The 125803-nt window shown below is 44.6% G+C and overlaps 2 protein-coding genes across 5 annotated transcripts; one reads left to right on the top strand and one right to left on the bottom strand.

Annotated features, from left to right (window-relative positions):
• Positions 1-8726: 8726 nt before the first annotated feature.
• On the bottom strand, positions 8727-10224 carry LOC121171134 (germ cell-less protein-like 2). Its single transcript, XM_041002622.1, has one exon. It carries the CDS (start codon positions 10222-10224, stop codon positions 8785-8787), a length of 1440 nt encoding a protein of 479 aa, XP_040858556.1. The 3' UTR covers positions 8727-8784.
• Positions 10225-33121: 22897 nt separating this feature from the next.
• MAP7D2 (MAP7 domain containing 2) lies at positions 33122-124984 on the top strand. Of its 4 annotated transcripts, XM_041001302.1 has the most exons (17): positions 33122-33254; positions 82602-82679; positions 83500-83663; positions 87091-87202; positions 91000-91110; positions 92899-93021; positions 98383-98534; positions 102534-102661; positions 109206-109440; positions 109513-109543; positions 110149-110281; positions 114056-114248; positions 116238-116336; positions 117338-117394; positions 119304-119382; positions 119806-120022; positions 124735-124984. In XM_041001302.1, exons 1-17 carry the CDS (start codon positions 33122-33124, stop codon positions 124982-124984), a joined length of 2295 nt encoding a protein of 764 aa, XP_040857236.1. The 4 variants fall into 4 exon arrangements, with proteins under 4 accessions (XP_040857236.1, XP_040857245.1, XP_040857255.1 ...); XM_041001311.1 differs by lacking the exon at positions 92899-93021; XM_041001321.1 differs by lacking the exons at positions 91000-91110; positions 92899-93021 and having other exon boundaries at positions 98407-98534.
• The last annotated feature ends 819 nt before the right edge of the window (positions 124985-125803 follow it).

Raw genomic sequence — 125803 nt, 5'->3', positions numbered from 1 at the left:
GCTAAAGTCCTCACCTTGAACGAGCCTGGATCCCAGATGGTTCTAATCCCGGCGGCCCCGCTTCCTATCCAGCTCCCTGCCTGTGGCCTGGGAAGGCAGTCAAGGATGGCGCAAGGCCTTTGGACCCTGCACCTGCGTGGGAGACCCAGAAGAGCTCCTGGCTTCTGGCTTTGGATTGGCTCAGCATCGGCCGTTGTGCTCACTTGGGGAGTGAATCATTGGATGGAAGATCTTCCTCTCTGTCTCTCCTCTCTATGTATCTGACTTTGCAATCAAAATAAATAGATCTTTAAAAAATATCCTCTTCACTGTCTTTTGACATTCGTACGGCCTTGTCTTTCACAGGCATGTCTGAACACACTTGTAGTTGGTACTTGTTTGTGTGTAGTGTTGATTAAGAATGCATTTGTGAGAGCGCGTGTGTGTGACTCCCCTGCCCACAGTGAACCACAGAATGTGGAGTCTGCCCTTTTCCAGGTGATTTAGGGTGCCCCGCGTGCCAGCATTCAAGAGGCTACAGCGCTGTGGGCTCCCTTGCATGCTCTTTATTAAGGGCTGTGGCCCACGTATCTGTCCAACGGACCACACTGTCTTTGCTACTGCAGAGCTAGAGTCAATCCTGGTATTTGGGGAAGGCAAATCAGCCCTGCCTTGGGCTTTCGATGTGTCTTGGCGATTTGGGGCCCATTGCAATTCTTTTCAGATAAGAAATTCATCAAGACATATTTGATTAAAACTTTATTTGGGGTTCAAATGATCATTGTGCTGATGCTTTAGGTTGGAGTTCATTTCCACACTGAACATGACTGTGGCCTGGCTTTTCTTTAAGTAAGGATTTCTTTAATGTGCCTCAATAACATCTTATCTTTTGCCCATACTATGCTTTTCTGATACTAGGTACTTCACACTTTATAGAAGCTATATTTGAAATTGTCATTTTCTATATAGGCTGCTGGCAAATAGAGAGCAATTGAGCTTTTTTTTTTTTTAAGAATTATTTATTTTTTTGGAAAGGCAGATACACAGAGAGGAGGATAGACAGAGAGGAGGATCCTCCGTCCGATGTTTCAGTCCCCAAGCAGCCTCGACGGCTGGAGCTGAGCTGGTCCGAAGCCAGGAGCCCGGAGCCTCCTTCGTGTCTCCCACACGTGTGCAGGGTCCCACGGCTTTGGGCCGTCCTCGACTGCTTTCCCAGGCCCCAGGCAGGGAGCTGGATGGGAAGGGGGGCTTCATGAGACTTTGTGTGCCTGTGCTTTCATAAAAATTCAAGAGCACTCACACATAGGTTATTGTATATTAATGTTTTACATTCAAGTTAGATTGATCTTACCTTGCAACTCAGAGCCTTGTTGAGTACACAAAATGACTGGATTCAACCTGAGACCCTGTCAGATTGATCGGGGTGGCTGACTAGGTGGCATACTGTTATAACCGCAGGGTAAAGATGGCCTCTGTGTACTGGCCCTTATGTTGCTAACTTTTCCACAGCAGGCTAGGGTGATTAGCTCACACACTGCTAGCATCAGACTCTATTTTTTCACACATGCAGCTGTCCTAAATATAGCTCTAGTAAGCATATTTATAGGTTGTTAGAGTTTACCTGCTTTTCATACCTCACAAGACTGCATCCAACATCTGCTAGTCAGTTATGGCAAACCCAGAGGCTATATTTAAAAAAAAAAAAAAAACAATAATAAAGGATCCTATGTCACTGTTTGTCTTCAGAGCTTAGTCACCAGTAGATTGCTCCACTTACCCATGACCCACATCACTCAAGCAACTAAGTTTCTCTCCTATATCCCTGCCCTTCAGGAATTTGCTTCTCCTTTCCCCCCTCTGGGTGATAGACCCTTGCTGGAAGTTCCTATTCTGAGAGAAGCTCTCTCTCCAGCAACCTTTCAAAGCACGCCCCTAAATAAAGCTTACTGGGTGCTACTGCCATCCTGTGGTCCCTTCTCTTTGATCACCCCTAAAATTTTGGAATCCTCTCCCCTCCCCCTGCCTTTCCCCTACATTGATGATGGGGAAGATTGGATCTAGGTCAAGTTGGCATTGTCTACTCAGTCAGTAGGACAGTCAATTTGCCATCGGTGATGGACAGTCTCAAGTCATGGGGCAGTTGCTCACTGTTGTACTGCATGATATGCTTTTGCCGTCTCCCACAGTGGCTTATTGACCAGGCCAAGCAGTAGCGCTGGTCACTGCCAGTAATTTAGGGAAGCCAAAGCACTACATGCGATCTTGGGATAGGGGCACTAAGCTTCCAGGAGCCTACACTGCAAGTTTAACTTGCAGATTCCTGGGGAGGAGATGTGATCGAAAAGAAAACTTAGTAAAACAATGGTTGAGACACAAGTCAGAATTAGATCATGTCTGAGAGCAGAGAGCTCAAGGAGGCTAACAAGGCGCCTTGGTCAAAGCGCTATTGAAATAGGGAATAGATAAGGAGTACTCTCTGTCCTTGGTTAGCTGAATAGACAGAGCACAGATGTTGACCCGTCATCAAGGCAAGCACGAAAGCACATCCAAGCACTCACTGGGGGCAGGAGTGCACGGTGGGTGAGAGGCCTGCTGCCTCCTCTCTCCTGGAGCCTCTTCTCAACAGGATGTCACAGGCCTCTGCTATCCCAGCTATCCTGTTCGATGCATTCCAGTACTACACCAGGAGCAGCCAATCTGTGTTTCTCATCCCGTGTTGTGATCAACAGAGCGGCACCACCAATCGGAAAAAGCTTTCTTTTCAGGGGCAATGCTTACCCCATGGATTGCATTATCTCATGCAGAGGCATGCAGAATATGTCACATGACCTAGACACTGATTGCCTCCTATGGTTGCTCATGAGAGACTTGCAAATGTTCGAGGCAGAACCCACCACCTTGGCCCTATAGAACCTTCATGGCATCCTCATCATGATGATCTAGTTTGCCCTGTACAATACAATTGCACTAAGCTTTCCATTTTGAGACAGGTTGGAACATGTGCAAATGCTATTAGATCTTGTTGTACTTGGGCTACTTCCTATAACAGCTGAAAACCTAAGTAGATGGGCCAGCGGTGTGGCCTAGCGGCAAAGTCCTCGCCTTGAACGCGCCAGCATCACAAATGGACGCTGGTTCTGATCCCGGCAGCTCCACTTCCGATCGAGCTCCGTGCTTGTGGCCTGGGAAAGCAGTCGAGGATGGCCAAAACCTTGGGGCCCTGCACCTGTGTGGGATACCCAGAAGAATTTCCTGGCTCCTGGCTTCGGATGTGCATAACATCGGCCGTTGCGCTCACTTGGGGAGTGAAACATTGGATGGAAGATCTTCCTCTCTGTCTCTCCTCCTCTCTGTATACCTGACTTCCCAATAAATAAATAAATCTTAAAAAGAAAAAAAAAAACCTAAGTAGAAAGGCGAGCAGGTTTCTGATGTATTTGCTGATGGTTCATGAGATTTCATTCATCTGGGATCTTGGAGTGAACAGATGTGGTTCCTTTGCCTGCTGGATTTATTACACTGATCAAAATTCTGGTTTTAATAACCTTGAATGTTGCATGTGACAAACTGAATGCTATTAAAGAAAATTATAATAGGTTTGATGTTTAGAACAGATACATTCTTACTCTGCTTTACCTATCAAAAGCCTCCTTAACATTCTGTGTTCTAACTATGTAAAAGTATTACTTTTAACCTGAAATCACTTATCACATTCTTTCCATTTTTGCTGTTTCTTATAAACATAGAGGCTTGCTTCAGTCCAGTTTTCATCATTCTGTAAAGATCACTGTATTGGTCATATTGTGCAGTTCATGTTGAAATATCAATTGGCATCTGTTATTAGTATTAATGCCCAGGTCTTTAGTGCCATTGGTATTATCATTATTGCTGCTTAGTTCTTGACGTTTGGTGTGATCATTGTTTCAGCTGATTTCTTCATTAATCCATGATGAAGAAGGGTTATTTACTTTGAGCAGATCATCTCACTTTAGTGATTTGCTCTAGGTTGACTTCGTACTTCAATGACCTCTATTGCTGATCCTTTCCCGAATTCATTACTAAGTTGGGCAGAATGTGCAACAGTGATTTTCTAATCTTGTAAGTCCTTCCATATAATAACTGTTAGTATTCTGTCAAAAATTAAAGCTGGGGTAGCATTGTATAGTGCAAAAAGCTACACCTGCAAAGTCATCAGCCCATATACGCACGTGTCCATGTCCTGGCTGCTCCATATCCCATCCAGCTCCCTATAATGACCTGAGCAGAAGATGCTGCAAAATTCAGGGTCCCTACTACTCATGTGAGAGACCGGATGGAACTTGCGGCTCCTGGTGTTGGTCTGGTACTGTGGAGTGACTCACTAGAGAAATTAACAGTTCATAGGCCTCTCTTTCTCTCTCTAATTTTAAAAACAAATCTATTTTAAAAATTAAAGCTAAATCAATTTTTTCACAAAAACAAAAATAAAAAACCCACCACCAAACAATATATATATATTCCATTTTACTTTTTCTCTTGAATTTGGGTAATGCTATAGACTATGGGTGTATGTTCTTCCAATCACTCACAAACAAGGCACTCTTTTTTGTTTTAAAATTACATTAAACTTTATTAAAAGCTGTAAGACTACCTCTGTGGCCTTTTACCTGATCGCGTGCCTGGTAGAGTATTTCATTGATTCCTAGCATGAGTCTTTTCTTATTGTTTGCATAGTTGAGAAGGGCATATGCCCATGTAGACCACTAATTAGGATGGGGAAAGTCGAGTCATGGGAGAAAGTGGGTGGAACAAATACTTCCAGTTTTCCCTCCTATATCAGGGAGGCAGAGGGGAAACTGGGAGAGGGCTGCTGCCAGCAGTCAACCCACATCAATACCCGGGGCTGTGGTCAGCCAGTTGATGTCATTCCAGGATCTTTATCTCTGATTGCAGTGGCCTGGTCCATGGTAGTCCTTCAGAAGGCATTCCTCACCTATAAACTACTCCCTCAAGATTCCCCACCCCCCACCACACACACACACACACACACACACACACACACACACACACACACACATATCTCCAAACTCCCCTCCCTGGGAAATCCAATGCCTTCACATCCAAGGCCACGCAGCACGGCCCTGAGCCTTGGTCTTTCAGCAGCCTAGTACAATCTGATTCAAATGCAATTTTTAGTTCCCATAGCATACGAACAAAATCAATCAGTAATCCAAAGAAATTGGCTTAGTTTGCTGAAAATACTTTAACTACAACATCCAGAATATGATGTTGTTGTCATTCATTTTTTTCCTTTTTTATTGCGTAGAAGTTTTAAATATATTTTAAATAAGCAATGTCATATTCATATCTCATTTAAAATTGATGGTATAAAGTGTATCAATTTTTGTGTATGTAAAATACATTTGACTTACATAGCTACAATGTGTAACAATATTTTTGCTTATTTTTTTTTAGAATACTTCTCACTTCACAATATATCCCAACAGAGACACACGGTAAAATATGTTTAAAAATTTCCTTTTTTTAATATTTAAAAGGCAGAGATACATATACACAGAGATCTCAGAGCAGCTGGAGGACTCCTTAAATACTTGCGAGAGTCAGCGCTGGGTCTCCGTCTGGGTCTCTACATGAAGGGAACAGAACAAATTGCTGAAGTTAACACCTGCTACCTCTTCAGGGTGTGTATTAAGAAAAAGCTGGAATTGGGAGAAAACCCAGGTTCCGATTCTATCTACTTCCAGGCACTCTGTTATAACACGAAGACACACCAAGTGGTGCCTTAAACATTGGCACAAGCATCTGACCCCTAAACATTTTCTTGAGTCATTCCCTTACACGTGAAATACATTGTCAGTTTAGTGTACTTGTGAGCTTCTTTGGGCTGTGTTAGATAGAATATGATTCCTTTATCATTTATTTATACAGTTCAAATATATAAAGCATTCTCATTGGTATAGAATAATTCTTGCTTTAAAAGTTATTCTCATTAATGTAAAGAAGAGCCAATACAGTTGAATTCAGAGGCCTCTGCCACAATGAAAAGCCAGAAGAGAAGAAGGACCCAATTTTTGGGAGATTGGCATTAGGAAAACTTCAGTAAAGAGCTATGGGGAGGGCCCAGCGTGGTGAGCTAGTGGCTAAAGTCCTTGCCTTCAACGGGCTGGGATCCCATATGGGTGCCGCTTCTGATCCTGGTGGCCCCACCTCCCATCCAACTCCCTACTTATGGCCTGGGAAAGCAGCTGAGGACGGCCCAGAGCCTTGGAACCCTGCACCCGTGTGGGAGACCCGGAAGAGGCTCCTGGCTCCTGGCACTGGATCGGTTCAGCTCTGACTGTTGTGGTCACCTGGGAAGTGAATCATCGGACGGAAGATCTTCCTCTCTGTCTCTCCTCCTCTCTGTATATCTGGCTTGGCAATAAAATAAAAATAAATCTTAAAAAAAAGAATTATTGGTAACTCTAGCATGGAGCCTCTAAAAGAAGGCAGAGAGGGAGGGAAAAGTATACCACAGATCTTATCCTGGCTCTCATGCTGCTGGGAAACATGAAGGAGACAGTCCAGGAACCCATGATCTTTGAACACTGACAATCCTAAGCACACACTACAATTTTTACAGTACTCACTGCTTTTAAATCCAGAATGGAATGGTTACCAGGATCTGAGTGACTGCTTTGAAACATCCACCCACATTGCCCTCCTGCACCGCCAAAGTCCCAGACATGAACTGATGGGGTACACCTGCTGCTAAACACAATTGTGTCTTGGGGGATATCAAGCAGCCTTATCAGTGCCACACGTCCTCTGCGTCTGAGCCACGGCACTTCACAGGGTAAAGAGAAACCCCCTCCATGCTCATGAGAGCAAGGAAGAATCCATTGTTAGTCTCTCAGGGCACAGTGCTAGTGGCAAGCAATAAAGAGAACCATACCAACGGAATCACTAATTCTTAGTGAAGTTCTGGGTGACCATGGAGTAAGATCTACTGAACAGCAGACTGTCCCAATATTGCCCTTCCTGACCTTGTGAAACAGAGTGCTCCCTTGTATGTCACGCAGCTCTGGGCCTGTGGCTGTTGGTGCTGCAACCCCTGGAGTAACTTACATTAACTGTTGTGACATGGAGAGCCCTGCATTCACTCTTCTTCTTTAGAATGGGGACTGGCACTTCACAATCTCCAGCATAACCTACACTTGACTTGAGGCCTAAGTAAAGACAACACTGCATCTTACAGCTCTGAGATTGTGACTTTGTTTTTGTAAAACCCAGGGACAACTGTTTAATCAGCTGGTCTGAAACCAGGAGCCAGGTGCCTCTTCCAGGTCTCCCGCATGGGTGCAGGGTCCAAGGCTTTGGGCCGTCCTCTACTGCTTTCCCAGGCCTCAAGCAGGGAGCCGGATGGGAAGTGGAACAGCTGGAATATGAACCAGTGCCCATATGACATCCTAGCACATTGTAAGTTGAGGGCTTTAGTCACCAGGCAACTGCGCCGGGCTCTACTGTTTTAAAATTTTAACCAATCCTGAACTCCAAATTTTAAAATCTTAGAAATTTTAAAGATGAGGAGTTGAAATATGAAAAAAAAATCCTCTGAATAAAACAGTTTTGACTATGGCATTCTAATAACCTTTGATATTCCCTGCAAACATGCCCAATGGTTCAAATGATATGGCTACCCCATCTTTCTGAGGTGTCCTACTCAGTGTCACCGAGAAGTAAGAGTTGACAGCAGCAATAGAAGAATACGATGCTCACACTCCGTACTTTCCAGAACTTACTGGATTGTTGTTCCACATAGAATTTCTCACAAACTTAAGACATCAGTAATCCTGTGACTAATTAGGTAAAATTCACTAACTTGAGTAGCTGACCCTTCAAATGGTGCCGATTCACTTCGTTATGGTTCACTCCAGTTAATGTTTCATTTTCTCTGTTTTCTGCATGAATTGACCTCTATTGTCAGCAGATGTTAACCACAATCATTAGGCGATGTCAAATGATAAGTGCACTAATTTCACTAGAAAGCTGGGAAAGGAAGCTTCAGAAATATGTCTCTTTTTCTCTCTCTGTCTCTATCTCTAAAGCTCTCCTCCTTTCTAACAAAGAAAATAAATCCTTGGACTAATGGGGCCAATTTATCAAAGTACCAGTATGAGTCCCAGATGTTTTGCTTCTGATCCATGTCCCATTTGCAAAACAACAACAACAAAACCCACAAAAAACCACATATATATGTACACAAACACATGCAAAGAAACAGTAAAATAAATTCTAAATGTCAGAGAAGACAGACCATGAAGTAAACTAAAAATCCACTAAATCATATAGTATATAATCTACAAATCTGACATGATTTGAATATTTAATGCCGTGCGTTGTGAAGTCTATAGCGGAATAGTTAACCTCGGGTTTTACTTGATGACTCGTGCCCCTCATGTTACATTGTCACAATCCAAACCACATTCACACCACAGTTTCTGCAAGGAAGAGAACTTTATTTTGTCTCAATGTCAGTTTTCGTAGAACTCATCTAGCAATTTACTTTCAGCTCCTAAGAGGTACAGTCCCATTTCAATTTAGAACTTGCTGTTGATGGTAAATGAAAACAAATTGCCAGCCTCATTCACTGTCCAGCTTGACAGATATTTTCTTGCAATTAAAGTTTGTCTTCACACCAACACATGAACAGTAGATAGGTGTGAGGTTACCAGTTCTTTGCATTGTGTTCCCATTTCTGCCATTAAATGAAATTATTAAATAAGCATTTCACATCAGCATGTTGGTATATTCAACCTGATGAGATCAGTTGCCCGTATTTTCCAGCGGCAGAAACAGGAAGTTGCAGAATATATATAACGGGAAGTTCAGAACTACACCATCCAGCCTCATTATCACTTGCTCTTCATCGTTTTTAAAGGTCAGGATTTTATAACCAGTCGTCTTGCTGAAGCATATTTTCCCACAAGAGTCGAAACACACCAAGGTTAACCGGCACACAATATTTCGTAGAAACTGTGTACAGGCGGGACCTTCACATTTCTGACCGAATGTATTTTGCTTGAAAAGTATGTAGTGACTGCTAAAGATGACGTGTAACGGGAGGCCAAAGGTGTAACCTGACCACTTCCAAGAGAACCTTCCAGCCTTGATGATCCTTTTACCACACCTCATGCTGTATCGTTCAAGTTCTGTTGCATTAATGCACCGAGGCCAAATGGCTGTGCATTGCTGTGCCCGCAGCAGGGTGAGCCACTGCTGTTTGTAAACACATGATAACCACTCCGGAGGTATCACGTTATCCTGCTCAATAACTGCTGTGGCAGTCAGGTCACAGATGATATGCTGAAATCTCAACGACTTAAACACCGGTTGAAATATCATGCCTTCATTTGTTTCGAGAAAGGTGATGTTCCCCGCTTGTTTCGTGTGTCTGGAAAGCCAGATGTTAGCACTAACTAAAAGTTGTCTCATTGAGCCTTTCCAAGCTAGGTTGAAGCGAAGGAACATCCATTCTTTCAGCGTGGTGTATACATCCATTTCCTTTTGCATTACTAATAAATTCGAGGAAGAGATGAGCAAATTCATGAGCTCGAGATCGATTTCCTTGTAGAGCTCCACACTTGGGTGTACCATTAAATTGTGAAGAAGCCATTCAAAGCAGCAACTCTTCACAAGATCTAGCCCGTACCTTTCAGCTGCCACATAGTAACCACACACAGTTTTCACATTAATCGTTTCCCTCATTGTCTTAGCACACTGCTGAATTGAATCCTCTACCTGAAGCAGCTTTGCAGCTGCCAAAACCCTTGGAACGTCAAGGGGCTCCACGGAGACCTCGTCATGCCTGTATAATGAGCCCAGCACAAAGTGCAAAGAGTGCACGTCCACGTTGTCGTCAGAAATCTCCAAATCAATAATACCATCGTGTGAGTCTTCTGAAAGACCTCCGATTATACCAGCGAAATAAGCCGACTGGCATAAGAACGTTTTGTGTAAGCACCATACTTTGCCCAGAGCCTGGACTTTAATATCACTGCCTTCCCCATTCAGAAACAAAGTATGGTAAGCGTACTTGGATATGACCTTCATTCTTTTCCCGTAGCTGGGGCTGAAGACGCCAGGGCTCTGTGCGCGCTTCCGACTGCCCGACGCCTGGCTGGGGCCTGCCTCTTCATCGTGCCGTTCCGGATTTGCCGTTTCTGTTTCCCTCCATGGCAAAAGCCGACTGCCCAAGTGTCCCATAGGTCAGGGCTCCCGGCACCCTCAGAAGGAATTCACGCAGGGAACTCCTGGCGCTAGCATCGCTGTGGCCTGCCACCACTGCCTCGGCCCAAGACTCTTTGGACGCGTTGACGCAATGCCGAACGTCACAGAGGAAGGCCACGTTGTTCCTGGTGTCCTCGCCCCTCCTGCCCTGCACCCCCGCCCACTGCCCACTGTGCCCTGAGCCCCTTGCTTTTCCCGCCACGTGGAACCTTCAGGATTTCCCTCCAAATTACGTTTCTTAAAGGGAAACGAGTATCCTTAGTTTTTTAAATTTAATTTTCTACCCAGCTGCAATAAACTTCCGTTCTTACTATTGATTTTTTTCCAAGTTATGTGATCTTTTCGTTTGTTCATTTTTATCTTTAAGTTTTTAATTTCTATTTTGCTCAAAGATGAATGGGTTTTTTTTTTTTTTCTGTTGAGGTGAATGTTCAGTTCTCTCTCTTAATTCCCTTAATAAGTGCCCATTGCTTGCAAACAACTGAGTTTAAAAGATTATGATTTATTTGAATATGCACTTGTTTTAAAGATTTTTATATGGTCAGCTTATGTCAAAAATTTAATCTATATTGTGTAATACTGTCATGAATCTTGTTTCAGCCAGATATTTTAAGCATCTTGGCATCCATGATAGACATTCTAATACTCAAAGTTCCCAATTTTTATTCCTTCATGATTCCAGTAAAGGCTTTCTGAAATTGTCAAATTGCATTATTTGTGATCCCATAGAGACAACAACTGATTAGGCTGTTTGGATTATATCACCGAGCTTGTTCCCTTTTGTGACACTCCATGGTGGGTGGGTTCCGTGAGGACCTTGATTTGTTCTCAGCAAGATGGCAGTGGTGGCCAGAGCCACGGTCCTGTGTCTGCCTAGTTCTTCTTGAGATCTAATTACTGTGGGAGGAGTTTCTTGGGCCTTGGGCCTCAGGACAAGCTTACGATTTGCCCACCACTTGGCAGTGGTGACTGAAGCTAGGATCCCATGCTTTGAGCCTGGCTCAGCCCAGGTCTTCCCAGCAGGCACCATGCAGCCTCCAGCTTCAGACTCACCTGGGCTGCCCCACCTGGTTCCTCTTTTTTTTTTTTTTTTAATTTATTTTTATTATTATTTTTTTTTATTGGAAAGGCGGATATACAGAGAGGAGAGACAGAGAGGAAGATCTTCCGTCCGATGATTCACTCCCCAAGTGAGCACAACGGCCGATGCTATGCCGATCCCAAGCCAAGAGACTCTTCCGGGTCTCCCACACGGGTGCAGGGTCCCAAAGCCTTGGGCCGTCCTCGACTGCTTTCCCAGGCCACAGGCAGGGAGCTGGAAGGGAAGCAGAGCTGCTGGGATTAGAACCTGCGCCCATATGGGATCCCGGGCGTGCAAGGTGAGGACCTTAACCACTTGCACCACCGTGCCAGGCCCCTGGTTCCTCTTAAAGTAGGAATGTGACTGAGACCTGGCAGGGTTATCAAGGAACAGCAGGTGATGGGGATGATGTTGTTTTGTTACCCAGGGCGGACAGGAGTGAGATCTCCATAGAGGTAAGCTTGGCAATCACCATTTAAACGACACATATATGCTGTTATGTTTCTTTCATGCATGTCAGATTTTACTTTAAGTGGAGAAGAGTAGTGAGTAAAATAACTTTCCAGGAAACAAACACTAAGTCTTTTGTAACCAGAATCCTAGCTAAATTATTTATTTTTAGCAGATGCTCTTATGAATAATAATGTCATCTCACTTGTATAAATAGCTCTATTTCCAAATAGAAAGTTTAGTAAAATATTGAGAAGAGTGTTAACAAATTATGACAGCAACATCAGTTTTATAAATATTTCCTCTTTGGGCATTTGCATTTGGAAGTTAATGATTAATTTTGGGCTGAAAATCCACTGAGAGATAATGCTTGGTTACAATATCTCAGAGGAGACTTGTCGCCTCCATGACCGTATTAACAGGTTCTAGAATACAATGACACAGGATGGATACATTCTGGTGATTTGCTCCTCAGTAAGATGATTATAGTGAACAGAAGTGCATCAAACAAAACACCTAGAAAGGAGGATTTTGAACCTTCTAGGAACAAATAAATGATAGATTTGGTCAAGGGTACGTGTATGGTAAGGATCCTGATATTACACAGCAGATAGCTGTGCTGAAATATCACACTGGACTCCATCAGTGTGCGCAATAAGCATGTGTCCATTAAAAGTTGAATTGAATTAAAGTGCTCGGATTGCCATACTCTGATGTGGCCAGATGAGGGCAGTGGCATCAAGACTGTAGGACCACAAGTGGCAGTGGCTCAGTTCCTCACCCTGAGTTTGTCCTTTTCTTTACAGTCTACCGGAGGACTGAGGATTATTTGTGACCAGATAAGTGGTGGCAGTGATAGTTGTGACTTTTGCTCTGATTGCCTGTTTCTCATTTGCCCCACTGACAAAACAACAGTGTCCTCGCCACTCATGAGGCTTCCCAGAAGCAACTTTTCTCCCTCAGTTCTTCCTCCCAGACACAAAATGAGGCCACTGAGGCCTTGACCACAGCTTCTGTTTGACACCCCACAGGCAAACAATGAGAGGCCTTCTAGAGCAAAAAGAGCAAGGCTAGCAGAATTTTCTGAAAAGATAGCGTGCTGCCCACAGTGAGTTTCCTGGTTTTTATCTGCAGTCTTTTGTTGCCCGCAAAGTGCCACCAGGGTTTGCGGCATCCACAGGATCAAAAAGGAACAGTGTGATGCACATTCATCTTACCAATTAATAAAATGACATGAAAATGATTCTTGAGGCCCCCGCCTAAAGATAAGCCACATTCCTCATTACCACAATGGTTTCATCTCTGACTCCTTAATTCAGAAACCCACTGAATCATCTGCCATATTTAAGCATAGCTTTATTTATTTATTTATTTATTTATTTTTAAAGATTTATTTTTATTATTTTTTCATTGGAAAGGCGGATATACAGAGAGGAGAGACAGAGAGGAAGATCTTCCGTCCGATGATTCACTCCCCAAGTGAGCGCAACGGGCCGATACCATGCCGATCCGAAGCCAGGAGCCTCTTCCTCTGTGTCTCCCACACGGGTGCAGGTTCCCAAAGCTTTGGGCCGTCCTCGACTGCTTTCCCGGGCCACAGGCAGGGAGCTGGAAGGGAAGCGGGGCTGCCGGGATCAGAACCGGCGCCCATATGGGATCCCGGGCGTGCAAGGCGAGGACCTTTAACCACTTGCGCCACCGCGCCGGGCCCTAAGCATAGCTTTGTAACAGAAACAAAAGAATCATTTATATGTAAACATTACTGTAAATGAAGAATTAAGTGCTTTAAGGACATTTTCTGTTTAGGACCACACAGAACCTGCGCCACTTTATGTCCACCCAATAAGAACTTGTGCCAACTGTTTACGACCACCCAGGCAGAACTTGTGCCTCTTGTTTAGGACCAGTCAGTCAGAACTTGTGCCTCCTCTTTAGGACTAACCAGGCAGAAGTTGCGCCTGGCAACAAGGCGAGCACCCTCCTCTCTATTGGCTGAGGCCTTGAGGGCAATGACAGAGGAAGAACGCTGATTGGCCATGGGCTGACCAATGAGTGGCCGTTGTGCACCACTGACCGTGTGCAAGGAGGCCTCGCGTTGGTTGAGGTGAGTTCTTGTGACCCCTGTGGTAGCGGCAGTGACGAGGCGTCCTCGTTCGTGACGAGGCGTCCCCTGCTCTGCTTCCTTAAAGATTGTGACCAGCTTGACCTTCTCTCAGCTGTGTCAGTGCAACCTGCGCCATGAGTTTCCACAGTAAGGCGTCTGCTTTTAGCCAGGGAAGCGGCGGGAAGACGGAGGAGCCGGCTAGCCTTGCAAGGCCGCGGGCCCCGTGGGCACATGCTCTAGGCACACATCTTGGCCTAGGGCAGGCTCAGCACCCGGCTGAGAGTGGAGAAGAGGGAGGGCCCTCAAGGCCCCAGTCCCCAAAGTGGCAGTGGGACCTGGACTGTATGTCCGAGTCCCAGCTGGAAGCAAGCCAGGGGGAAGCCCAGGGCCTTGAGGGCTGCCAGGCCAGGCCAAACACGCCAACCTGTGACGGTTGGGGTGCTGTGGACCCACTGGCACAGTTCGCTGCGGCGTGTGCAGCCATCCTGCAGCCGCTGAGTGACCCAAGTGTCCGTGTCGCGCGTGGATTCCAGAGCACTGAGAGCAGCGTCGCTGGGGCAGCCTCCGTTTGCGCGCAGGTTAAGACAGGTTCCAGTGGCAAAGGTGTGGTGAGCCCTCCCTTTGAGCAAACTCGGCAGGCTCGAGCTGCCTGGAAGCTCGTCAGTACCCCCAGAAGACACCGGCTCCAAGGCCTCAGCAAGAAAAGAGGCGCCAGACGTCGCTTGTTTTCCGACACTGATGACGACCGGCGCACCTATGAGGAAACCGTGCCCCGGCTGTCTTCCGACTCCACGTCCTCCCAGGAGCTCATGGACATGCATCCCGAGAGGGACAGCATTCGCGAGCAAGAAGACCAGGCAATAGACAGCAGCTCTGAGGAACTGCCAGAGAGACACAGACGCTGGACTTGCGCTTCTCCCTGCAGGGACACGCTCCCTCCCACTTCTGGTCCTCTCTTGACCTCTACTCTCCAGGGTCTCACTCGGGCCAGAAATAGGCCGGAGGTAGCAGAGCAGGGGCCATCTTCCTCTAAGAAAATCAAGCGTGTGACCTTTAAGGAGGAAAGGGGCAGTGACACTCTCCCAGAAGTTGCTGCTGCAGGGGACCTACCCCAGGCCACTTGTAAGAGGAAGGTAGCCAAGAGGAATGCATGCCTAGAGCATTTTCCTAAGGTTGTGCTGGGGTCAGCCTTTGCTCCATGGGGGAGTGAACCATCCGAAGCTTCTGTGTATCCAGCCAGCTTTCCTAAAATCTCGGGTATTTCACTGCTTGAGAAGCCCAGCTCATCTTCCTCGCTCCCTTGGGCACCAAAGCAGTCCATGCTGAGTGGCCTTGGGAAGCAATCTCCAGCCAGGAGGAAGTCCCAGCCCGCAGCTGCAAGAGATGGTGGACCAAATGGTGATCCAGACCCAAGAGCTCAACGTGTAGGTCTCTCCTCTACTCTCCCCATCTCCCTCTGCTCTCTCTCCTGCTCTGCTTTTATTCCCTCCTCCTTTCCACTACTTCACCCCCTCCCCCTTCAGCTCATACTTCTCCAGGCTGCTCTGGACATCAGACACTCTGTGCATTATTACCCAAGGATACCATTTGGGCCCAGAGTCATTAGGGTGCTGTATTGGGGTCCTTGAGGTGGAGACATTAACCTAGAGGGCGCTTGGTTTTTCCAGGCAGTGTTCTTGACGCTTTGTAAATATCCTGTCTCCTTCCCAGAGATGGACTGAGATGGAAGGTGTGGCTGCTGCTTGTTTTTGTGTGGGTGGAGTGGGTTTGCAGATTAGGGTACGGCCCGGGTGTTGGGTTTTCTTGTCCTCTTCATTCCTCCCTTCCAGGTGCTCCCAACCTACTTGCTGTGAGCCTGTGCTTATCTGTTCCCCCCTCTTTTCAGTAGCTCAACTCTGCCTTCTTGCCTGGGGCTGAGTAGCAGAGAAAGAGCTGATGAGATGAGCCCAAACTTCTCCTAATCCCTTAATCACATCACTCCATCCCCTACCCTAACACACACACATACCACGCACCACCACCACCACCCAGAAACATAACTATATATTTTTAGCTTCCAGCAGATGAGCCAGGAACATCCTGTGACTGTGTTCATGGTGGAGAATTCATCAGCGGAGACCCTAACAAAAGAGACCTCCAAGATTCAGAACACTCAGAATGTTTGTCCCCAGGTCAGGGCAGTGTCACACCCAGATGTTCTACAGTATGTGGTGAGTTCATTGGGTTTGGATTGCTTGGTTTGGGGAGGGTTGAGGAGGGTCTCCTCTAGCTTTGTCATTTCTAGAGACTCAGCATTGTTGCCTGCCTTGCCTTCCTGCTCTCCACTGAAAGCAGCATGTCATCATGGCTGGCCTTTGCCCACATCACCCTTGAAGTGGGGTTTGGGAAGTGGGGGTTGTATGTAGCATTAACCCAAACTCTAAATCCAGAAGACACTCAGTAGATCAGATCCTTTCCTGCTGTGCTGTACTCAGCCATGTGGCTCCTACTGGCAGGTGCCAGGAGTGTGCCTCCGTTAGTCTGCTAGCCACAACCACAGTGCTAGGGAGCCAGAGGACACATGGGCTGACGTTGGCTACAGGGAAGGCTGGCCCACACACAGAGTTGGAGGCCATGGGCAGAACACGGCAACCTGTTGCCAGCAGAGGAGGAGACTGATTCATATTAGATCCAGCCAGACCCTTTTAATTTCATTCCCAGGCTGGAAAGCTGGATTTGTGTTTTCTTTCAGGAGAGCAAGAACTACCTGTTCATCTTCGGCGAGTGGGAATGCTGCAATTGCCAGCTGGAGCAGAAGGCTGTGCTCTGGTAATGCTGCTCTGGTCTTGCTCCTAGAAGTAATGACCCACATTTCTATGGGTGGAACTGTGTCCATGTTAGGTTGACTCCTGCACCCCCTTCTACTATTTCATACAAGAGGAGAGAGGACAGAGGGAACCTCCTTTCAGTTTTCCAAAGCAGCCTGGTCACTGGACTGTGGCAGGTGACAGCTGTGAGCACCTGGGACGAGGACAGTTAGAAACCACAAAAGGAAGCCACAGTCACTCATATATTCATTCACTCTCTCTCCCTTTCTCTCCCTCTCCCCCCTTCCACTTTCCAAAATAGAGTGCCATGCCAGAGAAGGAAATATATGACCTCAGAGGGCAACCAGGTATGATACATGCTGTGCTGGGACTGGGACTGGGGCTGGAGCTGAGGATCTCCATGCAGGTGCTGGGCCATGGGGTTTGGGTGGGCCTCAGGTGAGTGTGGCATTCCTGGGACTCTTGTTCCTTGTGCAGAAGAGAGCCAAGCAGGTCTAGCTGAAAGCCTTGTGTGCACAGCTAAGAGTGTGCTCTAGAAGATGCAGTTTGTGAACCACAAGGGTACTTTTCCAAATATTCGCAGAGACCTCCTTGTTTAGCATGCTCAGAGACATAATATGTGTTTTCTCTGGTATTGCTGCCTGCTGTGGCTTGTGAGCTTTCTCGTGTTGTTTAGTTGTTGTTGTTTTAACATTTTCTGAGTGACTCTGGTATGATCCAACATTTGAAAATGACTGGTCCATGTTATTTCTGCTTAGAAGTTCCCATATGTAATTCAGGTGATGGATGGGAAGGTCTGTCCCAGAGCTGATTGGATGGGGCTGGAGGGGCTAACACAATACATGATTAAGTGGCCCCATCTCCACACATAGGATTTAGGGCAGTGGGTTTCCATAGGGCCAGGTCTGAAGTGCCTTGCTGTATCTCTGTATTTCAGTGGCGATTCAATCCCTCACTGAGAAGTTCCAGCAACTATGAAGTGAGTGTGACATATACCATGCCCTTGCTGCATCCTGGTTGTTTAGGAGGGATGTGGGCAGCCCCTGGGCATGGCCATGCCCTGACTCTACTTCACAGGTGGAACTCAGGATTCTTCACTGGATAAGCAGCTGCTACCTGCAGAGCCCAGGAACTGTGGCCCGCCTGCTTCCCTCCAGTTTCTCTTCAGGCAACACTTTCTCTGTGCCCATGTTTTTGTTCCCCCGCTATCCCAGTTTCACATAAAGTGCCTCCCATATTACATGTCCTGTCCCCTTGAGAGGGTTGGAAACTGCACCCTCTCAAATCATTTTGAGATTGCACCACAATAAACTTAAGTAATTTAAATTCAGTTTCCACCATGTCTGTGCAGTATTGTACTGATGGAGTCATCTTTTCACTTTCCTGACGCAATCTTATTTCTGCACTGTTGATCTCCCTCTCACCACCAAATACAAGGACAACTCAAGCAGAAGCTGCATGTCATCCTCAGCAATCCTCATCTTTCATTTCGGAAATGCACTTATCAGATGCAGCCCTCCCTTCCACCTTTGTATCAGTGGAGGAGTGGAGACAGCAGTCACACTTCAGTCCAGCTCCTCGCTTTAACCAGGCGAGCCAGAGTCCTGTGGCTAGAGATTTGACCCTGAGTCAACTGGTTATTTTCAGAGATCTGGAAACAACAGATTGGTGTCTCCGTGGAGATTCTAGTTGGGATTTCTGCTACGAGTGCCATTTAAGCTAGTCTTGATTGGAATAAAGCATGTTTTTCCCTGCCCTCGGAAGTTGTGTGCATAGTCTTGGGATTCAGTGTGAGGACCAGCATGTCTTTGTTCCCAGGTACACTGCTCAGTTACTGCTTGTAGCCTGCAGTGCTACATCACACCCACACATTTGAAGCCAGTGACCAGTGGTGAGAGCAGCCACGGCTGACAGGATTGCCCATGTCTGAACACTTTTCTTCACACAGATCTTAAACACATTTTCTGAAAGCTCCACGTGTCCCACAGCCTATTCTGTAATACCAGGGAACCTGAAAATTTGATAGTAATGTGTATTATAAAAATCTCAAAAATTCAAAAAAAAAATCAGTGATTTTAAAATGTCTTGCTCCAAAATAAACTTATCTTTTGCATTCCATCTCCCACCTACCCTCTGTTCTGCCACAACCAAGGATGTCAATCAGCTCTTACTAAATCTCCTATGGAAGCTACATGATGGTACTGAAAGCCACTGTTTACCAACATGCTCAGCACTACTGCTACCATTCCAGGGCTCAGAAGTCAACTCTGAAAATAACAGTATTAGTAAATGGTCATGCAGTGGCACTGTCCCTGATCCCACACAGGTCCATCAGCATACCCTGGGAGGGGAGGCAGTGGCATACAGCCCTTCCAGGCACAACCTCCTTCTCACATGATCCAGGACACTCTCCATCAGCCCTAAACAACTTGAGGTTATCAGAGGGAGAAACTGGAACCACAAAGATGAGCTAGCTCTCAACTGAAGCTGCAGGTGGCCAATGAACATCTTGTTGCTTAAACAATCAAAGATAGAGGAAAGGACACAGGAAGCAAAACTGAGCCACAGAGGAATATGAGCCAGTCTGAGCATTTTATTCAAAGCAAAAGTAAAATGTGAGCTTTTAAAATATTTTACCGATATGTAGGGCAGAGTTAGGCAGAAAGAGAGAAAGAAAGGGGCAGAAAGAGAACATCCATCTACTGGTTCACTCCCTAGATGGCCACAATAGCTAGCGATAAGCCAGGAGACTGGAATTTCTTCCAGGTCTCCCATGTGTGTACAGGGACTCAAGACTTCTGCAGCTACTACAGAGGGTTATAAGCAGACAGTTGGATCACAAGTGGGATAGCTGAGACACGAACTGGGGTCCGTGTGGAATGTCAGTGTTGCTGGCAACATCTTAACCCAATAGACCACAACATTGTCCCCAAGAATAATTTTATCTTGGGATCAGAGCTTTCAAGATACAGGCATTGTGGCACTTTCCTACTCTATCTTACCAACAAGAAACAGCATGATAAGCTGATTTTCAGGAGGCTAAAAGACTAGTAGACAAAATAAAGGAAAAAGAATATCAGAGACTGCTTTTCCAGGGGAACTCCAAGGCTAGGAGGAAAGAAGAGAGAAATGTTAGATGCTGAGCAAGTATTAGCTCTAGCAGTTGCAATGCATGCCAGCCCTGGGTTTCTTTGGTTTCTGTTGCATATTTGAAATTTTTAGTTTTATTTGTTTCAAAGGCAGAGATTCACAGACACACACACACACACACACACACACACACACACACACACACACACACACAGAGAGATCTTCCATCTGCTCATTCACTCCCCAAACAGCTGAAGTGACCAGGTTTGGGCCAGGCCAGAGCAAGGAACTAGCACCTCCGTTCTGTTTGCATAATGGCACACAACCATTGAAATTGCTCAGCTACAGCTTGTGTTACTTGGAATAGCTCAACTTGGAATAATGTATTCTGTCAAGGCAGTTTCACTACTCACTCTTATATATGAATCTACTCAGAACCACAAGGGGTCACTGTACAGTCCTGAGCACAGAAAGTAATAAATCCAAAGTAAGTTCCTTTTGTGTGTACATCAAGGCAAACCCCAGCAGTAGAGGCATACTGGGTCTGAGCTGTGAGAAATCACGGCAAGTTTGTGCTTCCCCTCACTACATGAGTGTACCCAGGTAAGGCCAAGCACAGAACTTAAACAGTCCAACCAGGGCAACAACGGCAAGAAAACTGGGATCAGAAAAAACTCCCAGCCCATGACCTGGAAAAGATGGACCCCAAAAGATATCCAGACACAAGGGTCCATGTGATTATATCTTTCTCCAGCCTAGATCTGACCGATGATGGTTGCAGCTACATTCAGGTTCAATGCCAGCTGCTCAGCAAAGCTCCACTTGCCAGCTCAACATATTCTACTGAAGTTGGGACTTGGAGCTCCCCGCCACCTCACTGATGCTACCATTCAGGGCCAAAATATTGAGTGTGAAGACTTCCATGTACTCTTGCTCTATGAAGGTCTCCTTAGAAAGGTCAGGGGCCTGAAAAGTCACAGTTCCCTCAAGGTTGACAGTGATAGGGTCAGCAAGGCCTCAGCAGTTGTCAAAGGCAGGCAGCTAGCTCAGTGGCAGCTGCACTACAGCCTCCTGGCAGAAAGAGACAACTGGGGGAGAAACCTGTGGAGCCCACTGAGAATGCTGCAGTGTGTGGGCTCTTGGCCACATGGTCCTGCCATGGTCAGGCTCTCTGGGGAGAGCCTACAGTGAAGTGCACTGGCAACCAGTTCCTGGACCCGTCATCATAGACTCCCAGATGTAGGTCCCCTCCAAAGGCAACAGAGGGCAGGACCACCATAGGATTCTCCTGCAGGTTGTCTGTGCTGTTTGCCTGTTTCCCAAATGCTTCTCTGAGCAGCAGGTGGGTGAGGTGGCTGGTGCTATGGGACCAACCAAAAGGGCAGAGCCTCTGGCATCTTCTGTCAGCCACAGGCCATGGCCCAGCTGCTTCCCCTGGAAGGGCCTCACCTCTAAGAGGTAGAGCAGTGTCTGCATCTGATTGGGCGTTATCATTACGCCCTGGTGGGCCAAGAGGATCAGAAATTGCAGGGGGCTTGAGATCTTGGGGAAGATGCAGGAAGGAATGGCCTTGGTGGTGGAGTGAGCCCAGCATGGGTGGCCAGGGGCTCAGCTGCAGGACATTGGACAGCTTTGGTGAGCCACAGGGGCCAGCAGGAATATATTCCCGCTGGGGAGGGGCTGATGATCAGTCTCCATGGGTGTTTGGACAGCTTGAGCAACTTTTGGCTGATGACATGTGGGTCAGACACATTGCAGGTACTGTGTAGGGGGCAGAGCAGTAGGGCCAGTGGAGTGAGGCGAGGACTCCTGCTTAGTATCTAGATGCAGGGACCTGGCTGTCCGCATTCCAGCTGCTTGTGTGGAGTTGGTCTTGGTCCTCCTGTGGCCCAGTCACATGGGGATGATTTGGACATGTGGAGATGGTGGGTATTTCCAGCTCTCAGTGAGGGACAACTTCCTGGCCAGGACAGCCCCATCATTGCATATTTCCTGCAAGGCCTTGCCCAGGGCAAACTCCAGGGGGAAGGTGCTGCCTGACTGAAAGAGTGACCTGGGAGAGTATCTGGGTGTCTGGTGCTGGGTGGATGACTGCAGGTTCTGTTCAATTTGCTGGTAGCTGTTCACCTGAGTAGGAAATAGGATGGGGGTAGTGGCACTGTATCTACTGCTAGAGAATGGGCCAGACCCAGTCTGAGAGGCTGGGAGTGCTGTTGCATAGGGGAGGGATGAAGAGTGGGCAGTGGGCTATGGCAGTGCAGGCTGGAAGAGGCCACCAGTGAGCTCTTGCTGCACAGTCTGCTGTCCAGCAGGGGATTGGCACCAGCCACTTTGGTACCAGGAAACTGAGAAAGTGGCCACCTGGAAACTGGGCAGGCCCAGCGATGATACTGACCCTGTCACAAGGAGCCTTTGTTGCTGCTGCAGTAATCTGAAGAGCCATGTAGGAAGCTGGCAGCTGCAGCCAGGGAGTTGTCTTTTGCAACTGGGGCATCTCCACCAGGAAAGATGGGGAAGCCATATGAAAGGGGAAACTGCTGCCACACTCTGAGATCTGGTGTAGGCCTAGGCGGGGACTGCATGACTGAGGTGCTGGCATTGAAGAGAGGGGAGTAGAAAAACTCATCAGACTCCTTTTCTTCTCTATGGTGGTACTGCAGCAGTGCCAGGAGCAGTTACCTGAGGGCAGGCTGAGGTCTCACAGGTATTGCTGGGAATCAGTGTCTCATTATTGTTGAACAGCTGGAAGTCCTGGGGGGTTTCTGGCCTGGGTGTCTCTCCCATCAGGCCCTAGTAAACCATGATGCGGTCTGCCTTTCCACTGTAGCACTGGGGCCTCTGGAACCATGCACATGATGGCCATCACCATGTAGCTCAGGAAGTAGTGCACTAACCCAAAGTCAGATATTTTAAGAAAGATGTTGCTGGGGTGGTTACACTGCCCTCCAGTGTTGAACAGAAAGATGTTCTTGGGTTTCAAGGCATGATGGATGATGCTCTTGCAGTGTTGCATCAGATTTGTGGTACATAATGAAGAGCACAACACAATCTAATTTATGCAAGCGGAACTGACACCTTGGGATTTGATGATTGTCTTTGCCTTCATTTCTGTTGAATTGTGATTTTTTTTAACTTATGATTTATGTTTAATTTACTGCAGCATTAAGTCTTTGAGTATAAAGAAAATTAACAATATGTTATTGCCTCACCAAGTTTAAACTAAAAAAAAAAAAAAAACAAGAAAAGAAAAAAGGCAAGAAAAGGGGAGGAAGGGACACCGGGATACCTCATTCTATTGTTAGAATTGTGTGAGCTACATTATATTAATAAATATGCTAAAATAAGTACAAGTGCATCCATGAAAAAATATAAAAGCTGATTCTCAAACAAAAATCTTCCAGTTCATGTGGAACTTCAGTGTGAACCTCAACACACTGGCTGAAATCTGCAGTCCTTCTTAATCTAAAAGATTTATTTATTTATTTATTTTGAAAGTCAATTTTGGAGAGGGGGTGAATGTGGAGAGAGAGAGAGATCTTCCATCCCCCAGTTCACTCCCCAGATAGTTGCAATCGCCAGTGTTAAGCCAGGCTGAGACTAGAAAGCATCAGATTTATATGGATCTCTCACACCAAATTGTGCTTCTCTCCCTAGGCCATTATCTTGGAGTTGTGCTAGAAGCAGAGCAGCCGGGACATGAACATGCAACCTTATGGTGGCAACTTCATATGCCAAGCCACAACACTGGCCATAGGATTCATTATTTCATGGGGACAAAGCTTGTAGCACAGTGAACACAATGGGACAAAGCTTCCAATTCATGAACGTGGAAGGCCATACTCAAACATGTGCAAATCACTGTGCAAGAGAATAGTAAAAGGGTTCAGCTGGCTTGGACACCTATTTTTGAATATTCTGTAGTACAGTTGGATGACTATGGCGGACAGCAATTAATCATATATTTCAAAACAGCTAGCACAGAGGATTTTTAATGTTTCTGACTCAAAGGAATGCTAAACTTACAGTTACCGGTACACTTACTGGCCTGGTCATTACACACTGTATTGGAGTGACATTGTATCTCATATTAGGCACATCAACTTACAAACAAAATTCCCTTACCATAACAACAACATCCACCCATACACACATACTAACAAAGAGAAAGGGCAGGGAGGCGGGAGAGTAGAAGCAAACAGGAGCAAATTGTAACAAGTGTGACAGAAGGAAGGATGGGGGTTTGTTGCACTTGCGCTGAGGCTGTTCTATAGGTATGGGATTCTCCAAAGTGAACTTTGGTATACAGGACTTTATTATGGGACCTTTGATCCAATGTGGTAGAAAATTCAGACAAGGGTCATCAATTTCTTAAGAAATAGAACTGATTAAAACTGACACAAGTTCGATTAGGCATTGTATTCTTGTAAATAACCATGCAAATAATATTTTTAAAGAGCGCCTTGGTAGTTACCCAGTTCTATCACCCCTTAACACCTATGTAGTTTTTCTTTCCAGGCTGTCATAAATGGCATCACCATTGGTAGCCTTTTGTATGTGATTTTCTTCCATGACACAGGCACTATGGTACTTCTGAAGGTCCAAGGTTGTGTGTCCAGGCCTGCATAATAGTCGGATAGCTTCAACACCTTATTATTACTCCCCAGTTCCAGATTTACATTTTCTGCACTTATGCATATGTATTATCTGCACATAATGCATATAGCTTTATGTTTCATGTAGTCTGTTTTTACATTTTGGAAAAGAGCAGCTGTTATTTCTTTAGTGAAAGTAAGTGTTGATAAGTGAGACAGTGGTGATCTCAGATATTATGAGAGGATTTGGGTCATTGGCGTGGGTCTACCAGGGCTGTGCTCCTTACCCTGAGTGCTTGTCACTGGGTCTTCAACTCTGTGAAACTTCAAGACATCAACCATGCTGTTGTCCTGCCAATGATACAACAGGGAACTCGCAGGGGTAGTGCCATGGCGACCCTGGCAGCCACAAGGCACAGGGCCAAGCCAGAAAACATGTGTGCTGGCTTCAGCACTAGACAAAATGCACAACGCGAAAGCATGTGAGGAAAGGGAGGTGAGCTCAACCTGAACTTTGAGGTCGAAAGCAAAAAACATTTCCCAACTTCCCCTCACAGTTTCTGACAGCCTGCACTGAGTTCCAGGCTCATCCACTGTGAATACAGTGTGTCTGACTACCGCATAGTAAGAAATTTCCTCCCTTGCTTCCTCCAGCTCACTGGGCAGTATGTTCACAACCACATGCTTTCTCAGACAAATCTGAGAATGATACAATCTCCTGCTCAAACAGATAAAGCTTTCCCCCCACATTACCAGATTTCCAATGGTTACATTAAAGAAGCTCTGGGGCCCTGCACGGTGGCGCAGTGGTTAAGGTCCTCGCCTTGCACGCCCGGGATCCCATATGGGCGCCGGTTCTATCCCGGGAGCCCCGCTTCCCATCCAGCTCCCTGCCTGTGGCCCGGGAAAGCAGCAGAGGACGGCCCAAGGCTTTGGGACCCTGCACCCGCGTGGGAGACCTGGAAGAGGCTCCTGGCTTCGGACCGGCATAGCATCGGCCGTTGCGCTCACTTGGGGAGTGAATCATCGGACGGAAGATCTTCCTTTCTGTCTCTCCTCTCTGTATATCCGCCTTTCCAATAAAAATAAGAAAAATAAAATCTTTAAAAAAAAAAAAAAAGAAGCTCTGATTTTACCACGTTGCAAAAGCAATACCGACATAGTAAAAAGCCTACATTCAGATTTTGAGTAATCTCCCAGGTGCTGATTTTTAAGATGTTTGTCACTAGCATAGTTTAGCATTAAGCCGATGTACTGAACAGTAACCACACGCATTGTACTGAGCCAATGCTTTTTCCAAAAATTATTTTTAACAAAACCAAGATTAACGTAGACTCTGAGAAAAGGCAACCTTCATACCAAATAACAGATAAATAGATATATGGAGGGGCATATTGCTTAGATGAGTAGGGGGCAGGGATAACCTGTGCCTAATAGGTCTTCATCACTGAACTGTATGCCAAAAATTATGTCAGACTGCTTCTTCCCTAGAAACACAAGCACCCTTGTTCCTATTGGCTGGGGCCTGGAGGGGCGGCCCAAGAGCGAGCACGCAGATTGGCTGGGAGTTAACCAATGAGAATGCAGTGGCGCCCTGCAGGTGATTTGAAGGGAACATTCCCCCCCACCCTCCTTCCAGAAGATTCCCAGCAACAAGCCTGGGATAACGGTTTTTCCTCTCTGTACCTGACTCGCGCCTCCCAGCTCTGCCTGAGGGAAGATTGTGACCAGGTGGACCATTTCCCGGTCTGCCCAGACGTGCGGCATGAGCTCCACCAGGAAAAAATCGAGTGTTGGTCACCGCACTGGCGCGGTTTCCAAGAGGAAGGGCCAGGCCAGCTCTGATGGCCCTGGAGGCCGCTGGGAGCGGGAGCTAGCGATGGATTCAGGGCTGTTAGGATTCGGTGAAGGCCAGGGCCAAGAGCGGGGAAAGAGCGGCAGGGAGGCGAGGCTCTCAACCCCGCAGGCCCTCCGGTGGCCATTGAAGTCGGAATTCGGGCCAGAGCCAGAGCCAGCCATGATGCAGGCAGGGGCGACGGGCTTTAACGCCTGTGAGGGTCGGCCTGACACTGCCGTCCCTGAGAGGGAGGGCCCTTTGGGGTCCCTGTCGGTTTTTCTTGAGGCACACGCGGCCCTAGTGCAGCCACGGAGCCGCCGGGGTTACAAAGCTATACGCAGGTCCCCGAGCCCGAGACGCCGTGCTGCTGCGGCAGAGGCCGCCATTTGGCTGCCTGAAGAGTCTGGCCCCAGCTGCAGAGGCGCCATGGGCTGGGGTTATGAGAGGTTGCTGGAGGCTTCTGCTGCCCCGTGGCTCGAGAGTCCCCCCAGGGAAGGAGGCCTCAGCTACAGGAGGGCAAGGCCTCAGGCGAGCAGCACAACCGGTGTCCTGCGAGCCTGTGGGGGAGGTCTCATGGGGCTGCCTTCCCACCCCGAGTCCTCCAATGAGCTCAGGGGCACGCAGACAGGGAGGGCAAGCACCAAACTGAAACGAGGTAGGCAGGCCAAGGGCAGCGACCTTGCCCAGCCCACAGGAAGCCCTACTTACTCTACTTACTCTATTTCCCCGGGCAGTGAGGGTTGCCCTCATGTTTCAAGCGCTCTCTCGACCTCTGCCCTTTGGGGTCGCGACAGTGCCATTGAGGGGCAGGTCCTGGGAGAGTCAGGGCCCTCTTCCCTGAAGAAACTGAAGGGTTGGCTCTCTGGGAAGGTTAGGGGCAAGCCTAGTCCCCCCGGGGGTGCTGATGGTGCAGGTGGTACAGAAGTCCTTCCTCAGGCGGTTCCTAGGAGACAGTTATCCCTAGGGAAGAAATGTCTAGGGAATGCCCCTGACGCTGCCTTGGGGACAGCCCTTGCACCTCAGAAGCAGAGACAAGCTCTCGAGGATCCAGCCACCACCCCTGCTATGACTGGGATTTCACTGCTTGGGAAGCCTGGCCCCTCGTCCTCGCTTCCTCGGGAACCCCAACAGTCCAAGCAGGGCTCCCCTCAGGAGAAACCTGGGGCCAAGAGGCAGACCCAGCCTGTGACTAAAGGAGCCTTGGACTCAGATAGAGATGCGGACCCAAGGACTGACGTAAATATGCCTTCCTCTTTCACCCTAGCTTTGTCTGTCCCTGTCCTCCTTTCCAGATTTCTTCCCTCCCCTAGCACATGCCACACCACCCCTGCTACATCTAGCACTTACTCAGTTATAATTTTGGAGCCCTCGGTCATTAGGGTGTCAAGGTGGGGTACTTGATTGGAACAAAGTTTAGAGGTCACTTGGGGTTTGATAAGCACTCTTCATGACACTTGCACAATTCCTGCCTCGACTCTAGGTAGTAGATGGGATGGAAGGCAGGGTTCCAGCTGACCGTTTCCAGCATGGAAACTTATGGAATCAGCTGGAAGACGTCAATATCTGGTTTTCTTGGCCTCCTTCAAGCCTGACTGAGGGCTGAATGAGGGCGAAAGATCCGTGGACATGAGCCTCCAATAGTCCTCATTACAAACCCTCAGCCTCCAAAATACACTAACACTTACACACTTAGGTGATAGTTGAACACAAGAAAAGGGTTTTGTTTTGTTTTGTTTTGTTTTTGTTTGTTTTAGCTTTCAGCTCACAAGGACTTTCATCATGGAGGATTCAGCAGTGGGGACTCTGACATCCAAGACCCACAAGTTGCAGCAAAGTTCCAGGGAAGCCGGGGAAGTGTGGCAGCCAGAGGCCCTGCGATCTCTGGTAAGTCCAGGAGTTTGCTTTGAGTGGAAGGGAGGAGTGAAGGAGGGAAATCTCTGGCTCTGTCACTTTGGGGGGCTTAGTCTTGCTCCCAGGAATCCCTGCCTACCCAGTCAGCTCACTCAGAGGAATCAGATGTTATCAGCACTGCCTTAGGTCAAATCATTCTAACAGTAGGATTGATGAGACTGGGGGGAATTTTGGCAGTGCCCCGGGCTCCATCAGCAGCAGTGGAGCAGAGCCTTTCCAGTTGTTTCTGTGTATAACTCCTTGGTGTAACTGTGACTCTGCTAGCGCACAACCCCATTCACAGTCCTGGGAGTCAGGAATCACAGCGCATATGTCGCTGTGGGACAAGGGAGGCACGCCCAGGGAGAGGCTTGCAATCTCTGGGCTGAGCCAGGACAGCTTGTGAGGAGAGGGTGAAGCTGCTCACATTAGACTCCACATAGTCCTTTGCATCTGATCTCAGGTGAGGAAGCTGGATTTTGTGTTCTGTTTCAGGTGACCCGGAACCATGTGTTCATGTACAGATACCAGAAATGCCAGAATTGACACCTGAATCAGAGGACTGTCTTCGGGTAATTCTGTCTCTTGTTTCTAAAAATGCAGGTCCAAAATGGATGGTGGAATCCATGTCTGGGTCAAGCTTTACCCTATCCTGTATGCACGATCCCATACCCCATGGAGGGAGAGAATTCCCATTTACTGAAATTCCAATACAATATGTCCACTAAGCTGTGGGAGGTGCTAAATATAAGCGCCAGTGGGGGGGCGGGTCCTGGATGGGGTCAGAGGAAGCCATAATAAATTCATATTCTCTCTCTTTCTCTCTCTCTTATATTCACTGTGGCAGTGTGTTTTGCTGTAAGAAGAGGTGGAAAATCTTAGAAATGAACTAGGTATGACAAACCCCTGGTGGGGGTGGGACAGGGACAGGCCAAGCTGTCACTTTGCAGGTGCCAGAGCTTGAAGAGGAGGTAGATTGCAAGTCTGGGCTAAGTCACAAAGTCTTGGTTACTGTGGGGAAGAGAGCTAAGCATGTCTGCCCTGGTACCTTGTGTACATTTACAGTTGTGTGTGTGCAAGGAGAAATGCAATGTCTGTGCTACACACACACTTCACCAAAGTCCCCAGAGGTCTAGGGCATTCAGAGCTCCGGCAGATGTTTTTCCCAAAAGGTGTGCTTGCTGTGGCTTGTGTACTCTCTTCTGTGATTGTTATTTTTTTTTTAAACATGTTCTGGATGGTTCTGATGGCTCAATGTTTGAGACAGCTTCCATAGTTTGTTCCTTTTTATACTATCTTCCAACATGTAGTTCAGGTGATGGGTGGTTGGGTCTGTCCCAGGGCTGTTTGAGTAGGGGTTTAGAGTTGGCAGGTGGCATGACTAGGTGATACCTCTGCTCCTCCCTGGAGCACAGGTCCAGGATTCCTGAGGTCTACGGCTGAAGTTCTTTCTTGTGTCTCTATTTCAGTAGTGATCCAGTACAAATGTAAACAGTTCCGGAATGTATGATGTGAGTATTGCACGTTTCACACCCTTGTTGCAGTCAGGTTGTTTAGGAGGGATGTGTGGACGTACTGGCTTGAGCATGGCTTTGACCTGACACTGCTCTACTTCACAGGTTGAACCCGGCGTCTTCTACCAGAAGAGCAGATGGACCCCAGGAGCTCTGTCCCAGTTGCCTCCCTCCTGTTCCTCCTTAGCCAGAGCTGCTTTTTGTAGAACATTTTATTGAAATACTGTGTACACAGTGTTTGTACAGATACATGTGGCTTTGTTATCTGTTCACACTCGCAACCAACGCCTACTTAAGTACAACGTATTGCTCACTGTTCTCCCTCTCTATTTCTTCTTTTAATGTAATAAAGACAGATATATTGTCACTTATACAGTATGATTCTTTTAAGCAATATTTGTCATAACTATATACCAAACGATATTACACCCACATAATTTTTATACTATTTTATACTACCAAAAATAACAGAAAGCAAGTGGTGTTTGTGCTTTTGGATTTGATTTATTTCACTTAGCATAATGATCTCCATTTGCATCCATGTTTTGTAGATGTCAGGATTTCATTCTTGTAACTCAGTTTTTGTGTACACATACCTTTTTTCTTTTGTTAAAATACTTATTTATTTAGAGAGACAGAGAATAAGGAGACAGTCTGGTTCACTCCTCAGATGGTCACAGAGAGCAGTTTGCATGCCAATATTTTCTGTATAAGGTGAAAGAGCCTACATAAAGTGCTTCCATTGCGTGCTTAAATATGGCAGTTTCTCCACGAAGAACATTGATGATTTGACTTGCAAACCAAACTGGACACCTCATGGAAACTCATTTTTACTTGAAAGAGCAGCTGACACTGGCTATTCCAACTTGAATTTGCCAAAATGAATGAAATGAATCTATCACTCTAAAGTATGAATATTTGTTCCTGGCAATAAAATTTGAGTTTTAGGAAACTTGTACCTTGATATATCTGCAGTAAAGATGAAGAAATCAGTAATTTTATTAATGAATGCAAGTTTTCAGTGTTGCAGAATGAATTGTCAACGCTTCTAAAGTCATAGCTCTTTCAATTTACAGCAGAGCATTTTTTTAGAACTACCTTTCATAGTTTTCATATCCTTGCTTAGGGACCATGCTAGTATCTTCCAATTATAGTATTAATGCAAATATGAGGTATTAGTGCATTCAGTGTTATATTCCACAGTGCTACAAAATTTGAAAGTGCCACTTGGCAAGATTACCTGAACACCTACCTATTTGGGACACATATAAAGATCTCTACAGTAATAAATACACCACTGAAAATAACTCAAATATACCAGAAATATCCAGGCTTCAAAACTTGGGACTTGCTACATTAAACACTTCTTTTTCAAAGAGATTCATCTGAATCCAAATTTTTTCATGTTTTCACCAGAACAGCCTGTCAAAACATTGAATCCAAAAGCAGTTTTTAAGACTTTGTGGCTAGATAGCAAAGATCTGCAAATTGAAACTGCCATGTCAGGTTTTTCGGAGTTTTGTGGTTTTTGAAGTGCAGTTATTACACACTGATGTCACAGCCGTCTCATCATGTGCAAGTACATTTGTTTCCTCAGGACATGCTCATGTTTAAGCAATCCGTGTTAATTGATGTTGATTTATTGGGTCCATTATTTAACACTAACCAATTTATAAATTTCTTTTTAAAAAAGATTTATTTATTTTTTATTGCAAAGTCAGATACACAGAGAGGAAAAGAGACAGAGAGGGAGATCTTCTATCCATTGATTCACTCTCCAAGTGGCCGCAATGGCCGGTGCTGCACCAATCCGAAGCCAGGAGCCAGGAACTTCCCCCAGGTCTCCCATGCAGGTGCAGGGCCCCAAGGCTTTGGGCTGTCCTTGACTGCTTTCCCAGGCCACAAGCAGGGAGCTGGATGGGAGGTGGGGCTGCCGGGATTAGAACCGGCGCCCATATGGGATCAAAGTGTGTTCAAGGCGAGGACTTTAACTGCTAGGCCACCGTGCCAGGCCCCGATTTGTAAAATTTCTAATAGTCAATACTGATATATATATAACTCACAGGTGAGCTTGCCGTTTCAAAGGAAATGGCACCAATGTGATATTTGTATTTTATCAAATTCAAAAAATACAATTTGGAATTTCTGTTTACTGTTGTCAGCCCCTGCCTGTGATACTGGCATCCCATATGGGCATTGGTTTGATCATAGCTGCTCCTCTTCCCATCTAGCTCCCCGCTAATGAACTGGGAAAGCAAGAGCAGACTGTCCAAGTGCTTAGGTCCCTGCACCCATACAGGAGACCACACCGTTCCCACCTCAGGTTAATGTTAACTGGCACCTTGGGAGATAGTAGGGTGACGTACGTGGCTATTGCAGGCACTTGGGAAGTGAATCTGCACATGGGATGTCTGTGACTCTATCTGCCTCGCAAGTATATGCATTTTTTAAAGTCTAACAGTAGTACTCCGATGTTTTCAGGCCATAGGCTCCACTTGAATGAGTGACATATCCATTGAGTGTCTTTAAGAAAAGGGGGGAATGGTAGGGGAAATGAGTTGTTAAGATCCTGAGATGTAGCGGACGATTCAAGTGTTTGGGTACCTGCTTTTGGCTTTTTTGGCTCCAGCTTTTGGCTGGCATACCCCTGGCTGTTGGAGGCATTTTGGTCCTGAAGGAGCAGATGGGAGAGTCTCTTTGAGGTACAATTTACAGGCCATAGAACTCACCAGTTTTTTGCTATAATTATAGTTACAAAATCATTGCTGTAATTTATTTTTTAAGATTTAATTTTCATTGTAAAGGCAGATTTAAAAAGAAGAGAGATAAAGTGCTTCCTTCTGCTGGTTCACTCCCAAAATGGTCACAATGTCTGGAGCTGAGCTGATCCGAAGCCAGGAGCTTCTTCCAGGTCTCTCACGTGGGTGCAGGCTCCCAAGGCTTTGGGCCATCCTCGACTACTTTCCCAGGCCCGAAGCAGGGAGCTGGATGGGAAGTGGGGCTGCCGGGATTGGAACCGGCGTGCTTGCCGGGTAAGGATTTGTCATTCTTACCATCACACCAGAGGCATTGATATAATTCTAGAACATTCTTAGCCCCCCACACCACTCTCTCCCCAAAATGTGTGCACAGGACTCAGGTTTAACTTCTTGGTTGAGAACGAAAAAATCTACAGTTGTGTGCGCATTTGTGTGTGCCGTAGTGCGTGTGAATACATGAACTGGCTGTACCGATGCGTATATATGGACTGGATATGGTCGGCTGTGTGCGCGTGCCCTGCGGGGTCTGCAGCACATACTGTAGTGTGCGCGCCACGTCTACGCACTGCGCACGTGCAGGCGCGCCGTGTGAGAAGCAGTGCGCATGCGGGTGCGCGAGGGTCCGGTGCGTTGCGGTGGGCCGGTGTGAGTCCCGCGCGCACCGTGTGAGGGCGCTTGCGCACACGGGCGCGCGGGTCCGGTGCGGCGCGGAGGGCCGGGCAGTGCGCCTGTGCGGCCGGCGCAGCTTGATGGAGCGCGGTGGCGGCGGCGGCGGCGGGGCCGGTGCCCGAGCTGAGGTGACTGCGCGGGGCACCTTGCCCCTGGGAAGGTTGGCAGAACCCGGCTCGGTGCGAAGCTCGTCACCCGGCCAGCGGCCGTCTGGTAGGGCCCGAGTTCTCCGGGCGCGTGCGGCCAGGGACCCGTCGGGGGGCGGGGCGGGCGGTCCCCCGCAGGTTGGCAGCGGGGGCGGGGCGCCGGGCTGCGCTGAACGCCCTTGCCCAGGCTGCGGTCGAGTGGACGCGGGGTCGGAGGGTTGCTCTGCTTTCTGCTCCCGTCGCGCGGTGCCCTCCTGGGGCTGGCCTGAGTGAGTGCTCTTGCGGGTGGCTTAGGGTGGGTGGCCGGAGTGCGATGAAGGTGTCGAGGCCCGCGCAGGTGCCTTACCGGTGAGAGTGCAGGGCTGTGCGGCGAGAGCCGGCTGCGTGTGGGCAGCTGGGACGCACCGAGCGGGCGGCAGGGGGTCGCCCCAGCCTGTGCGCCGCTGCTGCACAGCTCGGGAAACGGGAACGCGAGGCAGCCGCAGCGCGACGCCAAGGTGGCCCAGCTTGGCGCTTCTCGTCCCGGGAGCGGCGCGAATGGGAGGGGAGGCGAAGCCGCAGCTGCTGGCGGCACGTTTCCGAGCCGCTGTCCCCTCTGCCGAGGCTCCGCTCGGGATTGCCTACGATGCCAGGTGTCGGGCCCGGCCGCGGTACCCTCACGTGGCCGCGCAGTGCAAGACTCTCAGCCCTGGGGCTGCTGCCAGGTAGAACTGGTTGCCCAGAAATCCCGCGAGGCCATGACATAAATTATGAGCACATTCTACAGGATTTGGTGTAGGTTTTGTATTTATTTATTTATTTTTAAAAATTGGTTAATGTGTCATACTTCGACGTTTAATGAGATATGGTGCAGTATTTCAATACATGTACGTGACATAAATAGCAAATTTGGTGCAATAAGCGGTGTCTGAGGGTTCTGATTTTTGACAAAGTGGTTGCAGATAGTGTGGGGGCGTGAACAACGGGAAACTGATTTTATGCTGGAGGCTGTTAACCTTTGTTTTAAGCTAATATGTACGATTTTTAAACATTTTTTTTACTGCAGCCTTAACATGTACCCTGCCCCCCCCAAGCACAGAAATCTTAAATAGGCAATGCATTACTTGTCACACACTAAAGAATAGTTATTGTGTGTCTTAAGATTTCTTTATTTGAAAAGCAGAAGTCAGAGCCATAGGCATCTCCGTCCGGTTCACTTCTCACATGGCCACAACAGCCTGAGGTAGACATCACCCGGTCTCAGGCAGCCACTTAAGAGTATTTTTAAGAAAGTAAACTAGCGTGTAGGCCTGTCAAGTGCCTGATCTTCGCCTTACACACCGGGATCCTGTATGGTCGCTGGTTCTAATCCCTGCAGTTCTGCTTCCCATCCAGCCCCCTACTTGTGGCCTGGGAAAGCACAAAAGCATGGTCGGGATCCTTGGGACCCCTGCCTCAGCCCCCCACCACCACACTTCTGGCTCAGCTCCGACTTGTGGCCATTTGGGGGGTGAACTAGCCAGTGAAAGAGTTTTATCTCTCCTTTTCTATCTCTGCCTTTCAAAAATAAATAAATCACTTAAAAGTCCAGCAACAATCAATACCATGTCAATTAATGCCATAAGGTTATAAATGGCTGTTGATGTTATGTTGGGGCTTTTAATTGATTGGGATGATGCTTTGCTGGCTTTACCTTCAGACCAGAGATGGTCTCACCATGAAATCATTGAACCCAATAGGATAATAAGACACTGGACTTTATGCTTGGTAAATACTTCCAATGAAAGAACCTCAACTGAATTTGAACTGTGGTAACGCAGCAAAGTGGAGAAATCCACCCTGGGGAGAGGGTTGGGGAGGGGGGAATCCCAGTGGCCATAACACTGTATCACATAATGCAATGTAATTAATAAAATAAAATAAAAGTGCAGGAACAAATGGAAAGAAATCTAAGAAAAGGTATTTTAAAATATATACTAATTTGAAAGGCAGATTTACATAGAGAAGGGGGGACACAAAGATCCTCCATCCTCTGGCTCACTCCTCAACTGGCCAGGACAGCTGGAGCTGAGCCGATCCGAAGCCAGAAGTGCGGAGATTCTTTCCAGTCTCCCATGCGAATTCAGGGTCTCAAGGCCTTGAGCCGTCCTGCTCTGCTTTCCCAGGCCACAAGCTGGGAGCTGGTTGGGAAGTGGGGCAACCTGGACAGAAACCAGCACCTTTATGGGATGCTGGCACTTGCAGGTGGAGAATTAGGCTGTGGAGTCATGGTGCCGACCCCAAAATGTTTTTTTTAAAAAAACATATTTATGGAGGGAACACGTTTGTCTCTCTCTTTTTTAAGATTTATTCATTTTTTTATTGGAAAGTGAGATATACAGAAAGGAGGAGAGAGGAAGATCTTCCATCCTCTGGTTCACTCCCAAAGTGGCTGCAATGGCTGGAGCTGAGCCAATCTGAAGCCAGAAGCCCGGAGTCCCCTCCGGGTCTCCGACGTGGGTGCAGGGTCACAGGCTTTGGGCTGTCCTCTGCTGCTTCCCAGGCCACAAGGAGGGAGCTGGAAGGGAAGTGGCCCGGCCAGGACACAAACTGATATCCTTATGGTATCCTGTTGCAATCAAGGCGAGGACATTAGTCACTAAGCTTCCTTGCCGGGCCTCATCTTTGTGTCTTACAAAAAATAAAACTATTTCAATATATACACATATAAAACAAAAATAAATGTAATAATATAAAAACAAATACTTAAATCTTTATATAAAATACATGAATCTTTAAAATCAAGGAATAAATAAATCTTTAACAACAAGTAGAGCTTTAAATAAAATAAGTAAATTTTAAAATAGATACATATATACATGTTTTATATGGGTGGGTGGCACTGGCATCCCATATCCGCACCAGTTCCTGCAGAATTTCATAAATATTTTATGTTAATGATATGTGTGCCTATTTATTAAGTGTGTACTTATGTTTTCATCTGTTTTACTTGAAATTCTCAGTCTTCATCCGCTGGGGAAGGACCCCGAACCCAGAACCCAGTCAGCAGAGGAACTGTACACTAAACGATGAGAAGGGGGAGCTTTCTATTGCATGTGGTTGAGAGTTTAAATAACAGGATATTTAGATGTTTTGCTGAATTGGTAAAAGGAGGGAGGCTGTATGATGGAGTTTTAGTTTATCTGGGATTTAAATTTGTTTAAAGGACTTTGAAGGGAAATTCTTAACTAAATTCTGTTTGGGAACTTTATTGTAGAATTACTTGACAGATTCCTCCACTAACAGCAGCTTAAAACTGTTTCCTTTTGAAATGGGAAATAGGGAAGAACGTGTGTGAAGGTTTAAAGTATTGAACTTGTCATATTTAAGGCTGCTGTGATAAAGCTGTAGCATTGGATTGGGGTGCCGCAATTTGCTCTTTTGAGGGCTAGGAAGGCTCAGGTACTTAGAAACCTTGACTCCTGGAGTTTTATTGTAGTCTGTCGTGGATACTGATAATTTTCCATTACCCGAGGTCTTACTTACATCTGGGACCCATTTCCAATGAGAATTACCCTGCACTTTGGGCAGTCACTGTCGTTTCTAAGATTTTACTGAATGCTGTGAGGGCTGCAAGAGACAACAGAGCCCGAGCTCTTTAGGCTGCAGGATGTGTTGGCTTTCTTAGGGTGTCGGAATGGAGTGACTGTCCTGGGCGCTTTCATGGACGAGGCTGCCTCCTCTAAAACAGGTTCTTCCCCTACATGCATGTGGTTTACTCCCTATTACCCACCAATGATACTTTATTTCCTATAGTTACTTCTGGGATGGAAATTACTGAATGTGCTGTTCTTTGCAAACTGCATGTTTTATATCTGTGATGTTCCGAGTGGAGAATGAATGCTTGTTTTGAACTGCTTAAATATCTATAACCAGCAAATAGGTTAGCTGGATCGCAACTCTCAGGTCAGACTGCGTCATTGCCACGGGAGTTCTGTGTTCCGCTCCACCTGAATTGCCTTTGTCCCCCCTTTTCCCTGTCCCCTCCTTTAGGCTCTTGGGCGAAACTAAGGAACCTCCCTGTCTGTCTTTGTAGTGTCTTTAGCAAAGTACTCTTTATTCTGCCTGTGTTGCATTAACTTTTAAGCTCCAACTGGCCCTTAGCAGAGACAGAGTCCCAATTGCTGACTTAAAGGATAAAATTTGGTTCCTCTTGGTCTGAAGATAAACAGAACCAGGCTTATATCAGTTTAAGGGCTCAAGGCTGTTTTAAACTGACCTACAGCTCGGTATGTGCTCATTCAAACTTGTTAGCATGTCAAATTACATACCTACCAGCCACCTTGACCGGAAACTGGAGACCATGTAAAGGAGTGAAAAGGTGTGATAGCTAGATTCCGGGAAATATTTCTCCTCTTCATTAGAATGTACCTTCCCATTAATAGAATATACTTCCCCTTTCATTAAACAGCTCATATAGTATTAAGCACAATTCAAAGACAGGGCCATTCCCCTCCAAGCAAGCCCCACTATGTAGAGTGAATATCCTCTTTCTCAGTGAAGTTCTTGATACTCGGCCTTCACTATTCTCCAGTTCAGTCCTGAATTCCTTCTTGAAGTGAAGTCAAGGACATGGGTACTGGACAGTCTTCACTGTCCAAGTGTCGATGGCAGGGAACTTGTTTGACATCTGAGTTCCAGTTTTCTCATCATTACAGCGAGCCTCAAAACACTGGGAAATAGAGGGTAAGGCATTATTGTCTGGAAAGCAAAGCCTAAGGCACAGTAAGTGTCCCAGCTGATGCCCATTAGTAGCTACATGCATCTTCTGTGTTAGACCAGGAGTTGAGGACAAAGCATGGATCCAAGTTACAGGTGTCTCCCTCAGTGCCGCTTGGTGCAGAGTTGTTGCATCAGCATCCTGCTCCTCTTCAGAGTTCTTACACACAGTAGGTGTGCACTGTATGCTAATTGAATTATACTGGAGTGTTTGCCAGTTGCATTATGCTGCAATCAGCCTACATTGGGTTGAGTACTCAGTAAATAGGAGTTGAATTCAAGAAATGGACCCGGTGCAGTAGCCTAGCTGCTAAAATCCTCACCTTGGACACACTTTGATCCCATATGGGTGCTGGTTCTAATCCCGGCAGCCCCGCTTCCCATCCTTGGGACCCTGCACCTGCGTGGGAGACCTGGAAGAAGCTCCTGGCTCCTGACTTTGGATCGGCTCAGCCCTGGTCATTGTGGCTGCTTAGGGAGTGAATCATTGGATGGAAAATCTTCCTCTCTGTCTCACCTTCTCTCTGTGTATCTGCCTTTCCAATAAAAACAACAGAGAAGTCTTTAAAAAAAGTGGTGTAATTCAAGAAATTTAAATTAATGGAGCTAAAAACCTGTTTTCTGAAGCCTGTTGAGCTTTCCAATGAGTATTTTCTTACTGAGTTGTACTCCTTTGCCCATTTTTTCCTAGTGAGGAAAGAATTGCTTTGAGGTAAGATGAGGTTCCCTAATGTCCTTCCATCTGCATATGTCACCCCCTGTCCTGGAGCCACAGAATGTAGGGGATACAAACTGAAAGTTCCAAAAAACCTCCCCAAGGGTTCCAAGGTGGGTGGGGCCCAGCAGGCAAAGGCTGGAGATCCCTAAGTAACTTTTCATCCTTTTTCAAAGTTGTATTGAAACCCATTCTGAAACACTTTAATCCTCAAACAAGTTGGACCTGAGCACAACAAGCCCAGGTTATGTTTATGCATACATGATTACCTCTAGTATCCTTTGATAGTCGGAGGGACCACTGGTTCCTGGGGAAGTGCACTGAGTTGTATTTGGACTATGCCCCCTCCTTTGTTTGGTGATGAAAGTATAGGACTTGGACCTAGGACAAACTACTGCAAGTCTTTTTGCTGTTCTGAGGCTGTGACCCTGGTGGTACAGTTGGTTAAAACCTGTTGTAGGACAGGGCAAATGGTTTCCTAGCACCCTCCTATATTCTTTGGGCTGCAAATTAACTTGATGTCAGATAAATTGATAGGAGATAAAGCCATATCTAATTACATATGTATGTGCAGGAGACTCACAAAATGAGACCCAAAGAAGAATGAGATGATTGAAACATTCTGAGCTATGTAAAGGAACAGGTGCCTGGTCTCCTGGTGAGTGTTGTTCCTGTGACACAAACGATGCAAGAGTGAGTAGAGGAATTACAGGTATGGTGAATGAAGGTAGCTTTGTTAGGCAGGTGAAAAAGCTCTTACCTTACAGAAGAACAGCCTACTTTCTGATACTGATACTTTATTAATTTTACTAAAGATTTACTTTACAGATGCAAATTTCTTTTGCAAAAGGACACCTTTTCAGAGCTATTCCTGTGTCTAAAGATTTTCAGAATAACCATCACAAAATATGCCTAAGAGTGGCTCATGCGAGAACTCAACTGGCTAATCCTCCACCTGCAAGCACCGGCATCCCGTATGGCTACTGGTTCCTGTCCTAGTTGCTCTGCTTCCCATCCAACTCCCTGCTTATGGTCTGGGAAAGGAGCAGAGGATGGTCCAGAGCTTTGGGACCCTACAGTCACTTGGGAGATCCAGCAGAAGTTCCTGGCTCCTGGCTTCAGATTGGCTCATCTCTGATTGTTGTGGCCACTTGGGGAGTGAACCAATAGACAGAAAATCTTTCTGCCTTTCCAATAAAAATGAATAAATCTTTAAAAAGATACATCTAAGAATGATATTTTGGGGTGATATGTTCTGAGCCCATTCCTATTTCTAACCTTCTTCCTCTATTAAAGGTTGTTTTTCTGTTTCAGGTGCCTTATTCTTCTGCAATAATTCTTTTAAATGGGAACCCTATCTTCTATACTAATTATACTGATTGGCTTAAAAAATGGGAGGATTCCTAGCTTAATAAGGGCAGGTGAGAGTCAGATATTTCTAGGGGCTGTTGATAAATATTCCCTGGGCATTAGGTCTTTGGGGGAATATTTGCTGAGGTTGCTCGTGATCTGTTCCAGTGGAGTTGTCTGGTTTTAAGGGGCCATACTGCATGCTGAGTTGACCTGGCAGTAGTTCTCAGATTTGAAAACTTCCCCAGGCCTTGCACTCCTGCTGTTTTTGAAAGGAGTTACCCAGGAAGATGGACAAAGATAATGGTTGAAGGTGGCTCCCAGCTGAGGCAGCCTTTGGCTGTGGAGACTCGTGGTTCCTGTAGGCAGCTGGGGTGGACAAGCCTTCCGGATCCTCCGGGGCTGCCTCCGGGCCAGCCTCAATGCAAGCCTTGATCTGCTTTTCTGTTGGGAAATATGTTTTCTTCTTGCCAAGGGCTGTTTTTCCTCTTTTTAAAAGCCTTGTGATTTAGAAGGAAAACAGAAGTGATTGAGTACACTTGCAAGGATTTGAAGGAGCAGTAGTCATTGCCGAATGCCTGAGGTCCCTTACAGTGGCAGGATCTGGCTCCACAGTTCAGAGCTTCTTGATAGCACTGGCTTTGTTTGCCTTCTGCAATTACCTAGTCCTCCTCTTGTTGCCATATAGGATGGGGCTTTGGAACTTCCACTCAAGCCTTTTGGGGTGCTCTGTGCTCCTTTATCATCTCAGCTTCTTCGTATCAGTGCCCTGCCCCCCCCCCCCAGATGTTTCTGTAGTAACTCCATTGATTAAGATATAAGTTATATAGCATACATTTCTTTCACCTATTTCAAATGTACAACTCAGTAGTTTGTAGTATATTCACAGATGTGCAGACATCACCACGATTTTAGAATGTGTTCATCATTCCACAGAGAAACATATCATTTAGCCATTGTCCCTCAGTCCCCCTTACCTCCAAACCCGTGGTCCACTCTGTGTGGAAACTGCTAGGCTCTGTCACAGCAATTTTCAGCTTTTCCAGCATGCTTAGATAGCAGTGATTCCAAAGTCCATGGGTGGCTCTTCATGCACCAGAAGCTTAGAAAACACCATTCTATATATGCCATCCCTGAGGTCTGAGACTTGAATTCACCCCCAGAACTGCATTCCCAGGCCACAAGCAGGGAGCTGGATGGGAAGTGGAGCTGCCAGAATTAGAACTGGTGCCCAAATGGGTTCCCAGCGCATTCAAGGCAAGGACTTTAGCTGCTAGTTCATCGCGCCAGGCCCGGATAGCCCAAGTTCTTAGGCCCCTACCATTCACATGGGAGGTCTGTGTGAAGCTGCTGGCTTTGGCCTGGCCCAGGCTTTGCCACTGTGGTCATTTGTGGAGTGAACCAGGAAGGAAGATCTGTCTCTTCTTTTCTCTATATAATTCTGTTTTTTAAATAAGTAAATATTTCTTTAAAAAAATACTGAATAATAGTTTAGATCAGTGCTGACTAATCCAAATAGAATGCTAGCCCTATATGTAAGTCTTAAATATTTTAGTAGCCACATTAATAAAAACAATTAGCAAAATTTATAATTCATAGATATAATTTATTTAACCCAGTATATCCAAAACATTATTTTTGCATGTAATTAATGTGAGATTGAAATATCTCACATTGTTTTCCTTGTAGTAAGTCTTTTGACAGCCAGTGTATACTTTACACTTCTAGCATGACTGCATTTGAACTAATCATGTTTCCAGTGCTCAGTAGCCATCTGTGGCTATTGTCATTTTCAAGATTTTAAAAAATCAATTGAGGGTCCAGCACGGTAGTCGAGTGGCTGAAGTCCTCACCTTGAATGCACTTTGATCCCATATGGGTACTGGTTCTAGTCCCTGCGGCCTCACTTCCCATCCAGCTCCCTCCTTGTAGCCTGGAGAAGCAGTGGAGCACGGCCCAAAGCCTTGGGACCCTGCACCCACATGGGAGAACTGGAAGAAGCTGGAGCATTGGATCGGTGCAGCTCCGGCCATTGCAGCTGCTTGGGGAGTGAGATCTTTCTCTCTGCCTCTCATCCTTTCTGTATATCTGACTTTGCACTAAAAATAAATAAATCTTTATAAAAAATTATTTGAAAGGTATAGCTATAGAGAGGGGTAAGGAAACAGAATCTTCCATCCACTGGTCCACTCCCCAAAAGGCTGCAATAGCCAGAATTGGGCCAGGTTAAAGCCGGGAGCCAGGAGCTTCTCCCCACGTCCCTTGTGTATGCAAGAGCACAAGTACTTGTCTCATCTTCCGTTGATTTCCCAGGTGCAACAGCACAGACCTGGATTGGAAGTGGAGCAGCTGGGACTCGGAACTGGTGCTCATATGGAATGCCGCTATTGCTGGCTGATATTTAGTGTACCTGCACCTCAATGCCACCTCTTACTGTCTTTTTTTTTTTTTTTTAAAGATTTACTATTTATTTGTTTATTTAAAATATGACTGTTGGGCTTGGGATGTTAGCAACAGAGAAAGATCTCACATACATTGGTTTACTCCCCAAGTTACTTGTACAGACAGTTTTAGGCCAGGCAGAAACCAGGAATGTGGAATTCCATCAGGGTCTAACATGTCAGTGTCAGGGACACAAGAGACATTATCTGCTGCTGCCTCTCCAAGCTGATTTGCAGACAGCTGGGTCAGAAATGTATCAGTGTGAAGTAAGACAGAAATAAAACTAACAAACGAGAAAAATAGTGGAGCAGTGTGGACTTGAACTGGTACTCCAAGATACGGGATGCTGCTGTTGCAAGCTATGGGTTAATGTGCAGTACCACAACGTTGTCCCCAAGTGGTAGCTGTTTTGTGTGCACTGATCTAGGAAGTTGGCATCATAGCCAAGAGTTGAGTTACCTAGATTGAGCCTCATGGGAACTGGTGTACTATGACATTAAGTGTGGTTCCTGTGCTGTGAAGTATGGTGTGAAGTCCTCTGTGCTATTATAGAAGTCCAACTTGGATCTCTTCCTTATACGTGATGTTAGTAGAATTGCAAAGGTACTTTGGTCAAATGGTCTCCCAGTGGAACCACAGAGGCCGAGATCCACAGGCTCCTGAGGAGAATCTGTGCTTGCTTTCTACAGTATGAGCAAGTCAAGTGCATTAGGCTTCTGACTAGTAGGATCCTCACATTGTTGGCTTGGGAATCTGACAGTGGACTTGATTTCATGTAAATTGCTAAGCTGTTATTGATAGAAAGCAAGTTATTAGGGAAAAAACAGCCTGTGGCCCCAGAGAGCCATTTTAGCCAGCTGAGGATCTTGCAGGTTTGTTGTTAGGGATCTGTTGAGGAATACTAATTCCTTGTATTAGTTATTGTTTTTGTTGTTGTTAACAGACTACCTGACAATGAGTGCTTTATAAAGAGAAGAGGTTTATTGAGCTCACAGTTTTGGAGGCTGCAAGTCCAGGATTGGGCAGCTGTACCAGTTTGACCTCCAGTGAGGGTCCCCTTAGAGCTGTGTCATAACATGTTGGAGAAGCAGGAAGGGAACTGCTTGTGTGGGGAAGGCGTAGAGTACCTAGGGCGGCCTTGTTTTCTGTGAATTGACAAGAATCAATCAGGGTTTCATAAGGACTACATTTATCTCCTCTGCAGTTGATACCCTCACATCAATCATATCTAAACCATAGCACTCCTGCTGGGTAGGGCTTGCTGAGTTGGGATGCAGTGGCCTCTGTGAGATTGAGTCTAGTCTTCCCTGCCTAGTGTTTCTTCACAGAAACCATCCATTAATGCTGACCAAGTACCAGCGGGTTGATACGAAAAATGCTCTAACTCTGGGGACCATTTTAGGGACAATTCCAGTGTATTCCTGGCTGATTCTGACTCCCTATTCTTAGGAGATTTGATATTAGAGTAGGCATTTATTTACCAGGCAAGCCAAATTACCCAGCATTATCTTCAGTGCTTATATGGCAAGTTGCCTAACTCCTAAGCACACTTGATCTTCCTTCATCTTTGGACACTGAGTTCTTAAGAATTACTGTTGTTTTCATCAGACACCAGAAAAGAAAAAAAAAAAAAGGAATTACTGGGTTGTTTTAGCAGATCAACTGGTATGGTATCCCAGTTTGCTATGATGGATACATTGGATTAATTTTATTCTCAGTTCATTTTTTTCTATGCCTACTCTCCCCCCCCCATACCTGTGTGCTTTATATATTTACTTGTACTTTGTGTATGCACCAGTGTTGATCCCTTTTTGAAGAAAGGAGGGAGGGCAAGCGGAAATGAATACCTGAAATTAAGAAATACAAATAAATTTCCTTGCAGCTAGCATCTATCACTAGGATGTCTAAATCCATTTATTAAGCAGTTCTCTGTGTCCCTGTTTCAAAACACCTTAGTCTCTATGCCATTGATCTGTGCCTTAGTGTATTAGCAGAAATAACCAACTGAATTCTACTGTTTATTTTTAAAGCGCCCTCCTCAATGCCCCATAGTGTGACTCCTCTATGTTCCTTTCCTTCAACACCTAGGCATATATTTCAGCAGTCCACATACTAAGTAGGGAGGTGTTTATTTTTATTTTATCTATTTATTTAAAGATTTGTTTGTTTTACTTGAAAGAGTTACAAAGAGAGGGGAGAGAGCGAGAGAGAGGAAGAGAGAGATATTCCATCTACTTGTTCACTTTTCAAATGGTCGTGATGATCAGATCTGGGCCAGTTTGAAGCTGGAAACTAGGAGATTGTTTTAGGCCTCCCACATGGGTGCAAGAGCTCAAGCACTTGGGCCATCCTCTGCTTTTTCCCAGGCCATTAGCAGGGAGCTGGATCAGAAGTGGAGCAGGCGGGACTCAAATCAGCACCCAGATGAAATGCCAAAGCACTATGCCATTATACTACCCATTATTTTTATTTTTTAAATGATTTTTAATCTAAATTTTAAAGATGTACTTACTTTTTCAGAAGGCAATATTACAGTGAGAGAAGGTCATACACACACACACACACACACACACACACACACACACACACGTACAAGCTATTCTCCAGAATAGGAAAAGCTTCCATCTGTTAGGACGGATTGAAGCTAGGAGGTTGGAATTCCATTCTCATTTCACACAGGGTTGGCAGTGCCCAGGTATTTGGACCATTCTCCCTTGCTTTCCTAGGTGCATTAGCAGGTAATTGAATGGAGAGTGGAGCATTTGAGACGCAAAGCAGCACTCATATGGAATCCACACTGTGCTACAATGCTGGCCCCAGGAGGGAAGCATTGTATACAAGAGTGGTATCACCTCTTGGGGTGTTGGAGTGTTTACTCATTTTTACATTATTGATCACATTTAGTTTTCCTGAGCACTAGTCAGGGGTGATGGTGGTAAAATATTATGATGTTTTTGGGCCCAGTGTGATGGCTTAGTGGCTAAATACCACATTCCAGGATCTCATGTCAGTGCTGATTTGTATCCTGGCTGCCCTACTTCTCATCCAGCTCCCTGCTTGTGGCCTGGGAAAGCAGTTGAGGATGGCCCAAAGCCTTGGGACCCTGCACCCAGGTGGGAGACCTGGAGGAAGCTCCTGGCTCCTGGCTTCAGATTGGCTCAGCTCTGGCTATTGCAGCCACTTGGGGAGTGAACCAGCTGATGGAAGATCTTTCTGTCTTTCCTTCTTTCTGCAAATCTGCCTTTCCAATAATTTTTAAAAATATTCAACGGAATATTTTTAACACATTCAATGGAATGGAACACATTCAATGGAATCTTTCCTTGCACTTGAATAATTTTTTCCTCCGGTGGCAGTATGTGTTAGGAACAAAATTTAATAGTGTTCATTTTCATTAGCTAGATAACTAAAAGTATTTAAGCAGTTATAGTTACATCTTTAGACCAAAAGCTATCTTTAAAAGTTACTAGTCCTAACCGTCATTTTCTTTTTTCTAAGATTTATTGATTTGAAAGGGTTATAGTGACAGAAGGAGAGAGAAATCTTCCATATACCTCCCAGATGACTACAACAGTCAGGGCGTGACCAGGCTAAAACCAGGAACCAAGAGCTTCATCTCTTTTTTTCTTGGAGAATAATTGCTTCTTATTAGTGACCTGTTAATTCCCACATACCCTCAATATTCTGAAATGATATTAACTCTTTTTATGGAAGAACAGTTAGGTGAGGAAAATGGACTGTTTCACTGCACTTCATTCAGCTTTAATTTTTTTAATTGCTTTTTGTTTTCTCAGTCTCAACTAAGAGGCTCAAGGAGCGTCAGTGCCCATCTACTAGGAGTATTGAGTGTCCTTTATAGAACATAATATTGTCTTTACTACTTAAGTATTAAAAGGATTCTTTCCTTTTGGGCATGCAAAGATGATTTCAGGGTGAGTGCCTCTTATGATCAACTCAAACAGGAAGTAAGACACACAAGATACAGTGCACTGCAATAGACATTCCATAATGATGGAAATGTTCTTGAATGGAACTGTTCCATATGGTAGCTAGAATTGCTGCCGAGTACTGAAAATCTGAGTTCTTAGTAGTATGATTTTTAAAAATGAACTATGTTTATATGGCCACATGTGCTAATGGCTCCCATATTTAAAATATTTAACTAGCGTTGACTAACCTTGCCAGGTTATGATCAGACATAAGAAATTAGTCTGAATTCAGACAGGTTGCTTCAAACCTATCTATTCTTACTTTAGCCTGTATAACCTCTTGTAGTTAGCACTTGCATTCAGCTTCTCTCAGATACTCATAGGCCATCAAGAACAGAACTAGCAGTTATCGTCTGTGGTCCATATCAAGTCTGTAAGGCAATGTTGGAACTAGTAGACAAGATGTATTTCTGCCTCTGAGGTACCCATAATGAACCAAGCCATTTCTGTCTCTGTCTTGCCTTGTCTAGTGGCATGATGGAGACAGTTCTGTGGTTGCACAACTTGGTTAGAGGATCCAGATTGACTTGCAAGGCCTTACCAAACTTTTCCAGCAAAAGCTGGCTTAGATAGCTAGCAAAGACCCAAACTGTGGGCCTAGGTCAGAGAACTCTGTTTTGAGAAGTGAGATTGGTTTGCAGTCAGTGAGCACCACAGCTGAATTAATCATATTTCTGTCCTTTGAAATGTGTTGGCTAAAATAGATAAAAGCCTCAGACTTCTTGGTTCAGCTTACTCCTGCAAACAGGGGCCCCAGGTGTTGCCCTTCAAACTCAATTGCTTGTCTAAACTGAGGTGGTACACAAGATGATCCTGCTGCTGCTTTTCAAGTCTGATCTATGCTATCAGCCCACAAGGCAGAGGGAAGGGTGGGGCTGCTCTTGGCACATCTAGTGGATAATCAGCCATGTAGATTTGGAACACAACCCCCTTCCCCATCACAGGCTCCTTTGTTTCTCATAAGCTCATTCCCGTGGTGCGCTTTTTTTTTAATCAAACCCCGTCGTCTTGAGCCTGAATAATATCATCAGAACCTCAGAGATCTCTGCATCTTTGTCCGGGACATCTTTCTGTGTCTTTGATCAGTCATGTCACTGTCAGATAAGGAGAGAGAGAGAGAGAGAGAGAGAGAGAGAGAGCGAGAGAGAGAGCCCCCAACTGCTGATTCATTCTGTCAGTCCTTGCAGTGGTGCGAGCAGGGTTGAGGCCGAAGCCAGGGGTGGGAATGCAATCCAGATTTCTAATGTGGGTGGCAAGAACCAATTACTGAGCCATCACTATTGTGTCCCTGGGGCTGCATTAGAGTAAAACTGGGGTGAGGAATTAGGTCAGGTGTCAAACCCAGGCATTGAACCCCGGAACCCTGATTTGGGACATGGGCAATTTAACTGTTAGACCAAACTTTCACCCTCATCACAAACACATTTCTGGTGGGTATATATGTAGGAGTTAGTTACTGGGTCATAGGGTAGATGTATGTTCAGCTTTAGCAGAAATTGCCAAACTTTTCCTAACAGGCTTGTATTTGTCTTCCATTGCTGCTATAACAAATGACTGCTAACTTAGTGACTTAAAACTAAGGAGACTTATTATCTTAAAATTCTGGAGGTGAGAAGTCCTAAAATCAAGGTGTTAACAGAGCCTTTCTAGAGGCTCTAGGGAAAAATCTGTTTTTTTGCTTTTCCCAGCTTGTGGAGGTTGTCTGCGTTTCTTGACTCACAGAACTCTCCCTCTGTGTTCAAGACTGACGGTTTTGTATCTTCCGATCTGTCTCTCCAATCTCTGCTTCCACTGTCACATGTGTTGATGTTTAATTCTCCTTCCTCCCTTGTGATTACCTTGAACCTGCTTAGAAAATTTTGGGTAATCTCCACATCTGAGGAACCTTAACTTAATCATATCAGTGAAAGTCTTTGGGTCACAAAGTAACATAGTCACAGTTTCTAGGTACTAAAATGTGGACATTTTTCTGAGCAGTCATTACTTTGCCTCCTATAGGTACCATTTTGCGTTCCTTACCAGCAGTGCTTAAGAGTTCCAGTTCTTCTCAATCTTTGTCAGCACTTGTTATTGTCTATTTTTTTAATATGTATTTATTTGAAAGGCAAAGCAGTGGAGAGAAGGTGAAAAACAGACACAGAGATCTTTTTATCTGCTGGTTTACTCCGCAAATGGCCTCAACAGCTAGCTTTGAGCCAACTGAAGCCAGGTGCTAAGTCCCCTTATCTGGGTCTACTGTGTGAGTGGCAGCAACTCAAGTATTTGGGCCATCATCTGTTACCTTCCCAGGCACTTGAATTAGCACTCCAGTATGGAATTGATCACTGCAAGTGGTGGCTTAACTCTCTGTGACACAATGCTGGCTCCTTGTCAACTTTTTTTTTTAAAGATTCATTCTTTTATTTGAAAATTACAGAGAAAGAGGGAAAGGCAGACCGATCTTCCATTTTCTTGTTCACTCCTGCAACACTGCCAGGTTGGCTGGACTAGGCTGGGAGGAACTAGGAGCTTCTTCTAGGTCTTCCACATGGGTATCAGGGTCCCAAACACTTGTGCCATCTTCTGCTTTTCCAAGCCCATTTGCAGGAAGCTGCATTGGAAGTAGAACAGCCAGGACACCAGCTGGTGCCCATATAGGATGCTAACATCACAGGCAGTACTTTACCCACTCTGTCACAACTGCAGTCTCTTGTCGATTTTTTTAATCGTCAGTATTCTAATGGCCATGTGGGAGCACATCCGTAGCCACCACCCAGGCAATGTATCTTCCTTTGTTGCAAGAAGAGCTTTATTGCTAGTTATCAGCACTATATTATGGATATTTGTTTGTGTAACTCTGTCTTGGTCAAAATGAATCTGTTTCATTAGACATGCCATACAGTAGCTAATTTTGTAAATATTACTTGAATGCTAAAAAAACCTGACTGACAGCAGTTGTAAGTAGAGCAGGGAAACAGAGCTAAGATGTAAATGAAAACTCAAACATATAGTCCCATCTCTGTCCCAGCCACCTGGATCTAATGGAGAAAAGGTTTGTCCCAAATAAAAACAGGACCAGAACAGAGAAACGTGTCTAGCTTTTGCATGCTTGTTGTATTTCACAAGATAGTTAATGTGTAAGTGAGTAATGCTGGAAAAGGATATTTGAGCCTCAACTCCTGAAGGCGTTGGTTGGAAATGACTTCACTGTACATGTAAATGAGTGGAAAATACAGTTCTGGCAAGCTTCTGGGAGTGTGATCTTGGACCTTTCGTAGGAACTCAAGGTTTCCTTTTTGCTGAACTCTGTTCATGACGCAACACGTTGCAGCTGTTCACTCACAGAAAGACCCGAAGGTAAGGGGCGCTTGTTCTGATTCAGGGAAGGTCATCAGTGTAGACTTAAACCTGCCTTGGAAGCTTGATGCTGCAATGTTTGAGAACGTGAAGCCAGAGTAGAAAAAAGTTTTTGATGTTTCTGGTTACTGGTAACCGCACATGTCTTGTTATTCAAGAGAAAAACCTGGAAAGTAGGATTAGAGTTAGACAAAAGTCAGACAAGGTCATGGCTTCTTTTGGAAGCATCTTGATGTGAAAAATAATTTTCCTTGTGCTGTTTTATTTTTCTAGTTCAACTTTACTGGACACATACCTGATTTCCTGAGGACTATGAGGTTTCAGGGCTTCAGTCTTATCTTTCTGGGCACAGAGGTGTTGGCAGTGTTCCCTGAAATGGCATTACTTTGACCCTTCACACTGCTTGTGTGTGTGTGTGTGTGTATGTGAATGTGAGGGGGGAGGAGCTGTGCAGTGTGACAGACAACTTCCTTGACCTTTACAGGAAAATGTGTCTGTGGCAGACCAAACCTGACTGGTTGGCATTTGAATCTAAAGGGATTTATCTTTGGAGAAAACTATTTCAGGTGAGGTGTTTCTGTCCTATATCTACATAGAGTTATTGATCTCTGGTTAAAAACATATTGACAACATTGTGGTTTTTGCGATTTAAATAAGTTACATGTGCAGACCAGGCACAATGGATCCGTGGCTATAGTCTTCACCTTGCAAGCACCAGGATCCCATATGGGTGCTGGATCATGTCCTGGCTGCTCCGCTTCCCATGCAGCGCCTTACTTGTAGCCTGGGAAAGCAGCAGAGGACAACCCAAATCCTTGGGGCGTTGCACCTGCGTGGGAGACCTGGAAGAAGCTCCTGGCTCCTGGCTCCTGGCTTCAGGTCAGCTCAGCTTCGGCTGTTGCTACCACTGGAGGAGTAAACCAGTAGACAAAAGATCTTTCTCTATTTCTCTTTCTCTTGCAAATCTTCCTTTCCAATAAAAATAAGTGAATCAAAAAAAGTTACATGTGAAATTCACACACAGAATGAACTAAAACAAGCTAGCCTTGCTAGAAGGGAGGCATGGTTGGGCCTTTTGCTGTGTGATGGGGACACGTACTGCAGTGGTTAGCACGGGCTAGGCTGACTGTGGGTATATTGACATTCACTTTTCTCTGTGTATTGCATTTGATCTGTGAAGGTCAGATAGCTGCATTCATGCTGAGAATGGATCCTCCAAGAATAGGAGCAGTTTTTTCTTTGCTCCATGTCCTCTGGAATAGAAAGGTTGATGGAGTGGCCTTTTAGAGTTCACTTTTATGGACTGCAAGTCTTAAAGGCATCTGAAAGAGAATGTGAGGTAATCTAATCACCTGTCAATAGGGGAATGGGGCATTCTCAGTTTGGTGTTTTCTGAGGCTGGTATGATGTTCCTCACCTCCTGGGTTGAGAAGGTTTTGTTTGTTTTATTTGAAAGATACACATAAACATATATACATGGAGAGAAATTTCCCATCCACTGGTTTATTCCCTAAATCCCCACAACAGGGGCCAATATTGTGGCACAGATTAAACCGCCCACATTCAGTACCAGCATCTCAAACAGGTGCTGGTTTGAGTACTAGCTGCTCCACTTTGAATCCAGGTCCCTGCTAATCTGCTGATAAAGCAATGGAAGATGGCCCAAGTGCTTGGACCCTGCCACCTGTGTGGGAGATGTGGTTGGAGCCCCGGGCTTTTTGTGAACCGGCAGATGGAATACATCTCTTTCTCTTTCTCACTGTGCTTGCTTAAGAACGAAAGGGAAGGGGGGAGGAAGAAAGAAATGAAGAAGGAAAGAAAAATAGAAATGGAAAAGAAAAGGGAAAGGAAGGAAAAGAGAAGAGAGAAATCCCCACAGCAGCTGTGGCTGGAACAGGTCAAAGCCTTGAGTGGGGAGCTCCATCCAGGCCCCCCGGGGCTACCAGGAGCCCGGAGCCTGGAGCCTAGAGCCTCTTCTAGGTCTCCCACGTGAGTGCAGGATCCCAAGGCTTTGGGCCATCCTCCACTGCCTTCCCAGGCCACAAGCAGGAAGCTGGATGAGAAATGAGGCCACAGAGATTAGAACTGGTGCCCATATAGGATCCTGGCATATGCAAGGCAAGAACTTTAGCTGCTAGGCCACCACGCTGAGTCCCACTTAAAGTCTTAATTGGCCACTAGTTAGTTATAAAGCTACAAATTATTTTCTTGACTTGTTCTTATCTCAGGCTCTTTACTTATAAAATGGGAATAATAATTGGAAGTCTTCATGGTACTGACAGTGGGATTATATGAGTTAATACATGGTGAATGCTTAGTACAGTGTTCTGCACATAGGTAAAACTCCCCGAGTCAGCAGGTGCACTTACCGTCACCATGATACCAGACTGGATGGATATATGAATATTTTTGTTGAATTATACATTTCTATCAATATTGATATATTTATGTGCAGCCTTTTGCCTTTTTATTGGAGCTGGTTTCCTGGTGATATAGGCTATCTCTAGCTTCCTATACTCCTAATGAAAATACAGTAGTGTATGGCTTAATAATGGAGATATGTTCTAAGAAATATCATTGCTAAGAATTTTTGTCATCATGCAAATATTACAGAGTGTGTGTACATAAACTAAGATGGCAACAATTGTCACTAAGTCTTGCAATCATATGAGATTATGGTCCCTTGCCATTGTGTGGTACATGACTTAAAGAGCAGATAGTAAGATCATAGATGGGCAAACAGTTCACACTGACTGAAGGAGTTGGGTCATTTTATGTGTATATGAGTCCTAATGGCAAGTGATTTCTTTGATACAGTCACGTATACTTAAGGGCCTTGAAGTTAAGCGGGACAGCATAGCCAGGTGTTCAGCATATCATTATTGGAGGCTGATGTTTTAGGCCATCTCTCTATTTTCTGAGTATGATGTTTCTTTTTCCAGTTAAGAGCTTGCTTTATATGTTAAAATTCTTAACGTGTATACACTCGTGCCTTGTTCAGGAGGCCGTTAAGCCAATAGTCTTCCTTATCTTCTTCCTACACGTACAGTCGTCTACCATATAACAACATTTCAGTCAACAACAGACTGCAGATATGACAATACATGCCATTTACTACGTAGCCCACAGCATAGTGTGTAGCAGGCTATCTGGTCTAGACTTGTGTAAGTGCACTCAGTGATATTTGCACATTTCCCAGAATGTGTCTCTGCTAACTTCCCTATGACAGTATGGCAGAGTCTCTTGTCTTAGATTCTAGTTCTCAATGTCCTGATGGAGCCTCCTTTTCTTACTTTACAGTTAGTTTATTTTCACAGACAAGGGGGAGGAGAGAAGCACTGACTTTTTGCCCCCGCCTCCTTTGTCATACACATACTGGTAGATGCCTTGCCCTATACATTGGCCCAGATTTCAAGAAAAAGTCAACCTACTTTCTGGAACTGTGCAAACTGCATGTTGCTTTTGGCCATAGAATGGAGAAAAGCAGGGGGAAAAAAAGAAAAAAAATCTCTATCTGCAAGTGTTGCTTACTTTACTAATAAGGATAGAATTAAATCTTGGCCCAGCGTGGTGGCCTAGAGGCTAAAGTCCTCACCTCATATGCACTGGGATCTTATATGGGTGCCGGTTCTAATCCCGGCAGCTCCACTTCCCATCCAGCTCCCTGCTTGTGGCCTGGGAAAGCAGTAGAGGATGGCCCAAAGCCTTGGGACCCTGCACCCGCGTGGTAGACCCGGAAGAAGTTCCAGGCTCCTGGCTTTGGATTGGCTCAGCTACAGCCGTTGCAGCTAGTTGGGGAGTGAATCATTGAATGGAAGATCTTCCTCTCTGTCTCTCTTCCTCTCTGTATATATCTGACTTTCCAATAAAAATAAAATAAATATTTTTAAAAGATAGAATTAAATCTTTTTACAAAAGGACAGACTTTCAGAGCTATTTCTGTCTGCGGTTTCTCTGCATAACCACTGGAAATATGCTGAAGAGGTATACTTTGGAGACACATGGGCTGAACGGTTCCACAGCATCAAGTGTGGATTCTTCGATGTGAGGGTCCTGGTTTTTTATTGCTTTTTGTTGTTATAATAAATACATAAAACAATCATATTAGACATTTTAAGTGTACAGTTCTGTTTCATGGTTATGCTAGCCATTTTTCAAGTATAGCCTGCATGGTAATGGCTCCAGTATTGGGCAGTGCAAATTCATGGTGTTATATAACCATTACCTTGTATGCTTCCTACTGTTTTTATTTTGAAGGAAGATTTACAGAGAGGAGGAGAGACACAGAGATCCTCCATCCACTGCTTTACTTCCTAAATGACCACAATGGCCAGAGTTGAGCTGATCCCAAGCCAGAAGCCAGGAGCCTCCTCCAGGTCTGCCACATTGGTGCAGGGGTCTAGAGAATTGGGCCGTTCTCTGCTACCTTCCTTAAGCTGTAATAAATAAGGAACTGGATCAGGAAGTGAAGAAGTGAAGAAGCTTGAACTGGAACTGGAACCTGCATGGAATGCCAGCAGCTCAAGAGGAGGATTAGCTTGCTACACCACCCTGCTGGCCCCTGACTGCTTTTAGAATGAAGGCTTGATAGTATTTCATTGTATGTGTGTACCACTTGCTGATGTGGATATACCACACATTGTTGATCCATCTGTCAGTGAACAGAAGGAACTGCTTCCCCCCTTGGACTGTTGCGGGTAATGCTACTGAGAACACAAGTAGGGAAAAGATAGTCTCTATTCTTTTTAGTATGTTCCCAAAAGTTGAATAGCTGGATCATATGGTAATTCTGTTTAGCCCTTATTTTTAAAAACACCAAGGATCATTAAGATTTAATTCACATAAAATTCGCCCTTATAAGTTGTACATTCATTGTTTTTTCCTCTATATTCACAAGGTTTTGCGGTTATCTCCACAATCACTGTTATATATATTTATATATATGAAAATAAGAGTCACAGAGAGAAAGATCTTCCAGATGGCGATCTACTCTACTCTCCCAATAGTCCCAATGATTGGAGCTGAGCTGGTCCAAAGTCAGGAGACAGAAGCTTCTTCCAGGTCTCCCACTTGGGCCCAAAGGCCAAGGACTTGGGCCATCCTCTGCTTCTTTCCCAAACACATTATCAAGAAGTTGGGTTGGAAGTGGAGCAGCCAGAGCATGAACTGGTGCCCACATGGGATGCTGGCACCACAGGCAGAGGCCTAGACTACTATGTCGTGGCACTGGCCCCCACATGCTCTAGTTTTTATAGCTTCTTAGTATTTGGGGGGATATAGGGAGAGAGAGAGAATCTTCAGAGTGCTTTAGGTGTAACGAGGGAACATTCAGTATTAGTATGAGATTCTTTTAAAAAATTATTAACTTGGGCCCGGCGCAGTGGTGCAGTGGTTAAGGTCCTTGCCTTGCACGCCCGGGATCCCATATGGGTGCCGGTTCTAATCCCGGCGGCCCCGCTTCCCTTCCAGTTCCCTGCCTGTGGCCTGGGAAAGCAGTCGAGGACAGCCCAAAGCTTTGGGACCCTGCACCCACGCGGGAGACCCGGAAGAGGCTCCTGGCTTTGGATTGGCATAGCATCGGCCGTTGCGCTCACTTGGGGAGTGAATCATCGGACGGAAGATCTTCCTCTGTCTCTCCTCTCTGTATATTCGCCTTTCCAATAAAAATAAAAAAATAAATCTTTAAAAAAAATTATTAACTAAATCTGTGAAATGCCATACAATCTACCAAGAATACTCTGCCGCTACAAAGACCTGAAATTCAGAAAGGCTCCCTTGCTGCCTGGCATAGTTTCTGCTACTCATGAGGTTTTATTTTATGGGACATGTTATTGAAAAACCTCCCAAATGGGTCAGACTGTCCTGCCATGCTCTGGAAGCCTGCCTTTGTAAGAGCAGACAAGCCTTCATGTCATGTTCACTTTGTCAAAGACCCTTCCCTGCTTTGGAATTGCTTTTCCTTCTCTGATTCTCATTCCAAATTCTATGGCTACTTGGATTTCCAAGCATAAGGCAAGTCATTTATGGGGTGCTGTCTGCAATTCTATTGATTGTCAGCTGTTCCACTTCCAACCCAGCTCCCTGCAGTTGCACCTGGGAAAGCAGGTGGATGATGGCTCAAGTGCTTGGGCCCATGCTGTCACCATGGGAGACCCGGACAGAGTCCTGGGTTCTTGGCATTGCCCTGGCCCAGGCTCTTTGTTGGGGATATTTGGGGAATGGAGCAGCAATTGGAAGATCTGTGTCTCCTCTGTAACTGTTTCAAATAACTAAATATTAATTAATTAATTAACTTATTTTAAAAAGAAATTATTTATAAGAAAGGCATTGAACATTTGATTTTCACATTCAGATTATTCTCTTGTGGACCAAAGAGTAAAACTTCAACCATGGTTATTCTATGTGTTGCTCATACATTAGTGTGCTCTGGTTTTTATTATTTTTTTTTATCATGTAATTTTGATTTTAATGTTTTATGTTTTAGGTGTGGTTTTATTCTTCCCCCGGATACTTGCCTAGTTTTCTTATCCTTTTTAAACAAAAAGTATCATCATTTGAAAACCAAGGATTGGATATCGTCCATCTGTTAGTTCACCCCCAAAAGTCCACAGCAACCAAGTTTGGGTCATGAACTTGTTCTGGCTCTCCAGCATGGGTAGATGGAGCCCAGATACTCAAGACTTCACCTGTTACCTCCTCGTTCTTTTTAATGTTGTTTGAGAGCTAGAATAATGTCAGGGACTGAGCTGTTTTCAGCTTCGTGATTGATCATTGACGTCGTAATCTAGAAGCCTGAATTAGGATTTCAGAGTGTGAGCAGTGTGAGCAAATGCTGGGATGGAAGTCAGTGCTTGCTCTCCAATTAAACAGTTTCTAAAAATGTAAATTCCTCCTCTGACAGAAACATTGTTTAATAACCAAAGTGTATTTTTGAAAGATTTGTTTATTTGGCAAGTCAGAGCTACAGAGAGGGAAAGATTGAGAGACAGAGGTCTTCTACCCACTGCTTCTGTTTCCCATATGGCTGCAATGGTGAGGGCTGGGCCAGGCTGAAGCCAAGAACAAAGAGCTGCTTTCAGGCTTCCCATGTGGGTGCATAGGCCCCAACCATTGGGCAATCCTCTACTGCTTTCCTAAGCATATTAACAGAAAGCTAGATGGGAAATGGAGCAACCAGGGTACAAACTGGTACCCATATGAGATGCTTGCAGGCAGAGAATTAGCCAATTGAGCCATCATGTCAGCCCCATCCTTAGGATTGTTTTAAGGATTATTAGGGGTTGGTGGAATGACTCAGTAGGTTATGCAGTTGCTTGTGATGCTGGCATCCCGTGTAGGCACCAGTTTGAATCCCAGTAGCTCCACTTCTCATCCAGCTCCCTGCTAATGCACTTTGAAAGGAGCAGAGGATAGCCCAAGTATTTGGGCCCCTGCCACCCATACAGGATGGAATTCTAGGATTCTGGGTTCAGCCTAGCTGTTGTGGCTATTTAGGGAATGAACCAGTGAGTAGATCTCTCTTTCTTTGTAACTATAACTTAAAAATAAATAAAAGTTAGTCTTGAAAAAATTTACTAAAAAGTACATACAAGTAGGCAGTGTGTTGCTTTTCATGAATCAGAACTTTGAGTAGTAGTTCTAGTTCTCCAAAGGGCTTGTGAGTTTGATTTGTGGCACCTACAAGTGAGCACCAAGACCAGGTTCACAAATTTATTTTAGTGAAAACACTCTGTGGGGTATTTTGTTCAGGGAGCGCAAACTCTGCATGATATGGATAAGGACCTTCCTCTGCCTTGTCCATCCTGTGCTAGACTGTTATCAGAATATTTTGACATCAGAATATCCTTTCCCAGCCAACCTGGAAGTGACCTCAGGAGCCTGCTGATGCAATGCTTCTTGTAGTCACTGCCAGTTGGTCAGACTTGTTGACATTGTGCTGTGTGGGTGAGACAGTAGCAGGTAGAAATGTGCTGTCCTGTATTGCTGATACTCTGTGGCAGTGTCTTCTAAATGTTCTTTTTTATTTTGTAAAGATTTATTGATGTATTAGATAAGGAGAGCTTATAGAGAGAAAGGAGAGACAGATCTTCCATCTGCTTGATCACTCCCCAAATGGCCACAATGACCGTTACTGGATCAGATCAAAACCAGGAGCCTGAAACTCCACCAAGGCCTCCCACATGGGTGACAGGAGCTCGAGTACTTGGAACAGCTTCTTTTGCTTTCGTATGTGTGTTAGCTGGGAACTAGATCAGAATTGGAGCAGCCAGGACTAGAAAGTGCAGCTTATATTGAAGATGGCAGCTTAATTTGCTGCACTATGAAATGGCATCCCGTTGAGTACCCTGTCTTAAATTGACCCTGCACTAGATGCTGTCCAGTTCACTCTGCTGTGCTTCTGCAGCAGTTTGTCTTTTCTGCTTGTTATTTGTATTAATTCTTGTTTGTTTTTGGCTTCCATTTCAGCAGCATCTCTTTTAGTACGAATATCGCTAGATGGTGTTTCTGTAAATGATCTTGACTGAGTCTAAGGACAGGTAGTTCAAAGAATCATGATCCACTCTACAAGCATTTATTGGGTGACTAAACATATTAAGCCTGTGATGTATGTGAAATCCGGTACAACTACAGCTTTTCAAGAACTTGGCCTACTAGACATATTAAGTGGACAAGGTCACGCCTTTATTTAGTTCCCTCTCCGCACTTGCTTTACAAAGGAACGAGGAAGGCTAAGCGACATGTTTTAACTTTATGTTATATAGCTAGTAAGTGGAGCTGGACTCATTTTTAGCAGCACAGTGCTGACAGTATAAGCTTCGATGACATCTCATTACTGGCTGACAGTAGACCATCTCCTATACAGAAGGATGAGAGTTAAATAGCTTGTGGACTGCTTACTTAAAAGCCCTTTTCCCTTTGCACAAAGCTCAGATATTGGGGTAAATATTTGGGTCAGAATGTATCACCTCAAGTCTAACTCAGTCTTGATGGGCCTACTCAGTCTCCTGGGCTCTCTTGAGGTCATGTGATCTAGTACCAGCTGGAGAGACTTAAGGGAAAGACCATTTGGAGGCCTTTCAGAGATGAGAAGAAAGCTTTATCTTCACTGTATTACCTCCTAATCTCTTTGTTCCCCTTGGTGTATTCTTGTGTAAGAATGTGATGCTGGAATTGTCTCACCCCTCTTGGCTATCATGAATGGAGCCACACCAAGGATGACTGAGTGAAAGAGTAAAACAATCTTGAGGCCCTCAGTTCCCAAGACTCCTTTCCTAAACAGTGTTCTAAAGTATTTATTTGAAAAACAGGCAGATGCAAGATCCTCCTCTCTTTCTCTCCTCTCTACATATCTGACTTTCAAAAAAAAAAGAAGAAGAAGAAGAAAAGAAAAGCAAGACGACACAGATCTTTCATCTGCTTTTACTTTCTAACCATTGAATCAATCCGAAGACTCCTTTCTTAAGTACTTTAAAAAAAAAAACACTTATTGATTTACTTAGTTTGAAAAACAGAGTGATAGAGAAAATCTTCTATCTGCTGGTTCACTCTGCAAATGACTTCAACAGTTAGAGCTGGACCAAACCCAAAAGCATGGGACTCCATCAGGGTCTCTAGTGCAGGTGGCAGGGATACTAGGATTGGAATCATCATCTATGGCCTTCCCAGACACATAAGCTGCATACTATATTGGAATTGGAAGGGGTATGACTCTACAGGCTTTGCCACAGTGCCCGTATCTCCTAAATAAGTCTCAATCCTTAAGATAACAAAATTTTTTAAGCTGTTTGGGTTTATCAGAATGTTATGTATGTCTGCACTATCACAGTCACCTGAGAACTTTTCAGAAATACAAGTTCACAGGCTCCACCCAACTCTTCAGTTAGGAACTTTGGATGTGGCATAGCGCTTTTAGAAAGCCTCAAGGTAATTCTGATGCAGATTCAAATTTGAGCACCACTGCTTTAAGCCATTGCTGCCTGCAGCCTAGAGCATTCTTTACATGATCACAGCAGAGTCCATAGGGAAAACTGCCATTTACCAGTGAGTTCTCCCTGTCAGAGGAACAGTTTTATCTACACTGATAGTCTGGTGTGCCGGAGACTGTGACAAGATCCATTGGCTCAATGGGTTTGGTAATGCTCATTCTGTAAAGAGGGGGAGACAGACCTGCATGGGTGAACATGAATTTGTTTCCCCTAAGGAAAATAATTACTTTGTCTAAAAAGTAGAGACTGATGGAAATAACACCAAGTTAATGCTGAAATGTCTGTGGTCTTCTGTCAGTGTTTCCTGAGTCTCATCTGGGCTAGATTCTGGGAAAACAATGGAGAACAGAAGTAAAGGACGTGATGGAACTGGCTGTCACAGACACCGTCGTGGGAAAGGGGATAAGGTCTATGAAAACACATGCACCATCACTCTCTTGGTCTGCTAGGGAGATTGGGGAGCATTTCCTGGAAAAAGCAGCCACTCAGTACTCAAAATAGGTGTGTGAGGATTGGGGTGTTCTGGGCAGGAGACACAGTTGGTGCAAAGGCCTGGAGGCTAGAGGTCGGAACTCCTTAAAACAAGAAACAGGAAGGAAGTTGACATGGAGGGAGAACAGAGCCTCCTAGAAAGTGGTTCAAGTTGTCAGAACTAGGAAAGTATCTAAGAAGCAGGTTTGGATTGTAGACAGGAGGATATTTAAATAATGTATTAATGTGGACTTAGCACTTAATTTCTTCTATGGAAATTATTCACTGTTTTTGTTATGGCCTGGTAAATGCTACTTGGCCAAAGCAGGCCACGTCACAGACACTGCTTTCATTGCTTTACTCTATCTTAACTTGTTCCCCCTACATTTTGCTGTTAAGTATTGTTAGATACTTGTCAACAATCTGGAATCTTTATCAATCTCCCTTGCTTCACCAGGCCTTTTCTTTGTTCATTTTTTTTTTTTAATTTAAGCCTCTTAAAAATGTGAGGAGATTACAGTTACACATGGGGCATATTCAGATGTGGGGTGATTTGGAGGGGGAAAGGTGGGAAAGAGAAATGTTTCTGCCTCCCATTCTATGTGCACAGGAAGAAAGAGCCTGCCCCTTCACATTGCCAGTGTTCATGTGATCTTGGAAAGGGGAGTGGTTTCATGATGTTGCCTCTGGTCTCCAAGGAGGGGAAGTACATACTCGGGGAGGAGTCATTTGAGTGATAGATAGGTTCCTGGGATTTTCAAAGATGGGGGGAGTGTGGCTTCCAGCTCATGACCCCAAGCTGCCTACCTACCTGTCCCATTTCATTCTTCTCAAAGAGCTTTCTGACAGTGTAAGAGCTACTGGAGGGCTCAGAGTCATCATCATGTCTTCTGTATTTACTTCCTGCTGATTAGAAGTGTACAGTTTTCGTATCCTGGGTTCGGAACTCTGAAGCTCATCTATTGGATCGTTCTCACCAGCCAAAAACTTCCATGGAGTGTCAGTGGCTGTATACCGTGAACCTTCATCACCACTCTGAGATGTTGACTTCTTGCACAGGAGTCAGTAACGTAAGTGTTCTAATCATGCAATGCGTGTGCCAAGCTAGACTGTATACCCGCAGGTTCTGGCCCACGAGATCAGAGACCCTGACGTGTCTGAAGCCAGCAAGAGATGAAAGGATGGGCTACTTGCTGATGCCAAAAGCCTTTTGCGGACTCCCCCCAACAGTGCAGCCAGACCTTCCTTTTCTTCCCCTAGAGAGATGAACTAGACCAGTATTTCCTTCACTTGTCTGATCCTAAGAGCCATCTGGCTGCTTAGTGAAGATTTTCTGCCTCCTCGGGGGAGACACTGATCTAGCAAGCTGTGTATGCTTAATGAACATTACTGAGAAGATTTTATATATATATATATACACACACACACACACATACATATACATATGTTTGTAGATATAACTTACCAATGGATGTACTTAGAGGAAGCAAAGTACTCTGTTCTCCATTGTTTTCCCAAAATCTAGCCCAGATGAGACTCAGGTCTCTTGCTAAGTGATTATACTCTGTTGCACCCTTATATATAGAACATGAAAGTTCTAGTAGATTTTCCTTTTTTTTTTTCTTGTAGGTTTTTATCTAGAAGCCTCCCAGATGATTCCCATCAAGTTTACAAAGTCCTTTCCTAGATAACATTCCCATGAATTAGTTTTATTTAAACTTTTTGAATCACTAATAACTCCAGAATTATTGTAAATACTTTACTTAGCAGTAGTCACACATGTCCAAGGGCTGGATTTTTGAAGATTCTGAAAGTCCTTTCCTCGGAAGCTTGGAATTGAATATTATTTTGTAGTTTTTTGTTGTGAATGTGGACTATACTTTTCTCTGCAATCTATACCTTTCAGACAAAACCTTACCTTTTATTTCTAAGGAGCTGCCACACACACACACACACACACACACACACACACACACACACACACACCCTAATCTGTTCTATTCTGGATTCAGACTACCAAAGTTTGCATTCACCCCTCCCATTTACCAAGTCTGACACCTCAGGAAAATATATTTTTTACAAGGCTCATTTAGTAAATTGAAGAAGGAAAAGCAGGCTGCAAGGTCTGTCACTGACTCAGGCAATAGTCAGGAACCTGGAGTTTCATCTGGGTCTTTCTATGCATGGTGGGGGGCAGGGCAGCAAATACTAGTGGGGAGCTGAATCTGAAACTGAGCAGCTGGGACCTGAATCAGCGCTCCAATACAGGATCCCAACAGTGCAGGTTATAGTTTAGCTCATGCCACAATTCTAGCCCCCAGGATAGCGCCAACTACATAGTTCTCTTACCTGAAAGTGGAGACAATAATATTACTTCCTAAATTTCTTGGGAAAATTAAAAATTAAGTTTTAGACATGTAAGAAGTTAGGATTATACTTGGCACAATCATTGTTGGTTGTCATTATCATCATTATTATTTTCAACACTCTTACTTTTTTAAAGATTTATTTATTTTTATTGGAAAGTCAGAGATATATAGAGAGGAAGAGAGACAGAGAGGAAGATCTTCGGTCCGATGATTCACTCCCCAAGTGACCTCAATGGCCAGAGCTGAGCTGATGCGAAGCCAAGACCCAGGAAGTTCCTCCAGGTCTCCCATATGGGTGCAGGGTCCCAAGGCTTTGGGCCGTCCTCGACTGCTTTCCCAGGCCACAAGCAGGGAACTGGATGGGAAGTGGAGCTGCCAGGATTAGAACCGGCGCCCATTTGGGATCCCCGCATGTTCAAGGTGAGGACTTAAGCTGCTGGGCCACCATGCCAGGCCCATTACACTCTTCTTCTTCTTCTTCTTCTTCTTTTTTTTTTTTTTTAAATTTATCTATTTTTATTGGAATGGCAGATTTATAGAGAAAAGTAGAGGCAGATCATCCATCCACTGGTTCACTCCCCAAGTGGTCTCAGTGGCTAGAGCTGAACCAATTTGAAGCCAGGAGCCAGGAGCTTCTTCCAGATGTCCCATGTGGATGCAAGGTCCAAAGGACTTGGGCTGTTCTGTGTTGCTTTCCCAGGCCACAAGCAGGGGATTGGATGGGAAGTGGAGCAGCTGGAATATGAAACGTTTCCCATATGGGATCCTGGCACTTGGAGGTGGAGGATTAGCCAGTTTAGCCATTGCACCAGCCCGTTTTCATCGTTCTTATCCAATCTAGCTGTTGGTAAAATCTTGCATTATTTTCCAAGTTCTTCAAATTCTTCAACATTAAAACTCTTAATCTTTCCCAAATCTCCTGGGGCTGCTTTCCTATTTCTGCAGCTGGGGCCAACCACTGCTCTTTCAACTGTCCAGCTACAAAACGTCATGTCTCCTTTGACTCTGTCCTGTGCGCCTCTGTTCAGCTGACTGTTCATTGTCTACTGCTCTGTACTTGAATTCACACTTTCCTTTCTATTCAGAATCTCATAAACTCATCTCAACAGTGGAGCTGAAAGGAGGAGACAGCTTTTGTTGGGTCCCAGCCCTACAAGAGGAGCAGGTGGAGGACAGCATTGGGTACAGGGTGGACAGCAGCAGTGTGAGGTAGGACAAGGGAAGGGCAATTGGGCGAGCTCTCAGAAAAGGATCAGATTGCGCATCCCAACCCTTCTGTCCGTTAAGTACCTTGAGCTTTTACATGTCCCTCCATGGCTTCCTCTTCAGAGTGAATATCTTGAGTGTATTGAACCTGTTGGCTTCTTACCTGCTTCAGAAAAACTCAAGAAAGTGTTTTACCCAATAGCTGTGTTTATCTTTGTTGTATTTGATGACCATCTCACCTTCATGCCCTTCCTTAGTACAAAACTCCTGGTTTGAAGTGTCAGAAGACATGCTGTCCTTGATGAAAGTATTTGCGCTATTGATGAGCAAAACCTCAGGTTATCTTGGGAACATACACATCCTTTCTGCTACTATAAAAAGGGATGCAGTGGCTGCAGTTGTAAAGCAACCTACATTTTACCACTTCTTTACGAAAAAAAAAACACATTGAAGAAGAAGTGGTATTCTTTTTAGTAATTTTGATTGCATAAAATTTCCTTTTAGTAATAATCAAATTATATAAACCCCGTTTTCAAATGCTTATGGGTTTTTAAAGGATAGTTTTTTTTCTTAAAAGTTATTTATTTTTATTGGAGAGGCATATTTACAGAGAGAAGGAGAGATGGAGAGAAAGATCTTCCATCTGCTGGTTCACTCCTCAAATGGCCACAGTGGTCAGAGCTGAGCCAATCCAAAGCCAGGAGTCAGGAGCTTCTTCTGGGTCTCCCACATGGGAGTAGGTGCCCAAGCCTTTGGGCCATCCTCAACTGCTTTCCCAGACCACAAGCAGAGGGAGCTGGATCGGAAGTGGAGCAGCTGGGACACAAACCAGTGTCCATGTAGGATTCTGGCGTGTGCAAAGCAAGGATTTAGCCACTGACTCACCCTGCCAGGTTCAGGATAAAGCAGTTTTGAACCCTCTATCTTTGCCCCCAGTGCCCAAAGCCAATAGGCAGAATATTAGTTAGAACATACTTTGTGAATTGTTTCACTTATAGGGTTTATGATCAAGGGTATAATTTGTGTTAACATTCCTACATTGATGGATTCCCACCATAGTTTTATTAGATTACTATGTAAGAAAGTGGGTTTGGGGCAGTTTCTTCAATAATGGCAGTTAAAATAAAAATAAAGAAAAAATCTTTACCACTACTGTTAAAGCATTTAGTTACAGTCCTACCTAGGGGGAACAGATTATGCACATTAGTATTATTGAATGCCTGTATAAAAGTTATTGATTCTTTTTGGTAAAAAAAAATAAATAAAACATGAGGCTATTGCTATGAATTGCTACTGTTTTTAAAACAAACCTGCATGAATGGAAGTAGTGTTTATTTTTCCTAGTCTTTTTGCTTATCACTGTGGTAAGATACATATGTAAAAGAGGAGATTTTTTTTTCCATTTGTCACATGAAGTTTGGCTTGCTTACCATTGACCCTACTGGTTTTGTAGACTGGATGATTTTTTGTGTGTGTGTGATGGGGACAGGACTTTCTTGTGTATTACAGAATGTTTAGTAGCATCTCTACCATCTACCCATTAGATGCTAATCACATTGCCCCTAGTGGTTGTGACAACTTAAAGATGTCTACACAATCACTCCTGGTGGCCAACAATGGTATTAGTGTGTAACAATTGTGTAATTGCTGTGTTTAGAGGCACTGGTCATTTAAATGAGTGGTTTGTGATCAGATGTAATAGAAATATATATATATATATAGTAGCCTCTAAGTGTTATTGTTTGGGTAATTTAAATCATTTCAAATCCTGATTACTCTGGTAAGCTAGCTTACATAAACAGTCCCAGTGTATTCTTGTGCTCTGATGATTATTTTTTAAAGGTTAAAGGTGACATACAGGATTTGAAATACGCATGTGGGGCCAGGACTGTGTGTAGGAGTTGGGGCCTCCATCTGAGTGCCAGTATTGCATATGAGCTCTGGTTCAAGTCCCAGCTGCTCTACTTCTGATCCAGGTCTCTGCTTGTGGCCTGGGAAAGCAATGGAGGATGGCTCAAGTGCTTGGGCCTGTGGACTCATGTGGAAGGTCCCAGAAGAAGCTTCTGGTTCCCATTTTTGGACCTGCCCAGTTCTGGCCTTTGTGGTCATTTGGGCAGTAAAGCAGCAGATGAAAGATTGATCTCTCTCTCTCTCTCTTCCTCCCTCTCTTTCCCTCTCTCTATGTAGGTCTACCTTTCAATTAAAAAGTAAATAAATATTTTTTGTAGTGAAAATATGTCTAACATCAGTTTTTGTCTTTTGGCAATGAAAAATATGGTTAAAAGTAGTGACAGCCGCTGTGGTCAAAGCACCCACACGCCAGCCTAACTGTAGTGCACAGAAAGGACCTTGTTCCTATGATTTGTAGACTGATGGGGCTTTTTCTGTGGAGAGCCACAGGAAACCTAGACATGTCCATAAACCTTGACATTTCACTTCTGAAGGCCTCATTGTTATACTTTGTCTTTTTTTTGTATAATTATTATTTTTTGATGATTTTTACATAGGTTATTAGGGTGCAAAGGTTCAAGGGCTACAGGAAGGTGGGTGAGACTGTTATTTCCACAAAGTCTTTTTTTCCTTCCTTCCTGTAATTGGGGAAAGGGGAAAAGCCGCACCCAGACTCCCAACTGCCTCTATATCCTGGAAAGGAGGACAGCCAGCCAACACCACCCCAGGGTTCTCAGCGTGGGGCATGCTCCGAGGGTCATGCTTAAGAGGTTTGGATAGTTCATCAGTTCTGAATTACTGCCAATCTCACCACTCCAATCATGATGAAACCTCTCCAGAATCCACTGGTTTACATAGTCCACCTTAAAGTCTTTATTTGCCCAAGTATTCGCTGCCCACATTTGGCTGGGGCAGTTGATCAATTTGCTCTGTCCTCTATCCTCTGTATGGTACTAGGTGTCCTCTGCACATTCTAACATACTGTCATATCCTCCATGTGCACCAGGATATGTCATCCACCGCACTGTCTGAGCCAATGAGGAGGCCCAGCTCTGACACATGTACTCCATGGTCAGACCATGGAACCTGCAATTCTCTCCATGGTTGGGGTTCTGAGTCCAGTGATTCAGTTGAGGGGAACCCCAAAGAAACTCCATCTTTGGTGATCCCAGATCTGGATTTTGTATGTGTTTACCAATACAGGGTCTGGCAGTCCAGCACCCCAATCAGTTTATGCACATGCAGGTAGCTGCAATTGCTGGGTCAGTTCAGTCTCCAGCCCTGTCTTCTACACAAACCAATGGGTGTTTCAGTCCAGCCGAATCCTGCCCATCACATTCTCAGCCCTCACGCAAACCAGTGGGAGCTGCAGCCTAGTCGGAGAGACCTGCAATAACCCCCCACCAGGCCCACCCCCTGCCCTGGTTCTAATGCCTGCCATTATGCACAGCATACTGGTCCAGTCTGTCCTCCATCCATATATATCAGTAGGCACTGAAGCCCAGTTCAACCCAACCAGCCCCACTATCCAGCGTATTCACCTGCCAGAAGGTGCCACACTCTGCCTAGCCATACCTGACCTGGTTGTCATGCTCATTCAGTCAGGTACTGGGTTCTAGTCTTGCTAGACAGGCCCTTAGCTCAAGCTTTTGTGTGGACTAGTGTGTAGTGGTCAGCAATGTTCCACATTAACTAGCCCATCTCAGGACTCCCATGTGGACAGGTAACTGATCGGACCCATATAGATCTTCTGGTCTCTCCCCTCCAAACTACCAGGTCTCAGCTTACCTGCAAGCACAGTGGCCCTGGCATTTGGAGTCCCTTAGGATTCATTCCTTACCCACATGTATAGTGGCCTTATCTATGGATGTCCCAAGGCAGTAATTCCACATCCCCAAGTCCCTAGAGCTCCCTGCCAGGCAGCCAGCAGGTGAAGCCTGGTACCAGTTGACACTCTGGCTGCCCGAACCAGAATGGCCCCAGCCGTTCCAGAAGCAGCCAGGCTAGGCCACACCCCCGCCCCAACCAGCCAGAAGTGGCTGATGAGGTGAGGAGTCCTATTCACTCTGAGCCCTCCCAAGTCCTCCCGGCCCGAACCAGGATGGTCCCTTTTGCCATTGTACTTTTCAAACATCTTTTCTAGAAGCAGATATTGAGGTCCTTATTTTGCCTTTTTTCTTCTGAGATATAATCTATAATCTTATTATTTTCTTTTTTAAAGATTTTTTTTTATTTTAATGACAGATCTTACAGAGAGAAGAAAGATAGAGAAGGTCTTCCATCCATTGTTTCACTCCCCGGATGGCCACTACAACCAGAACTGAGCATCGGGAATTGCTTTCAGGTCTCCCACATGGGTGCAAGAACCCATGGATTTGAGCCAGACTCTGCTGCCTTCCTCAGCCTCAGAAATGGAGCTGGATGGGAAGTGTAGCTGGATGGAACCGGTCTGTTATGGAATGCTGATGCTAGCTTGTTGAGCCACAGTTCAGGCCCCCTGCTTGGGATAGATTTCTTAACGTGTCTGAGTCACAGCTTTCTCTCTCATCTATATAATTAAGATAACTCCTACAGCCTAGAATCATCATGAGCTTTACATAACATTTATAGTCAGTGCCTGGAAGGATGTAGATCCATACGGAGCAATGCCTTTAGAAAAAGACAGTCTGTCCATGAATGTTATGTGCGGCTCCCTACACTGGGTGCTGTTAAGTATTGTAGTTGGGTGTGATTTCTTTTGCTTCTAAGGGGCCTGTTTACTAAATTGAGTTCCTGGGATGCCTGATTATGTCTTTGTTGATACAATCAGACAGTGCACTGTTGAAATGGAAAAGAACCAAATCATCAAATACTGTTCTCATGACAAATGTTTGTGAAATGTCATCTATGTGATCTTCCTTAAGTAAGAAATTGCTCTGCTAAAGACAGACTCATATTTCCTGATTTACCAGAAGGGGCATGTGTCTACAAGTGAAAAGATGAAAGTAAGCAAAAAAAAAAAAAAAAAAAAAATCAATGATTGACAAAAATTTTCTTGCAGAAAACAAGAAATCAAGAGGACATATACCTATTAATAGTATGATTTTATGGAAAATAATGCCAACCTGGATTTTAAGATGGTATCCTTGAAGTGTACGTTTCAGCACCCCACTAAGAACGATACCCTGCTTGGCTTCCAGGGGTGTGTGCAAATGGCCTTAGTGGTAGAAGAGGGAGAGTAACAAGCAGAAATATGTGTACTGCAATAGCTTCATTTATTTAGATCATACTGTGTGCTAGATACAGTTAAGCAGTGCCTAAGCTGTGTCATTTAATTCTCACTAGAGTAGTAATCTTTCTAAAGGAAATTATTAGAAAGGCAGTTAGAGAGGAAGGGAGGGAGGGAAGGAGCAGACACAGAGAGAGGGAGAGAAAAAGTGAAAACTTCAATCTGCAGGTTCACTCCCCAAATGGCTGCAACAGCTGGAACTGGGCCAGGCCAAAACCAGGAGCTAGGAGTTTCATCCTGGGTCTCTCACGTGGGCAGAGTTACAAAGAGCGGAGGAAGAGATAGAGATCTTTCATCCACTGGTTCAACTCTCCAGATGGTTACAACAGCTTAGACTGGGCAGGTTAAGATCAGAGCATCATCCAGGTCTCCCACATGAGTGCAGGGGCCCAAGGAATTGAAATGTCGTCCTCTGCTTTCCCAGCCACATTAGCTGGGAGCTGAATCAGAAGTAGAGCACCCAGTACTTGAACTGTGACTACATGTGTCACCCGTATTATAAGTGGTGACTGCATCACTATGCCAGCCCCAAGAATGGTATTCCTATGTCCAATTTATGGAAGAGGAAGCTTAGAATAGTTCGGGGGTGGGGGCTCTGCTGTAATATGTTTTCTAATAACCTTAATCAGAAAACTTTATAGCAGATAGGAAATGATTGCAGGCAGATTTGAGGGCAGGAGGGGTGTCAGTTCTCACTGTTATTTGACCTTGATGCCAGAGTGCTTTGCTCTTTGTATTGTTTCAAAGTTCGATCAGTTCCACATTTTGGAGTAGAAAAGTAATATCATCCCTCTCTTTAGTGTACAATTGTGATTCAAGGAAACCATTTTAGCAATCATTGATTAGTAATACTCAACACAGCTGAGATTTTTCTGGCACATGCAGGTCAGTTAGCTGTTTTCAAAGAAAATTTCTAGGAATTTAGTGAGTTTATTGTATTAAATATAGTAGCATAGATTTGTGTACATTTTAAATGAATGAATGAATGAATGGATTCCATTTATTTGAAAGAGAGGGGGACACACAGATAGATCTGCCATTATGTGGTTCACTCCCTAAAATGCATGTAATGACTGAGCTTGAGCCACACTGAATCCAGTAGCTTGGAAGTTAATCTAGGTCTCTCGCAGGTGGGTGTCAGGGTCACAGCTACTTGATCTATCACTACTGCTCCCCAGGGTCTGCATTAACAAAAAGCTGTAGTTGGAAATGGAGCCAGGACTCTAACCAAGGCACTCTAGTTTGAGATATGGATATCCCAGATGGCATCTTAGCTGCTACAACAAATGCTTGTTCTGATTTCTATATATTCTTTTTTAACAATTAATGTTATGGGGACAATACAATGGCTCAATTGGCTAAGCCTCTGCTTGTATGCACCTAGTTCACTTCCCATCCAGCTCCCTGCTTGTGGCCTGGGAAAGCAGTGAAAGATGCCTCAAGTGCTTGGGACCCTGCACCCATGTGAAGCCCCAAAAGCAGCTCCTGGCTCCTAGCTTCAGATCAGCTTAGCTTTAGCTGCTGCAGCCATTCAGGGAGCGAACCAGTGAATGGAAGATCTTTCTTTCTCTTCTCTCTGTAAATCTTTCCTTCCAATAAAAATAAATATTTTCTTTTTTAAAAATTAATGTAATGGGGCCTAGCACAATAGCCTAGGAGCTAACTCCTCACCTTACACGTGCTGGGATCCCAGATGGACACCGGTTCATGTCCCAGCAGCTCTACTTCCCATCTAGCTCCCTGCTTCTTGTGACCGGGAAAAGCAGTTGAGAACGGCCCAAAGCCTTGGGACCCTGCATCTGCATGGAAGACCCAGAGGAGGTTCCTGAGTCCTGACTTTGAACCAGCTCAGCCATGCCCATTGCAGCCACTTAGGGAATGAACCAAGCGGGTGATGAAAGATCTTTCTCTTTGTGTCTTCTCGTTGTTAATCTGCCTTTCCAATTAAAAAAAAAAGTTTAAAAAATTAATTTTATGCCCCATTGATTAAGATTTAATTTTACTTTATTTGAAAGAGATCTTCCATCTGATGTTTACTCCCCAAATGTGTGCAACAGGCAGGGCCAAGCCAGGCAGAAGGCTGGAGCATGAGGTGCTGTCTGGGGCTTGTACAATGGCAGCAGAACCACCACCTACTCTTTCTGCGAGCGTGCATTAGGAATGGAGACTCAAATCGAGCACCCATTACGCAATACAGCTGTCTCAGGAGGCACCTTCACTGCTCTACCAAATGCCTGTACAGATTTGTTTTCTCTTTTAAGAAAAAATTGTTTATTTCAAAGGCACAGAAACAGAGATCAAATGGCTGCTATGGTCAGAGTTATACAGGTCAAAAGTCAGGAGCTAGGAGCTTCTTCCTGGTCTTTCCTGGTCTCCTACATGCAACCAGAGACCCAAGTGCTTGGACCGTCCTCAGCTACCTTTCCAAGTGCATTAGCAGGAGCTGGATTGCAAGTGGAGCATCTGGGACTCGAACCAGTACTAACATGGGATGTTAGCACTGCAAGCAGTGGGCTTTATTGCTATGCTGTAGTGATGGCCTCCAGATTAATTTTCTTTTAAAAATTTTTATTTATTTTGTTTTTATTTGAAAGATGAAGAGTGGGATCTTCCATGTATAGATTTGCTCCCCAATGGTCACAATGGCCGCAGCTGATCTGATCTGAAGCCAGGTGCCAGAAGCTTCTTGTGGGTCTCCCACATGGTGCAGGGACCTAAAACTTGGATCATCTTCTGCTGCTTTCCCAGGCCATAAGCAGGGTCTGATCAGAAGAACAGCCAGGACATGAACTGGCACCCATATGGGATACCAACCCCGCAGGTGAAGAATTAACTTGCTATGCCACAGCACTGGCCCCAGATTTATTTTTCTTAAACTAGTTCTTTATTTCCCCAGTTCTTTCTGTTTCAGGAGTTGCTGACATCTCTATTCATGTTCATAAAAATGCATTAATATATCAGTGTCTGCTCCAAGTTCTTGCACCATCCTCTGCTACTTTACCAGACACTTCAACAGGGTGCTGGATTGGAAGTGGAATGGCTGAAATGCAAACTTGTACCCTAATGGGATGTCGCCATCACAGGTGGTGGCTTTACCTGCTACAAGGTAGCAGCTCCCTCTTAAGATTTATTGATTTATTTGAATTTCAGAAGTAGAGAGAGGAGAGAATCAAGATGGTGCAGTGGGGTAAGGATGCATTTAAACAGCCAGGGTAAAGCAAATAGGGCACATTCCAAGAAATACGAGATGACAGACTGAAGGCAGAGGGGCACCTGGAGACTGAAGGACACAGGAAAGCAGTGGAAATAACAACATGGTGTTGCAGTAACCAAATCCTCCAGCAGCATTCAGCAAGAAGTGATCTGAACTGCAGTGACAGCTGGAATTCCACCAGCAACCAGGTGGGAAGGGGAGTTCATTGGGAATGCAGGAGGTAAACCCAGACAAAGAACTGCCTGTGCTGCTGGTTTGTTTGATTTGACCAGGAGCAGAGACTGAGCAGCAAGGCCTAAACAGATGGTATAGGAACAGGGTGGATTTCAAAGCCCAGACCCCTAATGGAGCCAAATTGGGCACCCATCTTACATAGGGAGGCAAAGGCTATGGGACAGGATTGTGCATGCACTAAGCAGGACGGAACTGATTTCTGGCTCAGTGAATTGCAACAATGTGACATTCTATAGGTTCCACCCAGAATAGGTCCCGGCCAGCAGATCAAGAACTCCATGAGTGGCACATTAGATGCCATTTTGTACAGTGTGGGAAAGGCTTTGAGACTATAGCGACAACAGTGTCCTGCACAGGCACTGACCTGGGAGCAAACTCACTTCCAGCTCAGTGCATTGCACTGGTACCACATCAAAAATCATACTGACTTTGGCATCTAATGACTCAAAATAGGTCTGTGTGGCCCTCAGACCTAAAGGCTAGCAGGTTCCAGAAAGATCAGCACCGCCAACAATCTAGGTATTGAGGACACTTGGTATCTCCCTAATCATGGGACCTGCAGAAGGAGAAGAATCTGCTGATTAGAAATAAGATGACCAAGAGCAAAAGAAAACACAGAGGCACAATGAACATTACTATAAGACTTCCCTGCGAAGGAACAAAAGCCTTTGTTCCAAGAAAATGAGGGATACAGAATTTAGAAAACTCATAAAGATTCTTATCAACATTGAGAAGCACATACAAGAGTTCAAGGAATTTAAGGAGTATGTCACAAAGGAAATAACAACACTGAAACAAAATCAAGTAGAATTATTAGAATGAAGGATACAATAGAGCAAGTTAATAATTCAAAGGAAAGTCCCCATGAGAGAGTGAAGGAGACAGAAGAAAGAATCTCAGAATTGGAAGGTATTACTTATCACAATGGGGAAACAATCAAAAAGCTGGAAGCAGAGCTGGATCAAGCTAAAAAAGTATGCAAGAATTGAAATAAACTATTAAAAGGCCAAATATAAGAGTTATGGGAGTTCAAGAAGCAGCAGGAAAAAAACTGGGTTTAAAAATGTATTCAATTAAATAATAAGGAGAAGTTTTCCTAATCTGGAGAAAGATTTGGGAAATAACATCCAGGAGGGGCGCAGAACTCTCAAAAGTATTGACCAAAAGCGATCTTTGGGCCTGGCGCAGTGGCCTAGAGGCAACATCCTTGCCTTGAGCATGCCAGGATCCCATATGGGTGCCAGTTCTAATCCCAGCAGCTCCACTTCCCATCCATTTCCCTGCTTGTGGCCTGGGAAAGCAGTCCAGGACGGCCCAAAGCTTTGGGACCCTGCACCCGTGTGGGATGCCCAGAAGAATCTCCTGGCTCCTGGCTTCAGATCAGCATAGCATCGGCCATTGCGCTCACTTGGGGAGTGAATCATCGGACAGAAGATCTTCCTCTCTGTCTCTCCTCCTGTGTATCTGACTTTCCAATAAATAAATAAGTCTTTAAAAAAAAAATTAAAATTAAAAAAAAATCAATTGATATATAAAGGAATGCCAATTAAACTCACAGGAGATCTCTCACAGGAAACTCTACAGGCCAGAAGAGAATGGAGCAACATATTATAGATTCTAAGAAGAAAAACTTGTCAGCCCTGAATAACGTATCTAACAAAGTTTGTCTTTGTCTTTGAAAATGAAATAAAATTTCTACACAGTAAAGAGAAGCTCAAAGAATATGCCTCTTCCAGACCTGCCCTTCAAATGATACTTAAAAATGTTCTCTTGACAGAGAAGAGGAATAACACCCACCAAAACCAAAGGCAAATGTGAAAAACATCCCAGTAAAATAACAAAAGAAGACTGAATCAGTGGACAACCCATTGATAAATGACAGGATCAAATTACCACTCCTATTTATATTAATCTTGAATGTAAATGGATTAAACTCATCAACCAAATGTCATAGATTGGTAGACTGGATTAAAAACACAAAACCCATCTGTTGCCTACAGGAGATACATCTCACTAACAAAGATCAGTAGACACTATCTCAGGGATTTTGGGTTTTTTTTGTTAGTTTTATCTCTTCATAACCCTTTCTCATTAAATTCTTCACTGACTCATAGATCATACAGTAGCATTGTTATTTAACTTCATGGCATTGTTAATTTCTTTTTCCTTCCTATTGTTGATTTTGTTTTGCGGCTTTTCATTTAAGTTGATGTATAGTAACTGTGTAATGGAGATTATCACATCCAGTGGCACATTGTTTAATTTCATGGCATTGTAAATTTCTGTTGTTCTTCCCATTCCTGATTTTGTTTTGTGGCTTTTCAGTTGGTGGTGGCGTATAGTGACTTATAGTGGAGACTGACGTGTCCAGCTGTGAGGATACAGTGCAGTGTGCATCTCTACTTCTGGATCCAGGATGAACTCCCAGTGAAACTGTTGGATGTGTCTTGACAATGGGATGCTGGACTCTGCCATTGTCCATGTCGCAATGATGGACTTGTGACTGTTTAGGAGGAACTATGCTGCTGTAATGATGTGGGAGAACTCAGTTGGGGGAGGCAGATTTGGGAAGAGGGTAGAGGAGATTCCAGGGCCTATTGAGCTCTATAATAAATGATAATAATAAGAAGAAATGAAAAAAAAAGGAACTAGAGAGAGACACACAGAGAGGTCTTCCATTTGCTGGTTCACCCCTAAAAATATCAGAAGTGTAGGTTTGGCTAGGCTGAAGCTAGGAGCCAGGAGCTTCTTTTTGGTCTCCCATGTGGGTGCAGGGGCCCAATGACTTGGGACATTTTCATCTGCTTTACCAGGCACATTAGCAGAGAGCTGGATTGAAAGTGAAGCAGATGGGACTTGAACCAACAGCCCTTTGGGTTGACAGCACTGCAGATGGCAGTTTAATTCATTTTGTCACAGTATTGGCTCCACTATAATCATTCTTTTTTTTTTTTTAAGTTTTTAGTTTTTATTCAGAAAGTAGATTTACAGAGAGAAAAGGAAACAACGTGAAGGCAGAAGGAAGAGAGAGGGAGGGAGAGATCTTGCATTTGCTGATTCACTGTCCAGAAGGCCGTACTAGCCAGAGCTGAGCTGATTGGAGTGCAGGAACCCAAGGACTTGGGTCTATATCTGCTGATTTCTCACGCCATTAGCAGGGAACAGGATCAGAAGTAGAGCAGTCAGAATATAAACTGATCTCTTTTTCTCTCTCCTCTGTCTGTAAAATCTGCCTTTCAAATAAAAATAAATAAATCTTTAAAAAATTACATTCCAAATATTACGGTTGGGTGGGAAAGAATCAATGCAAAATCTAGTGGTTGAGTGCTGGGAACTCTTGCAGGACTAGGGAGAACCTCCCCCCCCCCCCCCAAAGTAGGTGTGGCTCTCTTTGGAGTTTTTTTTTTTAAGATTTATTTATTTTTATTCGAAAGACAGATTTACAAAGAGAAGAGACAAAAAGAAAGATCTTCTGTCCACTGGCTCACTCCCCAAGTGGCCACAATGACCAGGGCTGAGGTGATCCAAAGCCAGGAGCCAGGAGATTCCTCCAGGTCTCCCACGCAGGTGCGGGGTCCCCAAGGCTTTGGGCCATCCTCGACTGTTTCCCAGGCCACAAGCAGGGAGCTGGATGGAAAGTGGCTTAGTTGGAACATGAACTGGTGCCCATAATGGGATACCAGTGGTTCCAATGCAATGATTTAACAACTAGGTCATCACTCCAGGCCTTCTTTGGAGTTCTTATTGGATGAAACTTTTTACCCCTGGTTTCTTTCTTGACATTTCAGTTGTACACATGTGAGTATGACTGGGAAGAAAATTTCTAAATGTGATGAACTTTTAAAACTAAATACAGCTGGCTTCCCTTGGAAACTTTTTATTTCAATAGTAGCTGTTCCTATTACCATGAATAATCTACTAATGTCAGATAATTAGTATTCTAATAAGAGAAACATTCACAATAATAAAATCATTTTAAAAATGGTTTTAGTGCCCAGCACAATAGCCCAGTGGCTAAAGTCCTCGCCTTGAACGCGCCAGGATCCCATATGGGTGCCGGTTCTAATCCCGGCAGCCCCACTTGCCATCCAGTTCCCTGCCTGTGGCCTGGAAAACCAGTTGAGAATGGACCAAAGCCTTGGGACCCTGCACTCACGTGGGAGACCCGGAAGAGGCTTCTGGCTTCTGGCTTCAGATTGGCTGAGCTTCAGCTGTTGCGGCCACTTGGGGAGTGAAGATCAACAGACGAAGATATTTTTGTCTGTATATCTGACTTTCCAATAAAAATAAAATAATCTTAAGAAAAATACATTGCTATGGCCCAAGTGGGGCAGGAATTCCAAGCAAGAATGAGTCAGCGCAAGCATGAGATATTATGCTGTTCTGTTCACATAAAATGTTTTTTCATTTCCTCTAGGGGTGAATTGCATAGGAAAGGGCTGCTGCTTCAGAGGTGAACATTGATCTGAATATTGTTTCCCTGGCATCGTTGCCCATGTCCTTCACCTGCGTAGGGGACCTCTTTGACAATGTCTCCTATTCAGGATTGTGCACTTGATTCTGTTTTGTTTTATTTTCTTTAGTTGACAGTGGAAGGATAGGAATTGGAAGTGGGGGAGAGAGATCATGAATGAGTATCTGGTAGAGAGTTTCCATATGCTGCTTCCCTCATCAGAGCGAGCTGCCAATTTCTCTCAGCACCGTGAGGATAGTAGCCACCAGTCCTATGTGGCTGAGGGTCTGAAAGTATCTTATGTGCCCAAGGAACAGAACTGTATGTAATGTATGTGCATTTTTGGCTTAAGTAAGAGGAAGATCCTGTGGTACTACTTGTCTTTACAACACAACACGCACCATTCTCAGGTAATTACTGAGCACTGGTTTGAGGAAGAACAAATTAATTAGCCTACCCAGGCAGTTTCTGCCGTCTGTTCCCAGCGGGGCCTCCGTCATAGTTACCTGATGAGTTAGGCTGATACTTGTGTTTTCCAGATTTGTAGGCTCATTTTTAAGAGTTATTTATTTCCATTTGATTTGATGGCTTCCTGCTAATGTCCCTGGGAGCTCCGAAGTGCGTGGATCCCTGCTACCCACATGGGAGATCCAAACGGATTTCCTGGTCTGGTCCCTGCTTTGTCCTGGCCCTGCCAGGCTGCTGTGACCATTTGAGGAGTGAACCAACAGATGGAAGATATTTCTTTCTCTTTCTGCCTTTAAAATAAAGGATAAATAGTTGTTAAAAAATTATAGGTTCTGGGGGCTGGTGTGATGGCTCAGTTGGCCCATTCTCTACCTCCAAGCACTGGGATCATATATAAGTGCCAGTTTGTGTTCCAACTGCTCTGCTTTCCTTCCAGCTCCTTGGGCCTGGGAAGGCAGCAGAGGATGGCCCAAAGGCTTGGAACGCTGCATCCATGTGGGAGATCTGGAGGAAGCTCCTAGCTCTTTTGGATTGGCTCAGCTCGGTCGCAGCCACAGGGGGAGTGAGCCAGCAGATGGGAGATCTTTCCTCTCTGTCTCCTTCTCTCTGTAAATTTGACTTTCAAATACAAGTAAATACTTGAAAATTTTCTGAAAAGAAAGTATAGGTTCTAGACTCAAATTCTTTTCTCGGATTCTGGCTTGACTACTTTTCACAGAGTAACTCAGGGCAAGTTTATTAACTTTGTTCCTGTGTTTCTGCGACTACACATCTTATACAAGGACCATATTAGAACCTCTGTTGTCATCGGGTGGTTGAACTGAGCCATAATAACTACTTGTTACTTCCTGTTTTGATGCTAATGATGACAGCAGTGGTGAGCACTAACAGTTTCTGAAGTGATTTGAAGGTGTGACTCTCTCATGGGCCACAAGGGGGCAGGCGGAAATCATGTATGTTTTTGGAATAAGCCACCTCTTTATACAACATCAAGGTAGTGTGATAGTTTGAATTGTGCTAGCTCTTTCTTTGTTCTTTTTTCTGTTTTAAGAGCACTTTCAACAATCCTGAGGCTTACCTTCGATATGTAGTGGGCCTATTAGTACCTAGAGGTGCATGGGCAATATAGAGCAAAGCCTGGGTTCTGCTGGATGAATAAGTTAGTTTTGGTACTGATGGGAGTGTCTGTCCAGCTGTCCTAGGCTTTTCTCTATAGCTTTTCACACAGAGGTAATCTTTGCTAATTAAACATGAAGTAGATACAACAACTTGAAAATGTTGATGGGAAAGAAAACAGCCTTCTCTCCTGCTCCCCTTCCACCAACTTTGTACCAGTTCTTGAGCATTGTGTGTTTGCCTTGCAGCCACAGGAGGACAAGGCTGGCTGGGCATATCCAGAGGTCTGGAATCCCTTGGGGAGGCCAGGTTACAGGGTGGCAGCTCTGTGGGAAAGCAGAGTTAGCATGGGGCCTGTGGAGCTTAAGAAGGGATGATGTGAACAGGAAGGTGTGTGGAAGAAAAGGCACTGTTGAAATCGAGCTGAAAAGAAAGATTGGTGTCAGATTGCACAGTACCTAAATGAGCTGAGATATTTGGTCTTTTATTGGAAAGGCATATATACAGACAGAAGAAGATAGAACGATCTTCCATCTGCTGGTTCACTTCCTAAGTGGCCGCAATGGCCAGAGGTGAGCCGATCTGAAGCCAGGAGCCAGGAAGCTTCTTCTTGGTCTCTCATGTGGGTTGCAGGGTCCCAAGGCCTTGGCCATCCTCTGCTGCTTTTCCAGGCCACAAGCAGGGGGCTGGATGGGAAGTGGGGCACCCATATGAGATCCCAGTGTGTGCAAGGTGAGGATTTATCCACTAGGGTATCATGCCAGGCCAGTATTTGGTCTTTAAAGTATTTTTTTTAAAATTTTTTAAATAATCTTACTTAGTTGATTAGGGTACAGAGGGTCAAGGGCTACTGGAAAGTGGGTAATACCATTGTTTCCACACTAATATCATCATTTTGCCCCCTGTATCTGGGGTCAGGGAAGAAACAAATGGAGAAGTCCCACCCAGCCTCCCATCCATCCCAGGTCCCCGATCTGGGGCATGCTCTGAGGGTCCTACTCAAGCAGTTTTGATAGTTCAACAGTTCTGAATTGCTGCCCATCTCACCGTTCCAAGCATGATGAAATCTATTCAGAATCTACTGGCTGACATAGTCCCTTCATGGTTGGGGTTCTGAGATCAGCAGTTCAGTTGGAGGGATCTCCAAAGAAACTATTTGAGGTGATCCCAGACCTGATTCTGGTGTGTGCTGGCCACATCAGGGTCCGGCACAGTCCGTCACCCCAATCAGCTTATGCACATGCTGGTCGTTGCACTTGCTGGGTCAGTTCTGTTTCCTCCCTGTCTTCCATGCAAACCAATGGGTGTTGCAGTCCAGCCTGATCCTGCCTACTTCACACTTGGCCCTCATGCAAACCAGTGGGAGCTGCAGCCTAGTTGGGGCGACTCCCATAACCTCCACCAGGCCTGCCCCCTACCCTGGCTCCCATGCATGCCAGTATGTACTGCAGGCTTGCTCAGTCTGTCCTACATCCCATTTAGCTCTCACACATGTCCCATTTGGGCTGGTGAATCAGTCTGACCCAAATAGATCTTATAGACTCTCCCCTCCAAACCACCAGGTCTCAGTCACCACACTTGCCAGAAAGTTCTGCGACCCTGTTGCTGGGAATCACCCAGAATTCATCCCTCACCTACACTCACACTGACCTTATTCATGTGTTTCCCTAGGCAGCAATTACATATCCTAAAAACCCCAAAGCTCGCCGCTGGGCGGCCAGCAGGCAGAGCCTCGCACCAAATAGGCGCAGTGGCTACCCAAAGCCCAGGACTCTGTCAACTGCCTTTCGGCAGTGACTTTGGCCTGAGTCCCCAGCCTTGGGTCTGGCCTGGCTGGGGCACCCCCCCCCCACAGCCGCCACACTGCAGGGAGCTGCTTTTGCCACAACCCCCACGGTCTGAACCCCTCTGAAGTATTTTTAAAAGATGTATTTATCTGAGATGTGTTTATCAGAGTTACATACACACATAGGAATAGAAAGAAATGGAGGGGGCAGGAAGAGAGATCTTCCATCCTCTGATTCATTCCCAAGATGACTGCAGTGGCTGGGGCTGGACCAGGCAGAAGACAGGAGCATCTTCCAGATCTCCCATTTTGTGTCAGGGGCCAAAGTACTTGGACCATGTTTGCTAATTTTTCTAGGCCTTTAGGAAAAAACTGAATCATAAGTGGAGCAGTCAGGATTCAAATTGAAGTTCATATGGTAAGCTGACATCGCAGGAGGGGTCTGTTTGCTGTGTTACAACACTGGTTCCAAAGGCCTTTAAATTCTTGATGACATTCATGTTGTTGGTAGTATGATAATAATTAAGGATGACTGAAAGCAAGTGTAAAGAGTGGTGCTTACAGGCTAAGGTGGATTTTCTCATACTTTCCTCTTGAACTTTAATATTCCTGACATGTAATCCAGACTATAAAAACAGACACATCTGGGGAGTCATGGCAATTTGCTGGTGTTGTGTCACCCCCTTCCATATTCCCACTGTCAGATCTCTGGGTCCATGACTTGCAAAGGCACGAAGCTCCTGGAGAGGGAGTGCAGATAACTGGTGGCAAGGAACATTGTGAAGTCATCAGGTAATGCTCCCAGAGTGGAAAACCTGCAGGGAAAGTGAATATGGTTGTGATCACAATAAAGCTGATTTCTCTTGAGCAATGCACTTAAACATTGTGTTGATTATGCTTGTGAATGACCAGTTACAACAGAGTGCAGTAAATTATTTCTAATGAAACTACCATGAAGTTCCACTTAGGGCCCGGCACAGTAGCCTAGAGGATAAGGTCCTCAGCTAGCACATGCCGGGATCCCATGTGGGTGCCAATTCATGTCCCAGCAGCTCCACTTCCCATCCAGCTCCCTGTTTGTGGCCTGGGAAATCAGTCGAGGACGGCCCAAAGCCTTGGGACCCTGCACCCACGTGAGACCTGGAGGAAGTTCCTAGCTCCTGGCTTTGGATCAGTGCAGACCAGCCATTGTGACCACTGGGGAGTGAATCATCAGATGGAAGATCTTCCTCTCTGTCTCATTCTCTGTGTATATCTGACTTTCCAATAAAAATAAATAAACCTTTAAAAATTTTAAAAAAGATCCATTTGACCTTTAAAATCCTTTAGGGTTCTGAGCTGCTGGGGTGCAGTTTTGGAGCTCCAGGGGTATTTCTTACACATTTTGGAGGAAGCTGTCAGATGTTCCACCTTATGTATTATAGACATTTTATTGATAAATAGAAATATATAATATTGCTGTCTTCTTTGTGGTTTTTAAAAAATTATTTATTTGTATTGGAAAGTAAGATTTTCAGAGAGAAGGAGACAGAGAGAAAGATCTTCTATCTGATGGTTCACTCCGCAAGTGACCACAAGAGCCGGACTTGAGCCAATCCAAAGCCAGGAGCCAGGAGCTTCTTCCAGGTCTTCCACTTAGGTACAAGGTCCCAAGGCTTTGGGCCGTCCTGTACTGCTTTCCCAGGCCACAAGCAGGGAGCTGGATGGGAAATGTCAAATACAAGGTGAGGATTTAGTCAGTAGAGTATTACACTGGGCCCTTCTCTATGATTATAGCATACTAAGATTGACATTGGAGTAAAATTGGTAGATTGAATTCAAATTTGAGCACTACATTCCACCACATTGACCTTCATAGCTTTTGTGTGTCTCTTGGCATTTGCCTTCTTTCAGCAATTGGGATGTTTGAGGTTTGTGTGTAATAGACATTCAGAATTTTGTCTACTTCTGTGCCTTCCTCTCCCTGATGCAATAGTGCCTCAGGCCTGGCACCAAGCTGCAAAAGTCCTGGTGAGGATCTTTATACTCTGCCAGGCGGTTGTCCCTTACCACACTTCCTGACCTTCGCAGGGCCAGAGAATGAAAAAAACAAGCTAGGTCCTTTGAGTTTGGTCTCAGCCCCACCACAGCACATGCTGGCATGGGTGGAGCTCTGGCTGCCCCTCTGCTGCTGGCTACTGTGCGTAATGCAAGGGAGTAGTCTGGACTTTTTCATTACGGATCACATGTGCTTGCGGCAAAGCCAAGGATACCTGCCCAGCTGCCTGTAGCATTCAACCTATAGGAAAAGGAAAAGAAAAATCATCATGTTTTCTGTCTTGTAGGTATGGATGGATTTTTGAAATCAGACGAGAGACAAAGATTAGCCAAAGAAAGACGGGAAGAAAGAGAGAAATGCCTGGGTAAGTTGCCTGATTTGTGTCTGTGACTTTTCTAAAGCTCTTTACATGAATGGGAAGAAACGTAGGGACTGACTGCTATGTCTCAGACGCTGTTAGTAGCTATATGGATGTCATGGCAAAGAAATGGATACCATTGCTGCCCTAAACCAAGCGGAATCATGGTACCCTCCAGAGTTCACTATTTGCACTCACTTGGATTCTGTCGTGGAGATCTAGAAAGACCCCCCTCGGAACTGAGGAAGTTGGCACTTAAGTCCATTTTCGCATTAAAGCAGGGAGCCCTGCTTGATAAAGGCCATCTTAACCTCCTGTGAGATAGAGACAGGTAAGTCATGGTTACCATGCTGTATTGTGAGGAAAAGAGTACCTTTTTTTACAACTTTTCCCAGTTCAGGGTCTGGTACAGGGTGAATTCCGTTAGTGATATACCCTTATAAATATTATTCCTCAAACTGTCATATGGATTAGCTGTTTTTTTCTTTTTACTCAATGTTAGCAGTAGTCATCATAGTTCCTGTGTGTAGAAGCACTTGCTGTGTGTGTGATATGTATCATCTTGGCTTCATCTTCACAACACTGTGGTGCAGCAGCCCCGGCTGTGCCCACTTCACAGAGTAGGAAGCCAAGACACAGGGTTATATAGTTAACAAGCCTAGGGTCATAACCGAGCTAGAGGCAAAGGTGCTAGACTTAGTCACTAAATCCTAGGAGATCCCATCAGGCTCTTTTTTTGGTCTTCCCTCTTCTTGATTTCTGATCTGAATCCAAGCGGCAAGGGATGCTCTGGATAGGACATATCTCTTTGGCGTTCCTTCTCCAGCTGCCCGGGAACAACAGATTTTGGAGAAGCAGAAAAGAGCCAAGCTCCAGTATGAGAAGCAAATTGAGGAGCGATGGCGGAAACTGGAAGAGCAGCGGCAGCGGGAGGATCAGAAGAGGGCTGCTGTGGAAGAGAAGAGGAAGCAGAAGCTCCGGGAGGAGGAGGTGAGCTCCCGAGGCCGCGCACGGCGTCTAGTGCTCAAGGCAGCTGAGCCAAGGCCCTCTGCCGCGCCCTCTCCCCAGCCAGTAGCACTAATAACTACAAAGCGCAGGCGCTAATTCACCTTGTAATCTTTGGCAAACGATCGACTTGTCTGGGCCTTGATTTGCTTGTTTTCCAAGTGGGGGAATTGAATTTATTGGTCTCCAACACCTGTTAGAACTAACCTTTTCTCTAAATTAAAGCTCACAGGGAATTATTTGAATAGGGACTCTGATATAGACCTGTGGGTGTCTAGGAATCTGATTTCCAAGGGCAAATACAAGGTCAGAGCAAGAGCTGTGAACAAGGAGAATATGATCCTATTATCCACTACTGGAAAAGAAGTCTACCTTCAGATAAAAGGTGCTAATGTATTTAAATTTTAATACAGTTTCTAGCATTAATCACACTTTTTTCTGGTAACCTTTTTGACAAGAAGTGAAATGCAGTCACCCCTACAAAATCCTATTACTAAATTTTCAAAATGTATTCAGAAAGTTATTTAGATTATAGATTTTATTAAGTATATTTTGGGAATATAATCATGTTGTATCTTATGGTAATCATTTTTTATTCATAAGATATGACTCATCTTTTGGTATGAACAATATATAGCAATTGGGTAATTTCTATCACTCTAGAATATGAATGCATTCATATCAATTCAGTATTTTTTTAAATCTATGAGCAGTTGTCTGTTACTTTGTAAGAGTATAAGAGTATTGCAAAAAAGTTCATGGAAAATGGAATATGATAACTTGTTTTGCTGTGAAAAATATTTGAAATCAGTGCATACTTTTTCATAATATACATTTTCCATAACCTTTTGAAGAACCTCTATGTATATTTACTTTCCTCTTTTTTTAGTTTAAAAATACATTATCAAAACTAGGCCCTCCTTTTCCCAAGAAGCCACCCATTTAGGATGATTTCTTGGACCTCTTGGTGACTAAAGGACTCAAGAAGAGCCTTGGCTGGGGGTTACACTTGTGGACTACAGTCTGATTGCTGTGACTTCATCTTTCAGTCCAAAAAACTGAATTATCAGTACAAAGACACTGCTTCCAACTCTAGCACTGGGCTAGAGTTGAAGAAATCTCCAGAGTGGCTTTTAGAGTAGCTCAGTGGATTCAGGGTAGCTGGCTGAGTTAGTCTTTCTAGAAGTGAGTGACTAGAGCAAGGACAGGCTTGCCTTCCGATGAACACTGCTTCTGGTCATGCCCTCCTGCCTGTTCAGTGGGCTGGCTGGCTCCATGAGCTTCAGTCGCCTTGTTCTCATCGATCCACTCTTGTGAGGTCTGTCTGGCATGCAGGAAATTCACCACAACCCACCCCATGCTAAATGCGCTCAAGAGGGAAAGATTTTAATGTTTATTATTAAATACTTAATGTCAGATCTATATCATGAAGTACCATTCAGCCCGTCTTGAGTGACCCAACTTCAGGCATCAAATGGTAGAGAGGTTCTGTTTACTCCAAGCTGTGTTTTTAAATTTTTTTAAAAAATGTATTTATTTGACAGGCAGAGTTATGGAGAAAAGGCAGGGGTGGGGGAGGGATATCTTTGACCCACTGGTTCCTTCCCTAAATTGCCACAGTGGCCAAGACTGAACTAAGTCAAAGCCAGGAGCTGGAACTCCACGTGATTGTCTCAAGTCTCGTGATGGGGACCATCTTCCGCTGCTTTCCCAAGGCACATTAACAGGGATCCGGATCTGAAGTACAGCAGCCAAAACACGAATTGGTGCTCGTGTGGCATGTTGGTGCCGCAGATGGTGGCTTAACCTTCTGTGCGAAAACACAGGTGCCCAAGTTATAACTTTTGTTTGGCAGATTATCAGGGTCAGTCATCAGACTTCAGTGGGCCAGGGTCTTAAGTACAGGATCCTATCAGGAAATGCACACTCATGACAGATTCCTGGGCCCACACTGGAGCACAGGTGGTAGCACATAGGAATCTGGGACTTAGCAGACTGAGAAAAGTAATCCTCTTTTCCTGCTCACAAACCCTGAACAACTCTTAGCAATGTTCAGTTTAGAGGAAAATTATGCAAAAATCTTGTGAAGCTAAGCATTCATCTTCCCCTTCTAGTATAGCTATCCAGATACCACATGGATGACCCTTATGTGTTTCTAGTAAGTGAAATAAAAGAACTTTTTTTTCTGATCTCTAAATCATGATTATGCAGTTGATGTTGTCCTAAATTAATTTTCTTGCTCACTTTTTTTTTAAGCCATGTGGAAATTTAGGTTTTTGTTTTGGAGTTGGGCAAGGATTAACACAAATCTGTAGCACCTCAGGATTTGGTTTAAGATTTTTTTTTAAGAGTTGCCAAGAAGGAGGGAGGAGGGGAGGAAGGGACAGATGGAGGGAGAGAGAGAGAGAGAGAATCTTGGAGTTGGACTGGTGCTTGTATGGGGTGCTGGTGTTGCTAAGAGCCCCTCTCGGTTGAGAGCTAAGGAGGAGGTGCAGCTGCTGGCTGTGCGGCGGCCCTTCTCCGGTGGGAGCCCGGGAGGAACTGGCATGTGCAGCGTCACTGTGCGGCTGGCCTCATAGAATCAGAGTGCTTCCCTTCCCTGCCAAGGACAGCTTTCTGAAAGGAGCAGAGAGTGCTTTTAGATAAATCCTGTTAAGAGAAAAACTGTATTGTTGTTCTTCTGTTTGAATTAAAGATTGTTTGGTTTTTCCTTCTGTACTAAAACTTATGTAACTCTGGGAAAGTATGACTGCTCTATCCACTCTTTGAAATATGCAATATTATCCCCAGAAAATTATGAAACAGAGAAGTGTCACAGTGTGAAAACAGTTGATTGCCCTTTAGGAAGTTCTAATATAAAAATAGGGCTTTGTAAATAATCATAAAGTATCACCCCAAAAAGTTAGGCTTAAGGCTACAAAAAATGAAATTAAAATTATATTTTAATTAAAATGTTGTCAAATCGAAGTGTTCTATGCTTTCACCTAGAAAGGCTGCTGTGCATTCTAGAGCAAAATGTTAGTTCTTCAGGATGCTGTGTAACTGCCTGGAGGCAGGCCTCAACGAGTTAATGCTTGTCTAGCATTATTCTTCAAGACATCAAGGTCTGGCTCAGCAGAAGCTTCTCCCTGGGGCAGGAGAGGACAGGGAGAAGCAAAGGACAGCACCTGACGTGGTGTTCATACTAAGGAGCAGCGTAACCTAAATGCATGGTTTATTCTCCACCCACTAAGAAGCTCCTCCCGTGTGTGGTGGTGTAGCCAAGGAAGCAGAGGGAATAGAGTGTCTGGGTTTAAATGCTGAGCAAAGAAGCTCATTTGGTGACTCAGCGTGCGCATTGAGGCACAGTGCGGTGGTAGGGCTGGCTGCTTCATCTTGCCCTGTGACACTGACGCTTGCTGTGCACTGGCAGGAGCGGCTGGAGGCCATGATGCGCCGTTCTCTGGAGCGCTCGCAGCAGCTGGAACTGAAGAAGAAGTGTTCATGGGGAGCATCCCAGGCCACGGGACCTGGAGGACGGGATGGTAAGTTGAAGGCTGTCTCTGCAATGCAGGGCCCTACTGGGGAGAACATGGGAGCGGCTTGGTTCTGAGGGACACATTGTACATTCAACAGGGACCGTTTGGAGATGTGCTGTTTGAAACTGCCAGACCTCCTTTGCATGCATTTCTGTAAAAGGAAACTAGACCTTTTTGCTGCCAAATAGCAGTTGATAGAGTTACAGTGCTTTGAGGTTGAGCAAAAAAACAAGCAAACAAACAAACAAAGAAAATGCATCCACAGCCTGGCCATTCAGTGGGCAAGCCCAGGGCTGAACTGATTCAGCACTCCGGAAGCAAGCAGGCAGCAGGGCAGCACTGCCTCGCCAACAGGAGATGGGGCTTTTTCTTTTCTCGTTATGAATGTTTGTTGCTCTTTTAGTCTTTGCTTCAAGGTGACTTATTTCATTCTCTGGTTCATACTCATCTTTAAAGTTTTGGATGTTCAGTGTACTTGCGCATTGGTCCTAGCTTCCTCTTTCCGGTGTTTCTTGATGTTTCAGTGATGTTAGCATTCTGCTGGCCAGGAGTGGTAAACTAGCTGTTTCTGACAGAAAATGTTTATAGTCATTTCTTTCACTTGGCTGAGTTGCTGTTTTAACCTTTGGCAGTGAAATTTTTTTTTTCCTTTTTTGAGTTCCTTTTCAGTTTTTGTAATTGGAAATTAAAATACAACAAATTGGGAACTTTTTTCTTTTACCTCTCTTTGCTCTGCTGTTTTGCTGTGTAGGTGAATCAGAAAATGCCCCACCCCCTGCTCTAGCTTTAGCAGCCAGCACTCTTGCTCCGGATGCAGGGACCGCCGCCGCCGAGTCTGCCAACGGTATAGCCGAGCGTCACCGCGCCATGGCGTCTGTGAAGCTGTTCCAATCACTCTCATTTCTGTGTCTGTCTCAAGCACTTTTACAGTTGATTTCTTAGTCTGACCTCTTCAAACTTTTTTTCTAGGAATGTGAATGGCATGCCCATAATTCCTTGTTGTTGTGTCATCATGGAGCTGTGCATGCTTTACATCTTAGTGTCCTGGACATTTCATGCTCAGTTCACTAATCTCTGCCTGGAACAATCCTGTCAGTGTTTGATTTTTATGTATGTAACTCTAACAAGTTCGCTGATCATCTGTTTTAGGTATTAAGTAGTAGGACATTCCCGTCACTTCTAGTTACCAAAACCTATCAACACAGAATGTAGCGAATGAACAAGTGTTTAACAGGGAATGCCAGGCACGCCATCACTGCTAACACTAGGAATTGAATCTTTAGATAATCTGGTTTTGTAATGCATTTCTTTTCTCTAACAGGCTGTGTCTTTTGGATACAGACTTGGGAAGTTCTTATGAGCTCTATGAAAGACAGTACTGGCAAAACCTTCTTTTCATTTAATAAGGACTTAGGAGTTCAACCTGTCTACCTGGCAATGAGAAAATAAGATGTTAGATTACAGATGCAGCATTCACCAGCAGCATGTATCATAGTAGCACTGAAAATAAATAGCTTTGGCTTCTGGCATCCTTTGACAAAGAATAACTTGCTAAATAGAGCTTGTGCTGCCTGGGTCAAGTACACACAGTATCGGCCCCGTCCTTCCTCTGCAGTGCAGGGCGAGTGAGGCTGACACTGGTGAGTAAGAGGGCACCAAAAAATCCAAATAATCAAGACTAAATAAGTTTTTCAAAGATTTATTTTTATTTATTTTTTTTTTTGGAAAGTCAGATATACAGAGAGGAAAGAGAGAAAGGAAGATCTTCTGTCTGCTGGCTCACTCCCCAAGTGGCCACAGTGGCCAGAGCTGAGCCAATCTGAAGCCAGGAGCCTCTTCTGGGTCTCCCATGTGGGTGCAGGGTCCCAAGGCTTTGGGCCATCCTTGACTGCTTTCGCAGGCTGCAAGTGGGGCTGCTGGGGCACAAATTGGCACCCATATGGGATCCCAGCACTTACTTACAAGGTGAGGATTTTAGCTGCTAGGCTACTGCGCTGGACCCAAGCAAATGCATTTTAATATTATATTTTCAAAGACCAAAATTAGTGAAAAATAATCAGTAGCAAAGTACTGAATTTTGGTAGAAAAACTCCATACACATAAGATCCTGAGGCAAAATGGAAAATATGCATCCATTTAGACTTAGTTTTCTGTCATTAATTTTTCCTAGAACTTTAAGGTCACTTAAAAAAAAAAAAAACTAGAAAATTGGGCCTGGCACAATAGCCTCATAGCTAAATGCTCGCCTTGCAACAATTGAGATCCCATATGAACACCGCATTATGTCTGGGCTGTCCCACTTCCCATCCAGCTCCCTGCTTGTGGCCTGGGAAAGCAGTGGAGGACGGCCCAAAGCCTTGGGACCCCGCACCTGCGTGGGAGACCTGGAAGAGACTCCTGGTTCCCTGGCTTCATCGACTCAGCTCTGGCTATTGTGGCCACTTTGAAAGTGAGCCAACGGGTCTGGCGGCATGGCCTAGTGGCTAAAGTCTTTGTGTTGAACACGCCAGGATCCCATATGGGCGCCAGTTCTAATCCCATCCAGCTCCACTTCCCATCCAGCTCCCTGCCTGTGGCCTGGGAAAGCAGTCGAGGACGGCCCAAAGCTTTGGGTTCCTGCACCCATGTGGGAGATTTGGAAGAGGTTCCTGGATCCTGGCTTCTGATCGGCGCAGCACCAGCCGTTGCGCTCACTTGGGGAGTGAATCATCGGATGGAAGATCTTCCTCTCTGTCTCACCTCCTCTCTGTATATCTGACTTTGTAATAAAAATAAATAAGTCTCAAAAAAAAAAAAAGAAAGTGAGCCAACGGAAAAAAATAATTAAAAGAAAGTGAGCCAGTGGACAGAAGATCTTTCTCTGTCTCTCCTCTCTGTAAATCTACCTTTCCAATAAAAATAAAAAATCTTTTAAAAATACTAAAAAAATTTGAAAAGTAGGAGTATTAAATTTTATATCATTTGAAATATTTATTTATTCCCAAATCAGATTTTTATAGCTTTTATTTCAGCTCAAGTTAATTAAAAATTTATTGTTTCATTTAAAAAATAAGATGGCAGAGGTGTAGATTTTGAAAATATTACTGATGAGTTTGCTTCATCTGTAGCCAAGGATACACATACTTCATTTTTCTTTATGCTATAACAGCTTGGTAGAGCACTTTTTATTTTGCATAATGATTTAATTGAGAAACAAGTCTGAAATAATGACTGGAATTTGAAAGCAGCAAACCTAAGGCTACATGGTAAAATCCTAAACCTAAATCATTAAACCTTTGCAAAAGGAACTTTTGCCTCCATCTTTTATAACAAGAGCAAAAATAGACTAGTAAAGGTTATTATAATGTAAACACATCTCCTTGTATAACAAATTGCATCTTTCTTGAACCTGAGCTACAGATGACCTTCAGGAAAAGTTCACTTTCAGTACATAATCTCAGGCCATAGAAGATTTTGTTAGTGATTTGTGTCTGGACCTAATTTAGTTTCATTTTTTGTGTTTTATTAATATATTTTCAAATCCCTGGACACCAAAAATGATTTGCAGGTGGGATTAACATGTCTTCTGTTGACCATTTGAGGGAGGCTGAATTATTTGAAATTGAACAGGTTAACACAATGAAGAAATCATAAGTAAAATCTTGCTATAGGCCAGTGGCTGATGTAGCTGCACAAATATGATTGAAGCAGAATGTATTGTGGTTAGAGACTGTGTGGATGAGGACAGGAAGGACACTTGGGGATATGTGTTTCTCACTCCACAGTCATATGAGTATGAATGTTTTCAATGCATTTCTCTGCAGCATGTGACAAACTCTCAACATCAGCCATGAATTTGCCAAAGCAGACGGAGCCTCCCATGAGCAAACGCCTGTCTTCATCCACTGCGGCAATGTCCTATTCCCCAGATCGAGGCAAGTGAGCATGTAGACCTGGTCTTTCCAGTGCTTGGTGTGAGCATCTTTTGTGGCTTTTGTGAGAGCCTCCTCTTGAGCTTTCTGCAAATACCACCCTTGTGGTCTGAACATAGAAGCCCCAAGAGTCTCACAGATGAAACTTGAGAAAGTAGCTTTGCTCATTAGATCGAGATCATTGTTAAATAAGGATGGTAAATAGTGATGCTCTCCTAGTCTGAAAGAGCTGGTCCTGCTTTGCACAGCACATTTAGGAGTTATCTTGCACAGGAATTCATTAAGCATGGGTACATGTGGGTATGTGTGAGTTTTAAAAAAGATTAACTCACCAGTCAGTGGCAATATGTGGACGATTTGAAACAGAGAGCAGAATTTATGAGTCTGTACTATGGGAGACACAGATATGTGAAAATTAGGGACCATTGCTTGTGGTTTGTGGGCCTTCCATGTAATAGATAAGAACACAAGCCTAGAGTTTAACAAGAAGCTTGCAGAAGAAGACAAAGATGGGTAGCCATTTCAGGCACTGTGTTTTGGGGTAGGAGACGATAAGGATAGAAAATGTATACGTTCAAAGTTTTGATTCTAATGGAGACTCAGATAAGTCCCTAAGATCTGAATTTACCCTTTCAAAGCAAGTAGGTTTAGGACGGGGGGAAACTCTCCCAGTGTTAAATGCATTTTTAATACATCACCATAGGAGTGTCAAGTGCCAGCAGTGTTGAGCACATGAAATTATCTCCAAGAGCACACAGGATGATGTAATTGACTTGGAAGAGGTCTGTATCCCTTCCTGGTTGTTGTTCACTGGTACTGACCTTGCCTGTTTCTCCCAGTCAGAGGTGTGGCATGCGTGTCAGAGACTGTAAATCAAACACATTTCATAAGTAAATACCAGGGACCTGGAAGGAAGTAAAGGCTAAATGAGAAAGCACCTACGTGATCTTAACTGTATAGCTGTCCAGCTAATGAGTATTACACCAGATATTTTTATTAATTCACATGTCGCAGATTGACATTGGATTAATTTTTGCATTAATTACTATGGAAAAAAGAATGCTACTAAATATCGTTGATAACCAAGTTATCTGAATATAGGTGATAAATTGAAAAATTTTAGTCCTCAAACTATTTTCCAGTTAATACACACTCAAAGAATACATAGTAATGGAAAAGTTAGTCCTTTGCCATACAATACATTCCAGAACTACCCAAATACTCGGGTCATTGAATTTTATATTAGGAACATTATTGTCTTCCAGTAAAGCTTATAACCAATGATTGTTACTATTTTTGTGCTTATCAGTTTTGCCCGTATTTACATGGGAGAGTATGAAAGGCTATATCTTGGGATTATTATAGGACAATGTGTTTCATTTTAAAATTTGATGTTATGTTTTTTTAACAGTAAGCTTAAAACAAGGGTTTTATAGGTATAATCTTTTTTCAGTGTTAGAACTGTTTGGTGAGTAAATGGTTTCTTGAGTCTGTATTACATCTTGGGAAGTGGACGAATTCTCTTTGGTTAATACCAGGTCATTGTACTGTAATACCATATTGAATAAGTTCTGGCAAGCCAAGAGAATTAATGTGTTCTGCCAAACTCTAAATAACACATAATTTGTCTTTTTTTACTGTGACAAACTCCAAAGTCATCATTCATTAAAATATTTTTATTTTCCATACTTGTTTTGTGACCCCAAATTTAATTTTCATCATGCACTATATCTTTTAAATCTTCTGTTTTAATTTTGCTTTTTAAAATTTTCATTTGATTACATCCCTTAGCTCATCGCATGCACCTTAGTCCCATGGAAAACTTTCTTGTTATGCGACTGTTGACACCCACACAGGCTTCTTTAGCCAGAAGGAGAAGTAAATCCCTGTTCTCTCAGCAGGCCAGTGATTCAGGTAAAAGAGGCAAAGCTGGTGACGCCAAGGAAAATCCCTGAGGTTGCTAAGCCTGGGATATGTTCCTCTGGTTTTTTTTTTTTTCTCTTTTGCTTATCACTTGCTGTCAAATGTCTTCAATAGCTAATAACACTTTCTACCCACCAGTATTTTGCTGTTGCTGTTTCTTAACTTTCTTTGAAAATATTTCAAAGGTGAGTAAACTCTAGTGAGTGAGGACATTTATATGAGAGGAAAAATCCATTTGGTAGCCTGTGAAGGTTGGTAGACTTTCCTTAAATTATTTGGCAATATAATATAGCCTTTAGACCAATCTCTGGAATTAGTCAGTGTAGCCATTTACAAGCTTTTACCAGTTTCACTAACTTAATTAACTTCCTTGGGCTTTTGCTGAGCTTTGAAATAGAGTTGCTTTCATTGTTGTGAGGATTAACTGATCTGATGTGTATAACTGAGATATCACAATGATTGGCCTAGAGCAAGAACTCAGCCAAGGTCTAGAGCCTTAATACCCAGAAAAATGTCCTGTGGGCCAGCTGTGGCCGCATCCCTGTGAGCAAGTTGACTTGATAGGCCTACCTCTTCTCAGATCTGCACATGAAAGTCAGAGAAACACTGGGCCACACCATGAAAACCCTTCCTTTCCCAAAGTATATGAAATCCACGTATAGTGCTTACCAAAGTCTTTGAGCAGCGTCATGTCATATGTCTACCTAAAGTCAGATCTGGTCTCTGTTCAGAGAGACAGCATTTCAATTACATACAACTTCTACTAGTTGTAAGTGACAAAGCTTCTAGCTGTAGCTGCTTCTAAATAGGTACCCCTTTTCTGCAAAGAAGATATATAAATAACCAATAAGCGCATGTCAAGGTTCACCACATTAGTCATTGGGAAATACAAATCAAAACTATAATGAAATACTATTTCACACTCACTAAGACAGCTCAAATTTTCTTAAATTTTTTTTTCATGGTATAGTTCCATAGGCTCAGGGCTTTCCCCTCCAAACTTCCCCATTCCCCTCACCTCCCTCCCCCCCCCCACTGTTTTCCTTCATATTATTACAATAGTCACAAGTCCATCATTCTAGGTAGCTAACATTTTTATAAGGGAAAATAACAAGTGTTAGAGAAGTGCAGACATTGGGCCCTCTACTTTGCTGATAGGAATGTAAAATGATGCAGCTGCTGTAGAAAACAGTGTGAAAATTCCTTTAAAAGCTAAAAACATAATTACCATATGACTCAGCTGTTTCCTTTCCTAGGTATATAAGAATGAAAGAATTAAAAACTTAAATTTACACAAAAACGTGTGCACAGATGTTGGTAACAACTTTATACACAGTAGCCACAATGCAGAAGCAACTCAGCTGTCTCAGAGCAGGTTAATGCAAAGATATGAAGAATATTCTGACAGCTTGTACAAGATGAATATTATGAAAAAGCAGTTTATGGATTTCTAATTTTTCACATCAAAATAAACTTATCTTTGTATAAAGATATTTATGTATTTATTTGAAAGCGTTACAAGAGGGGCTGGACAGAAACAGAAATCTTCCATCTGCGTCGTTTGCTTCCCAAATATTTGTAACAGCTGGGGCTGCACCAGCCCTGAGCCAGGAGTCCCATACGGATCTCCCACATAGGCGGCAGGGGCCCAAACATTCGGGCCATCTCTCACTGCTTTCCCCAGATCATTACTAGGTAGCTGGATTGGAAGTAGAACAGCCAGAACATGAACTAGCACCCATATGGGTTGCCAGCATTGCAGAAAGCAGTTTTATCTGCGCTATCACAACACTGACCTTTAAACTTATTTTCAAATTCTATTTTCCATGAAACCTTTGAAATGTTCTCATACAATATGATATATGCATAAACTAGAATACTTCTCAGATTTAAAGGAATGAAATAGGAGCTGGCATGATGGCTCAACTGCCTGTAAGTGGCAGCATTCCATATGTGTACCAGTTCATGTTCCAACCATTCTACTTCCCATCCAGCTCCCTGAGAAAGCAGTGGAGGACAGCCCAAAGACTTGGAACCCTACAGCTGTGTGGGACACCTGGAAGAAGCTCCTGGCTCCCAGCTTTGGATCGACTCAACATTGGCCATTGTGGCCATTTGAGGAGTAAACCATCAGATGGAAAATCTTTCTCTCTCCATCTCTCCTTCTCTCTGCAAATCTGCATTTCCAATAATAACAACTTTTGTTTTTAAAAAAAGAAATGAAATACCAATACATGCTTCATCATAGATAAATCTTGAAAGAAACATTATGCTAAGTGAAGGAAGCCAGTCACAAAAGAACAGAAAATAGTATATACCTAAAAAAAATTTTAACATAATATATAGGAGCTCTCTCCATTTTGAGACTGAAGAATTTATCATGTGCCTTAAGACCAACCCTAGGATTATTTGCTGCGTGGACTCACGGGACTCAGTATCTAGTTGCATTCATCTGTGAAAATGAGAGTGCAGAGAAAAAGCAACAGACAGGGCAAATGTAAGAGGCTAGGTCCAGGGAAGGCCAGCTGTAATCTTTCAGAATCCTCTCCAGGGGAATCCCTCAAGGTGCATTTTCTCCAGCAATGAGTTGTGACATGTGTGAAACTTTGCCAACCACAGAAACTTATTAGAAACTTAGTGCCCAGGCTTTTTCCTGGGGTTGGCCACGTGCATCCCTTGAATAGCACATATGTTCCAAACTCCCACAAAGAAAGCAAGTGTTCAGTATAACATATTGTTTGTGCAAACAGTTTAAGCACAGTGAATCACTCTCCGTTACCTTTGGGAACCTCCCTAAATCTAAGAGTCTTGTGAGGATATCAGTTAGATTTGCTGTGTTAACTCTTTTCTGTGCAGTCCACTTCTAGTCCCTTGGCCAAGATGTCTTTACAAAAAAAAGACTTAAGCTCTGTTTAGTAAATAGTGAGACTGAACTCTGGGACTGATCTCATTTCTGTACTTAATGAGCTCTGGACTCAGCATGAAAGCAAATACCATTAACCAAAAGGTCTGCCTTTAGGCAACAAGATGTCTTCCATTTTTCAGTTCTTGTGTGAATCTTAAAGCAAACAAACAGAAAAAACATGGTCCAAGACATCAATTAAGGCCAACCACAACTCTGGCCAGTAAGTTTAAGCTGGATCTGAACACCTGCCATAGTTGAGAAGGTGTCGTGATGAGGCACACACACAGTAAGTACAGTTTCCAAAGGAACATATTACATATGATCCCTAAACACAGAGTTGATGATATGAGAGTACCCTTACGTGTATTTATATTGATCAGAAAGCCCCCAAGTTGGCACAAATGATCAGGCTGAATCTAAAGTGCTTGCTTGCAGTGGCTTACAAAGGCAGTACGGCAAGCTTTCTTTGAGGAAGAGGGAAAAGCTTTGCAAAACAGCTCTGAAAGATAAAGACCACACATGTTCTTGCCCTCTGAGTTTTGTTGTTTCTATCTGTTTCATTTGTTATGAAAATACCACATTTTCTCAGCCATCCCCTGTTCTTACCCAGAACTTGAAAGAAAGGGAAAATATTTTTATGGGAAGAACCCTTTTTTTTATTCAATTTAACCAAAAAGACAGATCATATTGAGGAATCAGAACAAAATCTTTAAGTTTCAGACTGTTTAAAAATAGGTTTGAATTATCTTCCATCCCCTTTCAACCTGATAATTTACCCAGTGAGCAGTCTGGAAAAGGTGTCACTTTCTGGGGACAGCTGCACTTAACAGATCACCTTATAGAGGTGTGTGTATCAGAAGAGAGGTAACAGAAGTAGAATAAAGGTAACAGAAATAGAATTGGGTTCATAATCCATTGTTACAAACTACAGCTACTCTGGAAAGTCAAGCACAGAATATCCCATCAGAGGACGAGCCCTGTCCTGTGGCCCTTACAAGTGATCCAGATAGTCCAGCAGCATCGGGGATGTTTTCACAGTTAATGGACCCATTGAGGGATGTTCTAAATATGCAATGGTCTCAAGTTGAGGTTTAGAATTCAAAATATATCTCTGTCTGGAAATTGCCTCTCTTTTTATATCTTCCTTTTCCCACGGGTTCCATTAGGCCACAGTCATAGCAAAAAATTATGTTATAAACACTTAGGTTGCAATCCTCAGAGTTTAACTTCCAGCTTACTCTCTGATGACAGAAACAGATAACAACAGCGACAACAAGCCAAAACAGAAAAGTGTCCTTCTACTTCTTAGAAGACAAAACAAAAACCAAAGGTATTACCTCGACAGGACTTTTCCCCTCTGTTTAGCTAACATAGTATCAACCAGGGTATCCATGGAGCCAAGTCTCTTGGAGTTTTATCAGATATTCTAAATTACATAGGTAACTTTGACCTCTCAAAGCAGACAGCTGTTTGGCTGCCATCTTATACCGCAGATGACTGCAGCCACCAGAGGTTAGTTGTCTTCCACCTCTTTATTCTGTCTTTTCCCAAACAATGCCCATACTGTGTCTCTGTGATTTGGAGACATTTCTAGTGATTCGCTTTTCTGACATCATTTGGGTTAGGGATCCCCAAGACCCCTCACCCCAAGGTTTGATAGTTTACTAGGAGTACTCAGACAATTCCACATAGTCACATTCAGGCTAAACAGCAAATTCAGCAGAGGGAAAAGGCGTGTGAAGCAAAGATCTGAGGAAATCAGGTGCAAGATTCCCAGAGGCCTCTCTTAGAAGAGAACACAGGACACATCCAATTCCCCAGCAATGAACCATGACATGTATGAAATCTCATCAACTTTGGAAGCTCATTGAAGACAAAGTGCCCATAGTTTTTTCTGGGGACCAGCCATGTGGGCTCTGCACTCAGGTACATGTCTAAATTCCAACTCCCAGAAAGGACCCACGTATTCAGCATAAACCATTTATTTACAGTAACAGTTTTAGGCACTCACCAGTTAATAGTAGAAATCCTCTCAAAATAAAAGTTCCTAGGTGCCAGTCAAGGGCCAACCTGTAAACAGACCTTGTCAGAGAGTACTCAGGCCTGCCTTGTTAAGTCTTTTCCTGCAAAGACAATTGAGATTCAGAAAGGTTGAATGATCTGTTCAAGGTAATCCAGCCATGATGTGACAGTCCTAGGGTGTCTGACTCTGAAGCACAAACTTTTAATCCTTGCAATGAACTTGACTTGATTCTGACAGCCTTTTTTAGGGTAAGATTTATTTCTATCATATGCAATAGAAAAAAAAATGTGGAGCAAATGTGAAATTTTGAGAATGGAGATTACCCATGTCGCCTATTAATAAAGTTGTGATATTCTTCCCAACTCTCCTTACTTTTCCCATCAACACTCCCTGTCTTTCTGGCTGCTTTACTGTAACTGTCTAGTATTCTCTGTCTGTCCTCGTTTAGCTTCTTCTGGCCTTTTAAAGTCTTCTTACAAATATTCTCCCACTCGAACAATCGAGAAGAAGGCTGTACCTACATCTGGCATTGGAGATGCTGAGAAAGGAGCCCCCACAGGAGCAGAGGCCTCCTCGGTACGTTAAACCACCTCACCTCCTCTGGGCTTTGGTTTATATGGGGAGTGAATCAACAGATGGAAAATCTTTGTGTTACTCTATATTTCAAATAAATAAGGTTTTAAAAAAAGTTTTGGTGACATAATGGCACTGTTAGCCTAAACAGATGTTAAACAAACACTTCCAATTATGTAAACATAGAAATTATATATGGAATAACTACTTTTGTTATCAATTGTTACAGAATAAATTACCACAACTCCCAGCTCTAGGCAGCTGCCTTAGGTTGCCTTGTACCTAGGCAAGTGTTATACTGCTGGGAGAAAAGGCAGCCAGCAGCTGGCAGGCATTCTGGCACTGGTTAATGACCAAACTCTGTTAACTATACTGGTGTGCCAGCATAGCTGTCTATTCATTTTGTTTTTCAAGGTATGTGAGGAAGGCTGGGAATGCTAGGCCAAGACACATTGCCCTGCCCCGCAGATAGTGTGAGTGAGAATTGCAGGTTGCCTGGGGAGGTGGTTCTGAGGATGTATTGAGTCAGAGAGGCTGATATCATGTTTGACAGAGAACAAATGACTTCTGGGGCTTTCATGGACCTGGCCAGATAGACAGGGGAGCTGAGATGGAGTGGTTTAGATGAAGGGAAACCAGAGGGTATGTCAGGATCAGGCCAAGGCACCTGCCCATGTGAGAGACCTGGGCTGGACTAAATAGCATTGTCCGCTACCTATTGGCACACACAAAAGCTGGGGCTAGAGGACATTCCTGGCTGGGCCAAGCCACAGTACCCACCTGAGTGTTGAGGTGGGCCACATCAGGCTGGACTGAAGTACCTACAGGAATGTAACAGAACCAGATCTGGAGGCTGTGGGCCTGCAGCACCCAGCTTGCACAGAATTGTGGTGGTGATGGACTGAACCAGGCTGGACCACAGAACTCACCTGACAGGAACCTACCTGACACTCAGCAGAGCCAGGGTTGGGAGGAGGCCAGGCAGGGCCAGGCTGCAGCACCTACTGGCACATGCAGAAGCCAGGCCTGAATGCAGATCATGCCAAGCAGGGCCATGGCACCCACTGGCATGCATGAGATCCTGGCTCTGGTAGAAGAAATTTGGAAACTCACCTGCTAGGCTGCAGCTCCCACTGGGGAGCACAATAACTGAGGCTGTGGGCAGGGCAGACCAGACAGGGCTGCTGCACTCATCAGCATTTGTGTGGTGCAGGTCTGGGGGCAGGCTGGACTGGAGCAGGGAACAACACCCACTGGCATGCATCAGAGCCAGGACAGGGTGTGGGCTATGCCCAACTAGGCTAAGCTACAACACCTACCAGCTAGAGCTGAGACTGTGGGTGGACCATGCCAGGCTGGATTGAACCACCCAGCAGCACACACAAGATCCAGGACTGAGAATGGGCCTGGTTGGGGAACTTTGGGGATTCACCTGCTAGGCTGCAGCTCCCATAATTAGTTTTAAGAATGAGGGCTGTGAGTAGACCATGTCAGGCTGGGCTGCAGCATCCTTTGGCACATGCAGGACCCAGTACTTCAAGCAGACCTGGTAGGGAAACTTCAAGAACTCTTACTAGGCCTCTGCTTCCCTTGGTAGTAAGCTTGAGAGCTGGGACTGGAGCTGGGACTGGGGCGGGGAGCAGTCTGGGCTAGGCTTCCGTGCCTTCTGGTGCACATAAAAGCCAGAGTGGGTGCAGGCCAGCCATGTTAGGATGTAGTACCCACTGGCAAGTGTCAGGACTGAGTACAAGTCATGTTAGGCTGGACTAAAGTACCCCCTGGCAAGCCCAAGATTTGGGGCTGGGAGTGAGACTGATAGAGAAACTGTGGGTACTCCTCTGCTACGCTGCAGCTCTTTCTGGTAAGCACAAGAACCAGGGCTGGTACTAGACCAGGCTGGGCAAGGCAGCAGCACCCCTCGGCATGTGTATGGACTAGGGAGGGGGAAGGTCACCCATAGGCGTGCGTGAGAGCCAGATAAGATGTGGGATGGACTGAGTCAGGCTACAACACATGCCAGCACACACAAAATCCAGTGGTAAGGGCATACTTGGTGGCAGTTGCTGGGATTCACTCCAGCTAGGCTGTAGCACCGTCTGTTGTGCGTGAGGACTGGGCTTGTGCCAGGCTGGGCTGGGCTAGGCAGCAGCACCCATCATTTTGCCTGACAGATAGGATTGGGGGTGGTACTGACCAGGCAGCTGTATCCACTGGCATGTGCATCAGCTGGTGCAGATGATGGACCAAACCTGACCCTGCATTGGCTGACTCACAAGAATCAAGTCTGAGGTCAACCCAGGTGAGGTTTCTTGGTGGCCTCCTCCTCAAGTATATGGCTGGACTCAAACCCCAGACAGGGAAAATCACAGGGGCTGCATCCAGCATCTGAAAGTTGGCAGGGGCTCCTCAGAGATGCTCACTTAAATTGGCATTGGCTGGAGGCTTCAGTTAGTCTTCATAAAGCTTCTTGAGTGTCCAAATGACTTGGCCACTGGCTTTCCCCAAAGCAAGTTGTTCAAGAAATTAACATGTTGGAAAAGTGATAATGCTGTTTTGGAGGGGCACCCAATTGCTATATGCTGTTAAAACAAGTCACTAAGATCAATCTACACTTGATCTGAGGGGGAATTAAACTGTTCAAGGGAGAAGTCCTAAATAGCATATGGACTTGTTTTAAAACCACTGCATTACTAATCCATTGAACATTTTATAATGCCATGTTTTTTTTTTTTTTTCATTATGAGCCTGTAGTTCTGTGAATTTCACTATAGGATAGAAAGCTATGGATGGGGACTATGGAGGCGGGGTGAAATGAGGGTTTTGGTGGGTTTTTTAAAGATTCGTTTATTTTTTTTAAGATTTATTTTTATTATTTATCTATTGGAAAGGCGGGTATACAGAGAGGAGAGACAGAGAGGAAGATCTTCCGTCCGATGATTCACTCCCCAAGTGAGCGCAACAGCCGATGCTATGCCGATCCGAAGCCAGGATCCAGGAACTTCCTCCGGGTCTCCCACGCGGGTGCAGGGTCCCAAAGCTTTGGGCTGTCCTCGACTGCTTTCCCGGGTCACAGGCAGGGAGCTGGATGAGAAGCAGGGCTGCTGGGATAGAACTGGCGCCCATATGGGATCCCGGGCGTGCAAGGCGAGGACCTTAACCACTTGCGCCACCGTGCCGGGCCTATTCATTTATTTGACAGGCATAGTTAGAGAGAAGAGAGCCACAGATCTTCCTCCTGTGTTTACTCTCTAAAAGGCCATGATGGCCAGGGATGGGCCACCCTACGTGGATGCAGGAGCCCAAGCACTTGGGACATCGTTTGCTTCCTCAGTCACATTAGCAGGGAGCTGGGATGGATTTGGAGCTGCTGGGATTCAACCATCTTCCTTATTGGAAGCCAGTGCTTATAGACTGCACCTTAGCCTGCTCTGCTACACTACCAGCCCCCTCAATTGAGGGTTCACTGCCTGAAAATGTAATAGAAGGCAAAAGAAACTAACCATGTAGAGTACCTTCTGAGACCAGGCATTAACTTCTGCCCTGTGCTGATAGAGGCAGTGGGAAAGACGGGAGCAGGTGGACTTTTAGTGCTCATTATATCATGTGTTTCTTTCAGGGACCACAGCTCATGGATTGCCTTGTATGTTATAATTACATATTCACCCATCTACAATTTCCATGATAGGGATTGTATGTTTGTATTCTTTTTAGTTCCCGTATGTCTTGGACCACAGTGTGGTTCTGTTGTTAACTTTTTGAAAGGCAATACAGAGAAGAAAGTCTTTTCATTCTGAGGCTTTGAGAATTTGTTTAACTAAAAAAATCTAATGTGATGACCACATGGCGCCTCTCTGCAGAGATCCCTGTGTGTGAAGTGCTGTTAAGTCCACATGATGCCTGTGAAAGAAAGCAAAGCATCATTTCCATTTGGGGTGCTTTTAATACATTGTCAAGGTACTACCAGTCATGGGCCATGACTGTCTTGTTCTTTGTCCCCTACAGATGGATAAGGTGAAGAAAGGGCTACGAGTGACAACTTCTGTTCCTTCTGGTGGCCTTGGGTCCCCTCTGAGAAGATACGATTTTTCCAAAGGCATGTCTGAGAGGCCGTCTTCTCCTGTAAAATCCAAGTGAGCATCTTTGCCGTACAGGCTAATGATGGAGAGTAAGTTTGGTGGGGCTTGTGTCTGCCAGCATTGTGGCTCCTGCTCCCTCAGGAGGCATGGCCAGGTGGAAGCGGTGAGCAGGAGCAATTCTGGTCTATGAGCCACATCCCTTGACTCTGTACCTTCTGGGTAAGGTGAGTTACAGAGGGGGTTATCACCTGGTGAATGTAGGACCTTCTTTACCAAGATGATGTACTTAGCATTTTATCTTGACATTGATGAATTTCGTTCTGTTTTTCTGGCACTTTCCTTCTTAAGATTACACCTGGTTCAATTGACTGCATTGTGCTTGGACACCTGCTCACACTACTCCTCCAGCTTGTTTCTCTCTAAGACAGAGGCAATAGTAACTTGTGAATCTTGAGCAGCACTATGATTTTTGTTGGCTTTTCTTTTGCATTTATTTTTACATTTTTTTTAATTTATTTAAAAGGAAGAGAATGGGAGGGAGAGAAATAGTAAAGTAGAGGAAAGTAGTGGAAGAGTGCAGGAAGGGGTCTGGCAAGATAGCATAATGGTTAAGGTCCTTGCCTTGAACGCACTGTGATCTCATATGGGAGCTGGTTCTAATCTCGGCAGCTCCATTTCCCATCCAGCTCCTTGCTGGTGGCCTGGGAAGGCAGTCAAGGATGGCACAAAGCCTAGGAACCCTGCACCTGCATGGGAGACCCAGAAGAGGCTCCTGGCTCCTGGCTTCAGATCAGCGCAGCACCAGCCATCGTGGCCACTTGGGGAGTGAACCATTGGATGGAAGATCTTCCTCTCTGTCTCTCCTCCTCTCTGTGTATCTGACTTTGCAATAAAAACAAATAAATAAATCTTTAAAGAAAAAGAGTGCAGGGAAGGTAGGGGGTATGTATTTCATCCATTGGTTCATTTGCATGTCACCAGGACTGGGGCAAGTGGAAGTAGGGAGCCTGGAACTCAACCTTAGTCTCCCAAGTGGGTGACAGGGACCCAGCCAGTTCAGCGTCATCTACTGTCTTCCAAGGTGCAGCTGTGATTAGGAACGAAGCCATGACCTAACCCCAGGCTCCCCACTCTGGGATGCAGAGTACAGATACCTGTTATTGATCTATCTGTGTCCCATAAGGAAAACACTTCCATTGCACAGCATGTTTTTTTTTTTTTATTTAGCTTTTGAGCATTTTCTTTTTTTGAGCTAGTATTGCCTGTCTTTGCTTATGGTATTGCTCTCTTGCTCACAGTTTAAGTTTGTGTTATTGGCTCTAAAATCTTTATTTCTCATTGTTTTATTTCTGAGCCCTTTCAACTTCTAGACACAGGTCTCTATTCTGATGTTAATCTGGGACCTTTACATTAATAGAAGGGAAAGTCTCATTTATTCTGGGGCCTTTTCTATTCTCTCTTTTTCTGGAAAATGATTCATGATACCTGAGCAAATAGTAGCTTGCAGATGTCATCATCATTATTGTAAATTTCACTGACTCAAACCATGGTCTTATTGCCCTCAACAGAGATGAGAACATAAAGTTGAAAATCTTGAGGAAAATTGTGTTTCTAGAACTATTTGATATTTTATAGGACTAATCATTTTGCCCCTGCCAGAAGCTGACTTGCCTTGATTGCTTTTCTCCAATGGAGTAACAGATTACAGTTGAGAGAGACTGAAGTAGAGATGGTAAAGTGAATTTTGTTGAAGTATGTTATTGGTACTGGCATTATGGCAGAGCTGGGTTCGGACACCACCTGAGACACCAGCATCCCACTGAACACCGGTCGAGTCCCAGCTGCTCAGTCTTCAATCTAGTTTTCTGTGAATGCACTTGGGAAGGCAGTAGAAGATGGCCTGAGTGCTTGGGTCCCTGCTATCCATGTAGGAGACCTGGATGAAATTCTAGGCTCTTGTCACGGGCCTCGCCCAGGATTGGCCATTGCAACCATTTAGGGAGTGAAGCAGGAGACACAAGACCTGTCTCTCTGCCTCTCTCCTTCTCTGTAACTCTTCCTTCAAATAAAATCAAGTTACATGTGTTCCAAGGAACAATGGACCAGTTGAAAAGAAACCTGGCTCTCTTTTTCCTTATGCCTGATCCTGCTTACGAGTGTTAGCTCTTCACATTCGTGTAGTGGTCCTGCTAAATTGCCTTGGGGATCAGGCCTATCTTGATGTCTCACTGCACAGTAGGTGCTCACTATGTATCTGTCTCACTTCATTCAGGCTACTACAGCAACATGCCAGAGTACGGTGCCTTCTAAACAACAGAAAGGTATTATTGCCCGTAGTTTCAGGAGCTAGAAAATCCAAAGTTAAGGTACAGATTAAATTAAAGTGCAGATCTGGTGTCTTGTGAAGGCCTGTTCCTTAGGGCATAAATGCATCTTGGTGTCTCCTTTTTTGGAGAAAGACCAGGAGAGCCCCCTGGAGTCTCCTTTATAAGGACACCAACTGCATCCATACAGTGCTGTTGTGCTCCCTGGTTAAATCAGTTCCCAGGGGCTCAACCTCCTTGTAACAACACTGTAGACATTAGGTTCTCATACAAGAGCTTTACAGGACACAAACTTCCACAAAAAGGCAGTGTCTGTGGACCAAAACAAAAAGGAAAGAGAACCTAGACCCAAGGGGTGGGAATGAGATCAGCTGTCAGAGTAAAGTGGGGCCCAACCTGGGGCCCAAAATCAGCTTATTCTCAAGCTCATCAAGTCTTTAAGCAATCTTGTTTCAGGGGTTAGTATTTCACTTAGGGACTTTAAAAAAGATTTATTTTACTTGAAAGAGTTACAGAGAGAAAGAGATTCACTTGCTGGTTCACTTGTTAAATGGCCATAACAGTCAGAACTGGGCTGGTCCAAAGCCAGGAGCCAGGAGCTTCTTCCAGGTCTCTCACATGGGTGCAGGAACCCAAAGAATCAAGCCATCCTCCACTCAATGCAGGCCATCAGCAGGGAGCTGGATCAGAAGCAGCCAGAACTAAAACCAGCACCCACACAGTATGCCAGTGCCACAGGCTGAGGATTAGCCTACTATACCAGCACCATTGTGCTGGCCCTCACTTAGAGGATTTTTAAAGAATAAAGGCTTCTGGCTGCAGGGTTTTCTTACCACTTCACTTCAGCAAAGAGATGTTAATGGAATGGCCTTTATTTTCACAGCACGTCATCTCTGATACAGGCAGGAAAAATAGTCATTGACACAGCTGGCTTCTTTGTATACCATGAAAACAAGCAAAAATTAGGGATAGAAGTTGCTATGGGACCTCTCAATTAGTATTGCTGAGTTGAGATGTCTTAAGGAGAAGCAAATACTTTTTTATTTTAAAATGTCCAGAAAGAAAGAAAATGTCTGTCTGAATGAAAATGAGTGTCTGAACCACACTGGGTGTGGACCAAAATGAGAAAGGTGGAACCCCAACTTCAAACTCTCTGGGAGTGACAAAGAATGGATTTCCCACAAACTATACAGGTGGATCTCAGGAAAGTAGTGCTGAGTACAAAAAGTAAGTTGCAGAAGGTCAGTAGTATAATTCCATTTAGATTTGGAGAATGCAGCATGCCAAAGATAATCATCTATGGGCAGTGTTCATGGTTGAGATAAATTTTGTATCCGGAACTACGTTTAATTTTATTTTATCTTGTATTAAGAAACAAATCTGTTTTGTTTCTTAATTCCATTTAAGGGGAAAAATTAGGATAAAGTTGTCTGGATTGCTCAAAATAGTCACCTCATACTACTGTCCACAGGCCCGTGGACATTTCCCAGATGCAGTCTCTTGCTTCTGTGGCTCAGGACACTAGTCACTTGTAAATGCATATCATTCTCATGAGCCTCTCTAATACATCCACCTTGCGGCTCTGGCCTCCTACAGGTGAGCAGCTGCAGCGGTGACAACTTACTTCATGGGTTCCAAAGCATGACAGCCTTTTCCTAGGAGTTATACTTGCTATTCTATTGACAGGGGTGTTTGTAATTTCTTCCAGTCATGGAAACTTAAAAGGTTATAAAATCCTTCCTGTCCTTGGAAGGCCGAGTTCTACCACTCCCAAACAACCCTTTGAAAATCCCTTTTGTCATAATTTAATTGAACATGGAAAACTTAAAATGGAAAAGCAAAGAAAGAAAGAAAGAAAGAAACGAACAAGGCAAAGAGCAAAGGGGTTGAGTGCCAGTTCTGACACTCTTGTCTATTTGCATCTCTTAGGGAAAAGTCATTTAAGCACCTAGAACTGTGCTTGTTGGTTAACAGCGATTTCTTGGCTACCTTACTGGATTATTGCGGCAGTAAACTAGACGAGAAGGTACTGAAAACTCCCTAAAAAGCACATTGATTTCCCTGATTAGTTTGTTTGATGTCTTTCGTTAGCAATGCTATTTATTTCCAGCAAACTAAAAATAGTTTAGCAGACTTCATCTGGCTCATAGTGGAGCCCTGGGGCCTGCCAGACCTCTATTGCCTTGTTCAAGATGCCCGTGCCCAACTGCTCCTACAAGGAAGCTGGAGCAGTGCTGAGTCCGAGTAAGCCAGTGGCAAGCAGGGTGAACAGGGAGCTGTGGATAGGTAGCTGAAATTGAGAACTTTGAAGATGTTATTCTATTTTTGGTCACTCACTGTCAGAGAAGAATCTATAACTATAATCTACTCTGATTTGAAGGTCAGATTTGTATAAAAGGACTTCACAAAGTTGATAGGTGGATTTATTTTGGTACAAAAATTTAAACTCTATTGTAGCTTTTCCATTATATATATAAATCTTTTTAAAATATATATATATATATTTATATATATTTTTTTTTATTATTTTTATTATTATTATTATTGGAAAGGCGGATATACAGAGAGGAGAGACAGAGAGGAAGATCTTCCGTCTGATGATTCACTCCCCAAGTGAGCGCAACAGCCGAGGCTATGCCGATCCGAGGCTATGCCGATCCGAAGCCAGGAGCCTCTTCCGGGTCTCCCACGCGGGTGCAGGGTCCCAAAGCCTTGGGCCGTCCTCGACTGCTTTCCCTGGGCCACAAGCAGGGAACTGGAAGGGAAGCGGGGCTGCCGGGTTAGAACCGGCACCCATATGGGATCCCGGGCGTGCAAGGCGAGGACCTTAACCACTGCGCCACCGTGCCGGGCCCTCCATAATATATTTTTGCATGAGCTTTTTGAAGATCCCTCGTATATTGTAATGTGAGAGTGATTCTAACTTAACTAGTGCAGAGTAAGGGAGTGTAAACACTGCTTAATGAGTCTTTATCTGGAATAATTCATCAGTACTTCTCAGGTAGATGTTATTTTTAATACGTGCTCATGAGTAATTGACCTAGTTTTATTTAGAATAGAATTTCGCAGTCAAGTGGGACGGAACCTGCACCTGAGCGTTGTATTAAAGCCAGTGAAAGCATAGCTGTTTAGAGCCATGCTGATTGGAGGCTGTTAGCACCAAATCTAACCAGGTCAATCTGACCGCCTCTCACTCAAGCTGTAGTCCTGACATTTCCATCTATATGGATCTTCAAAAAGTTGACAGAAGATTCACTTTTTGAGAAGATTGGCATGAATTTAACATGTATTTTGTACCAAAATAAACTTAAATTTTAATTCCATGTTTGTGTATCCAGTTGAAGTACCCTCACCTTAAATAGACCTACCAGCACCATCAGGCTCCTGACATGGTGACTGAAGCTGTGAGTTCAGCGTGCTCTGTGACCTCCTGCTAGTGAGCTGCTCAGACTGGGAACCCTCAACACATCATGGAATAACCATAATGCTAAAAAGACAAATACTTTTTTAAGGTCTTTTTTTTAAAGATTGATTTTTATTGCAAAGTCAGATATACAGAGAGGAGGAGAAACAGAGAGAAAGTTCTTCCACCTGCTGGTTTACTCACCAAGCGGCTGGAACAGCCAGAGCCAACCTGATCCGAAGCCAGGAGCCAGGAGCTTCCTCCAGGTCTCCCACACGGGTGCAGGGTCCCAAGGTTTTGGGTTATCCTCGACTGCTTTCCCAGGCCACAGCAGGGAGCTGGATGGGAAGCAGGGCTGCCGGGATTAGAACCGGCACCCATTAAAGGACAAATACTTTTTAAATACTTATAAGAAGTACCTGGGATAGGCAGTTTCATAGAGACCTAAAGTAGGGGCAATGAGGACTTTCTGTCTCATGGAGATGCATGGTGGTGGTTATACAACACTGTGAATGTGCCTATTGTCGTTGAGGTTCATTCAAAAATGGTTAAATTGGGTTGGTGTTGTAGTGTAATGGATTGCACCACCTTCTACAATACTAGCATCCCCATATCAGTGTTGATTTATGTCCCAGCTATTCTGCTTCCAATCCAGCTCCCTGCTCATGTCCTGGGAAAAAGTGTGCAGGATGACCCAAATGCTTGAGGGAGACTTGGAAGAAGCTCCTAGTCCCTGGCTTTGGATTGGCCCAGAACTAAGCATTGATCTCTTTCTGTCTCTGTGACAGGCCCAGAACTATGTGTCTTAAGAACCAAGAAATCTGTGGTTAGACCTGGTAATCATCTTACACCATGTTCTTTGGTTTTCCAGGACTTCAAAAGCATATCCACAATCTCCAAAGTCGATGAAGCCTGCATACATAGGGTCTCCAGTGAGACACCGCTCTCCCATCCCTCCCAGTCAGGAAGTGCTGAAGAAGAAAGCAGAAAAAGAGAGGAGCAACAAGGACAGGGAAGATGCTTTGGCTCAGGAGATGGCTGCCCTGCACGTGGAAGAAGCCTCCGAGAAACATGTGGCAGACAATCATGCCAGCGAGAAGCATGTGGTTGATAAGCGTGCCAGCGAGAAGCAGCTGACTGAGAAACATGCCAATGAGAAGCACGTAGTAGTGGATAAGCATGCAGGAGGAAAGGCCGAAGTTAGCTCAGGTAGGCCTTTGTCAAAGCTACCACTGGCCTAGACTTCCAAAGATGGGAGAACGGTTCTCCCTCTCACCTAGTTCAGAAGCCATTTTTCAGGTTTGAGGGACAGAAAGGGAGTTCTCCCTGGGGCACTTCACCATCTCATTGTTCTTTCCTTGCCTGTTGCACCTGAATCCTTCCCCTCAATCTCCTGTGACTCCCTTGGAGGAGACCTAAGAGCTGACTCAGCCACAGATGGTAAAAGCTCATAGGAGTGCTAAGTGAGACAAGCTCATCTAGCCATCATTTGCACTTCCTGCAAGAGAGGGCCTTCTTTAGTCCTTAATGCACACTTGTGTGATGCTTCTGTGGTGCAGTGAGTTCACTCAGCATGCTTGCTGTGGCATGTGCCAGTGGCCTTATCTCTCCTGTTCCAATACCCTCTCCTGTGAAATCCGTCCAGACTTACAAACAGGCTATTGCCCCTTCTGCTTGCTGACTGATGTTCTGATCTTAACAGTGTTACCTTCATCACAATGAGTTGCAATTTTTGTGTGCCATGGCTGTGTGCATGGGCTCATTAGCTTCATTTTCCTTGTTCATTTGCTTTTGATACCTCTTCTCTGACACAGGCTTAGGGAAGCCCACGGCAGGCACCACTGATGCAGAAGAAGCTGCCAAAATCCTGGCTGAAAAGCGGCGACAGGCCCGGCTGCAGAAAGAACAGGAGGAACAAGAACGACTGGAGAAAGAAGAACAAGACAGGTGCGTGGAGACTGAAGTTTTGTCCTGATCTTGTGTAAAGGCTGTGTTGGAAAGAGCAACTTGTCTTTTCTTCTTGTGGTTTGGTATTGCTAAAGCCAAAGCAGAAATATATGAACCTAAAACTCTGCTGTACCTGGAAGGTGGTTAGAAATCTGCTCTTCTCTTAAATGTAATTATCCGCAATAGAACTTTACTATTTCTGGAGAACCTGGAAACTGATAGCTCTTTGTTCTGAATGTTGGACTTTGAAACTAACTGGTTTCATAAGAGTCTTCAGAGATTTTGAGCTTTATTTATGGAGTAAAATCTTCTCATAGAAGACAGGACACTCTCAAATCAAGGTATTGATTCTACTTCTCAAATTATTTTCTCCCCAAATTATCCTAATTTATATTCCAGAGTCAAAATGCATGGGGACGCAGTATCAACCTCATAGACCATGAACAGAGAGCCAGGGGGCCCTATCCTGGAGCAAGAAAAAAGCTATTGCAGTTCTCTCTAAGCTTCGGAGGGTATAACAGTCATCCCACAGATCAACGTGAAAATGCACAGGTCCAAACCCTGTCCTCATTCAGGAGCTTGTCAGTGTTTGAGAACCACAGCAGTGTTAGTACAAGGACACATTGGCACAATACAGATAGGCATGCCTTTTCTTATCTCTGTATTTAGAGAAGCACATATTAATAGGCAAAGTAGACTTTATCATTAAATTGTTAAAGGAAACTCTTAGGATAATCCTAGAATATTGACACAGTACTATTTGGATCATCAGTGTGGTAGGAAATAAATGATACAGTAGCATTTCAAAGCTAGCACTAATTTAGAATAACATCTAATGGGAAAAATGCTTGCTCCTTTAGTAACCTGGGCAAGCCTTTGTGGTCTCTGAGTATAGATTTGCTGATGCATTTTTTAAAAGACTGAGCCCTTCTTCAAATTATGGACTTAATCTGATTATTTCCCCACCTCCAGGCTTTTGGTGAATATTGGCAGATTTTTATTTAGTCGAACAATATATTGTGACTGGTTTGGGTGGGCTATAAGGGAGGCCATTGGAGATGAAGTTTAATCAGAGGACCTCAAATGACAGGCCTTGGTCATTTCAGATTTTGGAGATGTTGTACAGGTTCTAAGCAGGTGAGCAACTTGATTATTGCTGTATTTGCCTTCCAGCTGCTACATTTCCTCCACAGCCAGCTCCTGAATTAATTGTACTTCCTGGCTTTATTTCCTCACTTCGCAGTCTTCCTTGACCTGATATTTCTACTGCATACTGAACTCGTACAAAATGTCTTGCTTGGCCTTGATCCTGTGGCGCTTGCCATGTTCTGCTAGCCTTTTTCCTCCTCCTCTACTCATTCATCCCTTGGAAGGTTGCCGGGCAACAGTGCTCTTCCTTCTTGTTCTGCCTGTGTCCTTGCTGGGCTTCGTTTCCTTAGGCTCACTTCTGATGCAACAGTTTACTGTTAATCCTTGGGTGTGCTAAACCAAGTTTTTCCATATCCCTTTCTACCTTAGTTCCCCCTTTGCTTCCCATTATCATCTATTTTAAAAAGTAATTACAGCTTGCTCTGCAAACCTTGTAAGCTTTCTAGGAAATGGGAGGCCATAAATAACTTGGTGTACTGCTGGGCATTTCCTGGACTCGGTGCCTGTGCTCTGTTTGAAGCTGTGCTATCCACTGCCGCACCACGTACGGCTAGCAAAATTAAATTAAGGAAACCTGTAATATTCAGTTCCTCCAACATATTAGCTGTATTCCAATGCTCAGTTGCCATATATGGCTAGTAACTGCAGTATTGAATGGTACAAATCTACAGAACACTGTTCTCATCATAGAAAGTTCTATTGGATAACACTAGTCTAGATTCCAGATCGTCATTGGTTTACAGGTCAGTTTCCCCTCATTAGCATCTTAAGTGCCTGGATACATACACTCCGCTTCTGCATCGTGGAGAGAATCACAAAATTGCACACAGGTCTGTTGTACTCTGAAGGAAACGTAGTAATGATAGCAGGGCGGGGCTGGTGGCCTCTAACGGAGGACTGATGGAGAATGATGAAGTAATGCTCTCTCTGATTTCTTCAGCAGCTGGAGAAAGAATGTTCATCCTGGGAGAGGCTTGGGATGGATTTAGTTTCACATGAAAAAAGCCAGTTTTTGCTTAAGTTTTGGGAAACCAAGTGTGGGTAAGGGAAAGTAGTTTGTAAGAGGACAAGATTTCCATGGCAAGAACAAGCAGAAACTGAGGGTTCGTGGGGAGGAATTTGGGGTGTGTCAGAAATCCTGAAGGCAAAATAAAAGGAACTGGATTTTCATATTTGGAGGCTGAAGATAACAAGTCCTTTGTGAAGTAGCTTATGTATTAATTCATACATAGTATATCCTTTGTATATTATTTTCTCTACAATAATCACAGAGCATTTAAAAAATAACTAGAATGGTGCTCAGATTAATTTTGGGGTAAATCTTATCACAACCATTTTTATAAGCCTGTGTTGGATGTGTCCTTCAGATTGGGTTTAATAAAATTCTTCTTCAGAGTTGGTTAGGATTTTCAGTTGTTTCATGGTGCTGGCAGGTCTGTGACCTCTGTTAACATAGGATGTATTATCATTTACAGTGATTGCCTTTATTTCTCTGATGCTGCGTAGGCTGTTAGTCTTCATGATTCCTGAAGCTGACCATTAGCATGGAAGGATGATGTTATTTTTAAGTCTTGATCTGTTTATATCAATAAAGCAACATCACAATGTCAGTGACACATAATGGTAATTTCCAAATATGTTATATTTTTATTTAAGGACATTGGAGGTTTGAGGGCAGATTTGTTTTAAATTGTAAGGTAAGCTAGCATTTGAGAATCTTCTAGAACCAGGCATTCCCATGATCGTTTCCTTTAATTTCAGAGTAATGTCAAGGAGTATTAATATGGCTTTTACCACTTTTTAAAAAATGGACATCAGAAATGTTGAGTAACTTTCTAAATGGGACACGGTGAGTTGGTACAATCAGAGTGCGGGTTTGGTCAGCCATACATCACACTGCCAGTGACTGCCAAGCAAGGTGAAACACATTACAAATATAAAAATAAACCAGCTCAGACTTTACAGATATCTCCTCATGATTCTCTTTATCATTCCATCAGGGACCATTCATCTATCTGTGAAAATGTGTATGTTGTCACTTCCTTTTTTTTATGGCAGGAATAAGAACCAAGATATATTTTAAAAATTGTTGAAACAAATGGAAAATAAAGGGTTTAATTTGTGTAAAAAATGTCAAGTTTCTTTTTTATTTTTTCTCTGATTTGTTGTTTCAGAAGTATATATCAGTTAGAACCCAAAGTGGATTTTTTGAGTTCATGTTCACTGCCCTTTCATTGATGACTAGAATATTTTTGGCTTGTGATACATCTTGTCTTTGCCAAGTTTGGTTGAAGATAAATTTTTTTAAGAATTATTGTTAAAACAAGAATAATGGACTTGACTCCTTGTCCTATTGTGGTTATTTCTAGATCAAGTTGAGAGCATGTGTGTCTTCACTGGAACGTATTTCACAAATCAGCGAGTCCTTGGTCTTTGTATTAGAGCTAAAAGTCAAGCATGATTGATATTTTGCTGATAACTATACAGATGAATGGATTTCTGGGAAGGCTGGGTTGTTAAATTGATAGAAATTGGAGTGCATTTATTCATTAACGTGGTCAGCATTTGCTCTCTGCTGCCAGAATGCAGTTCTGTGTTATCTGACAATGATTGTGTTCTCCAAAGGCTAGAGAGAGAGGAACTCAAGAGAAAGGCAGAAGAGGAAAGGCTTTGCCTGGAAGAAGCAGCCCACAGACAGGAAGAGGAAAACAAGCAGCAGGAAGAGGAAGCCAAGCAGAAGGCTGAGGAGGAGGTGCTCTTGAAAGAAAAGCAAGAAGCAGCCGGGAGTGAGAAGCAGGTACAGTATGGGTTCTCAGAGGTTTTTTGTTTTCTTGTTTTTCAAGGGCCTTAGTTACTGAATTTGAATGACTCAGTATTTGAAGTTTTTTCTTAAACTATCTGAGTTTTTTAGTTTAAATATATATATATGAAATTCAGAGTTACTGAGAGAGAGAATGAGAGACCGAGAGACCGAGTGAGAAATTTTCCATCCATTGGGTCACTCCCAAAAAGCCACAATGGCTGGGAATGTGCCAGGCTGGAGCCTCTTCAGGGCCTCCCATACAGGTGCTGGGGCCCAAAGCCCTGGGCCATCCTCGACTGCTGGATCAGAAGTGGGGCCCCTGGAAAGTGGTGCCCATATGGGAAGATTGCATGACAGTTGGCAGCTTTAATCCACTATACCATGGCACTGCCATCCTTGATTTGTTATTAGATATAGGTCAATTTATAATCAAAGTAGAGTTGGTAATATTTTTCATCTGTTAGTTTGTGCTTCTGTAAAGGCAGACTCTAGCATTGGGTCTGGAATTGTGTTCGGTACTGTATTTGGGAGGAAATCCTAGAAAGCTTGTGGAGGATTGAGAAAAAAAAAAAAAAAGATTAAGTATCAGTCAGTGCCCGGCACAATAGCCTCATGGCTAAATCCTTGCCTTGCATGCATCGGGATCCCATATGGATGCAGGTTTGTGTCCTGGCTGCTCCGCTTCCCATCCAGCTCTATACTTGTGGCCTGGGAAAACAGTGAAAGTCGACCCAAAGCCTTGGGACCCTGAACCCTTCTGGGAGACCCGGAAGAAGCTCCTGGCTCCTGATTTTGAATTGGCTTGGCCCTGGCCATTGCGGCCACTGAGGGAGTGAACCAGCAGGCGAAAGATATTTCTCTCTGTCTCTCCTCTTTTTAAATCTGACTTTCCAAAAATAATAAATAAATCTTAGAAAAAACCCTCAGTATCAGTGCAATGTAAGTGGATTAATTATGGTCATCTAGAACTCAAACCCTTTGGGACCTTCTTAGGAGGTTGTGGATCATGGCATAAAATTGTCTCTGTGGCCCAGCAGTTAGCCTAGTGGCTAAAGTCCTCGCCTTGCACATGCTAGAATCCCATAGGGGTGCTGCTTCCAATCATGATGATCCTGATTCCTATCCAGCTCCCTGCTTGTGTCCTGGGACCCTGTACCCATGTGGGAGACCTGGAAGAGGCTCCAGGTTCTAGGCTCCTGGCTTTGGATTGGTGCAGCTCTAGTCGTTGCGGTCACTTGGGGAGTGAATCATCGGGCGGAAGATCTTCCTCTGTCTTTCCTCCTCTCTGTATATCTGCCTTTCCAAAAAAATAAATAAATAAATAAATCTTTTCAAAAATAAATAAGAGCCCAGCACAGTGGCCTAGCAGCTAAAGTCCTCACCTTGAACGCACCCGGATCCCATAAGGGTGCCAGTTCTAATCCCATCCAGCTCCACTTCCCAACCAGCTCCCTGCTTGTGGTCTGGGAAAGCAGTTGAGGATGGCCCAAAGCCTTGGGACCCTGCACCCGTGTGGGAGACTTGGAAGAGGCTCCTGGCTCCTGGCTCCTGGCTTTGAATCGGCTCAGCACCAGCCGTTGCAGTCACTTGGGGAGTGAATTATTAAATGGAAGATCTTCCTATCTATCTCTCCTCCTCTCTGTTTATCTGACTTTGCAATAAAAGTAAATAAATCTTTTTTTTTTTTTTAAAAGAAATTAAGTCCTTGAAGCTTCTGTACTCATGCAGACTTTATGTCCAGAATCTGTCCACAGGCATAGAATTACTTGAGCTGTGTACAGAAACTGTCTGCAGGTGATTTTCATGATGGAGCCAGAGTACGTGAATAAAGCCAAACACTGTCTGCTTAGTCATAAGACAAATGATTTAAACTCATGTTGAACATTGGAGTAGCCTCTACTCTGGGGCAGGTGATGAGGTAAAGGAATATTTGGAAAGTCAAGGGAATTACTACAGCGTCTTAAATGAAGAAAGCCTGTACCTTGGTTTGCTTGTTTCTATCAGAAAGCAGAAGCCAAGGCCCAGGAGGCAGCTAAGCACCTGCGTCTGGAGAGAGAGCAGATCATGTTGCAGATTGAGCAGGAGCGACTGGAGAGAAAGAAGGTAAGGGATGAGGGGTGGGAGACTCGGCGGGGAGGAGCAGGAAGGGAAGCCGGTTCTGCTGTGCGGCGATTGCCGAACGGGTGCTCTTACAGTTGTGAATGAAGTCAACGCACATGGGTAGCAGTCACATCTTCTGTATCTTTGTTAGCTTTTGTCCTCTTGGATTCTGAGTTCCTGAGAGATCTACGTCTAAAGCTGTATTATCTGTGATTATAATTTTGTCTTTTTCTCTTCTCAGTTCCATCAGTTTTTGTTTTGTATACTTTGAAGCACTATTGTTAAGTAAATATACATTTAAGATTATTATGATTTTTCCTGTTAAATTGACCCCATTATCATGAAATACCCTTTTCTCTAGAAATATTCCTTGTCTTAAAATCTGCTTCTGAAGCCATTTTGTAGTTGGTGTCTGCATAACAGTTCTTTTCACATCCTTTTGCTTGAAACAACGTGTCCTTGTTAGTGTGACTTCTGCAAGTAGCATGTGTTGTCAGGGTTTGTTATTTTAATCCAACTTGACAGTGTTATTCTTTTAATTGGAGTGCTTAGTCCATGTGAATTTAATGTACTAAGAGATAAAGATTGGTTAAAGGAGTTAGCTGGTTATGAAGTTCTGGGGCCAGCCTAGACTTTGCATTTCTTTGGGCCTGCGAGTTAACTCAGCGGGCAGACCCCCTTCCGGAGCTGCGCGCTGTGGCTCCCTCATGCTTAGTTTCCTGAATAGTGGGTGATGCTTTGTTAGTGTGTAATGAGTCTAAGAAGAGGAACAAGGCAAGTTGAATCTTGATTCTGGATGTGCACTGTTTTGCTTCTCAGCCGTTTAACCTTTGTGACCCCCGAGGTAATACATCTGTAAAGTCACTGGAAAACCTCTCCATGCTGTTTTTCTTCTGCCAACTTTTGTCTGAGTTTTTCGAGAAATGTAAAATTCCAAATGAACTCAGTTACTTACCTGTCTTGTTGGTCTGATGGGTATCTTATTTGTCCTTTTTGCTTTCCAGAGGATAGATGAAATCATGAAGAGAACAAGAAAGAGTGATGTACCTCTAGAAGTAAAGGTGGGAATTCAAATGTCTGCTAATACTTTATGTGCTGAGTATAAACGGCGGGCAGAATGATACATCGCACGCAGTCGTAGGTCTCAGAGAGAATTAGAGAAAAGCGGACTCTGCCTACTTTGTTCCTGGCTGGTTCAGAGCATGTATGCTTCTGAGGGACATTTTCTGAGTTTCAGAGCTATGGCATGTGAAAGAGCTCCTCAGAGAAATAAGGGTGGGATGCAGGCAGAGGCTCCTGGGCCCATGAGTAAAACAGGCATGGAAATTACTGTAAAACAGTGTGACAGTCCAGCAAGACTCCAAATATCTTCTGACTATTTTTTTAATTTATTTTATTTTTTATTGCAAAGTCTGATATACAGAGAGGAGGAGAGACAGAGAGAAAGATCTTCCATCTGCTGATTCACTCCCGGAGAGACCACAATGGCCAGAGCTGCACCAATCCAACGCCAGGAACCAGGAGCTTCCCCTGGGTCTCCTGTGCAAGTGCAGGGACCAAAGACTTTGGGCTGTCCTTGACTGCTCTCCAAGGGCAGAAGCAGAGAGCTGAGTGGGAAGCAGGGCCGCCAGGATTAGAACTGGTTTCCATATGCAAGCTGAGGACTTTAGCAGCTAGGCTACCACACCAGGCCCTTCTGATGCTTTGAAAAAGTATTTTAAAAAAAAGCTATATGGGGGCCCAGCATAGTAGCCTAGCAGCTACCTGTCATGAGACAGATAGATGGAAAAAATCCAGTCACAACATTTTCCCTTGCAACAAATGAGATGTGGTGATCTGGAGATAATGAAACATGCCAAACGGGTGATGTCAGACAAAAACAGCATGGCTCAGAATATCAGAGTTTCAGCCCAACCTCAGAGATGTGGCGTATCAGTATGTGAAAAGGAGTCTCAGATTTAGGCGGAAGGGAAAGTAGACTACAGTGAATATATGAATAAAAACAACGTGAGGTGACAAGCGACAACCATCATTGCTAATAACGTTATCTTTGTGAGTGAGCAGCCAAAAGAGAAGGCATAGAGTGGGCAAATCTCCTTTCACCATTGTTTGGTATAGTCTCATTTCCAAATCATGTAGTGTTTATAGTTTCTAAAGACAAGAATTAAAATACTCTTTTATATTAAAAAAACAAAAAAGATATATGGGGAGATCCTATGTAATGGCTTAACTGGCTAATCCTCAAACTGCAAACACAAAAATCCCATATGGGTGCCAGTTCATGTCCTGGCTGTACTTCCCATGCAGCTCCCTGCCTGTGGCCTGGGAAAGCAGTCGAGGACAGCCCAAAGCCTCAGGACCCTGCACCCACATGGGAGACCCAGAAGAGGCTCTGGGCTCTTGGCTTCAGATCAACTCACCTCTAACCGTTGTAGCCATCTTGGGAGTGAACCAGCAGATAGAACTTCTTTCTCTCTGTCTCTCCTTCTCTCTATAAGTCTACCTTTCCAATAAAAGTAAATAAGTCTTTTTAAAAAAAGTTTTATGGTGCCAGAGCTATGGCATAGTAGTGATACCGACCTACCATATGGGTGCTAATTTGAGTCAAATATATTTTTATTTGAAAGGCAAATTTACAGAGGGAAAAAAAGCTGAGAGAGAGAGATCTTCCATCCGCTGGTTCACTCTTCAAATGGCCACAACAGCTGGAGCTGAGCCAAACTGAAGCCAGGAGCTTAGAGCTTCTTCGTCTTTTCCACTTGGGTATAAGGTCTCAAGAACTTTCATCTTTTCTCTACCACCCTAGGCACATTAGCCAGCAGTCAGGTCAGAAGTGGAGCAGCTGAGACTCGAACCAGTATTCGAAAGATGCCAATACCTCAGGCAAAGTCTTAGGTTACTATGCCATGAGTCTGACCCCAATAAGCATTTTTTAAAAATTTTTTTGGTCCACCTTCTGATTGTTTTTAGAAAGAAGAACCCAAAGTAGAGATTCAGCCTCCTGTGCGTATGGAAAATAAGATAAAACCAGTTGTCCCTGACAAAATAGGTGAGTGATACTGGGTGCTTAGGCTCTTTGTTTCAGCAGTGAGGGGTCATAAGTCTTCTTCCTGGGGAAAAGCATCTTAGAGTTCCCAGGTCAGGGACTGTCAGCCCATCAGAAAGTCCAGGATTCCTCAGCTACTTGACAATGCGGACAGCAGCAGTCACTGGCTGCCTCCCCGGGGTGCTCTTTGCGGAGCCTGTCTGCTGCTCAGGTTGTACATAGCCGTGGCTCTACTCCTTTCCAGAGTGTCCAAATGGATGCTGCTTAATTAGCTGATGCTTTGTAAAACAGAGGACATGGATTACTTGCATTGCACAAAAGATGTTGTACCATTTTGGTGATGCAAAATATTAAATGAATATGTATTTCCTGTTATTCCACTGTTGTATTTTATGACTGATACAATAATCTTGTGTTCTCAATCAGAAATCAGTGGGTGGAACACCTGCCAGGAAGTTAATGGTGTAGGGCGCACTGCCCCGGAAGTTAATGGTGTAGGGCACACTGCCCTACAAGTTTTTCCTCCAGACATTTTCTCAAATGGGCTTAAACCAGCTGGGGGACTCATTCATCTGGATGGCCTTGATGGAAAATCAAACAGTTTAGATGATTCTACTGAAGAGGTTCAGTCTATGGATGTGAGGTATGTCAATTTCTTTTGCATTTAGTTAAGCTTTATCTCTTCTCCAAATATCACAACTTTTGATTCTTTTGTGTATCTTTAATAAAGCAGGATTGCTTGACATTACAAGAAAGTTATTAGTGTTCTAAAGTCAGTATCTTGGGTTAAGTTCCCTCGAAGCAGAGCCGGGGATGGAGTGTCTAGGCATGTGGTTTCTTGAGAGGAGCACCCACAGAAGGCAGAGGGAGAGAAGGCACTGAGCATCCTATAGGGGGCTCTGGACGGTGACGTTTCACCAGAGTTTTCAGCTGCTGTGCCACTGTATGTGTCACTCATTCACTGTGGATCACTGTTCCCCGGGGGTAGGAGATGCAGGGGCCAGTCAGCTAGAGGCAATTGTCCAGATGAACTGTGACAGCTTTTAAGTCTTTACAGTCAGCTTGGATTGCGGCAGCGAAGCAGAAGGGACATGGGTATTGGATGTGTCCGCAGGTAAAGGGCATTTGGGGAGACACCAGCAGCGTCCACTGAATCCTGTCTCTGTTGTTTAAGTAAACTTGTCACTGAAGAGCTAGGAGAGAACCCTTTGGCCTTCAGATCCTAAAGTCTTAAGGAATTCTTAAATTTGTATTGTATTTGTAGGTAATTTGACCTGGCAAATTGATCTCAGCCAAAATGACTGATTGGCACAGGCCTGGAGCAGAAGCACTTAGGCAGGCAGCTTTGGGCAGAGCAGTTGGAGTAAGAGCTGGCTGTCTCAGTCAAAAAGTGACATCATCATTGTTATTATATTTTTAACATTGTTTACTTAGTTGATAGTGATTCATGCCCATGTGCGTCTCTGATTATGGTGGGGAAAGTCTAGGTAATAGAGAAAGGTGGGTGGGACAAATGTTTCATTTTTTCTTCTGTGTTTGCAGGGAGGGAAGGGGCCTCTCCTTGCCATCTAACTACATCATCACCCAGGGATGGAGGGATGGTCATTTGATGATGCCCTAGAGATCCCTGTGTGGGGAAGAGTGTTCCAAGGGTGCTTCTTGAGTAGCCTTAATAGTTCTGAGAAGCCATCAGCTTCATTGCACCTGGAATGAGAACATATAAGGTCTATTCACTGACCAGATCCACCTTAGTGCATCCACAGACCCAGGAGCATGCTGCAAGTCTTGGCCAGGAGAGTGGTCCAAGCTGTTTTGCTTTCCATCCTCTGATGAAGCACTCATTGTCCTCTGCTAGCCTAGATGAGTTGACTGTCATGTCCCCCATGTGTGTCTGGACATGCTGTCCACCGCATAGGCATCAGCAACTGAGGAGACCCAGTCTTGACTCCTGCACTCCAAGGACTGACCACATGTTGTGATTTCCCTGTGTCCAGGGCTTGAGTCTAGCCATTTGCTTGAGGAGGCCCCCAAGACATTTCACCTGGGATGACTTCAGACTTGACTCTTATGTGTGCCAGCCAGTTCAGGGTCAGGTTCGTTGTGTCAGCTCTGCCAACCAACACACATACCGATAGATGCAGCTGCCTGGTTAGTGACACCACAGTCCCATTTCTCATGTGAACTGATGCATGCTTAGCCCAGTTCAACCAACCACAGGCCAAGTCTTCATGTACACTAGTGTGTGCCACAGCCTGGTCAAGGCAACTTCTAATAATCCCAACCACGTATGCCCCAGCACTGGTTTCTGTGTGTGCCAGCATATGCTGTAGCCCAGCCTGCTGGTGGGTGTTGCAGCTTAGCCAGCTGGCATGGCCTACACCCTGTCCTGGCTCTCATACATGCCACTGGGTGCTGCAGCCTGTTCCAGCCTGGCCTGCTCCCAAACAGGTCTAGACCTGGACCACACAAATGGTAATGAGTGCTATAGCCCTAACTGGCCTGGCATAGCCTACCTCCAGCCCAAGCTACTGAGCTGCAACCTAAGCAGAGGAATTCCCAAAGTTCCCCTTCCAGGATCTCACGTGTGTCAGTGGGTGCCATGGCCATGCTTGGGCATGGTCTGCATTCAGGCCTGGCCTTTGCATGTGCTGGTGGACACTGCAGCCTGGCCCTGCCTGGCCTCCTCCCAGCCCTGGCTCTGCCAAGTGTCAGGTGGGTTCCTGTCAGGTGAGTTCCATGGTCCAGCCTGGCATGGCCCATCATAACCTCTAGCTCTGATGCATACTGCAGTCCCACAAAGTCAAGCTCACAAGTCGGCTACAGAATCTGTCCCCAGACCTAATTCTCTCACATTCTTGTTGGTGTTGTGGCCCATTCTAGCAACCCAACCCTGCTCTAACACTCACAAGTGGATACTGTGGCCTTGCTCAGCCACACATGCCCCCCAGCGCCAGCTTTTTTGTTCGCCAGTGGGCGGCAGGCAATGCTATTTGGTCTAGCCCAGGTCTCCCATGTAGGCAGTTGCCTTGGCCTGACCTAGACATGCCCTCCCCACTCTAAACCTCTCACCTATCTGGGAGTGCAGTGGGTGGGTCCAGGGAAGCCCATAGAAATCATTTGTTCCATGTCAACTATGCCCTCAACCTCTCCCACTCCAATATGTCCCAAGCCGCCCCCCCCCGCCTGGGGATTTGGGTGGCATGTCCCAGCCTAGTGTTCGCTGTCTTTCCCACATATCTTGAAAAAAAGAAGAATAGAATAGGCAATTATACTGGCACACTGGAATATTTAATACAGATTTTGCCTTAACCAGGCCCAGAATGCCTGCCAGCCTTGGCTGCTTTTCTCCCAGTGGTGTAATACTTGCCTAAGTACAAAGCAGCCTCGGCAGTTGCCTGCATCTGGGGGGAGTGACAGTATTTTTAAAAAACAGCTCTATCAGAGCTCCAGCTTGCTAGAATTTTACCTTCTCTCTCTGGGTGTGAGTTCTCAGCTTTGTGCATGTGTGGGCGTTTGTTTTCTATAGCATGTTGATTCTACATATCCCACCTCATCTGCTCCAGGATCCACCAGTCACATTACTGGTAGAGCAAGTCCCATGCAGACTGACAACTAGCAAACTTAGCCGTTACTTGGATCTTATATTTGCCACCTCCCTGTACCCTCACCCATTATAACACCAAGGCAGGCTTACCCTAACTGGTGCCACTCTGCCCCTGGTAGAAAATAACTGTGGAGCATTAAGGGTTAATCCAACAATCCCCTACCCCATATTTTATTTTTTAAAGATTTATTTTATTGGAAAATCAGATATACAAAGAGGAGGGGAGAGAAAGAGGAAGATCTTCCAGCCACTGATTCACTCCCCAAGTGGCTGCAACAGCTAGAACTGAGCCAGTCCGAAGCGAGGAGCCAGGCGCCTCCTCCAGGTGTCTCACATGGGTGCAGGGTCCCAAGGCTTTGGGCCGTCCTCTACTGCTTTCCCAGGCCACAAGCAGGAAGCTGGATGGGAAACGAGGCTACCAGGGCATGAACCAGATCCCAGTGTGTGCAAGGCGAGGACTTAAGTCAGTAGGCTACTGTGCCAGATTCCCCTCCCCGTATTAAGCCAGCATTACTTATTTATGCTTGAGAGTAGGAGGAGGTCACCCTGACCCAAAGTTTACAAATGTGGAAGGGTTCCTGTGTTACCCGAGTTCTCGCTTTTGTCCCCTCTTCATTTGCATACCCAGGCAAATGCTCACTTTCTGTCTTCCCGTGTTCTGACCAGTTGTTCAGTGCTGTTAGGTCAGCTTTTGTCCCTTAACTAGGTTTAGGATTCAGGGAAATGGAGCTTCTACAGTTGAGCTGTTTTTTTCTAGATTCCTCTCGTAGATTTAAGTAACGAAGAAAAGAAGCTGGCAGAGCCTTTCTGTGGCTGCTAAGATTCCTAGGAACAGGCCACCATTCTGTACTTGCATTGGCTCTTTTGGCAGCTCGGTCACTGACATGCTACTTAGTGCCTTTACTAAGTCTCCAATGACAAGTTTACTTAAACACTAGACACAGAATACAGTGTACCCTGTTGTTGCCTGCCCCGGGTGCCCTTTACCTAGAGACAGATCCAATACTGACTGTAGGGTAAGTCGGGAGAGAGAAAACGCAGCAGGTTCAGCTGGGAGAGCTGGAGAAATCAGGGTGTATTGGAAGCCTGGCTGTGCAAGGGAGCAGTGTGCGGCTCACTCTGCATGGGATTCAATGATGATTCCTCAGGGAGCACTTCCTTTAGCTGTCTCTGCTCAGCACCGTAAAACCCCCACTCCCAGGAGCCCTGTAGGGATCCATGGTGGCAGAATTTTTCCAATTTTACAAGGGAAGAAGCCGGGTCGTAGTGCAGAAGGGCATATGGCCCAGGTGGCAGAGACAGAAGGGCAGCATGGGCAGCGCGCAGTTCCCCTCCTCACCTCCTGGTGAACTTGCAACATTTACTCTCTATTTGAATGTACCATTTTGGAAGTTCTAGAAGTGCCTTGCTCCTTCACAGAACTAGTGCCTCTGGGAGTTTCTTCCTTTTACCCTTTGAGTAGTGTGAACTCGACTTTTACAGCACTGCTCAGTCTGCTTGATTCTCATCCGTGGAGGTGTAACACCTCAGATTCGAGCTCTTCATTTCAGTTGTATTACATACAACTTGCAATCCTAAATCTATCTTCTAGAAGAGTTTTCTAACAAAACGTTATAAATCAAATAAATATGTTGTGTTTGGTTCTTATATTCTCTCTCTCTCTCTCTCTCTCTGTGTCCCTGTGTGTGTGTGCACATGCACACATACGCGCACATGTGTGACATTTGTTGCTGTGTATGTCCCTCTACTAGTCCTGCTTCAAAAGAAGAGCTTATATCCATCCCAGAGTTTTCACCAGTGAGTGAAATGATTCCCGGGATGTCTCTGGACCAAAATGGAACTGGCAACGCCCGAGCACTTCAAGATCTCTTAGATTTCACCGGCCCCCCAACGTTCCCCAAGCCGTCCAGTGAAGGTCTCAGCCTGGATGACTGTAATAAAAACCTCATTGAAGGATTTAACAGTCCTGGCCAGGAAGCCAGTCTGCACAGCTTCTGTTGACTAATGCAGCTTAACTGTAATGAAGGTACAGTCCTTTGATCTTATTCTAAATCTGCAGCTGGGGCTTGTGCACACAGGATTGGTATCTCACTGAAGGTTCTGAATACAAAACTGTGATGGCGCATGTGGTAGCACACGCAAGAAGAGCTGGTAACTTTGCAGCAGCTCCTTTGTGCATGAGCCTTCTACACTGCCTGCCCTGTCTGCTCCGACTGTTGGGACTCTGTGCCCAGAGAAGCTGAGAAGTACTGACTCGAGGCTTAACCACTCCCCATTTAGGTATAGCCACACCAGGCCTGGAGCAGCACCATAGATATATTTTTTAGATCTGTTCATTTTTATTGGAAAGACAGATTTACAGATAGAAGAAGAGGCAGAGAGGAAGATCTTCATCTGAAAGTTCACTCCCCAAGTGACCACAACAGCTGGAGCTGAGCCTATCAGAAACCAGGAGCTTGTTCTGGGTCTCCCACATGGGTGCAGGCGCCCAACAAATTAGGCAACACTCTGCTGCTTTCCAAGGCCATAAGCAGGGAACTAAATGACAAATGGAACAGTCAGGACATGAACTGGCATCCATTTGTGATGCCTGCTCTTGGAGTTGGAGGATTAGCCAGTTGAGCCACTGTGCTGGCCAAGTAGCGTGGTTTTTTGAAGGAGAGATTGCTCTAATATGTTCAAGGTAGTGCTAATAAATTGAATCTTCCCCCTTAGTTTCCTAGCAAGGTCCCACAGTCTGTCTAGGATTATCCATGAACATTGAGGAATGTTGGACCAAATGCTTACTGTTCTGTTGACCCATTCCTGTTTCCTGCAGAG

This window comes from Ochotona curzoniae, unplaced genomic scaffold (assembly GCF_017591425.1).
Source record: "Ochotona curzoniae isolate NIBS_2020 unplaced genomic scaffold, NIBS_Ocur_1.0 contig_1274, whole genome shotgun sequence".
In the NCBI taxonomy this organism is placed as follows: domain Eukaryota; kingdom Metazoa; phylum Chordata; class Mammalia; order Lagomorpha; family Ochotonidae; genus Ochotona; species Ochotona curzoniae.
This window is presented reverse-complemented; position numbering and strand designations above follow the sequence as displayed.

Coding starts and splice junctions, on each gene's coding strand:
- LOC121171134 (XM_041002622.1), bottom strand. CDS start 10,224: ATGGGACACTTGGGCAGTCGGCTTTTGCCATGGAGGGAAACAGAAACG.
- MAP7D2 (XM_041001302.1), top strand. CDS start 33,122: ATGGAGCGCGGTGGCGGCGGCGGCGGCGGGGCCGGTGCCCGAGCTGAG. Junction 110,282..114,055: donor GAGAAAGAAGAACAAGACAG/GTGCGTGGAGAC, acceptor TGTTCTCCAAAG/GCTAGAGAGAGAGGAACTCA. Junction 114,249..116,237: donor TACAGTATGGGTTCTCAGAG/GTTTTTTGTTTT, acceptor TGTTTCTATCAG/AAAGCAGAAGCCAAGGCCCA.